The 103443-nt window shown below is 37.1% G+C and overlaps 15 protein-coding genes and 1 non-coding gene across 21 annotated transcripts; 10 read left to right on the top strand and 6 right to left on the bottom strand.

Annotated features, from left to right (window-relative positions):
- Positions 1-3688: 3688 nt before the first annotated feature.
- LOC117627841 lies at positions 3689-9360 on the bottom strand. 3 transcript variants are annotated; one of them, XM_034360104.1, is made up of 7 exons: positions 8789-9360; positions 8027-8335; positions 6532-6687; positions 6058-6398; positions 5187-5715; positions 5013-5045; positions 3689-4491 (listed from the first exon to the last, which is right to left on the bottom strand). In XM_034360104.1, exons 1-7 carry the CDS (start codon positions 8967-8969, stop codon positions 3968-3970), a joined length of 2073 nt encoding a protein of 690 aa, XP_034215995.1. In that variant the 5' UTR covers positions 8970-9360; the 3' UTR covers positions 3689-3967. The 3 variants fall into 3 exon arrangements, with proteins under 3 accessions (XP_034215995.1, XP_034215993.1, XP_034215996.1); XM_034360102.1 differs by having other exon boundaries at positions 5007-5045; positions 8789-9359; XM_034360105.1 differs by having other exon boundaries at positions 5007-5045; positions 8027-8308; positions 8789-9359.
- Positions 9361-11679: 2319 nt separating this feature from the next.
- LOC117627624 (serine/threonine-protein phosphatase PP1) lies at positions 11680-16084 on the top strand. The gene is made up of 4 exons (XM_034359787.1): positions 11680-12233; positions 13805-14364; positions 15005-15217; positions 15577-16084. The coding sequence occupies exons 1-4, from the start codon at positions 12056-12058 to the stop codon at positions 15586-15588; spliced, it is 963 nt and encodes a 320-aa protein (XP_034215678.1). The 5' UTR covers positions 11680-12055; the 3' UTR covers positions 15589-16084.
- Positions 16085-16978: 894 nt separating this feature from the next.
- Positions 16979-23928, top strand: LOC117628126 (E4 SUMO-protein ligase PIAL2). Its single transcript, XM_034360500.1, has 16 exons — positions 16979-17277; positions 17374-17446; positions 17555-17620; positions 17835-17900; positions 17980-18062; positions 18464-18515; positions 18616-18687; positions 19501-19568; positions 19653-19701; positions 19806-19890; positions 19982-20083; positions 20222-20273; positions 20778-20829; positions 21601-21717; positions 21803-22666; positions 22902-23928. The coding sequence occupies exons 1-16, from the start codon at positions 17072-17074 to the stop codon at positions 23574-23576; spliced, it is 2682 nt and encodes an 893-aa protein (XP_034216391.1). The 5' UTR covers positions 16979-17071; the 3' UTR covers positions 23577-23928.
- A 345-nt stretch (positions 23929-24273) lies between these two features.
- LOC117627263 (WD repeat-containing protein 7) lies at positions 24274-32189 on the top strand. Of its 3 annotated transcripts, XR_004585750.1 has the most exons (10): positions 24274-24589; positions 24785-27499; positions 27591-27694; positions 27825-27894; positions 28741-29227; positions 29299-29550; positions 30205-30407; positions 30642-30765; positions 31125-31331; positions 31535-32189. XR_004585750.1 is itself a non-coding variant. In XM_034359251.1 (9 exons), exons 1-9 carry the CDS (start codon positions 24434-24436, stop codon positions 31676-31678), a joined length of 4533 nt encoding a protein of 1510 aa, XP_034215142.1. In that variant the 5' UTR covers positions 24288-24433; the 3' UTR covers positions 31679-32189. The 3 variants fall into 3 exon arrangements, 2 of the variants coding, with proteins under 2 accessions (XP_034215143.1, XP_034215142.1); XM_034359251.1 differs by having other exon boundaries at positions 24288-24589; positions 28741-29550; XM_034359252.1 differs by lacking the exons at positions 30642-30765; positions 31125-31331; positions 31535-32189 and having other exon boundaries at positions 24275-24589; positions 28741-29550; positions 30197-30305.
- Positions 32190-33986: 1797 nt separating this feature from the next.
- LOC117627265 (endoglucanase-like) lies at positions 33987-37185 on the top strand. Its single transcript, XM_034359253.1, has 8 exons — positions 33987-34307; positions 34508-34720; positions 34829-35029; positions 35568-35645; positions 35825-35977; positions 36066-36174; positions 36311-36477; positions 36680-37185. The coding sequence occupies exons 1-8, from the start codon at positions 34002-34004 to the stop codon at positions 37019-37021; spliced, it is 1569 nt and encodes a 522-aa protein (XP_034215144.1). The 5' UTR covers positions 33987-34001; the 3' UTR covers positions 37022-37185.
- Positions 37186-40708: 3523 nt separating this feature from the next.
- Positions 40709-42180, bottom strand: LOC117628061 (probable WRKY transcription factor 29). 2 transcript variants are annotated; one of them, XM_034360421.1, is made up of 2 exons: positions 41797-42180; positions 40709-41658 (listed from the first exon to the last, which is right to left on the bottom strand). In XM_034360421.1, exons 1-2 carry the CDS (start codon positions 42123-42125, stop codon positions 41043-41045), a joined length of 945 nt encoding a protein of 314 aa, XP_034216312.1. In that variant the 5' UTR covers positions 42126-42180; the 3' UTR covers positions 40709-41042. The 2 variants fall into 2 exon arrangements, with proteins under 2 accessions (XP_034216312.1, XP_034216313.1); XM_034360422.1 differs by having other exon boundaries at positions 40709-41655.
- Positions 42181-53671: 11491 nt separating this feature from the next.
- Positions 53672-55767, top strand: LOC117629291 (meiotic recombination protein SPO11-2). Its single transcript, XM_034361834.1, has 10 exons — positions 53672-53836; positions 53940-54069; positions 54153-54290; positions 54391-54479; positions 54605-54733; positions 54832-54926; positions 55055-55117; positions 55198-55274; positions 55378-55505; positions 55612-55767. Exons 1-10 carry the CDS (start codon positions 53672-53674, stop codon positions 55744-55746), a joined length of 1149 nt encoding a protein of 382 aa, XP_034217725.1. The 3' UTR covers positions 55747-55767.
- Positions 55768-55855: 88 nt separating this feature from the next.
- Positions 55856-59279, bottom strand: LOC117629292 (PIN2/TERF1-interacting telomerase inhibitor 1). Its single transcript, XM_034361835.1, has 11 exons — positions 59099-59279; positions 58896-58980; positions 58635-58711; positions 58498-58522; positions 58324-58417; positions 58166-58232; positions 57942-58038; positions 57122-57291; positions 56624-56851; positions 56440-56556; positions 55856-56224 (listed from the first exon to the last, which is right to left on the bottom strand). The coding sequence occupies exons 1-11, from the start codon at positions 59174-59176 to the stop codon at positions 56159-56161; spliced, it is 1104 nt and encodes a 367-aa protein (XP_034217726.1). The 5' UTR covers positions 59177-59279; the 3' UTR covers positions 55856-56158.
- Positions 59280-60187: 908 nt separating this feature from the next.
- On the top strand, positions 60188-63365 carry LOC117626898 (DET1- and DDB1-associated protein 1). The gene is made up of 4 exons (XM_034358695.1): positions 60188-60401; positions 62446-62506; positions 62859-62920; positions 63041-63365. Exons 1-4 carry the CDS (start codon positions 60318-60320, stop codon positions 63134-63136), a joined length of 303 nt encoding a protein of 100 aa, XP_034214586.1. The 5' UTR covers positions 60188-60317; the 3' UTR covers positions 63137-63365.
- Positions 63366-64254: 889 nt separating this feature from the next.
- LOC117629348 (2-C-methyl-D-erythritol 2,4-cyclodiphosphate synthase, chloroplastic) lies at positions 64255-66503 on the top strand. Its single transcript, XM_034361909.1, has 3 exons — positions 64255-64772; positions 64866-64996; positions 66063-66503. Exons 1-3 carry the CDS (start codon positions 64412-64414, stop codon positions 66294-66296), a joined length of 726 nt encoding a protein of 241 aa, XP_034217800.1. The 5' UTR covers positions 64255-64411; the 3' UTR covers positions 66297-66503.
- A 2908-nt stretch (positions 66504-69411) lies between these two features.
- On the top strand, positions 69412-73140 carry LOC117627994 (1-aminocyclopropane-1-carboxylate synthase). Its single transcript, XM_034360329.1, has 4 exons — positions 69412-69956; positions 70065-70196; positions 70322-70482; positions 71950-73140. Exons 1-4 carry the CDS (start codon positions 69786-69788, stop codon positions 72935-72937), a joined length of 1452 nt encoding a protein of 483 aa, XP_034216220.1. The 5' UTR covers positions 69412-69785; the 3' UTR covers positions 72938-73140.
- Positions 73141-75560: 2420 nt separating this feature from the next.
- On the bottom strand, positions 75561-77050 carry LOC117628220 (heavy metal-associated isoprenylated plant protein 39-like). The gene is made up of 3 exons (XM_034360613.1): positions 76868-77050; positions 76377-76452; positions 75561-76136 (listed from the first exon to the last, which is right to left on the bottom strand). The coding sequence occupies exons 1-3, from the start codon at positions 76871-76873 to the stop codon at positions 75835-75837; spliced, it is 384 nt and encodes a 127-aa protein (XP_034216504.1). The 5' UTR covers positions 76874-77050; the 3' UTR covers positions 75561-75834.
- A 1764-nt stretch (positions 77051-78814) lies between these two features.
- Positions 78815-83511, bottom strand: LOC117628822 (monodehydroascorbate reductase, chloroplastic/mitochondrial). The gene is made up of 17 exons (XM_034361354.1): positions 83316-83511; positions 83017-83185; positions 82833-82932; positions 82674-82751; positions 82490-82561; positions 82242-82360; positions 82045-82129; positions 81320-81409; positions 81068-81169; positions 80863-80952; positions 80631-80711; positions 80251-80322; positions 80081-80175; positions 79869-79957; positions 79719-79781; positions 79597-79637; positions 78815-79293 (listed from the first exon to the last, which is right to left on the bottom strand). The coding sequence occupies exons 1-17, from the start codon at positions 83323-83325 to the stop codon at positions 79180-79182; spliced, it is 1470 nt and encodes a 489-aa protein (XP_034217245.1). The 5' UTR covers positions 83326-83511; the 3' UTR covers positions 78815-79179.
- A 484-nt stretch (positions 83512-83995) lies between these two features.
- LOC117629427 lies at positions 83996-84098 on the top strand. The gene has a single exon (XR_004586089.1). It is a non-coding gene; the product is annotated as a U6 spliceosomal RNA (small nuclear RNA).
- Positions 84099-86222: 2124 nt separating this feature from the next.
- LOC117627840 lies at positions 86223-87967 on the bottom strand. Its single transcript, XM_034360101.1, has one exon. It carries the CDS (start codon positions 87771-87773, stop codon positions 86595-86597), a length of 1179 nt encoding a protein of 392 aa, XP_034215992.1. The 5' UTR covers positions 87774-87967; the 3' UTR covers positions 86223-86594.
- An 8785-nt stretch (positions 87968-96752) lies between these two features.
- LOC117628395 (transcription factor MYB13-like) lies at positions 96753-98188 on the top strand. The gene is made up of 3 exons (XM_034360834.1): positions 96753-96885; positions 97007-97136; positions 97474-98188. Exons 1-3 carry the CDS (start codon positions 96753-96755, stop codon positions 98186-98188), a joined length of 978 nt encoding a protein of 325 aa, XP_034216725.1.
- Positions 98189-103443: the final 5255 nt, after the last annotated feature.

The raw sequence follows: 103443 nt of genomic DNA, 5'->3' as shown, positions 1-103443 counted from the left end.
CTTTTGTTACTCTTTCATTATTTTTATGTTGCTAGAATTTGGATTGTACTTACTAAGATATTAAATTTGTGATGTTGAAATTTAATCATTATAATGAATTCTTATATATATTTTCCTATAAAAACTAAGTTCATTGTAATTTAAAGTTGATCCTCCTTGATAGAATTCCAAGCTCCGCCACTGGTGCCAATCATCCGATCCAGCAATAGAACTACTCTCGGCTACCTTTCAACTACTAACTGACTCTGTAATCAACCAATTGATCCATAGTGGTAAAAAAAACAAAAAAAAAGTACAGAGTAAATGTTTTACTGATCCTATCAAAAACTTAGTTAACAATTTACATGAAGGTAGATATTAGTTAGCCAAAAATCTGATGCAATTTAATTCGCTGCACAGAAATTCTAATGCAATCTTGCTTGAGTTAACCAGGCATAGAAATACAAATACTTGCAATGTCAAATCAGTCCAATAAGAATATGTCCTATGTAAAATTAAAAAATGACTTATACAATTAAAAACATAAGCTTATGAACCTAATAACAATTACCCAAACACAAATATATTTAATTGCTTCCAATATTCCAATATTTAAGTTATTGAGATATAATTAATGGAGGCCATTGGATCTGTTAATAAGTGCTACAGGTTCAAGACAATTGATTCTCTTATTATATATAGGCTGCTATCACATGTAAAAGAATGCTCCGTATCATGTTAATTTCATTTTTCTTTTTGGTGAAAATGTTATTTTTCAGAAAAAGTTGACATATGTGATGAAAAGACGAGTTCTAAAAGTCGAAGCATAGTTGAAGCACCACTATAACAATTTTGTGACATGAGGGACTAAAAGTAAAGTCAGGTCTTAGTTGAGGGACCATTGCTATAATTTTGCCTTATTTATTTTATCGCTTATTTCTATCTTCTTCCCTTGCTTATTAAATTTAAACGAGCTCTCTGTTTTACAAAGAAAATAAGGATTCCACCATATGTATAAAGCGTATAGCAGCCAGGCTATACTATTTATTTAAAAAAATTACAACAATTTAAAAAAAAAAACCCAGTAAAGCCGGGCGGCTATACTAATTTTTAAAATTTTAAGCCGTGCGGCTATACTATTAAAAAAAAAAAAAAAAGGAGGACCCGCCAGCGATAGTGTCAAAATAAGTCACGCGGCTATACTATTTAGTAACACTAATAAACACTCAATATAGCCGTGCGGCTATACTATTTTAAACAAATTAAACAACGTGGTATAGCAGCGCGGCGATACTATTTATATATATTAAAGAAAAGAACCGCGAAGGGCCTAGGCACAACGTGTCAAAAGAGTAAAGCCGCTCGGCTATACCCGACTATACTGTTTATATAAAAAAGTCACCGGGTATAGTCGGGCGGCTATACTATTTATATATATTTAAAAAGGACCCGCCCATCACTTAAATGCCATGTGCAAAACAGTAAAGCCGTCCGGCTATACTATTTCTTTAAAAAAGAAAGGAAAAACGAGCATAGTCGCGCGCTTGTTGAGTAGGGATGGCAAAAATCCCCGTCGGGTCTCCGACCCTAACGGGGGGAGATTTCGGGTCTAAATGGGTACCTGGTACGGGGATCCCTGAACTTGAAAAATCCCCAACGGGTATGGGGAGGGGATGGTATTGGCGTCCCCATCCCCGAACCCGGCCAGAAAATATATATGTTCATATTTAAATAAATAAATATATAATTATAATATTTATGTTTAACCCTAAGTTAACTTCCCTCTCCTAATTCTTCCTAATTTTCTATGGAATTTCATATTGATGTGATTTTAAATAGTTGAGTTGAACTTTATAGTTAATTTGGATGTGTTGAATGATAAGTTAATATGAAACTTAATGTTAAAATGTATGATAAATATTTTTTATGCAAAAAAATCGGGGATTCGAGGTGGGTATGGGGGATAGTCTCCCGACGGGGACGGGGACGGGGATTCCCCAAAACCTAATAAACGGGGATGGGTTCGGGGATGGGGGGCGGGGATGGGGATGGTATTGTCATACCCGACCCGTTGCCATCCCTATTGTTGAGCTTTGTGTTAAGTTTTATTGTATGTTGGCCCGTGTACAAAGGATCTTGTAAATATCCTAACTTTTTATATAAAAAACTATTTTGTTAACAATTTATAAATTTTAAAAATCCAAATTCCATGGCCGGAAATTAGGGATGGCAAAAATCCCCGTAGGGGCGGGTCCCCGTCGGGTCCCCGACCTTAACGGGAGGAGATTTCGAGGCTAAATGGGTATCGGGTACGGGGATCCCCGAACTTAAAAAATCACCGACGGGTATGGGGAGGGGATGGTATCGACATCCCCATCCCTGAACCCGACCCGAAAATATATATGTTTATATTTAAATAAATAAATAAATAAATATAATATTTATGTTTAATCCTAAGTTAAGTTCCCTCTCCTAATTTTTCGTAATTTTCTCTGAAATTTCATATTGATGTGATTTTGAATGGTTGAGTTGAACTTTATAGTTAATTTGGATGTGTTAAATGATAATTTAACTTAATATTAAAATGTATGATAAATATTTTTTTATGCAAAAAATTCCGGAATTTGGGGCGGGTATGGGTGATAGTCCCCCGACGGGGACGGGGACGGGGATTCCCCGAAACCTAATAAACGGGGATGGGTTCGGGGATGAGTTTTTATCAAAAATAGCCAAAATTTACCCCATACTTTCATAAATGTCAATTTTTGCAAAAACTTTCAAAAATAGCAAAAAACTCACCTAAAATTACTCAAACGCCCTCTTAAGTAAAAACCCACAAAAACTTTTTAAAAAAAATGCAATCTTTGTTTTCAATTTGATTTTAAACATATATAAAAACAAAGGTTTGATCCCATGTTAAATCATTGGAGGAGTTGAACCATGAATATGACTTGATTCCTAGCTAGTCCGAGTACTGCATCCACCCAACATTGAGTTGAAGCAAAGCTTTTGTTCTATGATCTCCTTCATCTCCATTATCTAATTACTTAATTATCTCTAATAAGCCGTATATTTGTATTGTATATTTAACAAGCCACTCATAGAGTTATTGATTCATCTCCGTAATGTTAAAGTTCATATCGGAATCTAATTAGCAACTTTGAAGTCAATATATGGCTAACAAGGGGTTGTGCGTGGCCTCCAATGGTGATAGCATCAACATGCCTGACGACAACAAATAATACCAAAGCTTCGAGCCCAATGACAGAGACAATAGATACTAACATAGGGGAGTTTTTATGTTTAAAATCAAGTGAAAACATAGATTACAGTTTTCATGTTTTGCTTTTTTAGGTTTTTGTAGGTTTTAGTTTTGAGGGCATTTGAGTATTTTAAGTGAGTTTTTGGCTATTTTTGAAAGTTTTTATAAAAATTGACATTTATGAAAGTATAAGGTAAATTTTGGCTATTTTTGATAAAAACTCTTCGGGATGGGGGCGGGGATGAAGAGCGGGGATAGGGATAGTATTGTCATACCCGACCCCTACCCGACCCTTTGCCATCCCTACCGGAAATCAATATTTTGGAACAGGTTCTGAAACACGAGCAATTCTTTCATATTTTTATTTTATTAAAATTTTGATAAAATCGTGAAACTTCATTATTTACCAAGACATGTCGAGAGAGAGAGAGAGAGAGAGAGATTGGATGCACTACACAAGGCAATGAATTTCATTGCTGCTGTGCTCTATCCTTCGTTACAACATAAAATTCCTACCCCTCCTTTCAAATTAAATCCTTACAACTACTTCATTTTTCATTTGCGCCTACATCATGAACCCCTTACAACATTTTCCATTTTCACCTACAGGCTACAGCATGATATATACAAATCAGCTATTTCCAATAACCAACCCTCCCCACAGAGACATCAGATTAAATGACAAACCTCGTCAGTACGGACTAAAATCTTTTGCACAATTGTTCATCAGTCCAGCCGGTCCCTTCCTCTGTTCCATTCCATTGTCAATAACTTTCTTATCTTCTCCCGCTTGTTCGATGCCTTTTCTGGAACCCTTGCTGGTGGTGGCATCATATACGACTGCCTCGCTACATCCGTGGTTGAATGTCTTATATCCACAATTGACTCCTTAAGTGATTTTCCAGGTGATGACCTACTTGACCTGGGTGTAGACCAATTTATTGGTCCTTTTGTAACGCAGCTGAAATTATTGAAATCCTTCCTATCATCAACCATAGAGAGCCTGGGCTTCTTTGGGGGTAGCATCATCCGGTCGACGCTTCTCCTGAGATTATCAGACCCAGATACAACAACTGATGTTCCATATGCTTCTTCCGGTTTCTCTATTGATTTTAACTTGCGAGCTTTCATGGCCTTTTGTGAAGGCTTCTTTGGCCATCTTATGATTCCATCTGGATTTTGCCTCGAGGAACAAGTTGCCATGTCACACAGTGTTCGAGCAGCAGCTAATATTTGTGGACAATGCTCATCTGGACAAGCAAAAACCATTTCATTAATAACAGCAAAGTCACACAGCTGCAGAGGCAGAAATAGAAATCGGAGTGTATATGGAGTCTAAGATAATGCAAAATCCTTTCCAAGCCAAGACAAGAACAATAAGAACGTAATTGCGCAACTGATGGGCCTGACATCCAGTTCCTATTTCCTAACAAGGCCCATAGCCCATCAGACAAAGCCTATCAGATTCATTTACTATTTCCATTTAAAGCATATAACATGCATTATCTGGCACATTCCATAATCATATTAATTGGGAAACTGGTAGCCAAAGAGGGCATCAATGAATGATTTTGGATTAACCCAAAGTAGGCCTCCATTGAATGATTTTGGATTAAGTTTCAATGCCAACACGGCAGCATCATTCTTTGTCATCTTCCTTGACTTTATGCATAACCCTACCCACCCCAAGCATCCCAAAGCACGTGCATTTTACACACACAAACAAGAAGCATAAAGAGAGGCTGCTAACAGGTAGAAACTGTACCGTTACCATTTCCTGAATGATTCACCTTGCCTCCAGATTCTGCATTTCCAAAAAATTAAAAATTATAAAAGGCAATGTCCCAAGCAGTAGGACTGACAGTGATAGTAATAATTTCCAGCAACCAATGTGACACATTCAAGTTTTAGTATATAAATCAAACTCATCCCTTAGAAAACATACCTAGTGGAACGAAGGATTGTTTGGAACATGTTGCACCAGACGATGAATCCTGCTGAAACCAAGAAAGACTAACAGATATGGATGGGGAAACTTGATTTTCTGAACCAGCAATTTTTAGCCTTGCAGAAGGAACTAGACTCTGATCATAGGTTAGCGACTCCAAGTCTGTAAAATTATTAGTGACAGCCCCCAATGAGCTAACAATATTCTTCCCTATTCTTTGCCATCGACCTTGGCATGTGGCCCTGCTTGTAGACAGTTTTGCTGCATCAGAACTGGTTCTACAGTGCCCATTAGAAGTATGCGACCATGGAAATGGAGGCAAGCTTGCCCGGCGAGATATTTGCTTGCCTGAACATGGATCAGGAGTACTTTTTGAAGATAAAGCAGGTTTTGCAGCATCCAAAAGCAAAGATTCCAAATCCTTGGGTGGAGGAAGAGCCAAACGTTCCAAAATATACTTAGGTTCACATAATGGCAAATCAAGGGGATTAGCAGGAGTTTCAGGCTTTTTATGAGAATCCTGTACCTATAGGAATGAAAACAGAAAGGACGACATCAATCATCAGTGGTATCCAAAATATTAATAATCTGAATGAAATGAAACACTAGAAGTTATACAATAGAACTAAAATCCTTGTCAGCGCAGCCTAATACTCTCAACTAAAATGTGCAACTGTTCACACCACCAACATATCTATACTGGATTCAGAAGATCTATCCAAACCACCATTACAAAGACGCCTATTCTGAAGCACAGCTTTTCCATGTAAGCCATAAAAACTTCTAGTTTTAATCAAACAGGTCACATAAAATGTTGTAAGTTTTCTCCAGGGCTAACAAATATATTAGATTACCACTGATCACCGACCTCATTACATGAAGAGAGATCTGTGATGACTGGTTCTCCCTTATCACCATTGACACCAGAAGTTACAACAGAACTTGTGCTTAACGGCCATGGTGACATTATCTTGTCGGAATTGCTATCTACTTCAGCAATATGTTGGGGCTGGACAGACCTTGGTAGCGGAAGGACGAAACTGGCCTTTCTAACTGAATGCAGAAAACTATCGTTAACATTTGCTGGTTTCTTCCCTTTGCCCTTGTCTAAACTAGGACACTTGCATGTCCCATCAAGGAGCTCATTCAGTAGCACATCATCTACTAGCTTTGTGACATCATGATTATCTGACTTAAGGCCATGTACTCCTGACATTCATTTAAATCACGATTTAAATTTTGCACAGTATGCAACATGCACAGTGAAAGTATGGTAATAACTAATGAATACGTCAATGATACATTGAGAGACAGAATGTAGCTTTTGTGAGAAGTCTCATACCGAAAAAGTTGTTCCCTCCAGCAGCAGAACCGAAGCTTGGCAAACCCGCCTTTACGGAGAAAGAATCATGTTTAGTCTTTGCATGAAGTTTGAGATTTCTCTTATCACCTCGCTTGCTTGTACAGTTGTTCTTTTGTTTCGCCAATTGATTCTTATCTAGAATGTATAATACAGAAAGGCAAAAAAACGACTCTCAGCACAAACGAGAACATAAAGGGACAGGTAATCTGGTTAAGTATCAAATGATGGCCTTACCAAATCATAACATAAATTTTGGAGACTGCACTTGCAAGCTAATGTTTCCAAATTTCCAATAACCCAGACCAAATTAACAGTTTACTGACTATAAAAAAGAAAAGTCCTACAAGATACAATGGACACATAGAAACTAGCACTGTAAAAGAATAAAGAAACTACCGGCACATAAATTTTCAGTTTCAAAGAATGAGAACTAGTAGAGCAAATTGAACTTCAAGGAATAACAAAATTTGCACAAAGAATATTATGGAGCCAGCAGATGTAATTCCACAGCATTCTAAATTGCTTGAAAAGGCTGCAGATAATATTGTCTGTCTCATTCATCAGAGGGAAACATTGTAATTTCTATTGCTTTGATTACCTACCAAAGTTCCATTGTGGAGGTCCGGCAAGTTGAAAATGTTCCAGTTCAGATCTTATATGTGTTAAAATAACTTTAAAAGTTTAACAGTAGTTTCATTTAGGAAAAACAAAAACAAACGCTTATACGTCAGTAGAGATTATACGGCATTACTTAATGATGTATCACAGACTTACGCACTTACGTTGGAGAATGAAAAAAGGGTGTAGTTCCCTAGCTTTGGCTTTTAATGTATATATAGTTGACTCTTAAGAATTTTCAGTTTCTATACTGGGTTTGTAGGGTTTCCTATTCGGGATTGTACAGCCTCAATAAATAAGTCAAATTGTCCTGTTAGTAGTGGAACATCACAGACAATTACTTTCCAATTAATTTAATTTTGAATCATGGAATATTATCATTCCACATTCTACATCACTTATGCTTCACTAAAGAAAGTATTTAATTCCAATCAACTGCACTGAATCCATAACACTCTGATGTTAAACAACAGACGTGCAATACCTAGATGCGTGTTCATGTGCCCAACAGCAGTAAGAGCTGTCGGGGAAATCTTAATTTTCCCCAACAGTAAGATATGTGTCAAAGAACAAATGGGACTTTCCACTGAAGAAAACTTTACATTCATGCATTAAACAACTCCAGAAAAGAAAAAAAAAATCATGTCCTCACAAGAGAGGACAAATTACTGATATAACATTTAAGTGACTAATAAATACAGACCAATCAAAATTTAACATACAAAGAGACCACAGATGGCATCTAGCATCTTTAGACTTGCCCGGGTCAATTTTCTCGAAGTTGTAATCCTGATGATGATAAACAAGCATTTACGTCAAATAACTATTCAAAGTGCCAGTAGATGACATATATTACCTGAAGAACTGCACTTTGTAAGATATGATCCGAGCTTATCTGACATATCCCTTATCCCATCAACTCCAGCTAAACTCGTTGGATCTTCCAATCGAGCAATTCGCGGTCTCTTAGAAGTCGAACTACCCATTTTTGACACCTTTCCTGATTTCCGTTCTAGCTGTACACTTTCAGCACCAGTATGCAACAAAAAACCATTTTTGCCCCTACAATGTTGGTGCCTGGACAATTCTTCACCCTGATAGCTGAGCAGCTGACCACCAAGCTTAGATGGTTCATACTCTGAAGCACTAACCACATTTGTTACCTCTGAGAACATAACCAAATTCCCCAGAGCAAAAATTTAAGAAATTTCAGTAACAAAAATGAGCATGCACTTACAACCAAGGAATCATAAATTATGAAGTTAAGAGGGTACCCAGATACACATCCAAATTAAGAAATCTGGGTAACTAAAATTATAAATATTGAACTACCTAAACCAGTAATTAATAAATGAGGGAAATCAGTGAAAAATGCTTGAATTGGAAAACATATTAAGCAAATATTTCTTTCCTTTTCCTCTCTTTTGCTTTCAGTTCCTAAAAAAACATATCACAACCTCAAAATTTGGGGAAATACAAATCTACGCCCGGAGAAAAAGATCTAACCCCAATTTACCAGTCAAATAATACTAACAAGCAAGCCAGTCCTAGACAAGGTAAGTAATTAAATAATTCAAAAAAAAACAAAACAAAACAAAATCAAACGCCAAGAAACCACCTTTATCGCTGAGAAATGAGCTGCATGCCTCAGTCAAGGGGCTTGCGCGAACAGAAACACGGTCCAAATCACAAGGCTCAAGCTCCTTGACTGTAACCCCAGCTCTCACAAGACCCTCTATCCCCATAAACTTCTGCGCGCCGGCGACGTCCACCGGAAAAGTCAAGTCCACTGCTTCCATCACCAAAACTCAATCGAAATACAATAATCAACCGATAAATTTACAACAGTAGTCGGCGAACATCGCCTTGAGATCCATAACCAGACGAAATCAGTTAAAGAAGAGCTGAGGAGGATCATTAGGGCGAATTTAGGAGGGAAAATGAGAGGGAGAGCATGGATTTGGTGCGAGAAAGTGAGGGAAAAGCTGAGAAAATTTGGAGTTTGGCTGAGAAAAGCATGTTGCGGCGAAGTGAATGTTTCTAGGGCACGAGCAGCAATGGGGGAAGAAAAAGAAGTATTTATAGTTTTCGGGAAAGGGTGAGGTGTGTTTGGTAACGGGTGGCTGGATTGGAATATTCCGGTGAGGTTAGCGTCAACGTTGATCAAGAGCGCATGTTTTTTGTTGGCTTGGGCTTAGGTTGCTTGACGTGGCATTATCCAATTACATAAGAAAATGAGGAATTACATGGATTACATGCGGTGGCTTATCTAAGGGCCACCAATGAGAGAGAGACATGTGCCAATATTAAAAATAAGTATTGGTTATATGAAGTGAAAATGGAGAAAATTATAGAAAATTAACTCTTTAAATTACTAACAAGGTATTATGAAAGTTTTTCGAATAATAACAAAAAAACAAAAAAAATATTATGAATGTTTGAATTTTCCATTAGGTTAAATTCCTGTTGGCGAAAAACAAAGAATAACTTACCTCTTTTTTAATCGAAAGTACCCATCAACAACATATAATAATCTAATTATATCATTAATCTTTTAGAACGGTTCACATAGTTCTTTTAAGTCGGTGAATGGGCATTGTCATGCAACAAATGGGAAAGCTTCTTTCGAACCCTAGCTACTAGAAAAATAAAGAAGCCAGCCTTTTTTAAAAATATATATAGTTTGATAAATATTCGATACTTAACTTGACCATAACTTGAGAGTAAATCCATGTCCTAAATTTATAATTCATTCATGATTAGTTTTGATTTCATACTCAACCAAATTAAAAATTATAATGAGATAATGACTAATTTCTTCAAGTCTTTTTATCAGCAAAACTAAGGGCTTGTTTGGTATCCTATTTGGATCCAATTTTATAAACTCAAAAATAAATTTTAAATCCAAAGCCACAAAAACATGTTCGGTAAGCCTATTTTTAAAACCTCAAACTCAAGAAAAACCCACTCTCTCTCTCTCTCTCTCTCTCTCTTGTTAATTTCAATTTGGGAATTTAGGGTTTCTGATTTTTTTTAAATTTTAATTTCAATTTTTTTTAGATCTAAAAAACAGTTTGGAGCTCAATACCAAAAAAGTTTTTAGATCTTAAAATCACTATTTGAAAACTCATGTTTTTAAAAAGAATCATAGTTTTTTAATTTACTTTTTTTAGTAGGATACCAAACATGGCCTAAATAAAAAATTGGATTTCAAAATTAGGCATTTTAGTTAATGCTTATGAGTAAATAAATGTTAATAAGACATAGAAATAGTAAGAGCAACATGAATTTCAAATGATTCATTCTTCCTAGTCATTGACGATTAGTAATTTCGATCATTCTCTTTTTACATGAACCTTGACGATAACCAATTCTATTTTCTCTAAAAAATTCCAAACAAAGTCATTGTTTTGATTTCTCTTTTTTTGCGTTCCTCACGTATATTTGATTTAGCCACTCAAATTTTCTCACTCATTTTAGAAGTTTTTGAGAGTGGAAGAAGAATCCACTTCCATTAAGGCATACACAAAGAAATATATATAATTAGAGATATAAAATAAAGATCAGGGAAGGAGATCACAGTGAAACATATTCGATGCTTTGTAAGTAATATGGAAAATATTAAGAGATGATAAATTTTTTTTCATCATCTCAAATTTCATTGATTTATCTCGGTTAACTTACAGTGTAAACATATAAATATGCAGATATTCACATTTCGCACCTAAAAACTTTATGTTTAGCATTTCCTTAATATCTTTATTTAAAACAATTTACTTGAGGATATGCCAAAGAAGAAAACAATTAACTTGAGAATGAAAAGTAACTTACACAATGTTAGTGGGGGTATAGCTCAATTGGTTGAGCTCTTTTACCTCCATTCATATAGTCAGAAGTTTGAAATTCCTATACACCTAATGAATATTTGTATAAACTCCCCTCCTCCATCCATATAAGCAGAAGTTTGAAATTCCTATACACCTAATGAATGTTTACACAAAAAAAAAAAAAAAAAAAACTTATACGGTTATCCACCCACCCTCTTTTTATTCGTTCAAAATTAGATGCCTTATGCATTACTTTTTCCTATCTTGGCTAAAGCAGCCTAAAGTGACCATGTTTTGATTCAAATTCAAACACAGACTCCTTAGCAACACTTGCATACAAAAGCTATTTCCAAAAAGAGAAGAACATGATAAAATAGTGTGTCACAATTTGATAATCTTTCATTCTCCACTTCAAAAAGGATAAAAAGAAAATAAAAAAATGTGTATTGTTTGGGAGGGCACCAAAATGTCATGATTCTCATCATGATAAATGCATGATCCATCATCATCAACCCATCATTACAAAAAACCAAAACAAAAATTGTGTTCTAATTTATAGTTGTAGTTGACCAAGGTTGACCACGCACGTGCGAGGCGCATGCTCTCAAAGTTTCCAGATAGGGTTAGCTCAAACTTTATTTAGGGCTCCCTTAAACGCAAAGCAGAGAGAGGTCCCCTCAAAAACCCAACCCAACTGTTACACACTTAAAAGACTTATTTTTTCAACTCTCTCTCTCTCTCTCTCTCTCTCTCGCTCTCTGTCATTTACCAGCCGAAAATGGCCGCCACGCACACCTCCACCACATCTTCTTCAACCCATAAAGCCCAAGATATTATTTCCTAAAATCTCTGCTTGTGATTTCGAAGCTATTATTGTTATTCTGATTCTCCTTTAGGCTTTTATCCCTTTAGCCAAAAGACGCGTTAATCGGATCTTTATCCTCGCTTTTGAGCGCACCCAAGGCCGAAACAGAGTTAGGGTTTTGTATTCTGCTTTTGTTTTGTTTGGTTGGTTTTTCTGGGTGCGATTTTGGGTTGTGTAGAGAAGCTTTGCTGTGATGGACGAGAGTGTTGTTGACGATCTTATACGGAGGCTTGTCTCAGCGAAGAATGGCCGGACCACCAAACAGGTGCAGCTCACGGAGGCCGAAATAAGGCAGCTTTGCTCCGCTTCCAAGGAGATCTTTCTCAGCCAGCCGAATCTTCTTGAGCTTGAAGCTCCGATAAAAATTTGCGGTAAAGAACTTGATATGATTGATTCTGGATTGAAAGTTTTGGTTTTTATCTTCGGATAAGTTTTGGTTTATTTGAATTTGTTTGCATGTTTTATGTGTTGAATTTGGACTTAATTGTGGGAAAGAGTAATTTGGGTGGGTTTGCACATGAAAATGATTAATATTTTTTTTTCCTGGTCAATGCCCATGAAAAGGATTTCTTCACTGGAAATTGGGAGTTTCTTTGAGCAGATAATGTAATTTTTTAGATTATAAGAAGTACTAAGAAAAATTGAGTTTTTTTGGGTAGGGTCAGTTTCTGGTGCATTTGATTAGAGCAGAAAGAGCATTTACTAGTGAAAAGAACAGGACAGCTTTGAAAGGGTTTCCATATGCATTAATCAGTTTGCCTCATCTGAGTATATCATATCGATTGTAGAGTGCGAAGTATGTTTTTAGCACATAAGAAATTGTTACCGGTGTTTGTCTGATAAACCAAAATTTGATGGTAAGAGATTAATGTAGTTTTCATTGCCAAAATTTGCGACATTGGCGAGGTTATGTGGCAAAACTTCCGAGCATTACTAAAGGCTTGCAAGATTCTAGGCAGACTAAGTTGTTTATGAGGCCTTTCAGTTTTTCATTGCCTTATTTTCCTGGCCAAAAAAAAGTTATTCTTTGGCTTGTTTTGGCCTTGGACATGTTTCTTCTGGGGTGGTTGCCTGTTGGTGGGTGAGCTAGGTTCCTTACTCTGCAAAGTAGTCCCTAGGTACTCCTGATACTAGTGTATATGATATGGCTGTATTCTGGTTGCCACTTATTCTTTTAGATTAGATGGGTATTAATTTAGTGTTGTCAGTGCCATGTGTGCTTTGCCTGGGTAGGCATTCTCTGAAGTTGGATTTGTTGGACAGCCATTGAACTGCACCATTGTGACGCATGAAAGTAGATATTTGTTTTTGGTGGAAATTGGCTCATGCAAGTAGTCAAAGTTTGAATTTTTTCCCTCTCAGATGAATGTAAAAGGTTGATGTTACTATGCATTAGGCGATATATTCGATCCTCATTTATTGCACTGGGACCTAATGCTCGAATGTCGGTCAACTTTTCATGTGTTTGTAGATTGACCACTCTCATAGAGGTAAGTGTCAATCAACTTGTGATAGCGTACAAGCTATTTGCACATATATCTTCTAATTATGATACGAAGGGCACATATAGCTTCCGAACTCCACCTTTTTGTTTAACTTAGGTTCAGTTCACTTTCTGGCATCAGTGTCCTACCTTGTTAAGGCGATTCAGGTGTTCTAAAAGAATTTTGGTCTTTAAGTAATTTTATATTCATGACCATCAACCTTTGTTTAGTTTGCGTTCTAGAAATGTTTTCTTTATATAAGGGAAATCCGTTTCGGCTTATAATGGTAAAAAAAAAAAAAAAAATCTTATTTCATTTAATTGTAAGGGCCACCTTGTAGGTGTGTATTTGTTCGATTGATTAATTAAGAAATTTTTATATTCATTTCCTGAACCGAATAGATATGCTCTGTTGAATACTACAATAACACCGATCCATTTTCCGTCATTGTTTCACAGGAGATGTTCATGGTCAGTTTTCCGATCTTTTGCGATTGTTTGAGTATGGTGGGTACCCACCTGAGGCCAATTATTTATTCCTAGGGGACTATGTCGATCGTGGTAAGCAGAGCATAGAGACAATATGCCTTCTCCTTTCCTATAAGATCAAATACAAGGAGAACTTCTTTCTCCTTAGAGGCAACCATGAATGTGCTTCCATCAACCGCATATATGGGTTCTATGATGAGTGCAAGAGAAGATTTAATGTTCGCATTTGGAAGACATTTACTGACTGCTTCAACTGTCTTCCAGTTGCGGCACTTATTGATGAAAAGATCCTTTGCATGCATGGTGGTCTTTCTCCTGATTTGAAAAACTTGGATCAGATTAGGAATATTGCCCGGCCAGTGGACGTGCCAGATCAGGGCCTTCTCTGTGATCTATTATGGGCTGATCCTGATAAAGATGTTGAAGGTTGGGGAGAGAATGACCGTGGCGTGTCCTATACTTTTGGTGCTGACAAGGTTGCTGAGTTCCTCCAGAAACATGACCTTGATCTCATTTGCCGTGCTCATCAGGTAATACGACTTAATTTTCTTTTTTCTTTTTTAGTTTCTCGTTTGGAACTGAATTGGACCTGTGTGCTCGTGTATGCACTAAGTCTGGGAACTGACAACTCAACCTGATGTAATGCATCTTCAAATAATCATCTTAACTTGTACAGTTCCATTTGTCACGACAGTAATATTATGAACGTTTTGAAGTAACTTTATTCAAAATTTCATCCTTCATATGTTGGTGAACATGTAAAAGAATAGTGGAGTAAGTTATAATTTGAATTTCTTTGTGTATGTGCATGATATATTTGTTTTTCTGGGTAGATTTCTATGCCTCATGATTTTCCTTCCACTACTGGCTCTCAACTTTGTGATCATGGCTTGTCAATTAGGTTGGTATCTTGTGTTTGGCTCTGTTATAAATTTTTTGAGCAAATAGTTTTACACCAGAAAAAATTCCTACGACAGTAAGAGTTCTTGTGTCCCACATATTTGGTCACATACTCAATTCTGTCTTTCAATTAATGCTGAAGTACAATCTGCATGTCAGTGTTTATGAGCACATGCTTTTCCCTGGCCTGAGATGCAAACTGTATGTTATTTAGTAGTGTTCTTAATGTTTGTCCACCTCTTATTGGATTTATTGGGTTTCCTTTATCAGGTTGTGGAAGATGGGTATGAGTTTTTTGGAAAGCGGAAGCTGGTGACAATATTCTCAGCACCAAATTACTGTGGGGAGTTTGATAATGCTGGTGCCATGATGAGTGTAGATGATACATTGACATGTTCCTTCCAGATCTTGAAAGCATCCGAGAAGAAAGGAAAGCTTGGAGTAGGCAACAACATGTTAAGACCAGGAACTCCACCTCATAAGGTACAGAGATTAGAAATTTCTTCCAAATAGCACAATATGGAAAAAATTAGTTTTGAATGTTTCTTGGAGATGTATTTATATTATCATGTTAGTAATAGTTTAGAAGCTTATTGTCTTAGCCGAGTAGCGTCCTTGAATAATTACAGTAGGTCAATTAGTACTGAATGGATGGTGGAAGCTGTTGGCTAAAGGAATTGGCGATGTGTTTTTGCCGTTGGAATATTTTTTTTGATTCACCTGATGTTATGGAGAAATCTCTATGCTGATTTATTATTCAGTGACCTTGGATGTCATTAAGCTCATCAACTGTCATTCTGTGATCCGGATGATATTTAACCACGTACTTTTCTCTCACGCAGGGTAAGGGCTGATCGATTGCAACTTCAGAGAACACATACATCTTCTGTATCATCTTGTGCTGCTTGGCTGTCTCCGTCGCAAGGTTGATGATTCACCTCGGCCTTCTTTTGTGCCGTACAGAAGTATGAAGCTGCAAAGTTATTTCTACAGCGTCAAAAGAGCCATTAGTACCAGAATTAGTTCGACTTTTATTTTCTTCCCAAAAAAGGGAGAAAAGCTAAATTTAACTGTATAATTGAAATATTCCGACTCCATCACGTTGAATTGTAGAAGTTTTTGTTTCATGGCAGAACCTATATTTTCTGTTGCTTACAAAATTGCCTTTATGCTCTCGAGAAACTCCACCATTGCCTGAAATTACAGCAGGGGGCGGGCTTCTGTTGCTCTCCTTTGGCAGGGCCCCGATGGGATATTGGTGGCTGTTGAGCCTTGGGCAATTTGGCTTTTGGTTTAGTGGTTTTTTAGGGCAAACTTGATGAAAAATGAGAGAGAAGTTTGTTCAGTGAATTGCAAAGGTCTTATGCAACTATTAATTTCGCATTGCCCATAAAACTTATTAGCGTTTTAATTCCTAAGTTCGAACATGTTTATATTCTCTGAGGCTGGCAGAATTTCTACGCCCATTCATGAAACAGATCCCATAACTGATTTCAAATAAATTTCTTCAAAAATCTCTGCCCAAGTTTTATACAGATTTCACTTATTGTTCAACAACAATTGATTTCTTATCACGCAATTTGACTTTGCAATATGTAGCGACCTCTTAATTTCAAGGCAATTTCTTTATTCTTGTCATGGTGTGATTTAAGCCAACTAGTTTCCCATTTGATTCACAATCGTTTGATCCGAAGTTATATGAAATTGGTGCACATCTTAGAGTTTAAACATGTACAAATTACTCATAAAATCTTCATTTTACCAAATTCTAAAACTTTTTTTTCTCTATATAGTAGCACATAAAAATTATTCTCAAGTTCGGTTTGTAGGCAAATTTTTCTGATTTCACCCTCCAATTTATCAATTGCCAGCTGATTTTCTTGTCAAATTTTTTTTATTTTATATAATCAATATTGAAAAATGGAAGAATCGAAAATAGAATTTTGAATGCAAAAGATAATGCTCTTAACCGCTTGACTTCAAGTGCCAGATGCTTTTGTTGCTTATAATTCGTCTTAACACAATTGGTTTGTTTAGAATTTATAAATTCGTTTAAAATTCGAGAGTTTAAACCCTAAATCCTTGGTTATACATGTGTTAGCAGATTTAAAAAGAAATTTAAAAAAAAAAACTCCCCCGGGAAGTTATCTAAATACAGGTGGAAATTATAAGAGATGTGGTGGCATGGGTCCCGCATATTTTGTTTGGTTTACTTTATATTTTCCCGGAACCTTTTCAATTCACTTTTCCTTCAGTTTTTTTAATAACATTTGAAAAACCTGAAGAGAGAGATAGAGAGAGAAAGTGGGCCGTGTCTGTGTGTGAGTGTGTGGGCTAATGAATGGAACAACGCTAACACCGCAGGCGGTGGTGAACAATTTAGTGAGTCTGAACGTAGGCGGCGTTGGGCAGCAGCAACTCTCGGCTTCGCTCGTCAACTCCTACCGAGTCGCCGCCGTGGCTGAGCGCTTGGCTGCTCACGTCAAATCTGGCTACCGTGGCGAGGCCATGGAGTTCTTCAATCTCTGCCTTTCCCTTTCCAGGTACTAGCTTCTACCTCTTTCTATCAAACCCTATTTTCAATTTCTTTGTTTTCCCCTTTTATTTTATTTTTTTTGAAATTGTTTTGGCACATGTAGAGGCATTGATTATGCCGTTGCAAACAATGAGATTCCGACGATAGCCCACGATTTGCCTGCGTTGTTGAAGCAGGTATTGGAGTTTTCTTCTTCTAGTTCATCAATGCCCTGTTCTATGTTGTCTTCCCAATTTCTTTTTTTATCAGTGACAAAGATTTATACTAGAGCATGTTTTGTGCAGATATGCCAGCGTAGGAGTGACAAAGTATTGGAAGCTGCTATCATGGTGCTGATGATCTCTGTTAAGGTATTTCCACAATGCCTTTAGTTTTATTGAATGAATGCCAAATGGGTGTTACACATTTGCCCAAGTCTTATACGTGGCTTGCTCTTTGTTCATGTTTTCACTTTTTCCCTCATTTTACTAGAAGGTATATTTGGTTTTGTTTTTGTATCAAGTTTGAAAGAATTTGAACATATAGGCATGAGTTTTCCAGCTGACGTTGTGTTTTTCTTGGTAGAATGCTTGTAAGACTGGATGGTTTTCAGAAAAGGAGACTGAAGAACTATTTTCTCTAGCTAATGAGGTTTGCTGTTACTTTGTTTATTATTGCTGTTATTTCTTTCATGTAGATGTTTCTGATGATCATCTCTTTGCAATTATAGACAGGGAGTAGCTTCTGGCTCCCAGGAGATTTTAAAACTGGACCTAGCTGTTGTCTCTCTACTGTGGACACAATAATGAAAAGGTGGAACTTCTGCTTTACTTTTTTACTTTCTTTCACGACATATCATCTTAGCCTAATGGTCCTGAACCATGCGGCCATGTTAGAATTTAGAAATTAGAGTTTTACCAGGAATAGGTAGAAGTTTTTCATATGCAAGGATAATGAGGTTACGTGGCCTGACATCTTTGAATTGTGTATTATATATATATGTATATATATATATATATATTGAAGCAATTAAATGTTAACTTTCTCCACACTGTATTCAGTTTGTGTTGTGTTTCTGGTTGATGTTTACAATTGACCTCTTCAGTTCCTAATATTTATAGTATCCTTTATTTGCTCCTTCTAATAACCATGCTGATGATACAAATACATTTTTGAAAGACCTCCTTGTGCGTGTGTTTGGGTTTTGTTTGCAGATATTATCCACTGATGAATATGGGCCAGATACTTGCCTCTCTCGAAGTCAAGGTGGCTCTTCATTCTTTTTTTCAAATTTTTTTTTCTTTTAACATATTTTTTTTTTTTTTTTTTTTGGGTTTGTTTTGAAGTATGTGTCATTGTGTTGTAGCCTGGATATGGAACGTACGTGCTTGATTTCCATATTTCAAAGAGCACAGTATATACTCCTCAAGAAAAAATTGTAAGCATCTTCTTGAATTACTTGCAATGTTGGTAGTGTTTGTAAGTGCTTGAGTTCTTGTTAATTTTTTTACACATGCATGGATGCACACACACACACACAAGCACACACGTGTGGTCATGCATAATACACATAGACACATACATGCATGCAGCAAGCCCATCAATCGTCCATAAATGGTCTAGCAGATGGCTTATGTCTCCTAAATTCTTATTCCCGATACCCCATATTTCGTATATGTACTTATGTATATATTTGTGTACTTGTGTTGGTTTACAAATGTGTGAGATTATTACAAACAAGGTTGCTTGACCTTGTCCCATTCTTTTGCCAAGCCCTTTTTGCCATAATGCACAACATTCACACAGTTTTTTCTTTATAGTTATAAAACACTAGTGCAGTTTATATATCATAGCAACATAATTGTTGTTAACCCTCGTGAAAAAACGTGATTGTGTTAACCTTTAAATCTGTACTTTTAAGTATAACTTATTTGTTCAAACTTTGGGCTTGCTACATATACTTTTTATTCTATGAACTGTTAGTTATATAAATTTTGGTAAGTCCCACAAATAGTCAATAATTTAGGGGTAGAATCACTGTAATTTTTATTCTATGAACTGTTATTTACTTCAGTCTCATTTGATGCATTTTCCAACTAGTTAAACAGTTACAATTTGGTTCTACAATTGTGGTGGTTTTTCGCTTTGTGCTTTAAATTGTACTTTATACTGTTTTTCCTTTCATGCATTGAATTGGAAATATGATTTATGAAAGTATTTCTTGATCTCACCCTTTTTTATTTTCCTGAAGCGGTTATTTGTAGCACAAACAGATAATATGGAGACATCTGCGTGTATTATAAGTCCGCCACAAGTGAAGTACAGCTCATTTTCCTCTTAATCTTTTAGTTTCGTTGGAGGTGTTTCCTATCTACTCTGATGACATTTCTTTTACTTTTGTAGCTTTCTTCTAAATGGAAAGGGAGTAGATAGAAGGACAAACGTTTTAATGGTTTGTGTGGTTCCACTTACTCGATAGCTAGATGCAAATGACTGAATTTGGGTTGTACCATAGTATTTATTTAGTAACAGTGTGTCTTGCATTTTGTTTGTCAGGATACTGGACCGCAGATGCCATCAGTTGTGACTGGAATGCTTAAATTTGGATCAAACCTTCTTCAAGCTGTGGGCCAGTTCAATGGTGAGCTTGGGTGCAAGTCTTCATGGTCTAAGTATTGTAGTTTTGTTGTACAATATTCTTCCAGCTCTGACTGTAATGTAACTACTTTTAGGTCACTATATCATAGTGGTTGCCTTTATGCGCATCACATCATCACCTGACACTTCAACACTGAAAGATTATACTCAGCCCATTGTACCTTCGTCAGATTCAGGTGTTACACATGATTACTTTTCAATTTATTCTTATACACTATGTAGATATGTCGTCTTACCTAAACTTTTGAAATCCATTAGGCTTTGTACCATAGTATAGTATGTTTAAATGATAACTTTTTTATTTCAATCATTAGATTCTGATATAATCGAAGGGCCATCAAGAATATCTCTCAATTGTCCCATAAGGTACGCCTTGATATTTGTTGCTTGGGTAATATTTTTCTTAGCTTATTTTGTTTTGAATATTATTAGTTTATTTATTATCCTTTATCTTTGAGATAGGTATTCCTTGGACATTTTGACCTGAACCGCACTATTACCTTCAGCAGAAATGTCTAATGCTAGAAATCTTATTGGATTTCTGCCTTTTGTAAAATTAATTCTGATTGGGAAAGATTGATTTGGTTTTTTTTGGAAGATAGCATAGTTTAAAGGGTTTATATTGTTTTTCATCAGCTTGGTCAGCTGCTTCAATATTTGTTAAGTTTTGATTTCAACGGTTAACATAACATTTTGGCCATGTCCTATTTTGTGTGAATAACACTGTTAATGTGCTGAAGTTGTGTCGCATATCTTTTCCTCTTTTTCTACATTAAAATGCATCAAAATGTGTATTTTTGCTAATACCTATTTGATCAAACTTCGTTGATATGATGCTGATTGTTACATTTGCGTTCATGTGCAAAACAGCTATACACGTATCAAAACTCCTGTCAAAGGTCGATTGTGCAAACATCTTCAAGTGAGTGGTCCATGCAGCTATACACATATTATACATATGTTCATTTTCTCCTGTTGATGCCTTTGGTTTCAAATTTATGTTTCCAAGTTCCTACATAATCAACATGTAACAAGCTTTTGAACCATGTAAAATTGTTCTGCGATCTATATGCATCTTGCTTGCATGTTGGTTTTTAATGGGACCTCAGATCTTTTTGACTTGTGCACTTATGCCACTTCCCTTATCTGCGCGAGTGCTTTACATGTGCCACTTCAAGGTCACATGGTTTCAGATTTTTACTTTTGACAGATATTTCTTATGAGTTCAGGTTCAAATTTTGATATTAAAAAAATATTACTATGATTGTTCATCCTCAGGGAACAGAAAAGAAATTAAAAGAAACCTTTATTTCCACTATAGGGTTTGTAAGGAAGACAGGAAAGGCTAAAGGAAAAGTTTTTTCTATGCCCCACCAACTGTTCTCTTGATAATAGTTGAGGTTTGAAGGGGGAGTCGAGAAATAGGAATAGAAGACCCTAAATTCTGTTATCCTTTATATACTCAGTCAAATTTTCCTATTTAACCTAGCAGTGGTAACTAACATACAATATTTCACTGATATTTTATTTGCTCGGGAACTTGAGATTCAAATACTGTCTAGCTCAGATAGTTGATGAAAAGTTAAGTTATTCTGTAATTGGACGTGGAACGATCTAGCTTTTCCTGTTCTGATAGTTCAATACTGTCTTCTAATTTCAATTTTTTTCTTTTTTCTTTTTGGTGACTTAATAGTGTTTCGACTTCAGTAACTTTGTTGGTATAAATTTAAGACGACCTTCATGGCGCTGCCCCCACTGTAATCAGTATGTCTGCTTTTTGGACATTTGTGTTGATCAAAATATGATTAAGGCAAGTAGCTACTTATTTGCATTTTCCATTTTTATTTGTGTTATGTTTTTCTTGTATTGATAAACCAGTTGGTTTTCTCCCCCAGGTCCTGAGAGAGGTAGGAAAGAATGTTGCTGAAGTAATAATCTCCATGGATGGATCATGGAAAGCTGTACTGGAGAATGATGATGATGTGGATCGGGCATATGATAAGGGCCTTCCAAAAGAAAGCTCTCAGCAGGAAGAATCTACCCGTGTCTCAACTGCACTTGCTAATGTTCTGGATCTTACTGAGGATGATACTGAGATGGACACTGTGAGTGCTTGCGAAACCGAAGACGTGAAACCTTTGAGCAACACAAACAGGGTTAATCAAACTGTTGCTGCTCATTTAGAGGACGACTTTTGGTCTGGAATTTTCTTTGCTAATGGTTCGTTGGCCTCCGGTATAAGGTCAGACACGCAAATGGGTGGTGTTATTCCTCACACTGGTCCTGCAAATTTACAGTCACCTGTGTTGACTGATGCTGTTTCTCCTGCACTTGATCGAGGAACTGAGAGTCATTTGACCACTGATCTTGTGGCGTCTGCAATGCATCAATTTTCTTCTCCCAATAATTTTCAGTGGCAACAGTCACAGTTTGCAAGTTCAGCTGCTAACAATGAGTACGGGAGATTTGCATCAGACAGAGTATTACCCAGGACTCCAACGGCAGTTCAGGCCCTCCCTGCACAGTCCCAGGGACCAGGTTTGCAACAAAGACCAAGAACTAGTTGGAATTCCTCAACTCCCTCTAGTGCCTCTCTTAGTTCTCAGGTTGGACAATCTATCACACCCACAGCAAATGGTGTCAATGCAGTATGTAGTGATTTGGAAAGGCAGCAACACTTTTCTAGGCCCCGAATGAATCCGCTTCAAGTGTCAAACATTGCTTCATCTTCACTGCAACATCCCTCACAAACTACACAGGTTAGTGCTTTCTCTTTTCTTGATGTCCATTTTGTTATGGTGGTCGCAATCAGTATAAATGCAAATGGGAAACCCTGGACGCTGGACCTGAAATTGACTTGGTTTAATCAGTATTTTCCAGTTTGATTGGTTGTTGGTCAAAGCATTCTAGAGAAAATTTTCTATTTCCAATCTAGAGGATCTTTTCTTGTTCTGCACTTTAATGTTACCGAGTTTCGTTTCATTAATCTTACAGAACTGGGATCGTCAAGATCAGTCCTTCATTCACGGGCAATCTGTCCAACAGGTTGTTGGCCTTCCAGTTCAGAGTCAACTGCAAAGTGCTAACAGAGCATCTCCTGGGCTCATGGACTTCCAGAATGCACACTTACAGCAAGCTTTTAATAATGCAAGGACTCCCCAGACTATGGGTCAGTCTTCAAGCTCCAATCGATCATCTTCACATCTCTCGCGGGCACATATCCAACAAGGAAATGCACAAGTTGGGACTGGTCAAACATCAAGTTCTTTAAACAACCGACAGAGGTTCATGGCTGGTGCTCACCTAGCTGCGATCATGGCCAGGCAGTCTCCATCCATGCCAGTGCAAAATCAAACTCCGAGAACCAGGCCATCTTTGCCAGTAAACGTAGGAGGTACGATGCAAGCAGTTTCAGGGGCTGATGGATCGGTGGATTTGTCATCTGAGCAGAACTGGCGACCAACAGGTCGTATGCGCGGAAGTCTGTCAGGTCGGGCTTACAGTGCTGCTTTTAACCAGTTCATAATAGCGCCAACCCAACCCACTCAAGCGGTGAGACCTCCACCAAATCTGACATCTCCACCACCTGTTGTTCCGGCCCAACCAGAGACATTGATTGGCAATATGAGCGCTCAGGTTCCTCAAACACATAATAGTCATCCTCAATAGGTTGATCTTGTCTTACATTCTGCGGGGGAGTTCTTTTATGCTGCCGTACATAGTATAGTAGGTGAATTTTGTATTCAGTGGTAACTGGTAAAGTTATTTTAGGAGTATGCTTTTGTCTATTACGCGATATTCAGGGCTCCTGAATCGGGCGAGTTTCGACGAAGAGAGAATTGAGCGATTTGGGGGTCAGCTTGTAAAATTATAGTGTGCAGGTTTTGACGGAATTAGTGGTAATGATTTTATAGTTGGCAGATTGTACCTCTGGTGTAATTGTCCATGTTAGTATTTTTGAACTTCACATAGCCGACGTTTATGATGTTAATTTACACTGGCTCTTTACCAGAATGAACAATCTGAGTGAATTATCTTCCAAGTAAAAATCTAAACTGGTTATAATGGTTATTGAACTTTTCAAGAACTCAAAGAGTGCTAAAGTCAGTCACGCATGGGCATGCGGGTGCATCTTCCCTGACTATAGATGTGCATGAGCACGCACGACCGATCGTAGCAAAACTAGTTAAGCTGGATGACACATTCCATTTTTAAAATAACAACTTCCCATCATAATAAATGAACTAGATTTGAAACCATGAACGAATGTATCCCAACTCCCAACAAAAGCAGGTGCAGTGCAGCACTTGACTCGATTAATCATTCTGCACGACATGTCGTTTCTTTTTTCTACTGATGATCCTGGGAGAGAGGCAGGCGGAGCCGCGGAGTGCCCGTTTAGTGAGCCACACTTCTGACGTCTCTCTACTCGGCTTACTCAGCCACGACGAGCCACCCCCAACCCCAACTCTCGCAAACGACTTAACGTTTCGAATGTGATCTGACTTGCTGCAACTCACTGAGTCATGAAGTGCCGATCGGTCGCGTGCATATGGTCAGGCACGCCTCCCTCTCACCGAGTCACCGCCGCTGCAGCGCTCAGCCACCCCCCGACGCTCTACACCGGCGGATCCGATGGCTCCATCATCTGGTGGAACCTCCATTCTTCCGATTCCAACTTGGTACTTTCACTCGCTCACCACCTGTTTGTTATTTGTTCTTGAATTTCATTGCGAATGTGATTTCCCTTACTTGTTTGCTTAGTTTAATTTGCTTAACAAGAGTTTCTTAGTTGAATTCTGTAATTTGTATAATTGTTTCCAAGTATGGTGTTGATCGTTGAACGGTTTTGTGTTGACAATTCTTGTTTGGAGCAGGAGATTGTGCCAATGGCTATGTTGTGTGGCCATGCTGCGCCCATAGCCGACCTTGGCATTTGTGATCCACTTGTGGTTTCGGGGAGTGAAGGAAGAGACTCTTTAGGTGATGGTGATGGTGATGGTGAGGTGAGCTCTAGCCCCCATAGTCATGGCGCATTAATCAGTGCGTGTGCTGATGGCATGTTGTGTGTGTGGAGCAGAAGCAGCGGGCATTGCCGACGCAGAAGGAAGTTGCCGCCTTGGGTTGGCAGTCCGTCCATGGTTAGGACATTGCCTTCGAATCAACGGTATGTATGTATTGCATGCTGTTTTGTTGATAGTGTGCATTTGTTGGACCATCATTCCGTTGAATCAAGTGAAGTGGGGGAGGTGTTGGGGGATAGAGAGTCTCAGCATAAGAAACCCCCCAAATGCACTGTGGTTATTGTTGACTCCTATACGCTTAGCATTGTCCAAACTGTTTTTCATGGAAACTTGTCAATTGGTTCATTGAAGTTTATGGATGTGGTTTCATTAACTGAGGATCAGGAGAAGCATGCTGTAGTTATGGCAGATTCATTTGGTAGGCTACAGCTGGTTTCAATACCAAAGAATCCACACCAAGATAAGGAGGGTGGCACTGGTTTGCATCCAAGTTCTCAGTTGGAAATGACTGTTTGTGCAGAGGGGTTAAGTGAGGGAGGAAATGTAATGTCAATTGCAACTTGTGGGAATGTTGTCGCTTTTGTGTTAAAAAGTCGCTGCATATTTAGACTATTGCCTAGTGGCAATACAATAGGAGAGATTTCTTCTGTGGACGATCTCCTTTGTGAAAAAAGTGATTCTACTCAATCACATATGGTGGGTGGTTTGTTTCTTGAAATTGAAAATGTTGACAATTTACCAAATACCCAAGAATCTGATGAAATTTTTTCAAGAAACTTTGCTGTTTGGAATAACAAAGGTCTTTCAATTGTTTACTCGATATCATATTCTAAAGGTATGTTTAAGTGTGAGTCACTCTGTGAAATCCCTGCCAACACTCATCCACTTGATGTGAGACTATCAATTAGTTTCATTCAAATGGGCCATTATATTCTTCGCATTGAATCACTTTGCTTTGATGCTGAAGAACCTTTACAGTGGAAACCCCATGTTACAATCTGGTCTACATGTCGGAAACATGATGACCATGGGAATTTGTGCCTATGGTTTAAATTGCATGGCGTAGGCTGTTCTTTGGTAGACTGGACTGCAAATTCTACCTCAAGTAATGAATCTGAGTGCCCAGGTGATATGGAGACCAAACTAACATCTTCAAAATCTTTTGGTTCAAGCTCAGGAAGTGTAAATGGTTATGATAATGACAATCTTGGTTTAGTTAATAAAAGAGGGGTTGTGTCTTCTTCCATGGTTATTTCTGAAACATTCTTTGCTCCTTATGCTGTTGTGTATGGCTTCTTTACTGGAGAAATAGAGATTGTTCGATTTGATTTGTTTGAGGGCCTATCTTCTCTTGGTGGGAGCTCACATCATGAGGTGAAGCCGCAGATATCTAGACAGTTCTTTTTAGGGCACACAGGTGCTGTTCTCTGTTTGGCAGCACATAGGATGGTGGGTATTGCGAAAGGGTGGAGTTTCAATCAGGTTTTGGTGTCTGGAAGCATGGATTGCACAGTTCGCATATGGGATCTTGACACTGGAAATCTGATCACTGTAATGCACCAACATGTGGGCCCAGTGCGCCAAATAATTCTTCCCCCAGCTCATACCTACCGTCCTTGGAGTGATTGTTTTCTCTCAGTTGGGGAGGACTCATGTGTTGCACTAGCTTCTCTTGAGACTTTGCGAGTAGAGAGAATTTTTCCTGGGCATCCCAGCTATCCTGCAAAAGTTGTATGGGATGGTGGAAGAGGTTATATTGTGTGCTTGTGCCGAAACCATTCAGGAACATCTGATGCCGTTGATATTCTGTACATTTGGGATGTAAAGACAGGTGCTCGAGAGCGAGTCCTTCGAGGAACACCATCTCATTCAATGTTTGACCATTTCTGTAAAGGCATCAGCATGAATTCCATTTCTGGAAGTGTATTGAATGGGAATACCTCAGTTTCCTCATTACTTCTTCCAGTAATTGAAGATGGGATCTCAACTCACTCTCATCCGAATAATTCAGAAAAATTGGGCGCTTCAACAAATTTGGTGCCTGGTACTATGGTTGAGTCCAATACTTCCAGAATTAGTAAAGGTGATTCTGAAAAACTATTTCCAGCCCCTGCGGCGACCCTTCAAAGCAACAAGCATCCAATCAAGTCCTATTGCCCTTTCCCTGGAATTGCTGCTCTGAGTTTTGACCTTGCATCATTAGTGTTTCCTTATCAGAAGCATGACCTGATAGCAAGTGGCAGTGATAATAAACAGGATAACTATGTGAAGGGACAGGGATCTGAGACATCAAGTCCCCACCACAAGCCTTTAGGTAATGGACCTGGTGTGCATAGGACCTCGAATGCTATTGTTGAAGAGATTGAATGGATTAAGACGCTTGAAGAATGTTTACTTCGATTTAGCTTGGCATCTTTACACTTGTGGAATGTAGATCCCGAGCTTGATAACTTGCTTATAACTGACATGAAGTTGAAGAGACCCAAGAGCTTTATTGTAGCTTCTGGTTTTCAAGGCGACAAAGGGTCTTTGACGTTGACATTTCCTAATTTGAGTGCAACTCTTGAGGTACGTTTGAAGAATGGCACTAACTGTTGAGACATGTCTTCTTGTTTGGCTTCTTTTAAATTTTCCTGAGAAATTGAAAACAACATTTCAGCTTTGGAGAATGTCATCAGAGTTTTGCGCAATGAGGTCACTCACAATGGTGTCTCTTGCCCAACGCATGATTAGCCTATCACACACCAGTTCCAATGCCAGCAGGTGATCTCAAAACTATATTTTCTGCATATGAAGTGTAATGGTCCTTTTCATTTTTTTATTATTTTTTTCTTGTTTCTAATGTTCACTAAAAGTCATTGCATTTTTCTTGTCTGATGTTTTCTTTTGGCAGTGCTTTAGCAGCATTTTATACTAGGAACTTTGCAGACAAAATGCCAGATATAAAACCACCCTTACTTCAGGTTGAATCTTGTGCTGATGATTTTGATTGTTCTTAAATGCTTATATTTTATTTTCCTTTCCCAGTGTTAGGGCAAAGGAGATTGCTTCTAAACTTTCTAAACTTATTTGAACTACTTTTGCTTGAAGTCAACCCCTCTCTCCTTTCCTTTTCCAAGAAAGAAATATCAGTTTAGAGAGATCTTAGGAGTAAAATACCCTTTTTACTTGATAATTGATCCCCATAATTCAGAAATATTACCTACGCTGTATTATGTCTAAAAAATGGGTCAGTGTAAATCATGTATTTGACAAGACTCACCACATAACGGTATAGCAGTTATAAATAGTCGATAAGCTGCTGGTTACTGATGTCTATTTCTAATATTAAATGTTGGGCTAGTTTTTGTGCTTAGAATTCTTTTCCCACCTGGTTGTTTTACAAAAGGGTAGAGAGCAGTCAGTTACTTTCAAACTATTGACATTTAAGTTTTAGATGAAAACATTAATAAGGAAGTGGAGAGATTAAAGCACTAAGTGTACACATGATATCTGTTTAGTTGGTGAGAAGATGGGAAATTTTTTCAAAATTTGGAATCCAGCCCCAGGATATTTACAAAAAATTCTGCTGTAAAGTTCATCACCTTTTGATTTTTCTTTAAAAGAGCAGCAACATTCTTAATGGTTGTAACTTGTAAGTATGGTTTATGAACATTCTGCATCTGTTTGATAAACTTTCTTGTTTCATTATTCAGCAACTTGGTGATAACATCAATATTCACTTCAGGACTTGAATTGTAGGATATGGGATTGACAATTTAAACCTATCATGTTTTTGGTTAACCTTATATGCATACTCTATTTTATAGCTTTTGGTGAGTTTCTGGCAAGATGAAAGCAAACATGTACGTATGGCTGCACGCTCTCTATTCCACTGTGCTGCTTCACGGGCGATTCCACTTCCACTATGTAATCTAAAAGCAAGTGGTCGCACAAATCTGAGCTCTCTAAGTGGACTTGGAGAAAATGAACATGTAAATTCAAACATAGAAGAAACATCTGCTAACAGATTGCATTCTGACCAGCTGGCAGAAACACAAAGGGTTTCTAAGGTTGAAGAATTTAATATTCTTGCATGGCTACAATCATTTGAGATGCAAGACTGGATTTCTTGTGTTGGGGGGACAAGCCAAGACGCGATGACATCTCATATTATTGTTGCTGCAGCTTTGGCTATTTGGTACCCAAGTCTTGTAAAGCCATGTCTTGCTATGCTTGTTGTTCATCCATTAATGAAGCTGGTTATGGCCATGAATGAGAAATATAGTTCAACTGCAGCAGAGCTCCTTGCTGAAGGTATGGAGAGTACGTGGAAACAATGCATCAGTTCTGAAATACCTCGTCTGATTGGGGATATATTTTTCCAGATAGAGTGTGTAAGTGGTCCATCTGTCAACTCGGCTGCACAAAGTTTAGCTGTACCGGTTGGCCTTCGGGAGATATTGGTCGGTTTTCTTCTTCCAAGTTTAGCTGTGGCTGATGTCCCAGGGTTTTTAACTGTTATGGAAAGCCAAATCTGGTCTACTGCATCTGATTCACCTGTTCATCTAGTATCTCTTATGACTCTGATCAGGGTTGTGCGTGGTTCTCCAAGATACTTGGCTCAATACCTTGATAAGGTTTGTACTGCTAATTATTAATGGCCGAGACAGTCCATCTCCAATTTCAAGAGCAATTCTAAAAGAGTCTTAACTGCAGGAAAATAATAGAAACTTCCTAATTGAGCACTAAGGACACTTGGATCACACCATCCATGTATGCTGAGTTGTTGATAATTGGATTTTTATGTTTTTTTTTATATAAATTTAAAAATTATCATGTTTTATAAGTGCGGCTCATCCTTTTCCCTTTTCTAGATGCTTAAATCCATCATGGTCCAATTCCTGTTTATTTTCACTTATATAGGTTAACTTTAGTTATAAATGTAATCAAATGTGTTGAATAAAGAAGTTAATATTCTGCTTTTTATGGCCTTCGAATAACTAACTTTACAATATTTAGTCATTGGCAATAAAAGGTCTCATATTTCATCATGCATATAAAAATGGTATTTAATTGTCTTATGAACAAACCTTCTTTTGGAAGCTCGATTTCTTTTTTATGTAATTGGTAATTATATAACTCGAAAGAAATGGGAAGAGGGGGTGAAGGGATCTGTATTAGTTGCAGATATTGGGATAAGGTGGCTCTGTCTTTCTATTTTAGTTAGTTTAATTCTCAGGCTTTTATGCTTCATTTTGTTATTTTTATATGACAGTTGGACAGACTTGCAGGTAATTGACTTCATTTTACAAACTGTGGATCCCAGCAACTCAGTCATGCGTAACACTTGCTTTCAAAGTTCAATGACTGCATTAAAGGAAGTTGTACGTGCATTCCCCATGGTAGCCCTGAATGATACATGGACCAGATTGGCTGTTGGGGATGTCATTGGAGAGAGAAACAATGCTACCATTCGGGTCTATGACATGCAAAGGTACTCAAAGATAGAATAATACAGTTAAGAGAAAACCTAAAAGAAAGGGTGACATTCCCTTGTTCTATGTTAGTTTTGGCAGTCGGGGTTGGTTGTTTGGGAATCTGTTGGAGTAATAGCTATATTTAACAAAAATTTGAACTTATTCAGAGATTTGTACTTATCTCTTGATATCTTTGCTTCTTGACTCTGTGCTGGCTTACTCCACTTTTGTGCATTGTTTTTTCAATGTAGTGTTATGAAGATAAAAGTTTTGGATGCAAGTGGACCTCCCGGACTTCCAAATTTACTTGCAGCCGGTTCAGAAATGATGCTAATTACTGCAATTTCAGCTTTGAGCTTTTCCCCTGATGGAGAGGTACATGTCATTAACTGACAAAGTAATGCTATGTCACCAGACTGTCAACCAAGACTACACATTCGGACATGATTCCACTTGATTTTAAAAAAAGAAAAGAAAAAGATCCAAGTGCTTTTATAATCCATTAAATTTTAAATTTTTCTGCCAAATGGTGTCAAAAATGCTTTTGGCTATTTGAAAATGCTTTTGGCCCTTCCAAAAGCTGTGCCAAACAGGTCTCAAGTCAAGTCAGAAGCTTTTGCTAATGTTAATGTATTGCATTGGTGGGAACCATTTAAAACCGTTTGGAATATCAATACACAAGGAATGAACTTGTTCAAGTGTGCTGTCTACTATCATAACATATCCAATTGCAGGGGCTGGTTGCTTTCTCTGAGCATGGATTGATGATCAGATGGTGGTCACTGGGATCTGTATTTTGGGAGAAACTGAGTCGAAACTTAGTTCCTGTCCAGTGCACAAAATTGATCTTTGTTCCTCCTTGGGAGGGATTCTCACCGAATTCTTCTAGGTCAAGCATAATGGCAAGCATTATGGGACACGATAGGCAAATCAATATTCAGGTATCTCTTCCAGGCAGATGTTTGTAAATGATGTTTCTGAATTGTGTTTCATTTTTTTGTTAAACTTGATGTTCTTTCTCTCATTTATATGGTCTCTATCTCTCTAGAGGCATCTATCTAGTTCTGTTTGACCATGTGGAACACTTCAAATATTCCTTCTCCACAACTACTTGTTTATCCTTCCTTTTTCTTTTGGGTGGTAGGAAGGCACGAAGGGTTTGAGTCAGGCAGACAATTTGAAACTGTTGATTCATAATCTTGACCTCTCCTATCGGCTAGAATGGGTTGGTGAACGGAAAGTACTTCTTACGAGGCATGGCCATGAGTTGGGAACTTTCCTGTTGTGAGCTCAAGTTTGATGGAATTTGGACAAGATTGAGGGAATTTTTCCATGAAGGCTCAAGTTTGACGTCTTTTGATTGCTGCATATTTTCAACGTCAGTTGTCTCAATGAACATCAAGTGTTTAAATCTGACCAATGCAAATATTGATCTGCCTTGACGTCATTCTTCTCACAATTACTTCGAAGTTCTCACAGCAGTGCAGTTTTAACTATGCTGATGAGAAGGTGTCTTATTCTTGGCGCTACATCTAAAATGAGAATAGTGTACTTGCAGAATGGACATATATAGTATTCCACACTTGCTATAAAGTTCGCCCGAAGCTTAGATTTGTTTAAGCCATGTTGATGTTGTATTAATTTATTCATATGTTTGTAGGGTTAGAAACACGAGGGGAAGCGGTATATCTCGATCATTTCTTTTTGGTAGGTTAGATTTAGGAGATCTTTCATGTACAGAGTACTGAAATAAAACAGGTTCCAGATTTATTATAAAGGCTATTTTACACTTGTGCTTTCTTTTTCCTCTTAGTCCATATGGTTACCGTATGGTTCATGTTTTAGCTACCAATCCATACATGATGATGGTGAATAAGAGGTGCAAAAATGCCAATGGTCCAAGTCTATTACCACGACTGCCATTTATCCCCAGAACCGTCCCAATCATTCTTCCCAAGTAAGACCTAACCTAATACATTTATAATAAATATTTTTGATCTGTACATTTTGCATATGCCCAAGAATGTTTTTCTTACTTGAGTAACCATCATTCATATTTGATCTTCCAATACCATGCATGTGATAGTCGCCAATTAAAGTATATGAGACAGATAAATTCCTCATTTTCCTATATCATCATGGATTCATGGCTGTTTTATATTTGGTTTTGGAAGGGTCACGTATAAGTTTTTTAAATTTAAAATTTTCATATTCAATAACTGTCGTCCATGAAATATATATGTCGGTATTCCATCATTCCTGCCAATGGCAATATGACGTGTGTAGAAGTTTTTCTTTATGTGTTTTTGATGAATTATTTTTGTACATGTATGTCAAACCGTGATTTGCAAAAAAGAAGAGTGTCTCTTTCTAGAAAAGGAGGCAAGCATTATCCAACTCAAAGTGATCACAATTACCATACCCTGCTCGGTTCCCTCTAAACAAGCTGCCAAAAAAAAAAAGGTAATCACGAAGCCAAAAGGCCAATTAGTGGATTATGTCAGTTGGTCATGATAATTTCACTACCTTGCACCTAAGTTCAAATCCCTTCCTGTAAGTTAGAAATAGTTTAGAATATCGGTTTGTTAGAAGGAAAATAAACAAGCCAATTAGTGTTCACATGATCACTATACCATTGAAAACTTGTGAAATTAATATATAAATAGTGGTACTGAATTGATAAGTAGTTTAGGAACTTAGGATACTGTCAACTATATGGTTTATTAATACACAATCCAAGATCACATGATCTTTCGCTTCCAAATATACTACAAGTTACATATTTGTTACTATATCTATATATATATATATATATATATATATATATATATAAATGAATTCTTGCTTATCTTGGTAGGGTTTATCTTTGTCCGGAGCCCCCCATCTTGGATTGATGGCAAAAATGAATGCGTGTACAAGGACATTGTTTGTATTCAAAAAAGGTTCAAACAAGGAAATATCATAATTTGTCGTTATATACAGCATACTTGCCTTGCTTGCCTACCTACCAAAACAGTAAGAATTCCCTCCCCGTAAAAGCCCTCCTTTCATGTGATGCTTTTATATCAAAAATTTAAGCGTGCCATTTTCCTACTCTTTCTTAGGCTTTACCTAAGTTACCTAATTGGCTTTGCCACTCCAAGTAGGTATGGGTGAAGAGAGAGAAGGGTACACGTAAAAGGAACACACAAACTTGATTATATATAAACACACTCCTGTCAGATTTCCTAATCTTTCAAATTTTTTATTATTATTTTTTTGTTTTTTTGCTAGGAAAAATTTACATTCGTGAGGTGATAGGAATTTGGGAGGAACTAAGCTTAATGATGGAAAATCAAAACAAGATAGGAATATTTGAGAAGAATGATTGAAGCTAATGACGTTGAGGAGTGGGTAGCATGCCTTAGTGACATGGATAATTTGCATGCTCTTCATTTCCTAAGTTATATAGCGTCACCTTCATGCCATATTTTTCTTATTCCCCATAATGCCATGTGCATAAAATAATATAGAATTTGTAATCGATTTGATAATGAGTTGACAGTTACTTGATTATTAATGACATTCATTCACAACCCCTGGCTTCTATATAAATTCCAAGAAACATACGCATGGAAGCAAAAATTCCAAGAAGCTCGAGTGCATTGTCACAAGCAAGTTCCAAAATGAAGCACGGTCTAGTATTTGTGTGGGTTTTGGTCTTGTGGTGTGTGTTGGTTAACATGGATGGGCTAGCCCTAGCAATGGAGGATGAGACTGAAGGGTTGTCCTCCTCCCTAGCTGCTAATTATAACTACGGAGATGCCCTTGGCAAAGCCATATTATTCTTTGAAGGCCAACGTTCAGGGAAGTTGCCTACGGGCCAGCGAGTGACCTGGAGAGGAGACTCTGCATGCTCCGATGGCACTCCTGAGAACGTATGACATTTATGTTTCTAATTACTACCTAGCTTGAAGAGGGCGTCTTTCATATGCACTATTATTCACTATCATTTTTAATTTTCTCTAATCGTTCTACTGTGACAACATAATTAAACGAACATGATGCAATATAAGTTTGATAAGAGAACATTACTCATAAAATGGTATATACGTTATGGTGTGGTTATGACATGCAGGTGAACTTGGTGGGAGGATACTATGACGCAGGTGACAACGTCAAATTTGGGTGGCCAATGGCCTTTAGTGTCAGCTTGTTGAGTTGGGCTGCTGTGGAGTACCGGCAGCAGATATCTTCTACAAACCAGCTTGCCTATCTGCGAAAAGCAATCCGCTGGGGCACAAACTTCATACTGAAAGCTCACACTTCACCCACCACATTCTATACCCAGGTTCCTTAATGATATAATATTAATATTGTTGGTAAATATTACTTTGAAATATGTTAGGAAATTTCTAGTTCATGAATATAAATTATTGGTTTGAATAAATGTATACAGGTAGGAGATGGAAATGCGGATCACCAGTGCTGGGAGCGCCCTGAAGACATGGATACACCACGAACACTTTACAAGATCACTTCTTCTTCTCCAGGCTCTGAGCCAGCAGCTGAGGCTGCTGCTGCCCTTGCTTCTGCTTCCATTGTCTTCAAAGTGGCAAATTCCAAATATTCTGCAACCCTCTTGAGCCATTCCAAATCAGTAATTTGACTTCATCTCTTTTTCCAACCAGGCTATATATAGCTTCAGTTGACGGATTCTTAAATAACTTATTTGAGGGACAACCTTGTAGGATCCATCAAGTATTTCAATGCTCCGAACCGTTTAGTTTTTAGATATTCCCTCAAAGATCATCTCTGCAAAAAATCATTTGTATCCGAAATTATTTGACCACTCAATTAGATAGTTGGTATTATAGTTTTTTTTTTTTTTTTTTTTGGAATCATGTTCGTCTATTGTTGGTCCTAATTAGATGCCTTAATGATTTTCAATTTGCCTGATGTTTTGCAAGGATGATCTATGAATAAAGGCTTGAAAAATAGACGGTTTAGATCGTAGAAATTTTTTTTTTTTTGTAAGGGACCCTAAAGGGTGTCCCTCAAATAAAATTATTTGAATAATCCCTCAATAGAAGGAGACTATATATATATATATATATATATATATATATATTTATTTATTTATTTTTTTTTTTAAATAATACAATTTCACATTACCGAAATAACTGTTTATTATGCAGCTGTTTGACTTGGCAGACCAACACAGAGCTTCTTACCAAGGCTATTGCCCCTTTTACTGCTCTTACTCCGGCTATCAGGTAAAAACTTAGTAGTGTTTTTTTACAAGTTTCAATTATAGTTCACTAGAGTAATATGCTACATGCATTATAATATAAATAGGACGCACGTATACAAGTGAATTTCATATCTATTAAAGATGTTAAAGATGTATTAATTTAAGCTTAATTTATGTGGTTTCTGAATTACTTTATATAAGGATGAGTTGTTATGGGCGGCGGCTTGGCTATACAAGGCTAGTGGAGACATCAAGTACTTGAATTATGTGTTGACAAACCAAGGGTGGAGCCAAGCAGTGAATGAGTTCAGTTGGGACAACAAATTTGCTGGAGCTCAGACATTACTGGCCAAGGTATCACCATCAACAACAACAATTATTCCCTTTTTATTTTATTTCTTGAAACTTATCTAATAAGTAAACTAATTCGACTTTGTCCCAGGAATTTCATCGTGGAAAGACGAATTTGGCTAAGTTCAAGACCGATGCCGAGTCATTTGTATGTGCGCTGATGCCAGGGAGCAGCTCTGTACAGATTAGAACAACCCCAGGCATGCATGCACATCTAATTTCCCAGTGATCAAATGAATCAATAAATTTTAATGAATTAATTAATGGTTGATTTGGATAATTAATTACTTTGTTTGTGAGGAACTCTGTCTAAGTATATCAACTTAAAATTTGCAGGTGGACTTCTGTTTACTAGAGATAGTAGTAATTTGCAGTATGTTACAAGCTCTACCATGGTGCTCTTCATCTACTCCAAAACCTTAACTGCAGCTCACATTGATGGAGTCCAATGTGGCTCTGCCTTTTTCTCTGCGTCCCAAATCAGAGCCTTTGCAAAAACTCAGGTAATTAACATTCCATCATAATTTTTTCATTAAAAATTGTCGTCACTGAGATTTGAATCCAGGACCTTCACCAAAGTGGAGATTGGATGCTGCTACACTGAGTTCTATCACACTTAACCTAAACTTTGGGACAAATCGATCCCGATGATTAACTTATGATAAGTGACAATTGTGACAACCTTTGTCGTTCATTTATATTCAGATGGACTACATTCTAGGAAAAAATCCCAAGAATATGTCATACATGGTGGGCTTTGGTGCCAAATACCCTACACACTTGCACCATAGAGGTTCATCCATCCCTTCAATGAAAGTCCACCCAACCAAGGTGGATTGCAATGGTGGCTACTCCAGCTATTACTCATCTCCCAATCCAAACCCTAACACTCATGTGGGTGCAGTTGTTGGGGGTCCAGATGTAAATGACCAGTTCGGGGATGCAAGATCAGACTATTCTCACTCTGAACCTACAACTTATATGAATGCTGCTTTTGTGGGTGCGGCGGCTGCTTTAGTTGGTCAAGGCAATGCAGTATGCTTGTGAATTGCAACTTCTTCCCAATTATTAATGTAAAAACTGAATGTAATATAAATAAAATTCCACACACTCATCCAAGTGATGATATGTCTATTTAATGAATAATAGGTGGTGTATATTGTATCAACATAAATACACAATTCAGTAAATATTATTCTCATTTTTCAACATATAGTAGCGTAGTTAGTAAGTTAATACGACAAAAACAAAACCTCAAGTTTTATAAGCTTTTTCACTAATTTTAGGGAGCTGATTACACTCTCTTTTTTGTTATAGTAATAACTAGTCAAAAACAAAAGAAAACGTAAGTAGACAAAAAGAGAGTAGAAAAATCACGACCCTAATTTTAATAACCTAATATTAGTACCTTTTGTTTAACATTTATGCTTATACTTTGAAAATGGGCCATGTAAATTAAGGAAGAAGAACGATGGAGAAATAAAGAGAGTTGACGGTAAAAGCCCAAAGTTATGGTAAGCCCAAAGTATGAAAAACTTGAAAACCCACAAGAAATTAACAAGTTGACTGGGGCCGAATGAGCTGGCTTTACGTAGGAGGCTGTTTGATTTTTTATATGCACAACAATGCTTTGTTTCCTTTAGTGGGTCTAAGTATTGTAATGGATATCATACTGTGGGCAATACATTAATTGAACATACCTTCAGTTCCTATGGAATGCATTAGGCACGGATGTAGTTCTTTAATAGAAGGCTTATTATCACAAAACATCCTTGAGGTTTACGAAACTATCAGATTGCATCCTTAATGTTTTTTTGTGTCACTTATGGTCCTCAAGGTTAGTATGTGCAATCACAAATGGTCCCTGACGTTAGGGTCTGTCAAAAACTCTGTTAGTTTGCTATCGTGGCATACATATATATCACAAAACATCCTTGAGGTTTACACACTTATCACAAATGGTCCTTACGAATTTTTTTTTAAAAAATTTAAAATTCATAAAATTTTGGTTTTTCGGAATAATGGTTTTTCGGAATAATCATTTTCGGAAAAAATGGTTTTTCGGAATAATCATTTTCGGAAAAAATGGTTTTTCGGAATAATCATTTTCTCAAGATAATTTTTGGCGGCTTTTATTCCTTACAAATCAAATAAGAAAACTTGATTTTATGGGATTTTAGTATGAAGTATATATTGACTTAATGAGCCATCATTTTTAGCCTAAATCGTATTTTGCACTAAAACCGATTTTTCATATTTTGATTTGGTAGGAATTTGATTTTCTAATATTTTTATTTGAATCCGAATGAGGGGGACATTTACTTAAATGTTGAAAATGCAAATAAGGTAATCTGTACACCAGTTGAGCAAATGGGCAGTTTGAAGCACCTATAATGGTTTTTCGGCGAAAGGAGGTGCAGCACCTCCTTGCGCCTTAATGGATCCGCCTCTGACTGTGACACTGATATATAACATTCCCTAATATTACAAAAGAGATTGATGCCCACTAGTGTCTTTTGATGCCTTTTTTAGTAGTGATATTAAAATCTGCCCGCAATTTAATTAACACTATCCAACCACAATGTCCACCTTGGCTTTTAATTTTCCACCTACCAAAAAAAAAAAAAAAGTCAGCCGTTCTGGCAGCATAATACATCGATCTACAAGACGTTTGGTACATATAATCATCTGATACTTAATTCGAACCAATAATTGGGGAATTTTTTTTGCATAAAATATTCAGCCTCACTCTTTCATTTATTTGTCTGCTGATTCGCAGACAAATTGGACTTTTTATAAGCTCCTCGCTAAAGCATACCATGGGGCCAGAATGTTCCTCAGAAGAATTATTGACTGTGTCTTGTCTTGCGTTTGATGTTTTTGCCTGTTGTGGAAGTTCTTCACTAATTTATTTCAAACAGTTTGAAACTTCTATTTACTGGTGGAAGTTTGTACAACATAATGCATTGAGAATACATTTAGGTACGTACCAATTAGCATAACAAATGGTAACCGGCGAATAAGAGAATATTTTCCTATATTATATGCATAGAGTTACAAGTTAGACCCCAAAAATAAGAGTTGAAAAATACTTTTGCATTATCAAATTTCATTTCGCATTGTTAATTGTTCAAATCCAGGTCTTTATAATATGAGGAAGAATAGAACACGCAGAAAAGTCAATCGCTGCTTCCAACTTGCATGCGTGGCATGCTCCCCCTATACAAAGTGCCCCACGAGCTCCACAAGTGAACAGAAGAGACAGTGAGGGAACATTTATATATATTAACGAAGACATTTGGTTACGTTAAATGGAGGGAAAGGACAGGAGAGCTAGGGTTTTGGGTCCACCGTGGCCACCGCCATGGAGATAATATTCTTTGCTCGGCTTTTATTATCCTATACCAAGCATAGAGATGGGCTAGCTTAGGTAGGCCCAGTTTTAAGAACCCTGAAAGCTATTGGTTTTGGTTTGGAGGACTGAACCACGCGGACTAATAACTATCAGGATCGGACTAAGTCAAAATATTATTGTGAGCTTATCAAGAATTAGAATTAGAATTTCAATATTATTGATAGTTTGTTGAGAAGTGCAAGATATAAGTTGGATATTGATTGATAAGGTTTGTTGTTTATCACTATTTCCAAAGTTAAACTAATTCATCATCTTCTTCTTGCTTTGATACCATTAAGAGCTGTGTTCATTTGTATCCCTTATTCCAAATGCTTAATTAAGCTGTTATTTTGACAAGAACAATGAACGAAGAGGGAAATGGCAAATTTTTACAAGAGATGGACAAATCCCAAGATATTATGGATATATATAACACTCTTTTTTTTATTTTTTTATTTTTTTTAAATATAGAAATTTTGGGATTGCATTCATAATTCAGACAAAAAAGTCACTAGCTATAAAATGCCAATATAAACCAGCCACAAAGGGCTATTACAGTAATGGAGCGATTTAACATCAAAATTAAGACAATTTGGTGCACCTTCACTGAACTTAGAACAATCAAAAGGAGATAAAGTTTGAAAAAAAAAAACCAAGCTATTAACATTACAAATAAAACTCTCACAAAAGAGATGTGGAAAACTCTTATAAAAGGAGAGGTGAAAATTATACAGAAAACTCAAAAAGTCTATGCGACTTATTCCAAACATAAAAGAAACTCCAAAAAGGGGTGGACATCCGACACCAAAACTCAACCACCTGTAATGGTGAAGGAAAATCATAACAAAGCGAAGATAGAAAGGGAAAACTTTATGTCATTGAAAATGGGGAAAGAGATGAGAAGGGAGGAAGAGAGAAAGGGACGTGAGAACAGTGGTTTCCTCCTCCTTCAAAGTGAAAACAGTGGTATGAGTGTTTTTTAGAGGAGAGGGAGCTATGATGTTTTTTTTGATGATGTGCTATTCTCATGTTAATCAGAAAGTAACTTTTCATTTTCAAAAGATGTTAGAATTGCTTAGCGTTCAAGTGTTACTAGTTATGATGCTTTCTTCACCCTTGACTATACTTGCAGGAGCTATATATGAAAATACCAAATTCCTTTCGACTGCTCGACAATTCCTATTAAATTGCCTTCTAAGTTCTAATTCCATATTGCTAACCCAATCTGTGCTTAAAACTAATGATGCTTATCCTGTCTAATAAAATATATTTTTCTGTGGATTAATTATTGTCCCACCAGCAGAATATCAGAAATTCCTCTAAAGGAAATAAAATCCAAGTTGATGGTGCATCCTTCACAGCAATTATATTATTGAAAATGAGAGATGGTGTCATCCTATCCATGCCCACATATAATACACATAATTATTGAGATTAGTTACAAATTCATCTTTATAAATTATTTTAAATCGGCTAACTTAATTTGAACTCATCAACTTTTCTGACTTGCACCTCGCATCTTCTGTTCGATTTCTGAGATTATCGTAGTATCTATGAAGCTAGACCTAAAAGAGAAAAAGAAAAATTGCATGGACTAGGAAGAGAACAGATGATACAAATTGCTGATATACAATCAAATGTTGCTTCTCTTCTTTGGTATGACTTCTTGGTAAATCAGCAAGCACCGGTTACAGTATTAGAGTGACCAATATTGAACCAAGGACTTGGAAAATTATCCGAAAATTGATCCAAAAACCAACCATCCATAACTGGTTCCAACTCTCTATCCAAATCCTCTAAGCTTGGGATAATTTCATCACTCAACATCACATCCAACATGACATTTTCATGACTAATTTCATCCTCTTCCAACAACAATTGTGCCTCCTCTTTTACGGTACTAGTACTTGCGCTTTGCACATCATGATCTTCTTCAATGGAAGCCGCCAAATTGGTCGTGGCTGGAGAATTCAAAGAACTTTTACAATTGTCTTTGTTTTTAGATGATGGGAACTTGGATCTAGTGCTTCCGGCAAGAGAGTTTCGACGAGTCGGATGGACATGGTTGTGTTCTGCAGTGTAGGTTATGATGAAGGTTTCAGGATTGGAACAGCTCCTTTCCACTTGTTTTCTTGCTGAGCATCCTTTTGAGCTGCTGCACCTGTAATAGCTCCTCGGATATGGCGATCCCTTGATGGGTTTTTGCCCATATTTACGCCACGCCCACACATCTGAAAAAAGCTCTTCTGCTCTCACCTCTTTCACCACCCTTTTGCTCTGATTCTTCCTGCTGAAATCAACATTTGAAAAAATATATATTCAACATTTGGGAAAATTATAAATCGTTTGATCTAACGAACAAAAATTTGGTTACTCTACCATTATCTATAAGCCGTTATTAACAAAATAAGTTAGAGAATTGACAAACCTAATTTTTTTACGGACAGTTGATGATTCCTTCAGCTTCTTCGGTACTTCTACAGTGATGGCCTCTTGGGGAACAGACATGGAGGAGGCAAGAATGATTGGTGGGGCTGAGGGTTGCAAAACTGGATAGAATGGCTTGTAAAGCTCCTCCAATTCATCTAAAGCTGCTGTGGCTTCAAACAGCTGAGGCAAAGCATGGAAAAAGTCATCTTCTTCTTCAATGCTTAATGGAGCAAAGCAATATGGTATTTGAGAGTTCTCCATGGCTTCATCAATATTGGCAGTAGTATTGCATCCTCTCACCACAGCTTGCAAATCCCAGTTCTCCATGCACACAAAACCAGAGAGAGAGAGAGAGAGAGAGAGAGAGAGAGTAGGCAGCTGACTTTGGATTGTGAAGAAAATATGATGATGAGAGGAAATCTATGACAAGGCTTGCTTATATATTGAGGAGGAGGGCTGAGATTATTGTCTCAACCCCAAAATGCTTTCTCACTGGGTAGACTTTGTACAAAAGTCAAAAGGTTTTATTTTGGCACTCGCTGTTTAGCAATTGACAACTGTACCTGTGGCTTTTGGCATCACCAGCAGCCAAAAAAGAACAAAGAAATATTAGATGTCAAACTGCGCGAGTATCATTGTATGTCCGCGTGCGATTACATTCTTAGTAGTTATCTCATATTTCTGAAGACCAATAATTTGGAGTTTTTTGGATAAAATCTCCAATCTCTAGACTCTTTTGTACGTCGGCCGCGATGGCTGACAAATTGGCATAAATTTATATATTTATCATTTGTCATGGTCAAGTAATTTTGAGAAATCTTCAACACATACGAAAACCAAAGTTTTCTTTATATGCAAGTTGCTTCGAATGCACCTCTTAATTCAGAATTGAGTGAAGTTCTTGATAAGTCATTTTCGGGGTTTGGAATTTATGTTAATTTATGTGTGGACTCAAAATCAGGGGCGGTCTTAAAGTTTTGGAGATCCTAGGTGAATTACTAAAATGTCGTTTTCTACTATTATGTATATATATTTATGCCCTCTTTTTTTCTCGATAAGTTAAAAAAAATTATATGAACTCAAAGTCATAATTGACCTAAAAACAAAAAACAAAATGTAATTCACATAACTTTATAAAATACATTAAAACATTACTCGTCTTGCATTTTTTGATGCCAAAGTATCAAGTAACTTTGCATAATCAACTTTTTCTACCATATATTTTTTAATAGAAAATATAAGCAATAGTCTTGTGGGTTTTTTTCCTTCTTGTTCTTCCTCGAAGATCGCTTCTTCTTGCAGTAGATATTCAATAATAAACTGCTCATTTTTTTCTTTCTTATGTTGAGTAGAGTAGATTTTCCTACATGCTGCTAGGTTTTTTTTATATTTTTGCTAAGGTATATGTTACTAGGTTAACCTATTCAACTAGGTTAACTTATTAAATTGGTTTAATTTAAAAATAATAATTGGTCTCTTAGTAAGTTTCCAATTTTTAGTTTTAGAGTAAATAATTGAACTTTTTTTAAAAAAAAAGTACTTGGGCTTAATTTAATATTAATATAGTAGAATTTGAAAGTAACATACATATATATATAGAGGTTTATAAAAATTGGGGACCTTCTAATTTGAAGGCCCTAGGTGATTGCCTTGTCCACCTATGCTCAGGACCTCCCCCACAATCTCAAATGCAAAAACTTTTGAAGATTACAAAAAATAACCTTTTGGGATTTAGTGTTGAGAAAGAAGAAACTTTCTGTCATATTCATGATCTGTAATGGATATCGCATATGTATGTGACTCTTAAAATGAGAAGAAAGATGTATGTCTTAGTTGATCCCCCTAAAAAAAAAAAAAAAACCCTCTTTCATATCTCATATGGTTGAGACCATTAGCTAGCCCAACACAATAGGCACTATCTTCCGTATCAATAGAACATAAAAGGAACTGATAAGACTCAGTGTCATTTGAGCGTTTTTCGAATAGTATTCACAGACGTATCTTTTTCGGTATATCTTCTTGTGTTATGGAAAGAAAAATTGGTGAATCCAAAATTGGGTGAGTCTGATTATATTGGGAACTTGTGTAAAACCACAATCACGTGAGAATGATTAGAAATTAAACTATAAAAGAATGAGCTAGGTCCTGCAAAATCATCCAGTAATTGGTTTTTTTGCTCTCTTTGTTTCCAAATTATGGAAGGTTTATTGGTTGGAGGCAGTAGCACGCGTTAAAAACACGAGATGTCCCAAAGTCATCAAACAAGAAAAATTGGAGCCACTGCTTGCAACTTGCATGACTACTGATACAGCAATATGCTTAGGCTAGCTCCTTCCAAGCATGGGCATTGGATATTGACAAATTCTACACACTAAATTAAATTTAAAATTCTCCAAAAAGTGACAAGAGAGTGATGGAAGATAAATTTTTTTTAAAAAAAAGCCTAACTAGTTTGGCTGCTACTGGCTTAATGTGACGTTTGATGGAGGGAAGCTAGCTCTCTCTAGCTCAAGAATATTGGCTACGTGTATTGTACTTGATCCACCACTGCCACCACCGCCAGCGCCACCATGACCACCGTCATGGTGTCCTTGTGTCACAAGATTCTACTTTTTGCTTTTATTATTGATGATATCGTTTTCCCACCAAACTAGCTACAGCTAGGGATAGTTTGAAATAGTCTTGGTTAGGGACTTTGCGTGTACCACGCGGAATTGCAAAGACTGAGGTGAGGACTCACAGGATTTGAGAAACCTTATTTTTGTTTGTCAAGGATTTGTGAAACCCAATTTAATTGAATTAGTCTTTGTTCTGATCTAACATATTGAAAAAAAGTAAAATTGTGTGTATGTTTCCAAGATTCAAATCATCAAGTGGGATCTTCCTTTTTTCTTAGTAAGATCTAAGATGTGACATTTTAGATTAGTGTAGTGATGAGCGCACATGATTAACGAAGATGATTAATCACGATTAATTAGGAGTAGGGTGAGCAGTAATATATGATTAAATTATATTTGAAAAGATCTGTAATTGAATTTTTTTAGGGTATTTGCAGAGAACTAGGGCAGCTGAGCAATATATAACCTTTGTTGTATGGATCATACACTACACCAAATTGGAGCTTTTACAGCTTGATATTTACAGCATGTTTTTTGTGCGTGTCGTTAATAATTGATATTTACAGCACGTTTTTGTGCGTGTCGTTAATAACTGATATTTACAGCATATAACAAAGCACATCTTAAAAAGATAATAAAGTGTGCCGTTAATAAGTGATATTTACGGCATATAAAAACACGCCTTAAAAAGATATGTGTCTTTTAACAGCGTGATTGTATATGCGCCGTGAATGCAAAAAAAATGTGTACATATTATGGCATGCGACTGAGTATGCCGTAATTTATAATTCAATTTTTTTTTCCCGAAACCCCCCAATATATTTGCAAATTGCAAATTGCAATCTGCTAAAAATAGAAGTTTTTTATTTATTAAAATTTTCCTCGTTTTATTTTTCATTCAGACTCTCATCACTTCTCTCACAATTTATGGATTCTCTCTCAGTGACATTCCAGAACTCCAGTTCCTCGTTCGCTAGAAGACTATTGCTCAAGAGCTCTAGTTCCTCGTTAGCTAATCAAGAGACTAGTTCCTCGTTCACTAATCAAGAGCTCCATCTCCCTCTCTCACAATTTCTGAATTCTCTCTCTACGTGTCGTTAATCAAGAGCTCTAGTTCCTCGTTCGCTAGAAGACCTATTGGCCGAGCCCTATTGCTTCGAAGCTGAATTCTCAATGACATTCGAAAGGTGCGATTCCCAAGGTTTAATCCCTTCATTAATCGCGTTCTTGTTTGTTATCTATTTTATTCTTTAATACTGAGTTAGATGGCATTAGTTTTGTAAATTTTGAGTTTCAACAGGTAAATGGTACTGAATGAATGATAGAATCAACATGAGTTTTATTATTACCACACAAAAAGACTCAATTTCCGCGTGCAGAATAAGCCGTAATTGTTAATTGATAGTCTTCATTTACAGCGATCAGTGCATGTCGTAATTGCTTGCATTGAATTACGGCTCACTATGCAAGCTGTTTAAAGTAATTATAACGATGTTATATGCACGCCGTAAACCTTATTACGGCTTGTTTTTTGTGAGATTATTTGCGACTGGAAAACATATCGTTATTTAGGAACATTATTTACAACGTGGTCTTTTATTGCTTGCAGCCTTGCATCGTGAATGATACTTTATGGCGTGCTTTGTGCGTCGTAAATGATGTGTTTTGGTATAGTGATATTTTACGTGGCTGCTCATTTATACAAACGCAAGTGTCTCGCTTCATTTTACAGCTAGTGTGCTAGCTCTTCCACTTCCACCCTTTCATGACAGTGATCCAAATTCCAATAAATCGTCGTAAGATTCCGGATCTTTTTCAACAAAGTGGAGATTAGATACTATTGACACCAACCCTATTTTGGTGGTTCATATAAGATTGAGGAAATCAACTCTGACTTTCATATACACTTTGCAGCTATTAAATACACATAGGAATAACAAACACTTGTTTGAAATCCTAACTGATAAAGCACTTTGAAACTATCTCCTAACTCTAAGGAACAGCTATGCAAACTAGAGAAACTAACGGGCTAAGATTATCTGTACAGTGAGTTCAAAAATAAATAAACTAACGAACTGATAAGTTGTTACAATCCTCTGATATGCCCCCTCAAGATGGAGCTCGAGACAGGAGTCCAATCTTGGATTTGAGATCCAGAAAATGAGCACGGTGCAGAGGCTTGGTAAGGGCATCAGCGAGTTGATCTGCGGAGGATACATGAGCAACTCGAAGGACACCATTCTGCACCTGGTCCCTGATGAAGTGAAAGTCGACAGCAACATGTTTCATTCTGGAGTGAAACACGGGATTGGAACAGAGTTGAGTAGCGCCAACATTGTCGCAGTATATAACTGGACAGCAAGGTAGTCGAACACGAAGATCAGTGAGGAGATAGCAAAGCCAGTTGAGCTCGGCCGCTGCATTAGCTACTGACCTGTACTCAGCTTCAGTGGAAGACCTTGCAACAGTTTGCTGCTTTTTCGAACTCCAGGAGACGGGATTACGCCCAAGATAGATGACATAAGCACTGGTGGATGAAAAATCATTCTTGTCGCCTGCCCAGTCTGCGTCTGAATATGCATGGAGATTCAATGGGGACTGACGATGTATTTGGAGGCCTTCATTAATGGTGCCACAGAGATAACGTAAGAGACGTTTAACAAAGTTCCAATGGTCGGTGGTGGGAGTGTGCATGTACTGGGAGAGTTTGTTAACCGCAAATGCAAGGTCTGGTCTTGTAATCAAGAGATATTGAAGGCTGCCAACAATTGTTCTGTATTCGGTGGGATCAGGCAAAGCAGTGCCGGACTTTAGCAATGGTGGGCTAGTTGGAATGGGAGTGAGCACTGGTTTGGCATCAGTCATATGAGTTCTAGCGAGAATGTCCAAAATATAACGCCGTTGAGATAATAAAATACCTTGCTGATTGGGGACCACCTCCACACCCAAAAAATAAGACAGCTGTCCAAGATCCTTAATTGAAAACCGATTAGCAAGAACAGCAACAAAAGAGTCGATCATTTTAGTGTGGACTCCAGTGATTATCAAGTCATCCACATAGACAAGTATATACATACTCTGGCCAGCAACAGTGAGAACAAATAGAGAAGTATCTGCATAGGAATTTTGGAAGCCATAGTCAAGAAGGAAAGTGCGAAGTTCATGATACCATGCTCTTGGTGCTTGCTTGAGGCCATAGATGGCTTTTCTAAGTTTGCACACATAAGATGGATGATCTTGATCAACAAAACCTGGTGGTTGTTGCATGTAGACATGCTCGGAGAGGTGGCCTTGGAGAAAGGCATTGTTGACATCCAGTTGACGTAAGGACCAACCCCGAGATACAGCAAGACTGAGGACAACACGAACTGTTGTTGGTTTGACAACAGGGCTGAAAGTGTCAAGGTAATCGACACCTGGGCGTTGATGAAAACCTTTTGCGACCAAACGTGCTTTGAACCTGTCAATAGAGCCATCAGAGTTACGTTTAATGCGGAAAACCCATTTACATCCAACTATATTTTGTGTAGGATCAGGTGGAACAAGTTCCCATGTGCCATTTTGAACTAAAGCATCACACTCATCAGACATGGCCTTACGCCACTTTGGATCTTTAAGGGCTGCGGATACGGTGGTTGGTTCAAGGTTGTTGGACTTGGAGAGTTGGGTATGAAGGTTCATTTTGGTGATGGGTTTACGAATGTGGTTCTTGGCTCGGGTGGTCATGGAGTGAGTTGGAAGAGGATGAGGGTCGGGTGGGTTAGTAGGTGACGTTGGGATTTGTGGCGAGGGGGTTGAAATGGTTAAGGGTGGCAATGAGGGTTGGTGTGAGCGGCTGGGTTGGTTTGTGTTGGGGGATGGAATCTGTACTGGGGTGGGTGTTGGAGCTGCACTTAGAGGTTGAGGGACAATGGCTTCCGATGGCATAGTGAGTGGTGGCTGGGAGGAAGGTGAGGGAATTGGAATTGGTGCAGGAATCCAAGTGGCAATGGGATTGGGATGATGAGTAGAGGGCGGACCAGACAGTGAAGAGTAAGGAAACTGCGATTCAACAAATTTGACATGTCTTGAGACATAAATTCTTGAGGTTGAAGGATCAAGGCAATAGTATGCACTTTGAGTGAGAGAGTACCCAAGGAAAACACACGGCTTGGACCGTGGTTCTAGTTTGTGGGAAGTGTAAGGTTTGAGCCAAGGGTAGCATAAGCAACCAAAAACCTTTAATTTCGAGTAGTTTGGGGCTATCTGAAAGATTTTGTGGTAAGGTGAGGAGAGATTTAAGGTGGGAGTGGGCATTCTGTTGATGAGGTAGACGGCTGTGGCAAAGGCATAAGTCCAGTAAGAGATTGGTAAAGAAGCATGAGTGAGAAGGGCAAGACCGGTTTCGACAATGTGAAGGTGCCTTCTTTCGGAGTAACCATTGTGTTCAGGTGTATGAGGGGGAGTGGTGAGATGAGAGATACCATTGGTGGAAAGAAAATTAGTTAGGGAAATGTACTCACCACCATTGTCAGAATAAAGTGTTTTGATGGTTGAGTGGAAGTGTTTTTCTACAATGGCTTTGAATCTTATGAAGACTTCTTTGACATCAGATTTGTTTTTGAGTGGGTAAAACCAGATATATTTAGTGAAATGATCAATGAAGATTACATAATATTTAAAGCCATTATGTGAGTAAATTGGAGATGTCCAGACATCGGAGAATATAATTTCAAGAGGTTGAGTAGAGACAATTGTAGAGTTGGAGAAAGGCAATTTGTGGCTTTTATTGCAAAGACAAGCATTACATGAAAAATCAGATGACAGAGAGGAAGATACGCCTAAGGAATTGCTGGAAACAATATGTTTGAGAATGGGAAAAGCAGGATGTCCTAAGCGATGGTGCCAGTCGGAAGATGTGGTCTTTGTTGCGGAGAAGGCAATCAAAGGGGAGGAGTTTGGCCACTCATATACACCATCTTTAGTTTGTCCCTTGAGCATTGTTGCGCCGGTCTGAAGTTCCTTCACAAGAAAAGTGGATGGTAAGAACTCTATGGAAACATTGTTAGAAGTGCAAAATTGTGAAATGGAAATGAGGTTCTTTTTCATGGATGGAACACAGAGAACGTTGTTTAATGTAAAGTGATGGTGGGGAGTTTTGAGAGAGGTGGAACCAGTGTGGGTAATGGCAAGATTGGAGCCATCTCCGATCATGATGTCATCAGTGCCCATGTAGGGAGCATGCAGGGAGAGGTTGCTGAGATCAGACGTGACATGGTGTGATGCACCACTATCCAGAAGCCAGGATGATGGGGTGGAAGAATGGGTGGCAAGGTGAGCTTGTGGTTGCCATGGTGTGCCTTGTTGGGAGGAGCTGGAGGAGGTGGTAGTATGAACTGGTATGAGCCGAAATGAGGGACACCGTTTGGCAGTGTGACCCTGAGTCCTGCAAATTTGGCAGTAGCCAAGGTATGGCCTGGGAGGAGGACGAGTGTTCTGTGATGGATTTGGAGTTGGAGGAGGTGGGCGGTTGGTGAAGTTGTAGGATGGGCGCCAGTTGGTGGTGGTATTGCCTTGTGGTGGAGAAGGACGCCAGTTCTTGGCGTTGGTTCTGGATGTGGGATTTGCAGTAGCTGGAAAATGGTGTGGTTCAGATGGGATGCTTTGAAGGGAGGCTTCAAAGTTGAGGAGTTTTTCATGAAGTTCTTCAAAGGTGATGGAGGTATCTCTTGCTTGGACCGCACGGACTAACTCTTTGTACTCATCACCGAGGCCATCGAGGATTTTGTCTGTGATTTCTTCTTCATCAAGGGTGGCGCCAAGAAGAGCAAGATCATCGGCCCGAGCTTTGATGGATTGCATAAACTCAGTGATGCTAAGCGAGCCTTTGGTGGTGTTTTTGAGGTGTTGTTTGATTTGCTTGATGCGGCCACGAGAGGGTTTGGCATAGGTGTTGGCTAGAATTGTCCAGGCTTGTTTAGAGGTTTTGGCTTGAGCTATGAAGGAGATAATGGTGGGTGAAAGGGAGCCAATAATGGCGTTGAGAATCAGTTGGTCTTGTCGGATCCATAGACTGTAACTGGGATTGGGGCTGGTGGTATTGTCTTGGGTCAAGGTGGCTGATGGGCATGGTTTGGAGCCATCAATATAGCCAAGAAGATCATAGCCAATGAAGAGGGATTGGAATTGTAGTTTCCAGGAGAGGTAATTGGTAGAGGAGAGTTTGAGAGGAGCTTGAGCAGCAACGTTGATGCTGATGAGAGTTTGATGTGTGGCATTGGTGTTTAGGATGGTTGCAGACTCGGTAGCCATGAGTGCGGAAGAACAGGGGAAACGATAAGAAAGTGAGAGATGGATCGGCTTAGACTCCTGATACCATATAAGATTGAGGAAATCAACTCTGACTTTCATATACACTTTGCAGCTATTAAATACACATAGGAATAACAAACACTTGTTTGAAATCCTAACTGATAAAGCACTTTGAAACTATCTCCTAACTCTAAGGAACAGCTATGCAAACTAGAGAAACTAACGGGCTAAGATTATCTGTACAGTGAGTTCAAAAATAAATAAACTAACGAACTGATAAGTTGTTACAATCCTCTGATAGTTCATTCATTTATACTATACAGACTCATTTCGTTGTTTGTTGAATAAACTTGTTATTAGGAATAGGTCGGGGCGGAGCCGCACAACCTAAAGTGGACATGGTCCTCCAAGCCTCCTTGTAGTTCTCTTTAACGTTGTTTAATTAGTAGTAGTTTTATAAAACTTTGAAAAACTATGCTTATTGGCCCCCCAAAATCAATATGCTGGGAATCAAGAATTTTATAGTGAGGTTCTTTTATATGACCCTTAGATTAGACCCTATCTCTTAACAGTTGGATCAAATTAATTAGCATAATCTAATGATTTAGAAATAAAACCTCATCTAAAGGCCATAGATAAGGCCCCCACTATAAAATGACTTTGCTGGAAATACATTTGGGATACACTTTATGTGCAGCTTTATAGCAACAATGGGCTTTAGCTTTGTAGCTTTTTCTGGCAAAAAAGATAAAAGTACTAGAAATGTTTTATTATGCTTTGAATGCAGTTAACCTCAAATAAGATTAGTAGCCCACTATCTACTCTAGTTTGTAGAACACTAGGAAGTAATTCGATAACTGAATACAAATTTTTTTTTTTTTTAAAAACTTGGGAAGAAATAAAAAAAACCACTATCTTAGTGCCCGTTTGATAACAATTTCATTTTTTTGTTTCTAGTTTTTCAATTTTCATTTTTAAGAAAGTAAAAATAGAAAACTTGTTTGGTAACTAATTTTAGTTTTCAAAAAATTGAAAACAGAAAACTGTTTAAAAGTTGTTTAATAACTTTTTTCATTTTTCTTTTTTATATGGAACTTGGAACTTGAATTTTTCCGGGGTCAATTTGTGAATTTGAGATCATAGAGTGAAAGTGCTTGCTACAAAGAGTTCGTAGAGTGAAAGTGCTTGCTACAAAGAGTTCGTAGTATTTTTCGATGCATTTTTTGGAGTTAGGATGAATTTTGGGTGAATTTTGGATATGGAGGTCTCGAGGCTTGGACTCGGTCCGCGATTAATCCTAACTCCAAAATTCAGGAGGTCCTAAACACCGAGTTAGGATGAATTTTGGAGTTAGGATGAATTTTGGAGTTAGGATGAATTTTGGGTGATTTTGGAACGCAACAATCAAGAGGTCGGGTCCAAGTCAGGAGGTCCTAAACACCGAGTTTCAGTAACTGGGGTGCAATGCATGTGTAGTGATGTAAAATTGGTGAATGAAAAAGGAGCACAAAAAACTAGTTTTCATCCTTTTTGCACTCCTTATTTTTGCAAGGGATGATTTTGAAAACTAGATTTTACTTTTTTTTTTTAACTTAAAACAAAATCTATTACCAAACATGTTTTCGGTCTTTTGTTTTTTTAAATAAAAATTGAAAATTGAAAACTAAAAATGAGATGGTTATCAAACAACCGCTTAGTAAATCACTCCATCTTTTCCTCCAAATATTCCCTTGATTTGTCATTAAATCTTACATAAAGTCTAGTCAGACATTGACTTGTAGACTAGTGATCTCATGTTTGAATTACATGACACCTTAGACCTTCTCTAACCCATTTGGTCCTAAACCAAATTTCTCCCCTCCAAAAAGTAACTATTTGGGTTTTGTCTGAACTCAAATTGTTTTTTCCCCCAACCCATCATACTCAAATATTTTAAGTCCGCAATTTTATTAAATTGTTTAAAAATGGTTTAAGTCTAATTTTTTTTTTTCATAGATAAATTTTCATCATTTAATCTTTTTAAATAACTTCATAATTTAAATTTTTTTTAACAATCTGACCTTAAAAAATTGAAATGCCACAAATATTGTTTTATTTGAGAAATGAGTGGGTATTTATAGAGTTTGGAGTGAGTTTTGGGGTTGGATATGATTTATATTAATTTAAAATATTATTTTGTCCTTTGAATTTAAATTTTAGCCATTGGATCTTTTTTTTTACTGTTAAAATAGCTTGGATTTAATCTGGATCGTTGATTTGGGGTATTGTTGGAATAAAAAATAATAATAATAAGAGCCGCAACACCCCTCTATAGCACAGCAACCGCAGACCCCATTTTTCCTCCTTGCACGTGGGCTGCTTCTGGCTCAGTGGACTTCACAAAAAAAAATTCAGTCTAGGCAATAGCTGGACTAGTATTTCTGTCCCAAATGTGAGTTTTTTCAAATTTTAACCTCTTACTTTTCTTGAGTTGAGAGAGGAATTGGGCTAAAATTTAGGTTTTTTTGGGTTTGGCCTGCTAGGTTAGAGATGACCTTAACAGTGTGGTGAAATTTTATAGTGAGGGTGCCATATATGGGATCCCTCATGTGGACCTTCATATTAGCCATAAGACTATTTCATTAAACTTGGGTGAAGTTACTTTTAAGATGAATCGTGTGGCTAATATGAAGGTCCACATTTATGATCCATATATGGTACCCTCACCATAGAACGACTCATGCAGTGTGTGTGAGAAAACCCCCTCCACCTTCCTAACTTTGACCCAAAACCAAAAAAAAATTCAGTGTAATTCATGTTACCGTTTAATCTGACGGTGACATTCAATCTGACGGTGTATCTATTAATTCAAGCATGGCAAGCAGACGACGTCGTTGGAATATGTCTCTCGAGCGCGCCAAGTCGAAATCTTTAAAATGATAAATTGAATTTCTCGAAGAGCAGCAAATTCCAAAAGCCCCAAAAATGGAAGAAGCTTGCAAATCCTCGTTGAACTTCTTCTCCGATCAACAGCTCTGCTATGCCGACGTCCTCTCTCCTCTGGAGGTCATCGCCAGAATCCAAGTCGCCGTCCTCAACTTCCTCCGGATCTTGACTTCTCCAGCTCCTGCAATCTCCGACCTCCCTCTCGTAATTATTAACTAACTCAGCATTTCATTCTCATTTCAAGAACTTTCTTTCTCATTTTCTCGCCAACCAAACACAAAATAACTTGAAATTGAAAAATCCACAGGTCGCAAGAAAATCAAGCAACAGCCGACTCAGCCAAGGCCTGTTGACTCAAACTTCATGGATTTTCCTAACGAACGCTTTCTCCGCCAGGTCTCTCTCGCGACCCAATGCTGCCAAAGCCTTCATCAGAGGTTTACTTACTCAATTGATTAATTAATTGTATGGATTTTAGCAGCTTCTGTTTCGATTTCTCATGTGTGATTCACTGTAACAGTGTGGAAGGTGATGGCGATGTGCTCTCAGATTTTGGGTCAAGAGAAGAAGGTCACGCAGAGGGAGCTTTTCTACAAGTTGCTCTGCGATTCACCGGATTATTTCTCGTCTCAATCGCAGGTCAATCGAACTGTCCAAGGTGATCACAATTCAACTGTACCAACTTCGGTTTTGTTTCAATCTTTTGGGACTTTTTTCAAACAAATGGAATGCCTAAAATTTTACTTATATTGGTGCAGATGTGGTGGCATTGCTTCACTGCAGCCGTTATAGTCTCGGAATCATGGCGTCTAGCAGAGGACTTGTAGCCGGCCGTTTGCTGTTGCAGGTACTCCATCGTTGCAATCTGTAAATGTTTAAATGGTTGTGGAGAAATTGGGTACTTAATTAATTAGCAGATTATCAATAATTTAATATGCACAGAGAGGCTTAATTGGATTAGTCTTGTTATAGGAGCCAAACCAAGGGGTTGTGGATTGTGCTGCCTGTGGATTTTCCGGGCATGGTATCTCTGGTGACTTGAGTTCCATTGATAATTTGATAATGAAGACGGATGCAAGGTACATCATTGTGGTGGAGAAGGTATTTGCTTATTGAACTTCTGTGTGTCTGACTAAGATTATGATAGCTTGCCAGCTTCTTGACTTTCCAATAATATTGATTTACTTGGATATGATTAGCATGCAATATTCCAGCGGTTGGTGGACGACCGTGTGTTCAACCAAATTCCTAGCATTATTATCACTGCCAAAGGGTACCCTGATATTGCCACAAGGTAATTAGGTCAGTTGGAGCTGAGTTCAACTTCTCGATGCGAATCCCACAACAAATTCCTCAATTTAATTGAAGATTTGATACCCTATAGACCCAATCATGTATGCCTTAGCCATTGTTTGAATGTAGGCTTCTTCTTCACCGGATGAGCCGGGCATTTCCTGACTTGCCAATTTTAGCACTAGTTGACTGGTATGGATGCCCTCTCCTTGTCACTTCTGATTGTTTACGTTGCAGGCCCTCATCTTTTTGACTGCTATAAATTTTTTAAGGAACCCAGCTGGGTTAGCTATTTTGTGCACCTTCAAGTTTGGAAGTATAGGGATGGGCCTGGAGGCTTACAGATACGGTTAGCTATTCTGTGCACCTTCTGTTTATATGTTGCTGAAATACAATTTTTTCTTATGTAGAAATAAACTTACAAAGGTGGGTTGGTTTATGGTGTGTTCTAGCTTGCAATGTGAAGTGGTTGGGAGTGCGTGGGGATGACCTAGAGCTGATACCCGAACAAGCTCTAGTTCCATTGAAACCAAAGGACCTCCAAATTGCTAAAAGCTTGATGTCCTCGGAGATTTTGCAGGTGAACTATTTACCCTAAATCTCATGGCATTTTACTTGACGTTATTGAAAAAACCATGATTTTTGGTATTTGTAAAATTAGGTCCTGAAAAAAATCTGTATTGCAGGAGAATTACAGAGAAGAGTTGACATTAATGGTTGAAAGTGGTCAGAGAGCAGAAATTGAAGCTCTGTATTTTCATGGATATGATTACTTGGGGAAGTTCATTGCAAAGAAAATTGTGCAAGCCAATTACATCTAACAGCAGCTCCTATTTCATTATAGTCGCGTACCAGAAACTGTGTATTGTTGAGAGGGATGCTCACCCCTACGATAGAAACAAGAAATGAAGCGAATGACAACACCAAATCTCCGACAGAATTTATTTGAATCTTTTTTATCTAATTTTAAACATCACAATAATAAGCAAACTCTAGAATTACTGTTTACAAGAGTTTCATCCTTATAGCAGCTCAGATTTAACACAAATAATACAAAGCAAATGGCGCTTTGATTTACTTTCGACTGATCACTACAACAAAACTAGTAAAGGGCATACCTATATGAATTTTGATTATAAACTAGACTCGGCTGCAATGTACATATCACGATGCAGAAGTCTCAAAATCGTCAAAGTAAAAGAATGTGACCTCTCAATATCTCTAACAAAATCTTCAGCCCCTCCTCGATGCGAGACTCACTTTTTTTCCTTCCACCATGAACTTGTTGCTGCCTTCCAGCTGCAGTCACAACCAACAAAGTTATGGCTTGCAGAGACAAGAAAATACGAAAAATACATTTAAGAAAAGGGAACATATTGTGAGAATTCAGTGATGCAGCAGGGGTCAAAATGATATTTTCTTTTTGAAGGCAAACCATTTTGCAAACACAAGATTACTGCCTGTCTACCAAAAACAAAAAAACAATACTGCTTCAAAGTAACTTGGTTGCATACCTTTTCTCTCAAGTAAGCAAGCGCATCTTTCTTTGAAGAAAAATTGGAGAAAACAGACGACGAATGTTCGTCAATCAAAGCTTTCAATGTTTTAAGCTTCAATGACTCTCCAGGTGCCTGGGAACAGGCCAACAATTAGTGCCGGGGAAATTCTGAAAATCAAAAGTGCAATTTTAGGACTCACCTGACGAAGGAGCTGTTTACAAAGATTTTTCAGCTTTACTTTTGGTTCATTGGCACTTCCCATTTTCAAAGAGTCATCTCCTTTTTGTTTCACAGGAGATCCAAGATCGGCAGAATCTTCATCATCACTATCGTTAAATGACGTCTTTTTTCCCTCAAAGTAGCAACCAGCTATTTTCTTTTTACGGTCCTTAATGCCTAGTCCTTGCTTTCCAGTTGTAGATTTATCCTGAAAACATAAGGCACACACGGTAATGGTCTAACCAATAACACAATTCCAATCTTTTACCAATTCAGTTAAATAACTTTTTCATAGCACTCTAGTCACCTATCTAGCAATAAGGAAAAACTGTCTGGCTTCACCAGCCACTGCAGTCACTTCATTTTTAGATGTTACAAGCATTAAGCAACTAGGATTCCAATTGCACGACAAACAATTATACAACTCTTTAAGATAATATACGTTAAAGAAAAGAGATCCAACCAGGAAAGTACAAACCTGAACAAGATTGTAAAGATTTACTTGATCGTCCTCGTAAAACATAGTCCTCTCATTACTTTGAGACTTTTCTGATTTTCTTCTTTTCAACTCTGCTCCAAGCAAACCTCCAGGGATGAACCCGTATTTATGGCCCCACCAATTTGGAGGAAGCTCTTTACATGCGTTTCCTGAAACAATGTGATAGGAGTGTTAGACAAGGAAAAAAAAAAAAAGGTTCTAACAAGGAACCGAAGAGCACAAGCATGAAAGAAAAAATAAATAAATAAGCAAAATCAGCTTAATCTACAAAAAATTAATTAACTTTTTGCACAGAAAATCCTTTTTCTTTTTATAAAAGAGTTACATATCCAATCAACTAATGGTTAAAACAGTAAAATCTAATACTAAACTTTAGATGCTTTCTGCACAAGTGAAATACTTATTATGGGATTATGGGTTCACCTTGAGGAGCATTCTCAATAAAGGTTACCAAGGTAAGTCTATCAAGCATCAGAAATTTGGTGGTGTTTCAAAAGCCTTGGTGCTAAATCGTTAGGAATATTCTTTAAGGAATGAAAGAAAGCACTAGATAATATAGTATTATTCACTTAAATAAATTAGGCAACATATATATGAATACCTAGGAAGGAAATGTGCAACCAAATTCGGACAAAATAAATATGGATAACCAAGAATAAAGTCCTAAATGTGCAGTTAAAAGAACTAAAAAAGAAGAAGAATATCAGGAATTGGATCCCTTGATCATAAAAGTCTACTCATCATTTCAAAATACTAAATGGTTAACTTCCTCCTATATATATCTATTCCAGACTATTACCTTCAGGAGGACATATAACTTGAATCTCAGATGCCTTCTCTGACTCTACTTCTCCATCCAGATCAAAATTTATCTCTGGAGACTCTGCCCTTCTGACCTGCATCGTGCATGAATCACCACAGTCAGCAATGACATAATGCATGCCCATAATGAACTTGGACCTTGCATTCAGGTTTCATAAACCACATATATGCTCATTTTGCAAAAAATAATCTGAAACTTACAAGGATTCCTTGAATATCCTTAGCAGAATAAGCATTAACAAGCTTTCCTCTTTCTCTTTTCTTGTATCTGATTATCATAGACAAAAGACGGACACAATTTAGCATTAGTGAAACAGCTAGTAATCAAAAATAAAAAATCTTAAAAGAATTCAACCAACCTTCCCTGTGGCCGAGTAAACTTCACAACTGGTTCCTTAACATCAGTAGGCAATTCAGTATCACTTTCCACCTGAGTGGTGTTCTTCCCAGCAACTATAAGAAAACAAAGACAATACTCCTCAAACTACTAGTTCATAACATACAATAACCAAGTTAATCTAAGCAAAATATACCTTCATCGCTAGGTTCCGCTGATTGCTGCCAATACAAAAACACAAAAAATACACATAAATAATAAAGAGTGATGCATCGAAAGTTCGAAATACATTTGAAATGGATTGAATAAGAAGACAAAATTCATAAAGTTTACCACTTTCAATCTTTTGAGGATACTATCAAATTGGGTTGTATCAAATGCCCAATTGTTGGGCTTCTCCACACCAACACCTATTCAACAAAATCATACACAAAGATCTATATAAGCTTGCTGTTTCCATTCACCAAAAAACTTTAAAAAATTATTGGCATTTCCAATTCCTACCATAAACCAAGCAACAAAGCAAACGAAAAAAGCAAAATACTGAATAAACAAAAACTCAAATGGAAAAAATAACATAAGGAGGAAGCCAACCAGTAGTGTCCTGCTTGTTTTTTACTCTAACATAGCCTTTGATCCCCTGCTTGTCTTTCCCAAGCCCCTCTCCTTCTTCCCACCCCTATATAACAACACAATTAAAATAAATAAATTGAAAAATCATTTCCCAATTAAATGTAGTGGGGAAAAAGCAACAAAACATGTAGGGTTTATGAAGAGAGAGAGAGAGAGAGGAGCACCATTTGTTTCATGAGGCGGAAAGCAGCGGATTTTCTGGCCACACCGACATAGCAAAGAGGGGGTTCTGGTGCGGCCATGTTTGGTTTTTGCTTATCTGACTCCGACCCACCGGCCACGAACTGCAGCCGTCTCTGCGTCTCTCTGTTTCCCGAGGTGGAGGAGTAAAGAGAAGGAGGCTTGTTGAGCTAAGCTCCAACCTAATAGAGGAACTGAGGGACCGTACGGTGTTCGGTGTTCCACTCTAAAAACGACGTCGTTGCCCTCACTAACCAACCACTTTTCTTTTCTTTTTGGGGTCAATACTCTTCCTTTTCTTTTCTTTTCTTTGTTGCTGGAGTTTTGGGCTTATGACAAAGTGCTTTGGCCCAACCAAACCTAGAGGTAGAAGCTTGGAATGGCACTAAGCCCACTAATAACAGAGGATTTTTCTTTTCGGCAAAAGTTATAATTCAAGTGATTTAAGAGTAGTTATTTTTGTTCAAGACTATTATGTTATAAACCCTACTTTTTCAGCATCGCTTGTATAGGAAATACGGTTGGATCCAAACTTGGACATGTTTCAACATGATATATATAATTAAAATAATAGCTCATTAATAATCCCTAAAAATGAACGAAAGTAGACATGACATTTTACCTGGATAGGTTGGAGCCTTGGACCAGTTTCGTCTACCCTAATTTTCTAATTTGTTAAAATATTAGTGAAAGATTCAAGATCCATGCTAAAAAAGCAGATCGAGTTCGAAAAGGAAAAGGAAATCATCAAGCCATCATATGGAAGTCTAGAAGGGTAAACAACCACAATATGAGGTATATTTTTATATTGACCGACATTGTCATTTTTATTCTTATGTTGGCAATATGATCTAAAAAATAAAGTAAAATAGTAAGTCTTAGCACACATGGACGAAGTTGGTTAGAATGGAAGCGCTTTTTATTCTGCACTCCGAGTGAATTCCCTTTCTCATAATTTAGATTAAATTAAAGTAAAATATTGTTTAAATCAAAATAGTAATTCTTAAAAATAATAATAATAAAAAAGAGAGTAAAATCACACGTATATATTCCTTTACTAATTAGGAGTTAGGACAATGGGGTGGCACGAAGAATTAGGGTGCTCCCCTATATAAGATGTGGCATACATATGCAACTCTGTCTGTGTCTTCTTTGAGGCTGGTTCTAGAATCGGGGGGTGTCTCTAGATTTTAGGTGCATTCCATGGGTTCTTTGTTCGGTGACTGGCCGTCATATGACCCTCACAACTTCAGCCAGCTCCGGCCCGCCGATCCTTCCACTCCTTCTGTGAGTTTTCAGCATCTCAATCAAACCCATTTTGCCATTCTTTTTCTTTTAAGCTGTATATAAACATGCAAAGCTTTGATTTTTCTTTACCTGTGAAGTTCTTTGCTTTCTTTTTGTTCGGTTTTGTACATCTGTTATGGTGAAATTGCTGAAGTTGTTGATTGTTCTGAACTGAGTTGTTGTGGGAAAAAAAGATTCTGCCTTTTATGATACTGTTCAGCTCAAGGTAAGGGCTTCCTGTTATTTTCATCAAAAAATTTCGAGACCCGGTTTGATTTTTATGGAAAGTTTGAAATGATTTTTGTTTGTACATCCAAAAAGATAGATTTTAGTGCAGATTTTGCTTCTTTTTATTTATTTATATTTTATGGTAAATGATGTTGCAGCAATGTCATTGAAATGATAAATCTTTCATTGTAATAAATCGTGTGCAAATGAGTGTGGTTTGAATTGGAACATCTTCTTGTACATTTTCATTTGTTTTCTTCCATATCTCATATGAATTCATAAGAAATGCTATTCGTTTGATATTTGGATCAGGGAACAATATGCTGCTGTTGTTTGTGCTTTGATGTCTCTGATTTGTAGTCTTTCACTTAAACTACGCGCATTGTTCCACTTCCCGGATCTCCGAAAGTTTCATGCTTTGTTATTACGTTGGTCTTATATTTATTAGGATTGATGCTTTGTTCTGCAGCTAACATATGGTGCTCTAATCTTGTAGAGTTCACAAGAAATTTGAAATCAGATGCATTATTTTTAACTTCAGATTTTATAGCAGTTGGATAGAAATATCATATATTGGAATGATATGGGATCATGGATACTGCATGATTAATTTACCATATGCATGAAGCTCATTTAGTCCGTTTCTAAGCTAAGGTAGAAGTTCTAGTATTTAAACAGCGTCCGAATTATGTTATCATTCCCAAATATGGGCTATAGAGAAAATCCCCATAAATACCTGCCAGATATAAGGTGTTTACTTTTTCTTCTAGTTTGTAAGTTGTTTAGAAACTCTTAAGTTCAAGCATCCAACAATTAGTAATTGGGTGGAGAGGCCTGGGATTCGTATATATTAAGTTTCAAGTTTCTATATCCTCTGCATTCTCTTTCGCGTTTAGTATAACACATGCATTAATTATCTTAGGTGACTTGAAGCATGTACGACCAAAACGGGTCTGACACAAGACCAACTGTGCACTTTGGTGCCATGTTAGTCCATCCAAAACCAATGAAAATATGCAGAGTGGCTTAGACTTTATACATTAAGAAAACCCTAAGTGTTTCCAAAAATAGTTGATGCATGCTAGGTAACTAAATCTTGGATTTGTTTCAAACCAACTGGGCTGACATTGTGGGCCACTAGGACATATTGCTTGATGTTTTCAACAGAGAATTTTAGTGAGGAAGTCCGAAAAATATTGTTTTCTACTTATAAATTCTATTTATACATTACTTCCCAATACTTAAGAATAATAGCATTTCTCAAAGTTAAGGTGAAGATTCTGTGTTACAGTAGGACTCAGTGCTATGAGATGAACCGAAGAGCAAAACTTTTAAGTCTAGCCAACTTGTAGAGAATCAGGATTCCTGGTAGAAGGTTGCTTAGTGATGTGTCTGAAACATACATTCTGGTGTGTATGAACCATCATTTAGCTTCATTAGTGTTGATGTGGTGAAACAGGCCTATCTGATGGAAAATGTTTCTCTGTTCCAAAACCACCAGACTATTCTGCAAATAATTTTATAAAGTTATCATTTACAGCTGTAGAGTTCTGGGTGCTTCATTGTTGGACCTATTTCCGGTCACAAATCCAGATTATAGATTGTTGTACGTCGCTCGGGCGCTCACGGATGCATCTTCAGAATTTGAACAGATTTAACTAATGCAAAATTTGTTATTTGCTTGTTCTTTCAACAACCACAAATTTTAAAAAGGAAACAAAAAGAACATGTCATGAGTTAGGTTTATGATGCAAATAGATCAGAATTAAACGCATTCTCTTTCTTTGTTTAAAATTATGCTTCCATTTGTCTGTAGAAAATGACACCTGCTACCTATCATCCAACTCACAGCCGGACCCTTCCCCCACCTGATCAAGGTAATAATGAAAACTTTATATCTCCTCATTGTTTCATTCTGGATCCTTACCCATTGGCTTAGTTCCTGTATCAACAACTCATGATTCTTTAAGAAAGGCCATTCCAGTTAAGCTTTGAAATTAATCCTGACAACTGAAAGTTGACTGTTATGGGTGTAGTTTTTACCCTTGAGATTGATTAGCAATTTGCTAATCGTGCTGTTTCACAAACCATTCCAGTTAAGCTTTGAAATTAATCCTGACAACTGAAAGTTGACTGTTATGGGTGTAGTTTTTACCCTTGAGATTGATTAGCAATTTGCTAATCGTGCTGTTTCACAAAGTGAAATTAACCTGTCTGAACCCTTTGCAGTGATAACCACCGAAACCAAAAATATTCTTTTGAGGCACATGTATCAGAATGATGAAGAGAAGGTGAGTATAAGTATTACATGAGTACTTTATGCCCCCTTTTCCCCATTGCACACAACTGCGGACATACATTGAGAGAGAGAGAGGCTTTCTCCTAGTTTTTTCATGGACTGTTTATTGCAGTTGAGACAAAAGCGAGCTGCATCAGAACATCTTTTACCGGAGCATGGATCCAAGCAACTTAGGGCTTCTGTCTCAGATAATGCAAAACAAGCTTAACTGCTTCTGGCAACGGGACTCGACTGTTGCTGCATGGAAATTGGAACATACCGATCAATGTGAATAGTTTTGTCAGTGTCAAAGATGCGCGGTGTGTGGTCTTTTAGACAAAAGGGGTTTGCTTGCGCATTGTTGTAAAAGGTGCTTAACCAGACATGTAAACCATGTGTGTATAAACTAGTTATAGAGCTTAAATGGAATTAAATGTTTAGATGCATGCTTTGCTTTATGTTCTCGTTCTCTGTATGTCCAAGTTCTAACTCCATTCGAGCGAGGAACCATGCTTCATGCAGAAGATGCATGTATAAGGTGGTTCCAGGTTCAGAAGGTGCATGCCAGAGAGCAATGTGCTACATAGTATTCTGTCTTTAATCTTGGCTTGTTAAAACGTTTTAAAGGTGTACTAACATTTTCATTGATTTGTTGATTCACATATGCATATATAAACATCTCTCCCCTCTTGGTATCAAATAAACATACGAGTAGGGTGGATAAGTTACCGTTTGGTCGTATAGCGATCTACATCGTTTCTGGCAATTTTACATTTCAAAAATGGCAAGCTGGCAACATGCATCCAAATAAAATACCTAACTAAACGTTGAGATTCACTAAATTCATAGTAACAATTCATGGTAACATATGAGGTTTTGTGTTAGAATCTCCCTCCTTTATTATCGGTTGTATTAAATATAAAATAAAATTTCAATAATGGTAAGCTGGCAACATGCATCCAAATTTAAATGTGCCTAATTAATCATTGAGACTCCCTAGAGGATTTGTATCAGTTTTATAATAACATTCGAGGTCCTGTGTTTGAATCTCTCTCTTCTATTATCGGTTTTATAATATGTGGGATTGCTTATGAACATTTCCTTTTATATTTCATTCCACCATAATCCGTGGGATTTCTTATTTTAAGCATTTCCTTTTATACCCAATTCTTTCTATATTACTCATTAATTCCCAACAAAGATGAAAAGATGGGGTTTATGGTAAAAATTAAGCCAAAAATACATTGGATGGTTGAAATTAAGCTCAAAATACATTGGATTTGTTAATCCATTCCATAAAATTAAAAATTAAAAAGTTGGCAAATTGGGGAATATGCGAGTGCACACTTGGATTTTGCTGGAGACAAATGTAACCCAAGTGGGTCCCGCTAGTTGGTTGCGAACTTGAACAGTCGAGCTCAGCGCTGCACAACACTCGACAGTAACCGCAAAGCACAAAACGCCGTCGTAGCAACTCGTGTGGCAGAGCTTCAAACCTTCAGCAATGGCCATGGCAGCCACACCCGTCAACGCCTCTTCAATCGCCACTACCACTGGCACAACAACCAAACCACTCTCTCGTTCTCTTCCTCGCTCGAACCTGCCAGCTCCAAACCCCTACAGTCTTCGAACCCCATCTTCTCTATCTCTCCGAGCCGCCCAAACGACGCGCAGGCCCGTCGTTTTTGCCTCCGCCAGCACGGCCTTCGAGGTTGACCAAGCCCCAGCTTCCGCCGCTGCCTCCAAGGTCTTGCCTTTTCGGGTCGGACACGGGTTCGACCTGCACCGGTTGGAGCCCGGTTACCCTTTGATCATCGGCGGCATTAACATACCTCACGATAAAGGCTGCGAGGCTCATTCCGATGGTAATTCTGCAATTCTAATTGTTAATTTTGTTTTTTCAAATTCTCTATTTTGTTTTTTTAATTTCGATTTTTTATTTTCAATTTTGTTTATAGGGGACGTGTTGCTTCACTGTGTGGTGGATGCGATATTGGGGGCTCTGGGCCTTCCGGATATTGGGCAGATATTTCCGGATTCGGATCCTAAGTGGCGCGGTGCAGATTCCTCTGTTTTCATCAGAGAAGCTGTAAGCTACCCTCCTCCTTGTACTTACTGGTTTTTTGGTTTGTTTGAGTTTTGGTTTGGTTAGCATGTATTTCCAGAAAATTTGTGTTTTTTGTTTCTTGGTGAAGATTTTTTCAATCAATTGTAACTTTTGGATGGAAAATATGAATGTTTGCGGGGTACGATATTAACCAATAATGGCTCTTTCTTTGTTCCCTCTACTTTGTGCGAAGTACATAAATTGAAGCTGAAAAAGTGAGAGTAAGCAATTTAGTTGAGGGCTCGTTTGAATCATGATCTTGATACAATTTTTGGTTTTTGAGGAATACAGTAAATGCAGAAGAAAAGAAGAAAAGAAAAGCGCGCACACACATACACACACATTTGATTAAACTGCTGTGAGAAACTATTTTTTAGATACAATCTTGAAAAGGTTGTGTTTGCCCTTTCAAATAAGATTGGATTGGAAACCACTCAAAAACATTATGAAACCAGGGCATTGACGGTCCCCTAGACCCGAACTTTGAGGCATGGATGATAGGCTCAAAGTTCAATTTCAAGTAATGGACCGTCTGCCAAATTTCTTGTACGAGTCCTGGAGATATCAGGATGTTGACCATGAGCCTCATGCCCTGGAACCCAGGCAGAGAGCCCAAACCCCAGGTCGGATTCTCAAGCATTGGGTGACTATGAGAGCATGTGTGCCCTTCGGGCTAAATTCATGGATTTTCTGCTCTGCCATGATACCTCGTCTCATGGACTCAAAATCTGAGTCTAAAGCCTCAAATCCTAATTCCTGGCTGCAAAACTTGTCATGGACATCCACATGTATTTTCATGGTTTTTTAAGTTGAAAAACTTATTCGAGTTTAATATGGAAACTGTAGGTTGTAGGTAGATAAATAATGATAATAATAACAATACTTAGAATGTGACTTAGGTTTTCAGATTGTATCAAAGTTTCCAGAAACCTTTTTGTCCAATCATGAGTCAAGCAGGCCATTTGTTGTTGAATGATTGATCATACATTGCAATTGGCAAAAACGATTGTTTAATCAACCTTATATTCTATTATTTTGCTTGTTTCAGGTGAGATTGATGCATGAGGCAGGGTATGAGATTGGAAATTTAGATGCTACTTTGATTCTTCAAAGACCAAAACTGAGCCCACATAAGGAGACTATGAGGGCCAACTTGGCTAAGCTGCTTGGAGCAGACCCCTCTTTTGTGAATCTCAAAGCTAAAACTCATGAGAAGGTGGACAGCCTTGGAGAAAATCGAAGTATTGCCGCTCACACTGTGGTTCTTCTTATGAGAAAGTAAGAAAAGGCCTTTAATGGCAATTCTTAAATTGTGATCATTGTAGTTTATCATGACTGTTGTATGCTGTGGTCTGCTTACACAGCTTATAGGTAACGAATTTGCTTACTCATCTCACAACTGTGCATTTGGTTGGAATCACATATGAAAGTGTTTTCTCGTTCCCCTGGGTTTCTTTGAAATCACATATATGAAAAGTTGTTTCTCTTCCCCTTGGAGTATACAGCATGTAAGCATGACATGATAGAATCGGGACCGATGATGTCACGGTAACAGATAAGTTTGGCCCTTGGCCGAGGTCTGGACTTGAAACTTAAGTATTTGGGACTGAAAGTTAGGCAGGTTGTTTTTCAAGCAAGCAGTCGACCAAAAATAAATAAATAAGTCACGTTGGTCGTATTGGCATGTTGATTGACCATGACTATTTCTGATCAAACACATGGACAATATGCAAAGGACTATCAGTGTGCCAAATTTGAATTCACTTGGTTTTCTAAGGCACAAGGTAAGCATTTATACCATAATAAGCTTTTTTCAGGTTTCGTAGTCGACTTTGGAATGCAGTTGGAAATATTGAAAACTTTTAAGCTTAGCCATAATGTTTTGGTTTTTCCTTTTTTTTTTTTTTTTTGGGGTGGCCGAAGTTTGGAAAGGAGATGGTGGAAACTTATATACGCGGATACCATAATAGCTTGAATCTCAAGTGATCCATAATAGCTTGAATCCAAGATCACTTGGGAGTACACCAAAAGCATGGGCAGCTAAAACCCATTGGTGTCTTACTATTTAAGTTCATCCTCAGAAAGTTGAAAAATGAAAATTTTCAGTTTTAAGTGGTGCCCAGGTAGCCACAATAGATGTAAAAAGCAATTCGTTGGGCTTAACCGAAGAAAACTTTGAGATCCATTTTGTAATGTTTTTGTATTTTGTTTTGACTAAACAATGAATATGAAAATGTAAAATGACATAGGGTAGGTTTATAAATAAAAATGAAAAACAAATTTAAATCGTGTCTCTCATTTTTCTCAAATTTGCTGTTGATTTTTTCTTTAGGCAGTAAACGGTCACAAGCTACGTCTGTATGGCTTGAACCCTTGTGGACATTGTGGAAGCAAGTGGAATTCCCATCAAGTCGTTGATCCCATTGGGACGTTGTAGTCTTTTACTCTTAACCTTTATAGCACGCAACCAGAATCTATCTCAATTTTCATGTGAGTTATAGTACAAGATAGCCAGAAAAAACCAGAATCTTGTCCACCAATTTTAATTTCAAAGCACGAGGGGTGGTAGTATACGTCAGCTGACAATTAACACGCATGATGCATCAACAACTCACAATCACTTACGTACGCATAACAGAGTAGAACAGAAGATTTAAAATATTCCCCTTTAAAGAACAAATAAAACCCAATTTGGAAGAGAGGGCAGGGCATACAAACTCAGAAAGCCAGAGCCAAATACTTAAACTGGACTCGACCATTTCAGAGCAAAAATTGGTCTGCAATTTTTCTTCTTTATATTGTTTAGTTATATTTTAAGCAAGATTTGAATTGGAATTTCAACTCTCCACGTGGATGAAGGAACCATTCTAACCTACCTTTGACACAAAAAAGGGGTAAATAATTTCCACTAAGAATGGAAGATAACCAAACAAAAGCAAAGCCGGTTCAACGACATACTCTACATCACTAAGCAAGCAGTCTTTATGAACAACTGCAGCTGACCAAGAACACGCCCTGACCCATTTGTTTATAGCCACCCACATGGTTGATAAGAATTCCAATAACAGCCACCCATATGTTAAATTGTTTTCATACAAGAACCCAAAACCCTACATCTCAATTTTACTACTTTCAAGTTTTAACTATTTAATCCAAAGCATAAGGGTGGCTTTGGTCCCTTCTCTTTTGCACGGCATCTCAATATTTATGTCTAAACGTAATTTAAATTGACAGTCTGACAATGTAATATGTTAGTTTGATGATAAAAAAAGTCTGGCAAACAACCACACTCCAAGGCTGAGGTGGGTTCCAGCAAGAACTTCTATAACTGCTGGAGAAAATTGCAGTCAAAGACTGTTGTTTTGCCTCCACATGATTTGGAGACTAAACCACTTGTGGAATAAAAATCTGGTGCATTAATTCTCAGGTTCCTTTGATATATGGGGCCAAAATTTGAACATTCTAGGCGGGCCACCAGTGAATTCAGAGCTCTCTTTTGAATTCTTGAGCCTTAAGGAATCAAACAAGGAACTTTGAATTAATGTAAGTGTCTTTCTGTGTAATCTATGGAAAAATAGGGCTGCCAATGGAAATGTTAACCACTACAATTAACTTTACTCAGGCACCAAAAATAGGGCGTCATTACATTGTACTAATTTGGTGGGTCTAGAAGAGATCACAAGTTCGGTTTTAAGTGATTAGTAGTCGTGCCACATCAACATGCTAGCATGATTCCACTAACTAATAGAATTTTGTTTTGCTACAATCTTCTCTACAAGATAGTTTGACTTGTATCAACGGACCAATAAGAGTCAACTACTCATGGATTTGACTTGTTATATACCAATTAACGTAATAGGATTTGACTTGTGTTCAAAGCATGCATCGATATTATCCTTATTTTAATCACCTGAGTCTAATATATGAGTTGAATTAGGCTCAATGGACTTCTAGGTGTAGGGTTTTAATTTAAAAGGACCCGGTGCAATTAGAAGTGGACCACCTATATTTGAACGGTAGATTATTATTGTTGTATTTTTCAATATGGATTTACACATCATGACTTGTATTGAGCCAGCAACACCAACATTACTAAATATAGACCCACATTTAGAAGGAAAATGCTAGGTTTATCACATTTTTCGTACCACATTAAGTACCACCTCTCTAATAGAAGTGGGCCCCATTAAATTGGTGGGCTCCACCTCTATTAGAGAGGTGGTACACAATGTGCTATAAAAATGTGATAAGCCTAGCATTACCCAATTCAGAATATGGAACATGAAATTTATCGATCATGGCTGACGGTAGAGATACTTTAAACAAGCTTTGTCCTTTACATAAGGAAGTGACCATGAAAGTTCTTTTCCCCAGCTCAGGTTCAAAGTCTCTAGTATAATTTATAACATGGAAATGAACATCAAAACACCCACCTACTGTAACCAGATTTTCAAAGAAGCGACCATTGTGCTCCTTCATAGGAAACTTCATCAGATTCTCATTTCCTTAGAACAAAAGTCCAACTTAATATTGCATACTCATCTCTCCGACCAGGCTGCTTACTTTATAAATACCATTAAGGAAGTTGCATTCCTCAACTAACTTACATATATCTTTATCTCTTTTAGGCTTTGCATAGCGGTCTAAAGCAAACCATTAGCGCTGCCCAAAAGACTAGACCCTCTTGCTCCTCTCTTCTCTTTATAAATAATTTACACTTTGATAGATATATTTCTCACTGCATTGCAAGGATCTTTAAGGCATATACACAATGGGGTTCACTGTGAGCAACCAACAGCAACTCTTGTCCAAGATGGCAACTGGAAATGGGCATGGTGAAAATTCTCCATACTTTGATGGCTGGAAGGCTTATGATAGTAATCCCTTTCATCCCACCAAGAACCCTAATGGGGTTATCCAGATGGGTCTTGCAGAAAATCAAGTAAGAATTTCCAAAAATGAAACCTTTCTTCATTCTTTTCCAAGTTAATTAGGTGGTTTTTGAAGAGCATAATTACTTAACTCTTGTTTTCTCTTATTCTGTGTGCAGCTATGCTTTGATTTGATTGAAGAGTGGGTTTTGAAGAACCCAGAAGCCTCCATTTGCACAGCTGCAGGAGTAAATGAGTTCAAAGACATAGCTATCTTTCAGGACTATCATGGACTGCCAGAATTCAGAAATGTATGCACTCAAGATATATATGCTGCACTTTTTATTAGCATAATTGATTTGTTACCTTAATCTAGCAATATTTCATTAACATTTGGCTATATACTGACATAATTATTGGGGTGATAAATCCACAGGCTGTTGCAAATTTCATGGGAAAAACGAGAGGAAATCAAGTCACCTTTGACCCCGACCGGATTGTTATGAGCGGAGGCGCAACCGGAGCTCATGAGATGATAGCCTTCTGCTTGGCTGATCCTGGGGATGCATTTCTGGTGCCTGTTCCTTATTATCCAGGGTATGCTCTAATATTCTTTTGGGAAAGATTAAATTACTAATGTAGGCCATTTGCATGATAATGAGACGTTTAGCAATTGATAAGTGGACCTTGACTTTTATTTCAAATCACAACTCTATGACTTTCGACCAACTTGAGCTTAGGTGGGGGCCTGAAAACGATCAATTACAACTGGGTCAGCAGATTGTCTTAAAAACCATTCAATACGTATTACATTTTGACAAAAAGGAAAAAGATGCTTGGGGAAAATGAGGTCCACTTTCCCTTCAGAGGACAGTTTACAACTGTGCAGACTTTGGACACAACTGTGCAGACTTTGCAGACTTTGGACACAACTGTGCAGACTTTGGACACTTTTCTTTATAAAAGAATCGTCCCTTTCTTAGTTCTAGCCAACTAGCCTCTTCATACGCGCTTCCGCGGTTGCGAGAGGCTTTTTTTTAAATAAATTAAATTTATTTTAGAATTAAAAAAGATAATAGGTAGTTGTGTTCCATAAAAATAAGATTCATTATCTGATTTTCTTTTCATTTTAATTTTTTTAAATATGAAAAAGTATGAATTTACCATATTATCCTTATTTAATTAATAATTTCAATTCTTAATGTTTATATTAATTAAGGATATTTTCTGGTATTTTGAATATTTCACAATTCTTACCTTTTGCTTTATATATATAGATGGGTTGAAATCTTAGTAGTTGAATGCACTGAACTCGTGTACAATTCTTACCCTTTCATGGTGGCCCGGTAATTTCCACCTCATGTCAAAAGCAGTCAAAGCAGGGACAAATTTTCCCTGTTGAAAAACTTTATAATGAAACTGTTTAAAGGCAGCCAGGGACGGACCCACAGTGAGGTCAATGGGGTCAAACGACCCTATGGACTCCATGAAAGCAAGGTAGAAGGTCCCTTTGAATTGGGGTGTGACCCCATGAATGGCTGAAGGGAGGAGTTGCAGATACTGAGGAAGAAGAAGCTGAACAGGAAATCTGTTTTTTTGTTTTAAAGAAGCTGGCCAAAACGGCGTCGTTTTGGACCAGCAGCGATTTTTTTAAAAAAAAACTCGCTGGCCAAAACGCCATCGTTTTGGACCAGCAGTAACGAATTTTTTTTTTTAAAAGACCTGGCCAAAACGACGTCGTTTTGGTCCAGGTCTTTTTAAAAAAAAGAGAGAACAGATTGTATATCTGCTGCACAGACCTTCCTCCCGAGTTTTCATCTCCAAAACACCTATTTTCTAAACCCTCAAACCTAAATCCCCAATATCCACCCCCCACAAACCTTTAACCCTCTTCCCCATCAAGCCTTTAAGCCCCAAATCCTCCATTGTACGCTATGACCTTACGACATAAAATTCCTGGGTCTGTCCCTGAAGGCAGCAAAGTTTAAATTAAGGAAAATAATCTTTGAACAACTTATATCCATTCTCCAGCAATTGATTATTTTTTTTGGAATTTATTTGCAGTTTCGATCGAGATCTTGGATGGCGAACGGGGGTGCAACTTATTCCAGTTGCTTGTGAAAGCTCCAACAGTTTCAAAGTCACCAGAGCAGCCTTGGAGGCTGCCTATGAGAAAGCTCAAAAGGATAACATCAGAGTAAAGGGCTTGCTGATCACCAATCCTTCAAACCCCTTGGGCACTGTCCTAGACAGAGAGACTCTAAGAAGCCTAGTGGCCTTCATCAATGAAAAGAAAATCCATCTGGTGTGTGATGAAATATATGCTGCCACGGTCTTCAGCCAGCCAAGCTTCATAAGCATTGCAGAAATCATAGAGGAAGATATCGAATGCGACCGCAACCTTGTTCACATTGTCTACAGCCTCTCAAAGGACATGGGGTTCCCTGGCTTCAGAGTTGGCATTGTGTATTCTTACAATGATGCGGTGGTAAATTGCGCACGAAAAATGTCAAGTTTCGGCTTAGTCTCTACGCAAACTCAGCATCTGATCGCATCCATGCTTTCAGACAATGATTTTGTGGACAGATTTATTGCACAAAGTGCTAAAAGGCTGAAAGCAAGGCACATGCGCTTGACTATGGGACTTGCTCAAGTAGGCACAAGTTGTTTGAAGAGCAATGGTGGTCTCTTTGTATGGATGGACTTGCACAAGCTCCTCAAGGAGCAGACATTTGAAGCTGAGATGGCGCTGTGGCACACGATAATCCATGAAGTTAAGCTCAATGTGTCACCAGGTTCTTCTTTCCATTGCCCTGAACCAGGCTGGTTCAGAGTTTGCTTTGCCAACATGGATGACAAGACCATGGAAATTGCTTTAACTCGAATCCGAACCTTCGTGCTACAAGATAAGGAGGCTGTGGCGCCAAGGAAGAACAACAGGTTCTGGCAAAGCAACCTCAGGCTCAGCTTCCAATCACGACGAATGGAAGACATCATGATGTCGCCGTGCATAATGTCGCCTCAATCGCCTCTGGTTCGAGCTATGACTTAAAAAACGTGACTACCAAAAGATTCTTACTTCTTCTTAGATAGAATCTATAAATTCTTTTCTTGTGAAATTATTTTCGTGCCATCTTTTCAGTCTTACCTGCAGAGTGATGTGCATTTTTCCTTCTTTTCACTTGATCAGTGAAAAAAAGATTGTATTTGTTTGTAATGATTTCTCACAAAATAGATTTGAAGAATTTAATTCAATGTTAATTGTTTTACATCAATATGTTTTAAGATCAAAACAATTGTGTATATAAGAAATTCTAATAGATTCATGAATTTCATAAAGAGTCAGAGAAAGCAACTGCAAAGCAATATATAGTAGGTCTTTACGACCATGTACCAATATTAGACCAGAAGAACGTGGACTGCAAAAATCTTGTTGAATTTTCATCATGGAAAACATTATTGTGGTACAGAATTTTCTTTAAAAAACACATGAAAATTGAAAATCGTTTTTGTTCATTGTTCCCTAGTATATATTGTGCACGTGCTGTCATGAGACATGGTGTCTCATAAATTTCTGTTTTGTGTTTCTAAACATTTGGCTTCAAGCATGTTCCTATTTTTCCTTGATGGGCTAGTATTTTAGAACAACTTTCAAAACGAGTCATACCAGTTTCAGCTCGTAAAGTTTGTGAGAGACTCGTTTATAAGACCTTTTTTTATGAACTATAAGAAGTTTATTTGGAATAAACGATCTTTTGAAAAATAATTTTAAAGCAATTCTATACTAAATTAAAAACTCAAAGTGTTGTGATTGATCTGTACTAGTTAGTTGTTGTTTCTTTTTGGAGTTTGTCCCCCCTATTTCATTATATATATATATATATATATATATATATATATATATATATATAAAACTCACAGTGTTGTGTTTGTTTTCATCGGATTCGAGCCAAAATTCCATAGAACATGAATAAGCTAAACTTGAGCACTACGAGATTCGGCTTGACTTAGCTCGTTTACACCCATGTCTATGACTCATCGTTAGTGGGTCGGGCCGGTCTGTTCCTCTCAACACCAGGAAGCCTTACTTTTGATGTGGCCCTTTTCTTCACAAACACTCATTAGGGAGCTGGAGCTGGATATGTTTATTTGTTTAGAAACCTTAATGTTACCCGCCACCAAGACACTACAGAGAAGTTAACTGTGATGTCATTGATCCACTTTTTCCAAGCGACAAAAAGAGCAAACTACCCACCGCAATGGAGATGTTTTGAGAAATCTTTTGCTTGTATAAGCAAATACTGCTCATCAGCATGATAGCTGTGATCAATTCAATAGTACTCATCCTTGTTCTGCTTGTTACAATGTCACCATCTGCTTCACATTAATTTAAATTAATCGCTCATTATTATCTCTTATGTTCCCATCAAAGGATAAAGAACGATGGAGTTGGGATGGATTTGCTTAAACAAACCAAAGATTAGTTAGATTATTGGTAAACAAAAAAACATGAAAAGATGACTTCATCTTGTACACTATTAAGTCCAAGGACCATGCACTAGCAGCTACACATATATAAACATTTTAATGATAACATTAAAGTTTGGCATATAAGTGTTTTTTCAAATAAGTCACATAAAAATGGTCTTCTATTTGTCAACGGGGTTTAACTTAATGAAAAAAGGCATTAACTTGCAGACTAGTGGTCTCAAATTCGAACTTCCATTGCACCTTGGCAGTGTGTGTGAGAAAACCCCGCTCTCCCAAAATCATCTTAAAGTTGTCTTCTCACTTCATCTAAAAGCCAAACTTGTGCCCTGGTCTATAAATTTGCATTTAACCTCTGCACTAATAGGAGCACTAACTAAATAATTAATTAACATTTCTTTTTGCTGCATATAATTCTGCGACAGAGACATTATTAATTGGAAACTTCACACCATCCCAAAGTTGCCCTTTCAAGTTACCACTTACAAGACTATCTCTTAACTTTTTTCAATCTCAGATTGCTAATTTTGAACACCCCCCAAAATAAATAAAAACTGTGAGTAACAAGGTAACATTTAGAAACTGCTCCAGCTACATTACAGTAAGAAATTGATGGTTAACAGCCATATTGCTGCTGGTATATTTGTCATATGAATAAAAAATAAATTGACATGCTTTCATTTGGTTGTTGTTCAAAATGGATGTGGGCCAACTGCAAGTCTGCAATTATTTTTTCTTCTTCTGATGTATTGAATTTAACCTGAAAGTACTGAGAATATGTATGACATGCATTTATGTGTATAAATACTTGTGAAAAGTACTCAACATAAGCTTTGGTCTCTTCTGGAAGTGAAATTTATTGTTTGCCACCGCCCTTGGTTGTTTTTTTTTTTCTGGGTTTGGAACTGAGTTGTTTGCCACTGCTTGTTCCTGATAAAACACAAGTGGGTTTCTTGATCCCACAGATTTCAAATTAATTATTCCAATATATAAGAAATTACTTGGTAGCATCATTGTCCTTTTTGGATTTTAAAATAAAGCTTCAACTACTTGTCAAAGAAACAAAAGTTGATTTCATCCCACCTTTTATTTAAACAGATTAAATTGGCACTGCACTAGCAAGAAGTTGAGAGATCAAAACAAACATGAATCTGATAGAGGTTAGGTAAGTTAACTGTGGATAAACAGTGTTCTAAGTATGATTAATTATGTTAGCTTGATCAATTTGCAGCAAACTTGGAAAACCCCAAAATGAATATCAAGCACTACCAAAATGCTTGAAAGTTTCAAACACTTATTCTCAAGCTACTTGTACTACTGTACATACCACAGACTGTTCTTTTGGTTGGCCTCCAATTGGTTCAAAAACATGATTCAGATCAGATGCCTTACCAATACATGATCAAACTGCATGCCATACTCACCATCCTCAATTAACTGGCCCTAAATGGCAAAATTAATTTAACATATCACACAAGCATTAGGGTTTTCTTCTGCACTTTGCACACAGTAGTACTTGGTCATGTAAGGATTGTAGGCTTCGTAGGCTTTGACAAGCTCAGCAACTGAGTCTTTCTTCTTATCATCATCCTTCTTGCCTTCATCTTTTTTCTTATCATCTTTCTTTTCTTCTTTTGCTGGTCCAACTGTTAGTATGTCTGTGTGCCAACATTTTCTCAATTTGGCTACCACATCGACCGGGTCTATGTCGCCGATCACGGTTAATTTCCTGTCCTTCATGTCCATAGCAATAGAGTCAATGCCTGCAAAAATCACAGAACAGAGGAAAAACAGAGTCCAATAAGTGCATGAAATATTAAATTTCAATAAAGTATATATGACTGAAAATTCTTTCGAGTCCAGTCACAATCTGCTACATGGATGCTCCAATATGTACTCAAAATTAAAATAATTGAAAGCATTTGACGTACGTTATATTCAAAGAATCAAAAGTTCAGATGGAGCCAAAAACACAAAAACTGATCTGCTTAACTAGTTCATACCAGTAAGGCTGGAGACTGATTTCAAGGCCTTTTGCTTTTGCCTGTCATCGTGTAAATCCAATTTCAATACCACCTTCTGCAAAAAGAAAAAGAAATTTCAATCAGTATACGAAAATGGAAGGAACAAAACAATCCTTCTCGGACCAAAAATCAATGCTTTCTTCTGATACCAGTCACCAAAACCATGCATGTTCATAGAGATGGTAAAGTGTTTGAAGTCCAAACAAGAAACAAAATCAGACAAAAAGAAAAGAAAAAAAAGTTGAGAAAAGGATGTTTCATTTTTCTGAAATGATAAAAGGCAGAGGTCTTTAAAAATTAATTACCTATATGATATCAGGCATATCAGATAAAGATATTGCCATCAACCCATGAATCTTTGAAAGGAAATAAATAAATAAAAAACAGAGAGTTGCAGAAAACGCTGCATCAACAAGGAATGAAACTAAAGCATAAAAAATTGGGTTAGAAAGCAAAGTGAGAAACTACACCTTCATTTTCAATTGGGTCCTGAGCTCTGACCAAGAACAATAAAATAGTAACAAAAACTAATCAAAAATTGTTCTGAGCCAACTGGGCAAAGGGTTATGAGGAGGAGGAGGAAGAAGAAGAAGAAACAGAGAGGAGTCAAGAGGGGAAAAGTCCTGAGGAAGACGGACGGACCAATGAGCCCAAGCCTGCCGCGGGTTTAATATATAAAGCCAACAAACCAAAAGTCAAGTACTTAAAGTTGGAAATGGACGGGAAGGGCTTGCCTTGTTGGACAAGGAACCAATCAGTCGTGGTCCTCGCTCTCGCACTGTTTCCTCTGTGCCCCGATTGCTTGTACTTGTCTACCTACTCAGGCTGTGGGGTGTTGTACGTTTAGGTAGTGCAAGGGATTGTGACCTTTCGTCGTGACTTAGGGTTTGGGGAAAATATTATTAGTTGATCTCATCTCATTATTGGAGCAAGAAGCTGAATTTGTTTCAAAAGTTTGAACTCCATAAAGAATAGGTGTGTCTACGAGTAGCCCAATTTTTGGTGGTTCTCTCCTCTATCATGCGTTGTCTATTCTAATTTTTCTTTTAATTTCATGATTTATATAAGTTACAAAATAAATTGAGTTATGATAGCGAAAACATCACACACACATTTCATTAAGTTAGATCCTTCTCTCAATAATGCCAAGTAGATAGTTCTTACATGCAATGCAATGATTTGCTTTCCCTTATAAACAAATTACAGTTTGACGGGTGTATAAAATTTGTGTGTGTGTGTGCGCGCGCTCACTTTAATGAGTCAATTATATACATATCTTATTTTCATGTTTTTCTTTGAAACTTATACTGAGAAATGAGAAAATTTAGTCAATTCAGTAATGAGATGCAAGTGCACGACTGTGTTCAGTCAATCAAATCATCTTAAAACCTATGCTCCAAGGAAGAAGAAGAAAAAAAAAACGTTTAATACTCTAGGCAGGATTATTTCAACAAATTCTAGTACTCTAGAACCATCCGGGTTCATAGCTAAAGCATGGAAATGAAAAGTCAACATAAGAATTTGTGTCTAAGAAATGGAAAAGAGAGGGAGGAACCAGTCTCTGGCTGACAGACACTAACAACAACTATTTAAAATAAAATAAAAAATTTCCAACTTGATAATATCCCATCAGATAATTAATATTGCCTCCTAAAATAAAGATAGCAATTGACCACCAAAAAAAAAAAAATTAAAGATAGCAATTTGGATATCGATGGCTACTGTCATCTACTCCACAATATTTTTTTTAATTTTATATTTTTCACTATTTAAAGTTATGCTTTTAATTATTTAATTTAGTTTTATTTTATTTTTCTGGTCAAATATTATAATTTAGTTCGAATAACCGAACGCCCGCCACCAACGTTTCCACATACATGATAAGCACTGATGTCATCTCCCTTATTTTAAACATAGCATCCATTAATTTCGGTGTATATAAATATACACACGAGTGTGACAGTCCACTGTGTGTTAACGTTTTCTTCAAATAATAATTGGTATTATAATTTAAATAATTTCGTTCAAATTTAATTAAGCGGCTGTATTTTTTGCTTTTTTTGGGTAGATTTACTTCAATTATGAGTTTAAATTATCTTAAAAAATTGTAAACTTCAAAACTGAGTAAGATCAATGATATAATTTGATCAGCTTTGACTGAATTTGATCCAACTATTAATATGAGTAATATGATCAAATCACATCATTAATAAATTGTTATTGCACAGTTTAGTACTTATTTTGTTTTTTCTTAATTACTCGGAATACAAATCTAATGATTTAGACCGTAGTATTTGAAGGTTATATTTAAATTCATGAGTTTGATATAAGAAATTTTTCTGTATGATGGTAACACCAAGTGGATAAATTTTGTCGCAATTGATTGCTATTGATGAGTATTCAGAAGAATTTATCCATAGGGTAAACTCTAGTTACTTTTACTGCCTCTAAATTACAGTCAATTTATTATGTAAAGAACATTGACTGTATATAGATAGCCGCATGACTTATTCCTAAAGCACTAACCAGGTAAAAAACCTGTCTAACAAAGGAATTATACAACCTCTCTTTCTCTGCATACTCCTCGATTATGCAACTCTGTCTACACCTACCACCTCAAATTTCACCCAGGTGTGGGAAGGCTTAAATAAAATGAAGCATGAGGGCATCTAAACAGCTTTTGTCCTCTACCTAAACATCTGTAGATGCAAAACTCTTTCGGGTTTTGATTAACAGTACATAAACAAGCTGCTCTTTTCCTTGCTATACTGCATCTTTCAGCCTATAACGATGACCCGGCAATCTCTAGAGCTTCCTCAACTGAAGATGCGTTCTGAAGCTTGGCTTTATCAACAAGAGGCTGGCTCCTTGCAAGTTTCGGAAGGAGTTGAAATTCCTTGACAACACAACATGAGGTGTTAGGGCCATGCAGGAAAAGATATGCTTGTAATTACAGATAGTGTGATAGTTAGTTGAATTATTGGCAGTCTTTTCTGATAATGTACAAAATTTCAGAAGAAAAACTCTCACATAATCCATTTTGAAAACTAATTCATGTATCTGTTTCTTATCATTACGACTCCTCTATCATTACTGCTATCCAAAAGCTTGGCCCCCAACGACATGGTCAGGGTTCAAGCCCCAGCCCTGTTTGTTCCTTGTGTAGCAAAAAAAGAGAGTAAAACAGAACAAAATGTACCTCAGGACTTCCGCTCTCAAGAAGAACACCCTTCAATTTACCTGAAGCACAGCAAGAATAAACTTTTCATTTCAGCTGTAATTAAAAAATATAACAGTGTGAAAGACAGAGAGATTGTTTACCAGAATCTATCCAGAAAGTAGCAATCTTGGGATCAAAATTACCAATTTCAATGCTCTCTCCAACTGTTCAATAAAATGACAACAGTGTGAAAAAAAAAAAACACCATACAAATTAGAGCCAATAAAATTGCAAGCATCACAGATTCTTACCATTGTCCCCAAAAAATTGCCACCAAATTTTCCTGGGGCTTCCTTCATACTCAAATACCCTCGAGTAGAAAGATGGGAGATAATCATATCTGGATTTTTGTGCAGTAACACAAATCATCAACAAGGAAGTTTCAGCACAAGGCAATCAAGAAAAATGAAATTCATCTTGTATTCTAAAAGACTAGACTACAAATATAGAGAGGCAAACATACATGTCAGTTTGTGCACTCAGTAAAGCTTTAACGCAATGCTGTGCAGAACGACGAGCATGATCTACATGTTCAACTCGTGCTATACGGTTATACATCTGTTCAGTGGAACACATTTTCTTTCAGAATTCAGATAAGAAATACTTTTCTGCTCAATTTAAATAAAGTTATACCTTCAATGGGAATGCTGCAACATCTCCCACTGCAAAGATTCCAGGTACGCGCGTCCGGAACAGACCATCAACCTTGGTTTTCAAAGTACAAAACAACAATAAAAAGAAAATAGACATTCTACTTGAACTAATCCTGGCTATCAGACTTTGAAATTATTGTTGTTACAAGTTAAATTTCTAAATTCAGGATTCTAAATCCTGATATGTTTAATATGAACAGAATAAAGTTAATCTAGCATGTAAATCTGGGTCTATCTATCTAAGGTTGTGCACGATACATAATACAGTATATATGTCGATATTATATGCTCAAAAAAAAGAAGAAGGCAAAATGTCATTTGTGTGTCACAACTTGTGGCAGCATAAATTTGGATATGCACCTGTATACCACCAACACTGGACTCCAAGCCCACCCTTTCAAAAGGACTGACAGCAGGTTTTGCGCCAATACCAATAATTACCTGCAAAAAGGAAAGAAACAGAACAGAAAGTATTCCAATTTCATGAACACAAAACTTGAAAATCTTCATTTATTATCCGAGATGAATGGGGAAGGTGACACAATGATGAAAAAACCCTGACAGCAAAGGATGTGTAGGAACAGAAACTTACTGTGTCTGCTTCTATGGTAGATCCATCGTCAAGCTTAACATATGTTACACGTCCATCAACACCAGCTTCTAAATTTTTAATTGAGGCACCCTGGTCGACACTTAAATGAGCTCAATAATCCAGGTCGAATGGAAATTATTACATAGTATATCTGTCAAGCTTGCAAAAGTGGAGAGAGAGAGAGAGAGAGAGAGAGAGAGAGTACCTTCAAGAATTTAACACCATTCTGTTGGTAGAATTCTTCATATCTCCGGGCAAGTGAAGGAGTAAACAGCCTTTGCAAAAGATAATTTTCTGGAAATACGATCTTCAAAAAGAAATATATAAATATAAAAAAATAAGAGAAGAAAAATGTAGATCCTAATTTTCCATATTTAAAACTTTTTTCGCTTCATGAACATTTTTGTTATATCATCCGAAGAAACATAAAAAGGACCAAGTTGAATATAGCACGCACAGTTGTATCAAGGTTCCAACCAATAGCAGCTGCAGCAACCTCCATACCAATATAACCACCACCAACAACAACCACCTTTTTTGCTTTCTCCTGGAAAAGAACATGCGAAATTTTACTGAAAGGAATATGCTACTAGTCCAAACAACAAACCAAACCTCAATAAAACATAGTTCTACAAGAAAGCATGTAACCAGGTATTAATTGACTAAAAGAAAATTATTGAACAAATTAAACCTCTTAAAATAAATTTACAAGGTCTGCACTTCGTTTATCCAGGGTCTGCATAACTTACCATTTAACTGAATGCTACAAGTAAATAATTGATGATTAATGAATTGAAGGGAACAACAACTACTACACTCCTAAAGCAGATATTGTGTCAAAATATGCATGTAATACACAAGCTTCATAAGACATCGAAAAAGCAGAATAAACACTATGACTGAACATGATAGTGTACTGCAGCGTAGAAAGCAAGCACACTTGCGTTATGTCAATCAAGTTTGCCTTGAAGTGCCAAATGACACTCAACAAAACAATACAGCTAAATCGTCAAACAGTATACACTTGTGTAAATGACGTGGGACTTCTCCATTAATCTCCGGCAATATCCAACAGTTGCATTAAAAGTTTAAAGAGGTAGATCTATTTCATTGTTCCATATGCACTTCATTTAGTAATTGCAACATGGAAAGAAACTAAAAACAAATTAATCTCAAGCTTACCAGTGAAGATATTAGTGCATCAGCATCTGCAACATCCCGGATATAATGAACACCAGGTAGGTTTCCTCCAATTTTCTCCGGTAACCTGAAACCATTGTCAAGGAAGCAGCTTTGCTTTAGTTTAGCTATGTACAATCTATCAGCACTTATAATTCATATAAACTAATCAGTAACTGTCAAAAATTATCTAAACCCACCTTGAGGCTGTACATCCTGTGGCGACTATCAGTGATCCATACTTAAGGAGTTTGCCAGAATTTGTAGTCAGGGTCTGCTTTTCGATATCAATATTTGAAACCGGATCTTCATAGAACATCTAAATAGAAAGTTGAAAAAAGGCAACAACATTGTAGCATTACATTTGCACCATTGCAAAAAACTACTTATAAAGCAGTTCCAAAAATTGGGAAAAATGCTAAGAAGAGGAATAAAAATAAAAATTTACCTCTATCCCATTTTCTTTATACCAGTCAGGTGTTTGCCTCTCCCCACCAGATCCAACACAAGTATGAAACCCCTATAACAATAATATTTCAAACTCTAAACTCCATAACATTACCATAAAGACCATTATGTCATATTTCAGAAAATACTCAAAATTCATAGACTCAAGTGTGATTTCAGCTTACAGGTAATCGTGCTGGCTTCTTATCTAAAGGGAACAAATATCCTTTTGTCAGGGCTGGACGCTCATAAGGAGCATGGGCCTGTTCACAAAACCCACCAAAACTTCATAACAATAACCAAATAAAAAATTTCAAAAAGGATGGGAAATTTGATTTCACTACCTCTTTGGATACGATCGTAAGGCGTCCATCGGCCATTCCGTGTTCGACGAAAGTCCTTGCCGCATAGCCAGCCGCATTGCCACCACCAACAATCACAAACCTGCAAAGACAAAGAGTTCCACAAAAAATTTAAAAACCGGTGCGAAATTTCAAGCTGAAAAGACTGAATTTTCGAATGACTCACTCCCGGTTCTCATTGGAGAAAGATGAAGACGAAACGACGTAGCTTCTGCGGAAGGTTCTGAATCCGATTGAAGAAGAGCGGTGAGCTGCTGGGGATTGATGAGGGAACCAGAGAGAAACGGAGTGCTTCAAGCCCACAGAGTTGGCTAGGTTCGCCATTCGTCTGCGAACTGTAGCTTGCCAAGCAAGAAAGAGAAATGAAATTAAAGAAAATTAGGGATTCTACAACGACGATCAAGATTGAAGAAGGTAAAATGGAGATGAGAGTGAGCGTGGGGTTTGATTTTGTAGAGCTCGAACCTGAAGACATTGGGAACTGAGAGTGGCTTTGTTTTCAGATTTTTTTCTGTAATTAAATTAATTAATTAATTATTGGTGGGTGGCTCTTGAAAAGATCCAAAGGTCAGTGAGGGAGAACTGTGAATCGCTGGCTTCAGAAGGCACTGCATTAGCCATGGAGGACGTTTCCAAATGTCTGGGGAGTGATACGGCGCCGTTTGCTTGTGCATAAGTTATGTATTGGAAAGTTGGAAACCAGTAAATTGCTCGACACGTCGTCGTTTGGTTCTGTCCACGTAATTTATTCGAGAACGTTCCACGTCTCTACATGCCGACAGTATTGTTTGATTTGTTGAGATTAATGAATTGTCATTTGATTTATAAAATACAAAAATCTAATGCTATATGTACCAAATTGGTTTCTCCTGAAAAGCTTTCATTTGCAAATAAGTCGTTGTTTAGACCTAGATTTTTTCGAGGTGAAACAGAAAAGGGTGGGGCCTCTTTTCGTGAAATTTAAAAGTTAGAATAGGGTTTGGTCCAGTCTATTTAATCAATTTCTTAAGGGATCTTGAGGAAGCAAGCCCTTCTACACAAATGATTCGACTCGACCCATTTAGTCATACTCCGAGGTCCAAGAAGATGTCTCGACCTAATCCGAAAGGGAGTATGTTAACTGAGAAAGAAGTTTATGATATGGAGTTCTTTAAGAGACATTCGATAAAATTGGAACGATACAGAAAAGATTAGCATGGCCCTTGAGCAAAGATGACATGCATAAATCGAAAAATGGTCCAAATTTTTTACCTGCAAAAGAGTGTTGGGGTGGTTCAAGGTCAAGTAGCTCATATGTTGGCATTGTGGTGCTTGTGGCAGGAGGGTTTGTGTTCAATTCTTGCTGATAGCGAGGATGAGGCATGCCTTAGCTCGGGGAATTGAAAATGTTCCCTTGTGTGTGGCCTACAATGGGGGATGCTCCATTCAGCTTTAAGGGGGATACCACTGTTTCCCCTTTAAAGATTTTTTGTTCACCAAAAAAATAAAAAAATTATGACACGGCCCACGAAAAAAAGCCGAAGTGCTCCTCAAATGCACTTTCAAAATTGTTTTTATTTCCTTAGGATTTCATGTAATCATATAATCAAGATCTTTGTTCTTCAAAGTTCTTGAGCACCATCCATTGTAGTCAATATATCAACAAGATTTTCTTTATTACACTTCAAATTTTTTCTTGAGCACCATTTGCCTCACCAAAAATCCCTAGTTTTCTAAGTATCTATCTGCCTAAGTATTATGGCTGCCGACCTCGACGACCCTAAGCTATAATTTGTAAAAGGCTTGTTGCCAAGGTAAAATAACCAACGGCTGAGAGGTGTTCTTTCCTCAACCACAATCGTTTGATTAGAAATCAAGATCCAACCCACCAATCACACGCACAACCATTGAGGTCATCACGTTGGTACGCCTCACATCCTTCCACATCCTAAGAAAGACGTCAGTTGCTCTATTTTCTCGGCAGGTTGAATATTACTTTTCTTTTTATTACCTTAATTAATAATAAGAGGCCGAAAGAATTTGAGATCAACAATCGTGTATTGATATTGATATGTCTCAAAGAGACATGTCAAATGGTGTGGAGAGAACATACAGGGTGATTATATTACAAGTTTCTCTTACTCTCATAAGAGAAATGTGGTTGATAATGTATACAACTAAATTTATCCCAATTTCTTATAGCTAGGTTTCAAGACCAAACCCAATTAAAGCACCCCCATATCTCACTCAAATCACATAGTTTGTCCTTTAGCTAAGCCTTAAAAATGGAATTAAAAGTTCGATTTCCCCTAAAAGCCATATTAATCTCTGATGATTGTGACAAATATATAATCCTAACACCAACAAATTTAATTCTCTTATGTATTGAGGGAAATTCTTATATATGACATCTCAGACCACGTAACACTACTCTCATAAAGACTAGAGCTGCTTATAATTTGGTATCATATGATATGACCCACTCGTGATACCATCCTTGTGAGTGTGATGCCGTATACACCAGTCGCACAAAAGAATCGCTATTGCATTCAAATCTTTGTTGCCTTCACTTTGCAGTAGGAATATCTGTCAGTTGGGGTGGCTGCCATAATATATTCCAATGCTGTTAATTGACGGCCAGTATGTTCTACCAATGGGGACAAAGGAAAACCAAATCCCCGCTCTTCTACAACAATCTAACCTATCCTTGAGCTCTGCATGGACCAAAATGGCAGAAACCAAAATCCAGGAAATAGCAAATAAGAACAAAAGTTTGCACTCATGAATCAAAAGTTGAATCAAAAGTTTGCAGCTAAGCTTTCCACTCATGAATCAAAAGTTGAAGAGTTGGTGGGTCATACGGGGAATGTGAAACTGCAATCAGTAAGAGGCCTCAAAAGTCACAGGCTTTGCTCTTTTACATGCCAAAAAACCCAAGTCGCAGACAGGCTTGCCTAGCCCATGTGTCTTCTTCACTTTATATATGCTGTGTGTTGGTTCCTCCAAGTCACCATAAATCTTCTAATGCCACAAATGACCCTGAAGAAGTTAGTTGTAGTAAAAAACAGGATGACCTAGCATTTTGGCCAGCAGTACTGCAACTTGGTCTGCGGTTTGTTCCTGTGAAACAAGTGGCACAGATGACTGCCAATCATAGAAGTTGTCTTTGCCCCAATTGCGGTTATATACCTTTTCACTTTCGGTTGGTAGTTAAAGGGCATCATCTTATCTTCAAGACTTTTTAACTATGATTTGACGTCTCCAAAATTGAATATTTTTCAAGTGTTTGGTGAAAGCAAAAGCAAAAGCTGAAACTGCAGAACCCTAGCAATCAGGAACTTGAGGAACAAATATTGACAAAGGAGAAAGAAAAAGAGAATTGAAGAACTCAAATAGAAAAAGAGAAAACACCAACTTTAATTGGGTATGTACATTTTCTCTTTTCGGTTAGATTTTCTGTACCCAAATAACCAACCAAGAACACAAGGAAAGAAAAACAGAGTAGATAAGCAAAGCATACTTCAGCACATTCTGTATAGGCTGGCTGAAGCACTTTGGCTATTAGGCTATGTATAATCCTACCGAAATGAACCCTTCTAATAACTATACTCTAATTCACATTGCAAGACCAAAAAAAACTTCATGTTCTTGGCTCATTGAGCAAATTTGAAACTACGAACAACATTGCAAAATTCACCTCCTTCAATAAATTGAACTCTTCGATTGTTGTTCGTCTTTGACTAGTCAGGACCCAAGTTTTGATCTTTACATGACGGGCGCGGAGGCTTTGCCGCCTTGATCCAAAACATCAAGCACCTCAGACCTGCTCCTCACCACCCTGTGAAACAACTCTCTGATCTGCTGTTGCAGAGGCACCAAACCCTCCTCCATTTTCCTGCATGTCTCCGCCAACTCCGCCACCTGCGCCGCCACCTCCTCCAGCTTCTCCGCCTCCGCGGGGAACTGAAAAGAGTCCGAAAACTCGATCAAACTCTGCCCCAATTTCTCCATCTTCTGCATCTCCTCGAGCAAGCCAGCCGAGCCCTTCTTCTCCTTCTTCTTCCACTCCTCGCTGATTTTCTCCTGGAGGCCGATCATGGCCTGAGCCCACGCCAAATTCCTTGGCACCGGAAAATGCGTCATCAGCCCGTTTCTCTCCTGGCAGGGGATCGCCGTCACCAACATCCACATCACAAACAGCATAATTGTGCTCATTATGTAAACCGGCTGGGCCAACCCAGAGGCCTCATTGCCTTTCGGAGCCACCAGATTGCTCGACATCGCCTGAATTTGCTTGGCGGCGGACCAGCCTTTTGACATTCCCCACGACAAAGCCCGAAAATGCCCCACAGCCCGCTCTTTATTCGGGGCAGAAACGCCACTCCTGCGACCGAAAGACCAGCTTCTTTCGGTGGCTTTGTTTCCACCCCCTTCTTTGTCCTCCACCGCCATCCCGGTCACCAGCGCGCTCAGCGCCTTCTTCGCTCTCCGAACCTGGCCGTCCCCAATCGGCCTCTGCTCCAGAGCAGAGACCGCAATCTCAGCCAGCTTCTGGAAATGCCTGACGGAATCGACCCCGTGCGAGACCGCATTGCAAATGTCCAACGCTTTGACAACGCGGTCCAAGAACTCGGGGACGAGACGGTCGAGTGGGGGCTTGGAAATCTGAGATGGGTCTCGACCCATCAGCAGAACAGCCTTGAACTCGGCCTCGCAGCAGAGAAAAACGTCGAGCAGCTTCCGGACCCATGCAATTGATAGCATCGGGTCGGAGGGGAAGTCTTCCGAGGGAGATAAGAGGTCGGAGAATCGATCAGCGACGTGCTTCTGGAAGTGTTCGAGGTCTTCGAGCTCTTGCTCGTGGTTGCCTTCCATGGAAACCACCTGGTTTCTTCGGATGCTGATTCGGTTCAGAAACGAACCCTGGTTATCTGTGGCACCCATTTTCGGGATTGTTTTCGTTTGCTGGTGTGTGTGTTCGTTTTTTCTCTCCTGGAATTAAATTTGAAGAATTGGAAAGGGAAAAAGAGAGAAATGAGAAACACAGAGAGAGAGGAGAGAAAAAGGAGAAACGGAGAGGTGTAAAAATTCGAAAGATAAGGGGAGTCGGGTGGTTTTGCAGTTATATATGGGGCGAAATAAATCTATGGCTTGGTCGGGGGCGAGACCGTTTCTTGTTCCTTTTTGTAGAAGCTGACTAGGAATATTGTTCCAAGACTACCCTTCACTGTTTCCTAGAATTACAAAACAAAACCAATTTGCTGCTTTAAATATGGTAGTAAAATTTGATTTGCTAGTTTTTAGTTTTTACAAATGAATCTTGATCCAAAAAACCGCAGTATTAGCATGTGAGAAGATAGAGTTTGGCTTTGATTACTTCAACTTGGGTTGTGTTTCTCTGCATCTATTTACCGGCTATCTTATTTTTTTAGGTTGCTGTTCAATATTGTTGCCTCAATATACAATGATTTTAATTACTTGAAAAAGATCTCATTGTGAAATATATGCAGAATAATAATACTGAGGATGGATGATGAATCTGTAAGAGGAGCAATGACAGAAAGAAAAAAAAAGAAGAGAGATAAAGGCAACAGAATTTTAGAACAAGTTTCAATAACTAATGTGCGAGTGGTGGTTAAAATACTAAGAATTCCTTCGTAATTATTTGTTTATGTAATGTATTAATAGATTACGCACAAAGTGCTTCGATTTTACTCTTCTCAAACGGTTGATGGATTAGTTTCAAATTTAGTCAAGTCTTTGGATGAAGATTACATACACATTGTGTTGTCATCAAGGAAGCATGTATCTATGGCCCATTGGAGGCAGATGCCATCAATTAATTTTTTCCTTCAGAGAAAAATAAAATAAATTGGCTATATTATTTTAGGTTAATGTGTGTAAAAATACATGTGTACATATTCTTACAAAATGTTCGCCTTCCTATATAATTAATTTCTAAGGTATTGTGTTAGCAAAATGGGGAAGATAACATATTTGGTAGCACGAATTATTCCACATGCATTTAAAAGATCCTAAATTTTTTCAGCAATTATCAATTGGTTTTAAACACATATATAAAATTTATATTTCGGTTACTATGCTACTCTATCAAATAAGAAGATAGAGTAATCTTCCAATGTGAATTTCTCAACTATCTATGATTTCATTTTAGTTACAAGCTATCTATGATCTTTGATTTGACCAAGTGTTTACAACTATTTCATTATTTTTCATGTATGGCACCATCACCAAGTAATGGCATTATAAGTTGAATTGCTAAAATTAATAAAACAACTTAATTAGCTGACACGTGTTATATATGCTGGTATATGTCAAGCTTTTTATATTGGATTTTTGGGTTGAAAATATCAAGTTTAGTATCTTTTTTTTAATTTTTTATTTTATAATAAAAGAAATTTTGGAATTGCATTCATCATTCATCCAAAATAAGCACTAACCACAAAGGCCCATTACAATAACGGTGCGATCTAACATCAAAATTAAGACAGTCTAGGGCTTCTCCACTAACGATCACGCGGGATTGAAGAAATTCTGGCCTAGGTATCCTAACTAAGATTGTAAATTCAGAATAACCCAAAATATATAAAGCTTGAAAAAAATAAGTTATAACAATACAAATAAAACCCTCACAAATGAGAGGTAAAAAATTCTCACAAAACGAGAGGTAAAAACTACACCAGAAAATTCAAAGAGTCTCTGCAACTTATTCCAAATATAAAGAAACCACAAAATAGATGGTGGTACAGATCTGACACCTAGATGTATGTGGAGATTCGATACTAAAATGCTTCTGCTTGTAATGAGTGGTGGAAAATCATTACAAAACAAAAACAAATAGGCGAAATCTTATGTCTCTGAAATTGGGGAAAAGAGGATAAGGGGAGAGGGGAAGAAGAGAGGAGGGGAGCGGGGAGGAAAAATAATGGCTTTCTCCCTCTCAAATTGAAACGACTGTAGAGTGTTTTTTGAGAGAGATAGTGCTAAGATTTTTTCTTTGAATATTTGTTCAAAATATAAATAAACAAATATATTAAAGAACCAAAATTCTTGGTTTCTCGTCTCTATCAAGTCTAGCATCTAATTTGATGAATCAAATATATTCATTAGACTAACGGGAAAATTTGCATGTATGTATAATGGCAGTTTAGAGATTTACGTTAAAACTAAGGGCAAGAATGTTAGATGGTGATCCATTCATCTAAAGTAGTGCTGAGTCAGCAAACGGCGATGATGTACGTACGCGTTGTTCCGCGACAGATAGACAGGGATCGGTCTGGTCCGATAATGCCAAAAAAGAAGAAGGAAAAAGTAAAAGCCCACTTTGACCGGGTCTTGTCCTCCTCCTCCTCCTCCTCCTCTTTTGGCCCTTTTCCGATTCCCTACAACGCTTCTGCACGATCCACATCTGCTCCCTCCCTTGCTTTCCCCACCTTTTTATTTGCCTAAATATCTGGAATTTTTTTGGATGGTACATAATTTCTTTTGCTTTTGCCTTCAAATTTGTAGATTTTCAGATAAATATTGTACTAATTTACACTTTTTAATTATTTTATTAATTTATTGATTATTGGTATTCATATTAAAAATGAATATGTGTGTCAGTTATGTTATTGTTCATGATCATCGGAAACAATTACATTCTGTGGCAGAGCTAGTACATTGTCTTTGGGGTCAATACTGTAATTATAAGGTTTTATAGTCTTATATTTCAACTGATATTGCAGCAGGTGTTTAAAAGTTATTGGCTTTTACATGGACTCGGGGGGACCACGACAACTACAAACATGTATGTTACTCCGCTGTTGATTACATTGATACGATGACAAGATACAATTCTAAAACCATTTTTTACTCAATTTTTTATTATTATTTAAGAGCAACTACTTACAACAAAACTTAAACCCAAATGAACGTAGAAGATGGGTTTCTTAAACTGTCACATATAGTAAAACATCACTAAATGGATGTAGTGGGTGGCATATAATTAGTGAGGTATTGATGACGCACTAGGTTTAAAAGTGATGAATAGAAATTACACTTCAATCTATAATTTATCTTCTCCTATACATATTGCCTATTCAATTTCTCAAAAGACATCACGTGCTGAATTTCTTGAAATTAGGACCACCGAATATTGAGAAGAAAAGAAGAAGAAGAACAAGTTGTTTAATGAGTAGAAGACCAAAATTAGATGGAATATTTGCCAAAAGTGAACATGTTTTGCCAAGCAAAGAGAGCATTCAATTGGGCATGCACCACGTGTAGTTTTGAGAGAGAGGGAGCCATCCTGATTGCCGTAGAGGCATTAGATTAGATTACTGAGGTCAAATTTTTTTGGATAAAAAGATTATTAGGATAGATGGGGGGGTTGCCCTATCTTCGTCATGATGATATTTGATGGCAATGGCATTGAATCGTTAATTGTGGCGTAAAATGAGACAAAAAGTGATGACCAAATTAAGGAAGTGATTAAGAAATTAAGTTAACATTAACATTAAAAAAAAAAAAGAGGTGATTAAGACACCGGCAACTTATCTTGGCATGGTCAACAATTGAATCTTAAATAGTTATACCTTGATAATTAGGATGATCCACAAACTCCCTAACCCATATTTCATAATCTAAAAAATTATTACATGGTTGGATTAATTAATCCTAAGACCCCCCCATCATATCATGTGTCACTTTAACATGCAGTTTACCATGAAAAAAGGCAAGCCGTCTAGAAATATTTTAATTGTCTTGTTTTGCATTCATAATTCAGTCAAAAAAGCCACTAGCCACAAAGTACCAATACAAACTAGTCACAAAAGAGCCATTATAATAACGGAGCGGTCAAATATCAAAATTAAGATAATCTGGTGTGTCTCCACTAACGATTAGGCAGGATCGAAGAAACTCTGGCATAGGCATCCCAACTAAGATTGCAAACTTATAATAATAATAAAAAGATCAAGTTTGAAAAAATCAAGTCATAACAATACAAATAAAACTCTCACAAAGGAGAGATGAAAAGCTCTCACAAAAGAAGAGGTGAAAACTACACAGAGAACCCAAAGAGTCTCTACAACTTAGTGTTTTTTGGGAAAAAGAGGGCTACGGTTTTTTGGGAGAATCCTGAGTGAGTCTGCTTCTAAAGGTATCATTCTTTTTTCTTTCTCTTAATTGTCTTGTTTAAATATGAGGTTTTGATTAATTAAAGGTTAGTTTTGTTATAGTAACTAATTTGTATAGTTAGTCATCTAAAATTATTTTATTAGGCCACCAAATATTTAATTAGGATTAAGAAATTATATCAAGCCATATCATCCCGCTCACTCAACAGACCCACTAATAGCTAATTGAGTAATTTTTTTTTTTTTTGCCGAAAGCTAATTGAGTAATATAAATAGGATAGTTTGTTGCTTTGCATAATAATCTGTTACAAACATAAATATCTTAATATTTGGTGCGTGAAACGGTTAAAACGGTTATTTTAAAGAGATTAAAATTGATGAATTAGATTTAAAAATAATGTTTCATTAATTTCAATCATAATTAATTAATGAGCAACTCACCAACCCTCATGACATGGGAATCTTTGTCTTCTTCTATCACAATGGCAAGTTGATTTTTTTAATTAATCATCACCTTTTGTGGATCCGATCAGTCATGCCAAGCACCACTTGTTTGACTATTTGGCAATTGTTGGTGTGGAGATAAATAAACAAAAAATTATTAGATACTAATTCAGTAATTAGCCAATTAGCAACAGAGTACTAACAGTAAAACTTCAACTCTAAAAATTTGGAATTTGTTACGTTTTCTAATATTGGAAAAATAAATACTACTAGACTAACAGCTAGTTGCAAACATGCGTCCTAAAAACGCCACTACTATAGGACTATAGCATAAAAAGACTTAGCATCAGTCTATTTATAATTTGTAATTTGGCCTTATGTCCACAATTAGGTAAGATTCATAGAGGTTTCATGACAACAAATGTAAAGCGAAAGTGTCCAAAGAAAACCGTGTTAGAATCAATGTGTGAGTCAACTCATGAGGTTCGAACCCGCACTTCAATTCATGAGGTCACTTAGCATGCCGTATGTTTGATATGGTAAACCCAAAACATTTCCTCTCTAACAAAGTTTTGCACCACCAAATTTAAATCCATATTTACTTTTGGGTCATGACTTTGTAGTGATGGGCCATGCTAGCTTACTAGGTTTTTGGGCCTAAATATATGGATTTTTTTTATTAGCCTTCAAAATTTGTAGATTTTCAGATAAGTATTGAGTCAAACAACATGGGTCGAATATTTTTTGATATATTTTTGTTCTTTAAAAGAAGATATTTATAATACAATATGTAAACTCTAGTAGGGTCATACAAGGAAATAAATAAAAAATTTAATTACACAAGATTTGTAGAAAAGAGAAAAAGAGGATTATGAAATTATATCAAGTCATATAATCCTGCTCACTCAACAGGCCCACTGATAGCTAATTGAGTAATATTCTTTTTGCCAAAAACTAATTGAGTAATATAAATGGTATATATATAGTTTGTTGCTTTGTACAATAATCTGTTACAAACGTAAAAATCTTAATATTTCGCGCTTTAAATGATTAGAAACGATTATTATGAAGAGATTCAAATTGAAGTAGAGAAAACAATGTTTGAATTATATTTAAAATTAATGTTTCATTAATTTCAATCGTAATTAATTAATGAGTAACTCACCAACCCTCATGACATGGGAATCTTTGTCTTCTTCCATCACATTGGCAAGTTGATTTTTTAATTAATCATCGCCTTTTGTGGATTCAATCAGTCATGCCAAGATTTTATAGAGGGGATACAAATTTGGGAACAGCAGATTTGAACTCCTTGATAGATAGGAGAGATAACATTTGTCAAATTAAGAGTTTGTTTGGTACTACTTCAACAAAAAGCAGTTTTTGGAGTGTGACTGAAAAACTTGGAAGTGTTTTTGGGTTATAAACACTTTACGAAGAACCACGTAGGAAGCACTTAGATTTTTATAAATTTTTTGATGTGCCTGTAACAAAAGTACGTACGAGCATAAACTCTTATAAGCAGAGGTGTTCGGTAACAAAACCAGTCCCAAACATTTTAAGTCGATGTTGATCTAGCTAAGAGAGACGAACCATTTCTTTCAATGCAAAAATGGTAAGTGTGGGTCCCAATCATAGTTCGTTGCTGTCTAAAATTCAAGTATGACAATATTTTTCCCTTTCAATTCCTCTTAAACTTGCTTTTCAAAGATGACCAATTGATTATACATTAGTTTCAAAGTTTTGTGTTGCGATCCGTCCAAGCAAAAGCCCTCTCAATATTATTGTCTCCACACAATTCACATTTCAATTTCCATAGGGTAGTGAATTTGCATCAATGAACAGAACATACCCTTTTCGCTTTCACTCCCTAGCTTTGATATCCATCGATCTCTGTATATACTTGTGCATCTATATCTTACCTTGCTAGCTATAAGGCGTCAAATTGAAGCACCATACAAAGCAAGGAACTACCTAGCCTCATGTTCTAACTGTTCTTGTATATTGTATAACAAGCCTCCTGATCAGCCAAAATGTTGTCGGTGCAACGTGCTTGCATGGCTGACCATACTATATTGCGTGGCTGATTTTAATTAGTGCTTCAATTAAAGGATCCTTCAAATAAATTTGTTTGAGCACCACCTATATAGATTATGCATCAAATTTTATTCATCCGGCCATCTAGAATGTAACAATTTGAATAGAATATGTAATCACTTTAGTATATATATTTGTTGGAAAAAAAAATCATGCTATTTCATCACAACTAGATATCTTAGTTGACAATTCGAAAAATAGATTTGGACATATACCTAGCTGGGTTGAAAAATATTGTGGTATCAGATTTGTCGGTGCGTGATGATTAATCCCATGTAAATAAATGCGATCGGATTGAAGAAAGAAGAAGATTGACATATTTTGTGAGGGTGATTATTGACCCATGCATGATTGAGTTTTCCAAGTAATGATACGATTAAGGCAACTAAGCTAGCTGCTATAGCTAGTTAGAATCATTAAGTCCGGCCGGTTGAGTGTAACGAATCTCCACTTCCTTTTCAGCGCATGTCGACAAGTAATAGTTTGAATAACTTGAACTCGGACATTTTGGACAGAAATGGCTAGTTGGAAATTTAACAAAAACCCAAGATGAAGGAACAGAAGAAGAGATGGGAATCAATCAGCCCAAATCTGTTGCATGATTTGAATTCACTGGGTTACGTGATGCCAACATTCATGGGTTTTAGTGGAAATATATACTTGATGATCATAATATATATACAGCCAGAAATGACGTAGAAGCAATGAATAGTTTAAACCAAAGTTTGCATAGGAGTGAAATTGAAACATTCACCTAGCCTAATCTCAATTCATTTCCTTATTCACCCTCACCACTTGGACTAATCTCGAGGACTTAGCACAAATGATCTTTTGTTGTAGGCAATCCTCAATATATACGAGCATCCTCAATAATGTTGGGAGGTATATTTCAAAAAAGAAAACTTACTATATTTGTCCAGTGAATATATATGTGGTTTTGGCTACCCTCATAAAGAGACTTAAAACTCACTTTTGATGAGCATATGCGGGTTAGGCTAATTGGCCAAAGCAATGTGTCCGCCCCTTTACATCCGAGTTTGATCCCCTTCCCGTACATTAGATTAGAGTAGCCTAGAATATCACTTTATAAAAAAATGTAATATTAAAAAAAACCCACTTTTGATGAGATTCACAAAAAATATACTCTATTTTAAAAAGGGAACCATTGGAATTAACCACAAGATTAGAGCTAAATGCAACTTCCCAATGAAGTTTTTTTTTCACAATTTGGAAATGAGAAAATAACTAAAGATTGTGATACAAAATCTGTTCCAAAGTATCAATTGTAATAAATTTTTCTATGGGACGTCTAAACAAACAATCTCAACAACCCCTTTTGATCTAGCTAGAAACAAACTTGGTTCATCGAAGTTTTTTTCCTTTATACTAATGCAAATAAAGATTGTTACAAAGCTTTCTCCCATTCCGAAACAAAACAATTTTTTGTTTGCATTAGTATAAAGTAAACTTCGATGAGTACGATCCAAAGCTATTATTAATGAGGAACAAAAGAAGTTTTCTATTGGGGGGAGTAGGAGAATTGATATCAGACATTAGAACATGCCTAAGTTACATGCTTAATACACATAAACGGCTAAAGTCGTCATAATGTTAAACTAATTACATTTATTCAATGAACATCTGGTAGAAGTAAAAATCACTTACCCGTATACATAATAGTCGGTTAATCTCTATAGAGTTGTGGGAAAAAAAAAATTGAATATAAAACATTTCACAACTTACCAACACAAGCAAAAGGGAGAATAAACAACTGGTTACTTTTAGTTCAATGATATTTTTCTTATTAATGTTGGAGCTGTATCAAGTTCGAATCCCGTTTCTTTTGATAAAATAAAAGAGATAAATGACATTCGAAACGAAATTAATTTGTTACACAAATAGGGTCAGAAATTTTGGTTTCCAAGTAGTCCAAAATAAAGCTAATTTCAAACTTCCACGTACGTTAGAGAGTAGGACAATGAGAAGAGATGAAATCTAATAGAAAAGAAAATTTTAAAACAAGATGTTACGAACCAATACAAATTAAGATCAAATTTATCAAAGTGGATGGGAGGTCGATTTAGGGTAGATGGAGCTCCGGAGTTTGTACTTTCTCTGACTTTTAAGAGGGCAGTGAGAGAGGGACCCAACGCTTGCAAGAGCCTTCTGAATTTCACTTCTCATGCAAACTCTAGTTTGATCAGGCAACCCAAAAAAAAGAGTAGAGGAGCAATATTTAACAATGGGGCACCATTATTGCTGTAAACAACGAAAGGTTAAGAAAGGCCTTTGGTCCCCTGAGGAAGATGAAAAGCTCATCAGATACATCACCACATATGGCCATTGCTGCTGGAGAAAAGTCTCTGAGCAAGCTGGTCACATCTCTCTCTCTCTCTCTCTCTCTCTCTCCACACACGCACACACACACACACAATACACAAGAAACACACAATTCTTTGCATGACTTAGCTAGGGTTGTTTTGCTGTGGCTTTTAGGGCTTCAAAGGTGTGGCAAGAGCTGTCGCTTGAGATGGCTCAATTACTTGAGGCCTGATATCAAAAGAGGAGGGTTTACACCAGAGGAGGAGAAATTGATTATTAGACTTCATGGTGTTGTAGGAAACAGGTTCAATTTCAAGTAACCCTATTTTGTATTTTAATTTTTAATTTGTGTTTTTTTCTTTTTGCATTCACCCAAACCATGAATTCTGATAATCAATTCGTAGCCTAAAATCAAGTGAGAGTAGCCAATCTCTCTCTAAACCATTTTTTATCACAAAAAAAATTTAAAAATCAAGTGACTTTTCCAACATTTTAAATTAGTTTTCTAAAAGTGTTTTGTCAATCTTTTTTAGACAATGCCTTTGTAATTACTCCCACATTAACTAGATATTTATTGTAGTGTCACAAACAATGGTGGAGACCCATTAATTTTGATTTTTGTTTTGGTGAGCAAATTGTAGATGGGCGCATATAGCAAAATGTCTGCCTGGAAGAACTGACAACGAGATAAAGAACTACTGGAATTCATGGATTAAAAAGAAGCTAGAGAAGCCTTCTTCACCACCAACCACATCTCCTCCTAGTACTGTCGATCATCACCAGCAGCACAATTACCAAATGGTTTGTAATTTCCCAAACCATCAAGATTTTGTGAACCAAAATTTCATGACAAAGCCTAGGGATCAAACCCTATACCCTTCTCCCTTCCCCCTATTCATGTTCGACGCTGCTTTAGCGGATGACATTCAGGCAAACAATATCAATGCACAAGCAGCTGAGCACTTTCCTATCGGTGTGTCGAATTCGAGAAATGGAACTTGGATTTTGGATCAACCGCAGCATCATCATCAAGTCCAAGCCCTTCCCTCTTCTACGTCGCCATTTACAAACATTAATATGGATGCACATTTTCTGCCTGCCCTCGTAGGACCAACCATTGGAAACAATAACATGGTTCCTATCGAAGTGGAATCATGTAACAATATTGATGAGGAAGGAAAGATTTCAATGGAGTGCTTGCAGAGTTCAACTCAGGAGCTGAATGCATTGGTTCACCCTCGCCAGGCTCAACATTGTTCATCAAGCAGCTTCCATTTTTGGGACAGTGTTGAAGAACCATCTTCATCTAACATGAGTTCAGCTAACCTATTGTCTTCTTTTCCATCATATCTATAAGATTTGATGTTGATCGCGCCGCGAAGGATGAACCGAATGTTTTCAGGCTTCAGAAAACAAAATATACTGTGAAATATGATTATGCATAGAAAACGAAATATATTATGTATATGCATTCAATGTTCATACATAACTAAGTTTAGTGTTTGAAAATAGAAGTGAGGATGCGAGTAGAAACTCATGAGAAAACTTCATGCAGTCACATGATCGTACTTCATGAAACTTTTTACAGTAAGAACATGAGATTAAACGTAGTTCAAAATATGATTGGTTCTCAATGTGATGATTTAAAAGATTACAAAATTAGTTTTGTACCAATTTGTTGATTGTCCACAGAAAGTCATGGCAGTCCATTGATGATTTAGGGAAAATTTAGCAATGCTTAATGAAGTTAACTAGCAAGGAAGAGCTAAAAGTACTTTGTGATCACTAAAAGTGTTTACAATAATATTTGACATAAAAGTTTAAAAGTATTTCTGAGCTATAAAAACGCTTTCTGAAGAAACAACTACTATGTCTTCACGAAAATTAAAAGAAAAAGACCATCTACATTCTTTAGCAATATTGCATCATATGCGTAACCCTGTCAAAAGACACTATAGGCCAACTATAGAAGAACAGCGACAACTCACTTGAGGACAAAGTTGAGCTTTAAAAAAATACAGGAACTCATAACTAACAATTTTGTCTTAAACAAGATCACCCTGATTCTCATGAGGGTGATTGGTCGATATATAATTAAATATCATGGCATGTTGATAAAGCTTGGGCTAATTTTGATTATTTTAAAATCTTGCGTGAAACGTGGGGTGTTCGACTAATGGCGATGTTTAAGATCCCAATAAAAAATTATTATGAACTAATGAGAAAGCTAGTATTAGCAACAACTCCTGGATAGCCGGCCACCATGACAAAACTATTGTTATGGGGATTGCCAAACCTTGTGGATGGTGTTTGTCATAACTTATATATTATTAGTCCATTGAGATTTCATAGCTCGGATTAACATGCATATATGTTTAACTCATATACAAAATAGTTAAATATAAAATTTAAAGTGAATCTTTATAGGGCATCGGTTAACAAATGAGTATGGTTGTTGGATGGGTTGATGGTGGTGGCAGTGATGATTATGGTAAGGTGCTAGTAATAAAGATGGTGGTGCTAACAGAGAGACGATACATGGTCGGAACGTAGACTTATAAAATGAAATGTAAGTATTTTCGACACCTATACATCATTTATATCATATGGACCTTACAAATTTCTCAGCAAAACTTTTACAAACAATTTGTATACCAATGTATGTGGTAAGGCCTTGACTGTTCATATATAGTCTATTTTCGAACCCAAAAAAAAAGAGTCTATTTTAAACCTCATTTATTTTGATCAAAGAAGATAGTATTATGTAACATGCAGTTGTCGGGGCAAAATTTTTGCGAGTGTGAATTGTAATTTGCAGACTGTGTGGCTTTAGTGGGAATGGGCTCCAGTTTCTGGGCTTACTCTAGTAGATCGCTCCACTTCAGTGGAAATGGGTTCCGGTTGCTAGGCTTCTTATAGCCCAATCTGGTTTTGTAGGCCAACAGCCCATCTACATTCAATGTTAAAAAAAGAAAAATTGATCACCAAAAAGCAAACGTGGATTAGGCCGGTTGGCAAAGTTAGTGTGCCCGCCCCTTCGCATCTAGTTTGATCCCTAAACCCTCTCGTAGTGTAGTAGAGCATCCCTTTGTCCAAAAATTAAGCAAGCACTTAGAACTTTTTTCTTGCCCTCTTATTTTCTTCCCTTTGTCCAATAATAGTGATTGGCTGCTTCTTTCCCATGCATATCTTTTGTTATGTATGTAGCAGGTGCTGTTATGGACTTGTTTGAAGATAATATGGAGGTTTTCAATATTAGTGCATTAGAGTGGTTTTCACTTATGGCCAGCAGCCATCTACATTTAATGTACAAAAAAAATAAAATATGATCACCCAAAATAGACATGGGTTAGGCCGGTTGACAAAATCAGTGTGCCCGCCCCTCTACATCCCAGTTCGATCACCCTCCTAGTGTATTACAGTGGTTTAGAGTATCCCTTTGTCCAAAAATTAAGTAAGCACTTGGAACTCTTTTCTTCCCCTCTTTTCTTTCAAAAATATGTACAGTACGGAACAATTCAAGATCCATATTAATCTGTGCAAGTTTTAAACAGGCAAATCAACCTTATTACCCATTAATCCAATTCTTGATATGTTCATGTGAATCATGTCGCAACTTTTTAAGGAGAAAGAAACCAAACGAATCCAAAACTTCCATTGTTGGAATTTGGGGTTAAGGTACATGGATTCAAATTGGGGTAAGATTGGGCAACAATAATTGACATATAAGGAAAGGGGTGGCCCATACAAAGATTCATCATGTAGGGTATAAGTGATCATGTCATTATTATCTTTAATAATATTGATTAATAAGAGAGAGAGAGAGAGAGAGAGAGAGAGAGAGAGAGCAATAACAAGGACCTCTAATACATATAAGTAATCAAAAGAGCTTATGGTAGAGACATTTCATCCATGACTTAATGAGTTAACCAACCATGCTTATAAAGGCAAAGTCCCAATATAATTTCTCACTAATTAATCACTACACACTCAAAAACCCCATTGGTAGGCCCAATTGCCACTCCATTGCTCCTCCTTAAAGCTAAGAATAATAATCATTGCTCCTTTTCAGTTCTTCTCCCAAAGGGTGCTTTTTTTTTTAATGAAAAAAAAAACATGATTTGTATGTAAATCTAATATATTATTTTCAAAGTTTTAGCTTGCGATCCATCCAAGCAAAAGTCACTTCCTATCTCTTCACATCAAATGCGGTGGATGATTTGCATCACCCCGCTCGCTTTCAGTACTGGATCACTGCCTATTTGATGATCTCTTTCCATATTTTTATATCAAATTACGTATAAAAACGTTGAAAATGCCTTATCAAACTACACAAAGAAATACCCCTAGTGATGTTCATAGCAAGTTTAAATTTGTGTTCCACGTTCTAACTAATCGTTTGGATTCATCGCAGCCAAGACAAGGACCTTGTCTCCCTAACACGCTTCTGTGTTTCAATATTTCTGTAAAAGATTGGTTAAGCTCTTGTCTTTTATCTTTTTTCAGATTCGAGGTTTGCATTTTCTTTATATATATTTATATATGTTCAGATTGATTATATTAATGCTTTGTGAATTGTGATCAACCACATGTACGTATTAATGTGAGTTGGCAATTAAAAAGTATGTAATTTATTAATATTCGAGAGGGAAATTAAGGATAATTATGACTTAATATATCCAATCCTTCACCTTATTAGAGCTTATTGCCCAAGCATAGAAGTGACAATGTAGGCGCAAAACAAGTTTGGATTAACCTCTGCTTATCCACATATGTGGGTTTGGCCGGTCAAAGCAGTGTGTCCGCTCACATTCGGGTTCGATCTGTAAGATAATGTCTAGAATTTACACAATCCTCATCCCTGTACATTAGAGTTGTTTAAAGTATCATTATGTTAAAGAAAAAAAAAATTATACTTATCTAATTTGCATATTTGCAGTATGTTCATGGTCCAAAACTACGTCATTTCACCCTCCCCATTCAAATATTTATATCATTTTAGGATCCCTGATTCAATATCGTCTTGCAATCAATACATGGAGATAATATTAAGCTAATCACCATATTTCTATTAAAACAACCTAATAGTCATAAGCAAATTTCTTATCTGACGAAAGATCTAAGACAGTCGTGCATCATGTAAATTGGCGCTTGTAATTAAAGCAGCCAGAAACAAAGGTTTTTGTCAATGGCCTTGTAGAAAATGAGAGATGTATATGTGATTAATTTCTTAGGTCTGTAAAACCCCCAAAGTCAAAAAGAAATATGAGTGGGTCTAATCAAGGAGTTGTTGTTAATTAATTCATTAATTATGTTCTCAAAGACGTTATTCATACACTACGACGGATCTTTGCTCATTCCTTGTTAATAAAGCAAAAAAAGAAAAAAGAAAAAAAAGTCAAGCTTATTAATTAATACAATGTATTGTACTAATCAGTGTATTATTTGTCCCTCTCAAAGTCTAATGATTCTTTCAGAAGCCATGAGAGAAAGGGGAACCAAACTAACCCAAGAGTATAATTTGATTTGAAATTTACGTGATGCCGTCGTCACCAGTTTGTATTCATTTTGGGATGACGTCATGCATGCATGCTTTGAATAGTTTAATAATGGAGAAAATTATAAATTATTTTTAAAGTAAGGATTAAGGAAAATCAGAATATTAATTGAGTGGTTTCATTTTCGCCGGGGTCTCCAATGTCCCCTAACTAAACCAGAATAGCTGATGTTTCCTATATCATTTTCGGTACCTTGGGAATGAATATCTACCAATCCTTTGTAGTTGGGGGACCCTACTAACCCGAGGGTAGGGGATGTGTTTTGTGTGACTTCACCCACCAATGCCAATGTGAACAGCCTAAGATCACTATTTTCATCAAGCAACTAATTACTTTAATGCCCTTTTAGTTACAAGCTCATGCTACTTAAGACTCCATGAATATTTATATTCTTTGTGAAAAAGTACGTGTTAGAAGTACTATACAAACATCCTACTATTAATTTTTTGTTTTTGTCGTCATACACTATGGTTTCATAAAATAATAATGGAAAATACTTAAAACCTAAGTAATAAGTATAATAGTATTATTTGCCTAAACATTATTATAAATTAGGTGTGAAACAACGAGGAACTACAATTAAATAGTAACGTTGATATAAAGGAAAAAAAAGAAAAGCAATATGGGCATTGATAATTTAGTTTATCTGTCTTATGAATCAAGTTATAGTTAATGTGTCCTATGCAAAAGAAGATTGTTGTGTAGAACATGATGCATGCATTATATATATGTGTTTGAATATTTGCGTTAATAAATAAAAAATCTAGGATTGATATTTCAATGAAGGTTGAATTCTACTATGATTTTTTCTAGTTTTCTTTTTTCGTTACATTGGAGAAATCGAACTCTCGACCTATATATCATAATCCTAAACTATTATTTTCACTCTCTCTAAACTCTTTTTTTTTGGGGGCAGATTTTCCTTTTTTTTTGGTTTTGGGGGGGGGGGGTGGTTGTGTTGATACGCTAAAGTTTTTTTTTTTTTTTTTTTTTTTTTCAGATTCCCAAGCTTGCACATCTTTTTGCCTTATTTTCAATGTATTATGTTATTTG

This window comes from Prunus dulcis, chromosome 5, assembly GCF_902201215.1.
Source record: "Prunus dulcis chromosome 5, ALMONDv2, whole genome shotgun sequence".
Classification (NCBI taxonomy): domain Eukaryota; kingdom Viridiplantae; phylum Streptophyta; class Magnoliopsida; order Rosales; family Rosaceae; genus Prunus; species Prunus dulcis.
Note: the sequence above shows the minus strand (reverse complement) of the source record. Positions and strands in the feature narration are given on the sequence as shown.

Coding starts and splice junctions, on each gene's coding strand:
- LOC117627263 (XM_034359251.1), top strand. CDS start 24,434: ATGAAGTGCCGATCGGTCGCGTGCATATGGTCAGGCACGCCTCCCTCT. Junction 27,895..28,740: donor TAAAACCACCCTTACTTCAG/GTTGAATCTTGT, acceptor TCTATTTTATAG/CTTTTGGTGAGTTTCTGGCA. Junction 31,332..31,534: donor ATAGGCAAATCAATATTCAG/GTATCTCTTCCA, acceptor TTTGGGTGGTAG/GAAGGCACGAAGGGTTTGAG.
- LOC117629348 (XM_034361909.1), top strand. CDS start 64,412: ATGGCCATGGCAGCCACACCCGTCAACGCCTCTTCAATCGCCACTACC. Junction 64,773..64,865: donor CTGCGAGGCTCATTCCGATG/GTAATTCTGCAA, acceptor TTTTGTTTATAG/GGGACGTGTTGCTTCACTGT. Junction 64,997..66,062: donor CTGTTTTCATCAGAGAAGCT/GTAAGCTACCCT, acceptor TGCTTGTTTCAG/GTGAGATTGATGCATGAGGC.
- LOC117628126 (XM_034360500.1), top strand. CDS start 17,072: ATGAATGGAACAACGCTAACACCGCAGGCGGTGGTGAACAATTTAGTG. Junction 19,702..19,805: donor GAAGGACAAACGTTTTAATG/GTTTGTGTGGTT, acceptor TTTGTTTGTCAG/GATACTGGACCGCAGATGCC. Junction 21,718..21,802: donor TTGATCAAAATATGATTAAG/GCAAGTAGCTAC, acceptor TTTCTCCCCCAG/GTCCTGAGAGAGGTAGGAAA.
- LOC117628395 (XM_034360834.1), top strand. CDS start 96,753: ATGGGGCACCATTATTGCTGTAAACAACGAAAGGTTAAGAAAGGCCTT. Junction 96,886..97,006: donor AAAAGTCTCTGAGCAAGCTG/GTCACATCTCTC, acceptor TGTGGCTTTTAG/GGCTTCAAAGGTGTGGCAAG. Junction 97,137..97,473: donor CATGGTGTTGTAGGAAACAG/GTTCAATTTCAA, acceptor AGCAAATTGTAG/ATGGGCGCATATAGCAAAAT.
- LOC117627840 (XM_034360101.1), bottom strand. CDS start 87,773: ATGGGTGCCACAGATAACCAGGGTTCGTTTCTGAACCGAATCAGCATC.
- LOC117626898 (XM_034358695.1), top strand. CDS start 60,318: ATGGGTTCTTTGTTCGGTGACTGGCCGTCATATGACCCTCACAACTTC. Junction 60,402..62,445: donor CCGATCCTTCCACTCCTTCT/GTGAGTTTTCAG, acceptor ATTTGTCTGTAG/AAAATGACACCTGCTACCTA. Junction 62,507..62,858: donor CCTTCCCCCACCTGATCAAG/GTAATAATGAAA, acceptor AACCCTTTGCAG/TGATAACCACCGAAACCAAA.
- LOC117627624 (XM_034359787.1), top strand. CDS start 12,056: ATGGACGAGAGTGTTGTTGACGATCTTATACGGAGGCTTGTCTCAGCG. Junction 12,234..13,804: donor AGCTCCGATAAAAATTTGCG/GTAAAGAACTTG, acceptor ATTGTTTCACAG/GAGATGTTCATGGTCAGTTT. Junction 14,365..15,004: donor TCATTTGCCGTGCTCATCAG/GTAATACGACTT, acceptor TTCCTTTATCAG/GTTGTGGAAGATGGGTATGA.
- LOC117627994 (XM_034360329.1), top strand. CDS start 69,786: ATGGGGTTCACTGTGAGCAACCAACAGCAACTCTTGTCCAAGATGGCA. Junction 69,957..70,064: donor TGGGTCTTGCAGAAAATCAA/GTAAGAATTTCC, acceptor TTCTGTGTGCAG/CTATGCTTTGATTTGATTGA. Junction 70,483..71,949: donor CCTGTTCCTTATTATCCAGG/GTATGCTCTAAT, acceptor ATTTATTTGCAG/TTTCGATCGAGATCTTGGAT.
- LOC117629292 (XM_034361835.1), bottom strand. CDS start 59,176: ATGGCCGCACCAGAACCCCCTCTTTGCTATGTCGGTGTGGCCAGAAAA. Junction 58,418..58,497: donor AGCGGAACCTAGCGATGAAG/GTATATTTTGCT, acceptor GTTTTCTTATAG/TTGCTGGGAAGAACACCACT. Junction 56,852..57,121: donor ATCTTTACAATCTTGTTCAG/GTTTGTACTTTC, acceptor TTATGTTTTCAG/GATAAATCTACAACTGGAAA.
- LOC117628822 (XM_034361354.1), bottom strand. Junction 80,323..80,630: donor CCAGTGTTGGTGGTATACAG/GTGCATATCCAA, acceptor TTGAAAACCAAG/GTTGATGGTCTGTTCCGGAC. Junction 79,782..79,868: donor GCAATTTTTTGGGGACAATG/GTAAGAATCTGT, acceptor TTTATTGAACAG/TTGGAGAGAGCATTGAAATT.
- LOC117629291 (XM_034361834.1), top strand. CDS start 53,672: ATGGAAGAAGCTTGCAAATCCTCGTTGAACTTCTTCTCCGATCAACAG. Junction 54,734..54,831: donor ACATCATTGTGGTGGAGAAG/GTATTTGCTTAT, acceptor GGATATGATTAG/CATGCAATATTCCAGCGGTT. Junction 55,275..55,377: donor CCTGGAGGCTTACAGATACG/GTTAGCTATTCT, acceptor GGTGTGTTCTAG/CTTGCAATGTGAAGTGGTTG.
- LOC117628061 (XM_034360421.1), bottom strand. CDS start 42,125: ATGGAGAACTGGGATTTGCAAGCTGTGGTGAGAGGATGCAATACTACT. Junction 41,659..41,796: donor ACTGTCCGTAAAAAAATTAG/GTTTGTCAATTC, acceptor TGTTGATTTCAG/CAGGAAGAATCAGAGCAAAA.
- LOC117627265 (XM_034359253.1), top strand. CDS start 34,002: ATGGAAGCAAAAATTCCAAGAAGCTCGAGTGCATTGTCACAAGCAAGT. Junction 34,308..34,507: donor CCGATGGCACTCCTGAGAAC/GTATGACATTTA, acceptor TATGACATGCAG/GTGAACTTGGTGGGAGGATA. Junction 35,030..35,567: donor TCTTGAGCCATTCCAAATCA/GTAATTTGACTT, acceptor TTTATTATGCAG/CTGTTTGACTTGGCAGACCA.
- LOC117627841 (XM_034360102.1), bottom strand. CDS start 8,969: ATGGAAGCAGTGGACTTGACTTTTCCGGTGGACGTCGCCGGCGCGCAG. Junction 5,046..5,186: donor ACAATCCTTCGTTCCACTAG/GTATGTTTTCTA, acceptor TTGGAAATGCAG/AATCTGGAGGCAAGGTGAAT. Junction 4,492..5,006: donor TCATTCAGGAAATGGTAACG/GTACAGTTTCTA, acceptor TTGCTTGTCCAG/ATGAGCATTGTCCACAAATA.
- LOC117628220 (XM_034360613.1), bottom strand. Junction 76,137..76,376: donor ATCAGTCTCCAGCCTTACTG/GTATGAACTAGT, acceptor TGATTTTTGCAG/GCATTGACTCTATTGCTATG.